Source organism: Hemiscyllium ocellatum, chromosome 22 (genome assembly GCF_020745735.1).
Source record: "Hemiscyllium ocellatum isolate sHemOce1 chromosome 22, sHemOce1.pat.X.cur, whole genome shotgun sequence".
Lineage (NCBI taxonomy): Eukaryota > Metazoa > Chordata > Chondrichthyes > Orectolobiformes > Hemiscylliidae > Hemiscyllium > Hemiscyllium ocellatum.
Window position 1 is genome coordinate 60109349 of NC_083422.1, and position 113342 is coordinate 60222690.

Consider the following 113342-nt stretch of genomic DNA (forward strand, 5'->3'; position numbering starts at 1 on the left):
ACACAGTCAGAAAGGTGCCCCAAAACAGTGAATATTTTTAAGTGTATAGCCACTTATGGAAGGTACGCAGATCTTTGTGCATCATTACACAAATAGCACTGACATAAATAATCCAGATAATGTGTTTCTTTACTGATATCAAACGAGGATCAAGTGCTGGCCAGGATGGTGAAGGTGCAGCTAAAATCCTGCTCTCTGGTGTGGGATAACCAGAGGTGACCCAGGGGTGACACTAACAGAGTAACCCAAAAATCACATATCTTAGCACGACAAAAGAATAATACCAAATGATCAGGTTAACAAAATTCTTGTAGGGCAAGGTAATGATTAACAATGAGAAGCCAGGTAGCTCCTACAAGGATCTCAGGGGTAATAGAACAGTTTGGGTACAGTTAATTGCACTTCCAATACACAAACGATTGTCACATTTGTAAATGCAAGGGGATGTTCCATATATGTTTACAAAAGATTAGTCTATCAGGTGGTTTTACCAAGTGTCGTAAATGGAGTGAGAGGTATAGAGATGAAAAATGTGGTGCTGGAAAACACATGAGGCCAGGCAGCATCCGAGGAGCAGGAGAATCGACATTTCGGGCATAAGCCCTTCTTCAGGAATGAGGCTGGTGTGCCAAGCGGTCTGAGATAAAGGAAAGGGGGGAGGGGAATATGATAGGTGGAAGGAGGTGAGGGTGAGTGTGATAGGCTGGAGAGGGGTGGGGGCGGAGAGGTTGGGAAGAATATTGCAGGTCAAGAGGGCGGCGCTGAGTCCCAGGGTTGGGACTGAGATGGGGTTGGGGGGAGGGGGGGTGGGGGGGGGGATGAGGAAACTGGAGAAATCTATATTCATCCCGTGTGGTTGGAGGGTTCCTCGGCGGAAGATGAGGCACTCTTCCTCCAGGCGTAGTGTGGTCAGGGTCTGGCGATGGAGGAGGCCAAGAACCTGCATGTCCTTGGCGGACTGGGAGGTGGAGTTAAAGTGCTCAGCCACGGGGCGGTTGGGTTGGTTGGTCCGGGTGTCCCAGAGGTGTTCTCTGAAAAGTTCCACAAGTAGGCGGCCTGTCTCCCCAATGTAGAGGAGACCACATTGGGTGCAGCGGATTCAGTAAATGGTGTGTGTGGAGGTGCAGGTGAATTTGCGACGGATCCCTTGGGGCCTTGGAGGGAAGTGAGGGAGGTGGTGTGGGCGCAAGTTTTGTATTTCTTGTGGTTGCAGGGGAAGGTGCCGGGAGTGGAGGTTGGGTTAATGGGGGGTGTGGACCTGACGAAGGAGTCACGGAGGGAGTGGTCTCTCCAGAACGCTGATAGGGGTGGGGAGGGAAATATATCCCTGGTGGTGGGGTCTGTTTGAGAGATACAGAGCGTCAGAGGAGGTTACAAAGTGAGTTACAGAGCTCAGGACTGAGGCAGTTAAAGGCACACCTACTAACAGTGTGGCAACTAAATTCAGCGTTATGCAAGAAATCAAAGCTGGTGGAATACAGAGAGTCCCAGGCTGAGGCTATTTTATGATTCATTAGGGGTTTGTGCGCATCACTGAATCACCCAGCATTGATTGCGCCCCCCCCCCCCCCCCCATGAGAAGGTGGGGGTGAGCTGCTTTCTTGAACCACTGTAGTCCACCTGCTGTGGGCTGACCCACAATGCTCTTAGGGAGGGAATTCCAGGATACTGACCAATGACAGTGAAGGAACGGCGGGTCAGGATGGTGACTGGCTTGGAGGGGAATTTGTAGGTGGTAGTGTTCCTGGGGTGGCTCAGCTCCAGATTGATTGAAAACAAATGATTTCTAAAATTAAGGCATTACCAGTGCAGATTGTGGGTGGGGGTAGGGAGATAAGTGAACAGAATTGGTGCAAATTTAGGACATAAGCAGCAGAGATTTCAATTAGCTCAAGTTTAGGATCAAACAACAATAAAACTTCATATAAACAGCTACCTTGATATATTCATCATTCAAATCCAAATTGTTAGGTAAATGTCCGTCAGTGATTTTGTAAAATATCTATCCAAAACATTACCCTCTGGGTGAAAGAAAATCAGCTTACTAAAAATGTGAAAACCACCTTTTAAGGTTTTTTTGTTTTAAGACAGCTATTGTTACAAAGATTCTTAACATCAATGATTTAAAGAGGCACTGGAAAATTAGAAGCACGAAATATTTTATTTGTAAAATTACATACTAAATCTGAAAGAGACATCATTGCATGTTCACGGAATACATTATGAATGTTGCATCCTCTGCTAAGTTAAGTCATAATGCCATTATTGTGCATGATAAGCAAATGGGTTTCCCTTGGTAAACTTTATTTCTCAATCAGGCGATTGGTTGTGTTGCTGTTATAAGCCACTGTAAAGCCTCTGCTCTCCCCTGCTTCTCCAGTTCTGCTCCAATCACTTCTCTGCATAACCGATGGTAGTTGTTGATCCAATCACACTGAAGGACATTGATAAAAATGACATTATTCATCAGAAAATTAAACCATAAGAAACAAAGCTGTTGAGTGATTGCATCACTGGAGATCCGTTGGGAGCACCAACAAGAAGCTGATTTTTAAGACAACTGAGAAATGAAAATTCATACTTTAGTGCTGAAGACACAAAATTGCAATGGGTGTGCTCACAAGGCCAGATGGGCTTCTCACACTCTAATGGGTATCTGATGAATCTCTCATTGTTCCCATCACATATGCATTATGAGTTTTCATGCTTTCATGTCAAACAATAACACACATTCTGGGAATGAATTTGAAACTGCAAACTTTCACTCCTCCTGCTCAAATGCATCGCTGGGAGCAATAGTAATCTAACTTTAATCTAATTGTTTCCCCTCAACGTCTAGAATAATGTTTCAGGAAACCGGATGACTTGGCTAAGCCCTTCAGATGCATTGGTTATTTCTCTGTTCGCAATCCTTGACTGAGGCATTCAAGTGGGTAGGAAATGATGATTGAGCAGAAAAAGTGTGCAGGCGTTCAGAGAACAAACACAAAATTGTCACGGAGGCATAATGCTCAAAGAGCCAGTGTGAACCTGATGGACCAAATGGCCTTCTTCTGCACTGTAACCATTCTATGATTATTTTCTAAAAGTGGTATAATATCTCTACACAATACCTCAACTTCCTAAAGAAGAAAGTTAAAACAATTCACTTTAATTCTTTTTTGCCTTTACCTCTCACCATTTGGATTAGATTACTTAGTGTGGAAACAGGCACTTCGGCTCAACAAGTCCACACCAACCCTCCGAAGAACAACCCACCCAGACCCATTCCCCTACATTTGTCCCTTCACCTAACACTACGGGCAATTTAGCATGGCCAATTCACCCAACCTGCACATCTTTGGACTGTGGGAGAAACCCACGCAGACACGGGGAGAACATGCAAACTCCACACAGGCAGTAATTGAACCCGGTACTCTGGCACTGTGAGGCAGCAGTGCTAACCACTGTGCTACCGTGCCGCCCAATTCAGTTTGGAAGGGAGATCTACTAATTCAAAAATGGAGTTTCAAAGATTGAAAACTAGTTTTAAACATCATTCTAATCAGCTAAATAAAGTCTCTGAATGGGACATCTGAGATGGCTCTCTATTGACTTTATTATTCCAATAATAATCTCTGGGCTTTAAGACCACAGATGATTTAACCTGCATTTCAAGGATCATTCAAATGCACAACATTGTCACCTCATTATTTTCACTAACTTTCTGGATTTAGGTTTACTCGCTGAGCTGGAAGGTTTGTTTTCAGACGTTTCGTCACCATACTAGGTAACTAGGCCATGGAGGACAGTGGAGACTGGACGTTAAATGTCTTCAAGGCACAGATTGATAAATTCTTAATCTTGTAAGGAATTAAGGGAAACTGGAGAGTCCAGGTAGTGGCTTTGAAATACCCATCAGCCATGATTGAATGGCGGAGTGGACTCGATGGGCCGAATGGTCTTACTCCCACTCCTATTTCTTATGGTCTTAACATCTTCAGTGAGCCTCCGGATGAAGCACTAGTGGTGTAGCCTGCTTTCTATTTCTGTATTTTGGGTTTCCTTGGGTTGGTGATACCATTTTCTGTGGTGACATCATTTCCTATTCTTTTTCTAAAGGAGTCATAAATGGGATCCAAGTCAATGTGTTTTTTGATAGAGTTCCAGTTGGAATGCCATGTTTCTAGGAATTCTCATGCATGTCTCTCTTTGGCTTGTCCTAGGATGGATGTGTTGTCCCAGTCGAAGTGGGGTCCTTTCTCATCCGTATAAAAGGTTACCAGTGAGAGAGGGTCATGTCTTTTTGTGGCGAATTGATGTTCATGTATCCTGGATGTTGGCTTTCTGCCTGTTTGTCCAATGCAGTGCTTGTTCCAGTTCTTGCAAGGTATTTTGTAAATGACAAATCTCCTTTAAATACAAACCTTCCCTTAACACTCCACTAGCCAAAAAGAATAGCAGAGCAAAACGGTGGTGAATGCTTAGAGAAATTATTAATGATGCCCACCACAGATTCCGTAAATACAACTGGGAAATTTTGCGCCAAAAATCATAACTCACTAATGCAACAGACCATGAATGGACAGAGGCAGTACAACAAGCCATTAACATTAGACAAACACAGACAATGAAAGTAACACACCTGCAGAAAAGAACTAGACAAATTTACACAAAATAACAACACTGACAACACAGATACATGGATAAAAAAATCTGACCAACTGAAAAACCGTCTTAGTAAGAGGATTAAATTACAACGTCCAGGATGCAGACAAGAAAGATTTCTTAGCAGCATTAGAAACAACACTGAAAGACAACCAACTTACAGAAGAAACCCAGCCAACCATCAGACAGATAGTCGCACCGACATTAAACAGGAAACAGGAAGGAAACACACTCAATACACAAGAAAGAAAAGCATTAGAAAGACTAAAAGAAAATAAAAACATTGTTATCCTCCCTGCAGACAAACAATGCTTGAGCAGTCATTTTAAATCAAAGAGACTACATTAAGAAAGTGAACACACTACTTGCAGATACCAACACTTACAAACAAGTGGCGATAGACCCGACCCCACAACTAGAGAACCGAATCACAGCCCTACTCAAAACACTTCAGAAATCTGGAAAAATAAATAAGACTGACTTCCAAAAACTGAAACCAGATGGATCCAACACACCACACTTCTATGGATGACCCAAAATTCACAAATCAGGAGCCCCCCCTCAGACCCATAGTCTCGCTACCTGGAACACCAACTTATAGATTGGCCAAGGAACTACACCAAAGACTAAAATACTTGATAGAAGACTCACGTCACTCCATCCACAAATAATGGTCTCCTTTGACGTAACAGCCTTGTTCACATCCATCAACATCAAGCTGGCCAAGGAAATACTGACTACACTATCAGAAGAACCAAAAACACATACACCAACTTCATCAGCAAGGACAATATTGTCAAGCTAGTGGATCTATGCCTTACCACACACTTCACTTTCAATAACAAAACCTATAGACAAACCAATAGATCACCCATGGGATCTCTGATATCAGGGTTCTTAGCAGAGGCAGTAATACAGAGACTCGAACAAATAGCTCTGCCAACCATCCAACCAAATTTTGGGTCCACTACGTGGATGACATCTTTGTCATCACTAAACAAAACAATCTAAAAGAAACCCTCAAGACCATCAATAATACCCTTACTGCCATAAAATTCACTAAAGAGGAGGAAAACAACAACAAACTGCCATTCCTAGATGTCACAATAGAGTGAACAGCCAATGGGGAACTTCAATCCAGTGTCTACAGGAAAACAACGCATACGGACCAAATACTGAACCTACAGAAGCAATCATCCCAACATCCACAAACAGAGCTGCATCAGGACATTATTCCAATGAGCCACCACACACTGCAGCACAGAGGAACTATGAAGAGCAGAGGAAAATCACCTACACAGTGTATTCAAAAGAATGGGTACCCATTGAACACAATCTGATTTGTCAGCAACAAACCCAAACAAACAGACAAAACACATCCAGAAACTTTACCCACTTGCCCTACCTCAAAGACATCACAGAAATGGCTGCCAGACTACTCAGACCCCTTGGCATCATGGTAGCCCACAAACCCACCAACACACTAAAACAGCAGCTAATGAACTTGAAAGACTCTATACAGACAACAAGCAAAACTAATATCATTTACAAATACCTTGCAAGAACTGTAACAAACACTACATTGGACAAACAGGCAGAAAACTAGTCACCAGGATACATGAACATCAATCGCCACAAAACGACATGACCCTCTCTCAATAGTATCCTTACATACGATGAGGAAGGACAACACATCCATCCTAGGACAAGTCAAACAGAGACATGCATGAGAATTCTTAGAAGCATGGCATTCCAACCGGAACTCTATCAACAAACACACTGACTTGGATCCCATTTACCACTCCCTGAGAAAAAGAACTGGAATGACATCACCATAGGAAATGATGTCACCACCCCAAGGAAACCCAAAACACATAAATAGAAAGTGGGCTGTACCACCAGTGCTTCATCCGGAGGCTCACTGAAGATGTTACAAAATGTCTGAAAACAAACCTTCCAGCTGAGCAAACAAACTTACATCCATAAACCACTGGCTCTTGCTGAGTAATTTTTTCACTACAGAATGCATTGATAGGAGATAGATCCATTGTTTTGTTCATTACACTCACCTCTTTCTGTGTCAGCAACTCAACGTTGATCATTTTGATTTGAATTGGAACCAGTGTCAACGGTTCAAATGTGAGGCTCTCTCTGTTCAGATACCGGTACTAAACAAAACACAAATCAGCTTCAACACTTCTTATTCATTATTACCCACAAGTTGCAAAAGTTTCTGTTAGTAGGTAATCCATGAGATAAAAGGCATAAAAGACTTGTAGCACACATTACTTACTGAGAATGCAACACAATGGCTACAAATGCTGTTGAGAGCAGACACCCTTCACAAGATCAGACACAAATCTAGATCTTTGAATAAACTTTAACATCTTCTTATTGATCCCAACTCCATGGGAGATCAGTGTCTTTACTGAAAGAGATTTCAGAGACTGCCCATTTTTGCTGCATTTGCTTCTGATCATTAGAATGACAGATTGACATTTGTCAGTCATTGTAACTCTGGGCGTATATGTCAGGTTAAGCTCATTGCAATCTGAGCAGGAGTGTCTGGAGCTAGTATCCGTAACCTTTCTGTTGGATCTGGGTATCAAACCATTTTAAAAACACACACTGTAATGGAAGACCAGGTTAATGCTGAACAAAGACCGACTATCCCAACTGCAATCTTCTTAGGTTTTCTACTTGCTCTGTGAATGGGAGGTAAATTCAAAACTAATCTGTGAAATCAAAATCTCAGATCAATCAAAGGAACAGGCTCTCCAAGGAGACATTGGATGAAGTTAATATTGATTATTTTAAATAAAAATTAGTTAGACTTCTGTCAGAAAATAAGATTTTGGATATAGTCTATGAGTAATTTGAGACATAATATGGTAAATGTATTGAGCAGGAACAGATGCTATGAATTTAATACTCACTACGTTCCCCACACTGGGGTGTTCCTAAGTAAGGTGGCGCTTCATGGTAGAATGTTTATGCCACTGATCTGGCACTGTCAAAGGAGCAGGTCAATGGGTTTGAGATACAAGGTCAAATCCCACCACTGGAATGTCTAAACTCAATTAATACACCTGGAATACAAAGCCACGCTCAGTAATGGTGACTGTGAAAGCTATGGTTATAAAAATGTAGCTGGTTTACTAATGTCCAGGAGTGAAGGAAATCTGCCATCCTTTCCTGATCTGGCCGACACGTGACTCCAGACTCCAACAATGTGGTTGACTCTTAATGACCCTGTGAAGTGGCCAAGCAAGCCATTTAGTTCAATAGCAACTTGACAGCAATGCCCCCATCACCTGAAAGAGCTAGTTGATTACAGCAGTATTGTATCATGCATTAACCAGGTTAATAGACGGACTGGAGCCTTTATCTCTCTGCTCTTTTTATCTTTCCTCATGATGGCAGCTCATGCTGGTGCACTCTGAATAACCAAACTTCTGGCGGGAATGACCAGCGGATGCTCTGTGAAGGACGTGGGAAAAGAGGATTATTTGATCTTAGAAGACTAAATTTGATAGTTTTGATAAGTATTCACAGGAGTACACTTCCACCAAGAGTCATAATTAGGAGCCTGCTGCGTTTTCCGTTTTGCTGTCCTAGACACAGGTGACTGTGCTGCACTGTTCTATGTTACCATCAGACTCTTTCTTTCACAACACTGATTGACCAGCGAACCATAAATTATTCAACACCAAGGATTGCACTCACTGTCGCTAATGAGTTACATTTCAAACACAGAAGGTGGATGTGGAAAAGACCAACCGAATAATTTGTCTGATAACAAGCCTGTAGATTAGAAGCTTGCTGTTTATTAAGAGGCAAAACATTTCTGAGCACTTTTTAGTCTTATTTCACTGTAAAACTATTTTGTTTAAATAGCACCATTCTTAATCTACATTCTACAGCAAATTAGTCTGAAGCTAAGAGGTACTGTTACATTAATACTATAGAACATAGAAAAGTACAGCACAGAACAGGCCCTTTGGCCTACAATGTTGCGTCCAGGTTAATCCTAATGGAAAATAAAATAACTTAACCTACGCACCCCTCAACTCACTGCTATCCATGTGCATGTCCAGCAGTCGCTTAAATGTCCCCAATGACTCTGCTTCCACCACCACAGCTGGCAACATATTCCATGCATTCACAACTCTCTGCATAAAGAACCTTCCTCTGACATCTCCTTTATACCTTCCTCCTAATATCTTCAAACTATGACTTCTCGTCCCAGTCAAACCTGCCCTGGGGGGGAAGTCTCTGTCTACTGACTCTATCCAGTCCTCTCATTATCTTGTATACTTCAATCAGGTCTCCTCTCCAGAGAGAAAAGTCCGAGCTTATTCAACCTTTCTTCATATGTCAGAATAAAGCTGATGGACCATTGCACCTGGAGTTTCAACTTATTTTTTTACTTTCCTAAGATATGCAATTCCTGCAATTTTGTGATTATGTAAGATTGCTAAAATCCTGAATTTCGCTTTTTATCTCATTGACATTGGCATTCAAAAAGAACTAAACTATACAGGCAGAATGCAACAGTCAAAATTCAGCCATACCTTCTACAATGAGGGGACAGCCAGAAGCAAATATTATAACGGAATAAAAATAGGAGGATAAGCAGAATATTATGAAAAATTATTTTGTTCAGGTCAAGCTAAACTACCCAGAGGGTTCAGGGATGTGCAGATTAGGTACATTAGTGGGGGGAAATATAGAGTACAGGTGGGGGAATGGATCTGGGTGGGATACTCTTCGAGAGTCAGTGTGAACTTGCTTCCACACCGTAGGAATTCTATGATTAACAAATACAGATTTGAACAACCAATCATAACCAAGGCAACATTAATAGATTTGATATAAATGAATTAGGAGTCTCAGATAGGCTAAAGGGGCTCAACAAATAAATTGCTCTATAAGCAACGTTCCTAACAAGAGCAAATTACAATTCCCGAGTGACTGAAATCCTAACCTTTAAGATAACAGTGTCTAAGAAGAGTCTAATTTAAGACTACTAGAATATTTAATAATTTTCCATTTGAAAAAAAATGTCAGGGCATCTGCACACAGATCCTGCTTGTTTTTGTTAACACAGGAAAGAAAATCTGAAGTGGCTATCTCGATTGGAAACCAAATCTCTAGCCTTGTGTCTATTGATTAACTCACAGATAAAAGAAACAAACTTTAAATTAAAAGAAGTGAACCACTTGCTCTGCAATAAATTGCACTATAGCATTCAGCGATGCCTGGTCAGATTACAGTGTTGGTCTGCGCTGAAGGCTCATACCCACAAGGCACAGATTAGACATTCGTGGCACAAGCAGGCCTCTGTGTGTTTACTGGGGCCGTGCGTGTTTGTCTGCTCACACCCCTGCAGTTCACCAAACATCGGCTGACTCACTCTGTGTTCTGTTATGACAGGGTGAACAGCAGTGAGGAATCCACACCTCTCTTTTCTACCCTCTGGGATCAGATGCAAAGATGTCATGTTGTTTCTGGCAGGCAGCTACAACGGTCTCAAATTTAAATGTGCAGCAGTTCACTAGCTGACCAGGAACAATGAGGAGCTAATTACAGGGGGTTTTTTGTTGAGTGAAAGAGGAAGCAAAATTATCTGCTGCCCAACGTTCCCTCTGGAGTTGCACATATGCAACTGCTCCAAGGTGCTGCAAACAGGGATCGGTGTCGACACACACTGACTTCTAATTCCAGAGGTAGCTGCCATGAACAGTCTTCAGAAATCCACACGTGCAGAGAAGAAAATTAGAGGGAACATTCTGGTATCTCCAATAATAATGATAAAGATGCGACATCAAACATGAATGCACATAGCTACAAAGTTGAAAAGGATTAGTATTCAATTCAAAAGGAAGATCAAAGAATATGCAGTTTATGGTCCTTAAGGTGTCATTGAGGCCTACAATCCCCAAGAGCACAGTTGTTTAACCAGGACCTGTATCACCAGCAGTAACAAATATTTCAGTTATCCTAAATTTTTGGTGTCCTGACGATTATTTTTAACTCGAGATACCGAGAAAGCATTTTTCCCATCAGTTCCAGTCAGAAACTCATCTCCCCTGCCAAAACCAGCTCACAAAAGTAAACATAGTTTGTGTGTTCCGATGTCAGAGCTCCTTGTTTCCAAACTTGATAATCATAGACAATGCCGTTCATCTCCAACATGTAAAGCTTATCACACAGCTGGGAATTAAAATAGGAGAAAGGGCTCTTAATCCCTGACAGAGGGCAGAGGTGCCAATGTTGGATGGGGGTAGATAAAGTTTAATGCATTGTCTGTGCTGAGATGTCACCTGTTTTTATATTGTTATAACCTTAAGTTGTCTCAGAACTGTAACTTGAAAGAAGTATTGGGATTTACATATAAATCAATTGAAACCCGCATTCCCATTCAAAGTGATTAAAAACTTAATAGCAATCTAGGTTTGTTCAATATATCTCATCAGTTGTATGACATTTACTATAAATTCTGTGTCCTATAATCCTGCCCCACTAGCTACCTGATGAAGAAGCAGAGCTCCGAAACTTTGTCCTTTCAAGTAAACCTGCTGGATTAAAACCTGGTGTTGTGAGATTTTTAACTTTGTTCCTGATAGAGTGTCAGTGTTCTTTAATATAACATTAATTTCAATTCAGATTGTTTCATTATTTTCGTACTGTTTTCACAAAGTTTGGTGAAACTGTATGGTCAGAGGTTACTGCGATTACACTAAGTCAGTGCTGTTTCCTTTTTAAAACCAGTGTGGTCCATGGAAGTCCCCGGTATTGAATGTGGGTGAGGCAATGTGAAATAGATCATTTGTTAACACTACCATGACTGAGCAAGTTAGTGGGAGGCTGCCAAATGCCTTAGAGTTTTCTGGAACAACATGCCTCCGGGAGAGGGAGAATAAACAGTATATGCAACTACAGGAAAAAAAAGTGGATTTTCACTTCAATGCAAGAATCTAGCAAGTCGGGACCTTCAGGGCTAAAATTCCAGGATTCTATGTTTAGTTGCATATCTGCAGTTGCTAGAAGTTGCTGTTAAATTTATTCTTAAATAACAGTGAGGACTGATAGCCTTATTGTCATTCCTACTTCAACATCTGTGTTTTTTGTCAGCAGGCATTTTTCAAATTCTCGCGTGATATGTGGACATCACTGGCTGGGCTAACATTTATTGTTTGTCCCTAAATGCCCTTGAGAAGATGGTGATGACCTGCCTTCTTGACTCACTGCAGTCCACAGGATAATAGATGTACAATGCCCTTAGGGACGGAATTCCAGGATTTTGACGCAGTGACAGCGAAGGAACAACAATATATTTCCAAGTCAGATGGTGAATGGCTTGGAGAGGAAATTGCTGTTCCCATATATCTGTTGCCCTTGTCCTTCTATATGGAAATGATCGTAGTTTGGAAGGTGCTATCTAAAGATCTTTGGTGAATTTCCACAACGCATCTTGTAAAGTACACACTGCTGCTACTGAGTGTCAGTGGTGGAGGGAGTGGATGTGTGTGAATGTGGTGCCAATCAAGCGGCTGCTTTGCCCTGGATACTGTCAAGCTTCTTCAGTGTTGTTGGGGCTGCCTCCATCCAGGCAAGTGGTTAGCATTCCATCACACTCCTGACTTGTGCCTCGCAGATGGTGAGCAGGCTTTGGGGAGTCAGGAAGCAGTATTCCCAATGTCTGACCTGTTTGTGTAGTCATTGCTTACATACAGCTAGTCCAGTTGAGTTTCCGGTCAATGGTAACCCCAAAGATGTTGATAGTGGGGGATTTAGTGATGGTAATACCATTGAATGTCAAGGCATATTGGTTAGACTGTCCCTTATTGATGATGGTCATAGCCTGACATTTCCGTGGTTCACTTACCACTTGTCAGCCCAAGCCCGGATATTATTCTGATCTTGTTGCATTTGAACACGAACCGCTTCTGTACCTGAGGAGTTGCGAATGGTGATGAATATTTTGCAATCATCAGCAAACATCCTCACCTCAACCCTGACCTTATGATGGAGGGAAGGTCATTGATGAAGCAGCTGAAGATGGTTGGGCCTAGGACAATATCCTGAGGAACTCCTGCAGAGATGTCCTGGAGCTGAGATGACTAACGTCTAATAAGCACAACCATCTTCCTATGTACCAGGTATATCTCTATCGACCAGAGAGTTTTCCCCCTAATACCCATTGATTCCAGTTTTGCTCAGACTCCTTGATGCCACACTCGGTCGAATGCAGCCTTGAATAGGGTAAATAGGCAAAGTCTTTTCCCTGGGGTCGGGGAGTCCAGAACTAGAGGGCATAGGTTTAGGGAGAGGGGGGAAAAGATATAAAAGAGACCTAAGGGGCAACTTTTTCACACAGAGGGTGGTACCTGTATGGAATGAGCTGCCAGAGGAAGTGGTAGAGGCTGGTACAATTGTAACATTTGGATGGGTATATGAATAGGAAGGGTTTGGAGGGATATGGGCCGGGCGCTAGCAGGTGGGACTAGATAGGGTTGGGATATCTGGTCAGCATGGACGGGTTGGACCGAAGGGTCTGTTTCCGTGCTGTACATCTCTATGACACTATGGCTGTCACTCTCACCTCACTGTTAAATGAAAACAAAGTAACCAACATGGAAATAGTTTTTTTTTTAGCTTTTCTCATTCAAATTCTTAAAAGTCAAATCTCCACATTTGCACTGGGCCACAAATAAATCTATTTTTTAAATATCCTATATAAGTTGTTTACTCCATGTTTTATTCTCTACAGCCTTAAGATTATTTCAACTATTTTGTAACTGACAGTGATCCAATATAATGGCGGCCACTGCCTGGTTTGCTATTGAATCAAATCCAGACACGTGAGCTCATATTTAGTTGCACCTGACAAGTAACCACAGGAACATGCCAGGACAATATTTATGAAAATCTCTCGGAGCAGGTCCTTAAAATTTAAAGGTAACTTTGTCCAGCAAACCTATCATTTAACTTCTAGATCTCAATTCCACTCCCCTGCCGCACCATAACAGCATGTCTCCGGAAACATAGCTCTCTCGACTAATTTGTAGGATTACATTTACAAATTATTCTTAGAATACAGGTACATTATACATTAGCAATCCAGACGAAAGAACTGATGGCATTGTTACTGAGTTTGCAGATGACACAGGGACAGGTAGAGAGACAGGTAGTGTTGAGGCAGTGGGGAGGCTGCAATAAGACCTGGCCAGGCTTCAAGAGTGGGCAAAGTGGCAGATAGAATATATGTGGGAAAGTGTGGGATTCTGCACTTTGGTGGGAAGAAGAGGCGTGGACTAATTTATGAACAGGGAAATGCTTTGGAAATTTAAAGCACACAGAGGTTTGGGAGTCCTAGTTCAGGATTCTGTTAAGATTAACATGCAGGCTCAAGTGTTGTATAGGAAGGCAAATGCAATGCTTGCATTCATTTCAAGAGGGCTAGAATACAACAGCAGAAATGTACTGCTGAGGTTGTATGACGATCTGGTCAGAATGATATTTGGAATATTATGAGCAGTTTTGGGCCCAGTATTTAAGGAAGGAAATGTTGGCATTAAAGGGGGTGCAGAGGAAGTTTGCTTAATGGAGTTTAGAAGGATGAGAGGAAGGTCTTATTCAAGCTTACAGAATACTGAGAGGTCTAGATAGAGTGGAAATGGAAAAGATGTTTTCACTAGTAGGAGAGTCTAGGACCTGAGGGAACAACATCAGAGTGAAGGTACAAACCTTTGGAACTGAGATAAGGATGAACATCTTTAGCCAGGGGATAGTAAATCTTTGCAAGTTGAGTCATTGAGAGTACTTAAGACAAAGACAGATAGGTTCTTGATTAGTAAGGGGATCAAGGGTAACGGGAAGGAGGAAAGAGAATGGGAGTTGAGAAACATGTCAGCCATGATCGAATGGCACAGCAGACTCAATGGGCCAAATGGTCCAATTCTGTTCCGATAGCTAATGGTCTTAATTAATCGATTGTGTTGTATACCATGTGGGAACATATAAAAGTCAGCGGCCATTAATACTGTAATATCTGTGGCAAGGTAAATGGTTGGAAATCGGACAATATTGTGGACAGTGTACAACAGGATATTGATGGATTAGGTGAATGGACAAAGCTGTGACAGATGGATTTTAAATATAAGCAAGTGTGAGGTTACCCATTTCAGACCACAAAAGGATAAACCAGGGTATTTTTAGAAAGCACTAAGACAAATACAGTCAATGTCCAATGAGATTTGGGTGTTCAGGTGCACAGCTCCATAAAACACAACGAACAGGTTCAGGAAACAGCGAGGAAGGTTAATGGAATGCTGGCCTGCATATCTAAAGGGCTGCAGACACAATGTCAAAATTACTCAAAACTCTAGTTAAACCTCAATTAGAATACTGTGAGCAGATCTGGGCGCCACACCTTAGTCAGGATATTTTGGCTTTGGAAGGAGTTCAATACAAATTGACAAGGATGCTACTTTGACTTTACGGGTTAAAGTTATGAAGAGAGATGTGACAAATTAGGTCTTTCCTCTTTAGAATTTGGAAGGTAGCCATGATGTGGAGGTTCATGATGTAAAGTGTCACCCGACGAAGGAGTAGCACTCCGAAAGCACGTGATTTTAAATAAACCTGTTGGACTATGGCCTGGTGTCGTGTGATTTCGGACTGTCCACCCCAGACCAACACTGGCACCTCCACATCAGTCTGAAAAAAAGTGAGCACTAACAGCATCATTTTTATTTCTACTGTCCATTGTTTAATAGTTGTTAAAGTTGCTCATACAGACCTTCCTCCAAATATAAAATACTGGTCAGTGGCAGCAAAGTTAGATATAAAGCAGAAACATCCTACAGTTAGTGAAATTGGGAACACTAGAGTTTCTATATTCAGGTGCATTATTGACCTGATTGAAATGATAAGTGGTTTAAAAACAGCCATGACAGATCTAATGAAGCTGGTAGACATATTTAATTTGAGTCTTTTGCAATGTAATTCATTTTTAAAAGACACAAACATGAAAGAGCTTCTTGTTCCTTTCATTAATTTCAATGCTGACATAGCCTTGTTTTAAAAACCTGGGAGATTCAGTGTTCCTGCACTGCTCAAATTCAAGCTCATACCATTCCCACATCAATAGAGAAAAGATTCACTTTGAATAGTCCCAAGAGAAAGTTTGAGCAGCCTCCAATCAATTAAGCTTGTAAGACTAAACCAGTCATAATTCTTGCATTAAATATACATCAGTTTCAAGAATCATACAGACAGCAGCTGCAGGAAATAGGAATTTGAAACAGTGAAAATTGACCTGGTTCCAATCCATGAGGCAACTGAACAAGCATTACCTGATGTGAATCCTTTATCTAACAGAGCAAGACACTCTCTTTCACCACTGACCATGTGCAAACAAATTCAGAGCTTTATAAAATCAAAACTGGGCAGATGCTGCAGAGTGGATTAAATGATCTTTGATAGCATGAAGACAGGGCAACGTGTACACTGAGCAGGATTCTAGTCACGGTCCACATGTGAAAAGTTAAATGATTCAAATTGAAAAGAAAATAGAAAGGATAATCTACCTTGGTTTGTGCAGGAACTACAAGCATAATACTTTCAATACGCACTCCAAAACTGCCATCTTCATAATAGCCAGGCTCTAAAAATAGAGAGATTTATAGTTAATGTCCTACAGATATCAAAACACTGTTCCCATTAGTTATGTCAGATGGCTATTACTGCATGAGGAGCAGAAGAGGTATTGCTAATTCAGTTTTAATGTTTTGTCTCATTTTCTCACTATTAGCTTTGATAACAATGAAACAAATAAGCTGTTTTAAGGTCATGCTGAGTTATACATTATGGTCTATTCAAAGCACTCCTGCCCATGATAGGAATCCTTTTTGTAACATGAATTTTAATCATCATTGCTCATATAATTAAGCAATCAGTGATGCCTAGCTGGGAAACATAATGAAATGCAAAAAATTTGAAAGACATGTTTTCGATGACTGCTGCATTAACAGTTCACCTCCATTTGTTTCCAATTTTCCACAAAGCCTTGGGTACATTAATGCACTACTTTGCAATGTATTATTAATTTGCAAAATTGCATAATATCCTAAAATGGAACATATTACGACAATTGACTGCAACCGAGCCCTCTAGAGCTTGACGTGAAATACATCAGGCATGATATCCCCACAACTACCAGAATCTCAGCAAGTCTGGAATCCAGTTCTGGTCACCCAGTTATAGGAAGGATATTATTAAGCTAGCAAGGGCTCAGAAGAGATTTACCAGGATGTTGCTGGATATGGAAGGTTTGAGTTATTAACAAAGGCTGGATAGGCTGGGACTTTTTACACTGAAGCGTAGGAGCTTGAGAGATGACCTTATGTCAGTTCATAAAATAATGACTGGGAATTTCAAGATTAGGGGGCACAATTTTAAGGTAAAAAGGAGAGATTAAGAAAAAGGCACAAGGGGCAAATTTTTAACACGGATTGAGGTTCACATTTGGAGTGAACATTGAGAAGACATTTAGAAAGGTACATGATTAGGGAAGGTTTGGAGGGATATGGGCCAGGAACAGGCAGGTGGGACTAGTTCAGTTTGGGATTATGTTCGGCATGGACTGGTTCGACCCAAAGGTCTGTTTCCATGCTCCATCACTCTAACGGTCACCCAGAGAAGAGAATCAACCTCATCTCCTCAAACAGGCAAGGCTTGCAATATTAGCACAATCCATTGCCCATACTATCTCATTAAATGAAAGTTAGGGTCACTCTGGCAGAAGCAGAGTTGAATGCCCTGGATAGTCAGTCTGAATGACAAGATTGAAAAGAGAAGCTAAGAAAGACAGGACAGAATACAAATAACCTAGCAGACTAATTCCAGCAGTGCTGTATGCACATTAAATGACAATTTCAGAATAGGATAAGGGAGTAAGGTTGAAGGATAGAACAGGAATAACTGTTAACTGTGTGTAATAACAGCAATGTTAAATAGTAAAGGATGTTGTGAAACTTGAAAGGGTTCAGGAAAGATTTACAAGGACGTTTCCAGGGTTGGAGGGTTTGAGTTATAGGGAGAAGCTGAATAGGCTGGGGCTGTTTTCCCTGGAGCGTCACAGGCTGAGGGGTGACCTTATAGAGGTTTATAAAATCATGAGGGGCAATGATAGGATAAATAGACAAGGTATTTTCCCTGGAGTGGGGAGTCCATGAATAGGGAGCATAGGTTTAGGTTCAGAGGGGAAAGATTTAAAAGGGACCTAAGGGGCAACTTTTTCACACAGAGGGTGGTGCGTGTATAGAATGAGCTGCCAGAGCTCGTGGTGGAGGCTGGTACAATTACAATATTAAAAAGGCATCTGGATGGATATATGAATAGGAAGAGTTTGGAGGGATGTGAGCCAAATGCTGGCAAATGGGACTAGATTAGATTAAGATATCTGGTCAGCATGGACGAGTTGGACCAAAGGGTCTAATTCTGTGCTGTACAGCTCTATGACTCCGTGAAAAAGCTAACCCAACCACACCACAGTTTCAGTCAGTGTCTCTTTGTATTTGCTTAGGTGAAACCCCATTAATGTGATCTTCTTGCACAGAATGAAAACAACTGACATATAATTCACAGTAGGTCACAACAGATACCATGTGACCCAAGGAGGACAGGAAATGACAGAGGTGGCTGACATTAAAACTACAAGTGATAAGTGCCACTGCAAAAGTGACCCTTAATTTTTCATGCAAAGAATAAATTTTAACGTCTCATGTATGTCCAAACATAAAGAACGCGTTTCTCAAAAGGATTAATAATGCAAATGAATTTTGTAGATTTTCAAAAGCTGATTGTTGAATAGTGCGATATCGTTTATTTAGTCTGTTGGGAATCTATTCACACCTTCACAATGCAAACTTGATTGCTTTGCTCTGTCAGACACCCAGAATCAAAATAGACAAAGTCTCAGATTCATGCACTTCACTTAATGACAACCTGAAACACTTCACATATCACAATTACTTCCAAAGTGTACTATGAAGGAACTGACAGATATTTTGCCAGCAAAATACACCCCACAAAATAGCAATGAGATGAATGGCATGAGACATGGGAGATTGTCAGACGGGACTAGCCCAGGAATATCCTGAAATCCAGCAAGATCAAACAAAAGGAATATTAAAAACATGACAGATACTAAAAATAGCCACAAAAAAAAGTGTTAAAATGACTAGAAATATTTCCACTCCTTAGGTTTTTACAATGTTTAGAAAACTCAAGTTACTTGTGCTGGGGTTGGGGATGTTGGAAGGACATTCTGAAATAATTCATGCCAATATGCTGAGTCAGTCAACTCCTGACTGAGAACAATCTCAATCACATTCCTCGATCAGTAACATTTCTATTAAGTGTTGAACCAACCATCAAGTTTGACTCTGCATTATTACTGCTTTACTGAGCAGAGAGACTGCTTCTCGCTTGTTGATGCAGGAGTTGGAGCAGTGGGAACAAAATACCTCCTGTGAAAAATTCCATTTTTTTAAAACTCACTTGCTTTTTAATAAGTTAAGCTGCTGACAGGAGGAACCTCACTTATTAGATATGCATAATATTTCATAAATACTTTAATACAGAATGTGCAAACCTTAAGGCAATAAAAAAGGGAACTTGGAGAAAAATGACATGATGATAGGTCAAAATCAGAGTAAGGTGGTTGAGATATCTTGCCAATAAAGGGACAGCTTCCAATAACAATTAATCAAAGGAGGAGAAGAGAAAACATGAGCTGGTCCACATATGAAACAGTTGGTGTTTAGAGGCAGTTGACAGAGAGAGATCCCTGAGGGTACGGAGTGACACTGAGGGAGGGGAACAGACTGCTCACCCACATGAGTAAATATTTACTCAGATATTAATCAGCAAAGAGAAGGTCCACTCTGTAGCAGTGACAGGGTCAGGTGGATTGACAAGTCGAAAGTGAGGACTGCAGATCAGAGTCGAGAGTGTGTTGCTGGAAAAGCACAGCAGGTCGGGCAGCATCCGAGATGCTGGAGGATTGACATTTAGGGCATAAGCCCTCCACAGTTTGACACACTGGACTTTAACTGGGATGCGGGAACAGAGGGGAGGGGGGTAACAAGGGAAGTGGAGGTAAGAGGTGGACTTTAACCCCTCACTGATGGGTGGGGGGGTGGTGGGAGGGGAGAGTTGCGCCACCCTCTGGTGGTGCAGGCCAATATAATTAGCTCAATAGTGTCAGAGCTCCTTCCTGGGCACAGCTGGTACTGCAGGCAAGCCCAGGAAGGAGCCAGTGGACTCTGTAGTGGAGTAGGTCAGGGGATGGGCTGGGGGATTTGTTTCCCACCAAGTTGAGGAGGGCAATGGGGGTGACTGGGTTATGAAATTTAAATGAAACAGAAGGGTGACTGCCTTCTTGGGAGAGAGTGGTCCCAATGGGCAAAATCCAAAGACAGTGCCCCACTTCCTTACCATTGTTTAAAAACTTTGATAAAAGTAAAATTATGCTGCCCACCCACTATATGATGGCATGGGCTGGATAATACTGGAGTCAATTGATGTTTAATTATTTATTAAATATAGCAGACAGACTGCTGGTTTCTGTGTGCCCCCACCCACTCCTGTATTAATGAGGTGAACCCATGGTGGGCAGGTATGTGACAGTGATGATCTGGATACCATCCTATTTTAGTTACCCTCGCCTACCGCCCAGCACAGAATCAATAAATGAATGATTTTATTGTCACATGTATTATTGTCACAGTAAGAAAAACAGTAAAATACAGTGAAAAGCTTTTGCACTGTCACCATGAGCCAGTGTAATTTTGAACAGATTAAAAATAATAAAAAGAGAAAGCTTAAAGACAGTCCATCAGTACTGAGCCAGCACATCATCGGCAACACCTTCACCCGTTGTCCCTTCTCCACTGCCTCGCCACCATCTACACCGGATCCAACGAACATCAAAGTCACCATCTTCAGACCCCATCTTTCATCACTGGGCTGACTCACCTCGGTCGCTGTCTTGCTGCCACACTGGCTAACATCAGAGTCTGATCTCTCACTGCTGGGCCAACCTCGCCAATGTTGCTGTGATGCCCTTCCTCTTCCACTTCGCCACCGCCAGCATCACACTCAATCAATGACAAAAGTTGTCAATCCTCAGGCGCCATCTTTCAAAAGTGGGCCTACCTCACTGATGTCACCTCCGCCAACATAGCAGCCGCCAATTCCAATGCTAAGTCCCGTACATGTCCCACATAAGTAAGTAGGGACTCACCCATCGCCGCGGATGCCACCTGAGCTCAGGCCAAGAGGTAAGTAAAGGCAAAGAGAGGAAACAAAAACAAAACAAGAGAAAAATAGAGCCCTACTCTCTCACCATCTTGATGACTGGGCTTGTATTGTCCATCCTAGAGATAGAAACCACCTTAGAGGGTGGTCATGACTTAATACTTAAATCATATTTTTGGAAAATGAGATGATAATTAATCCGGCAGCAAATTAATCAACAAAATTATCTGCATATCCATGTTTCTGTCACACTTTTGATTGTTCTTTATTCCACTCCAAATGGATGATCTCACTTGCACCTCGACTCCACAGTTGCTCTGTTGTCTGCTGTTTTTCAAAATAATACATTTTAAAACTGATGCAAATTCCAAAGAGCTTGAAAAACTGAATTATGAGAAATTCTCTGGGCAGTGAGTATGTTGAAATAGTGAATTAGCATGAACTAATGAAAGGGAAATCACATTTAACAAATCACCTGGAATTTTTCAAAGATGTAACTAAAATCAAAGATTTGATAAGGGAGAGTCTGTGAATAGGGCTTTCTTGAACTCTCAGAAGACTTTTGATAAGGTCGCACATAAGAAATTAGCACATATAATTAAAGTGTATGGGATTAGGTGCATTGTACTGACATGAATATAAAACTGGTTGGCAGACAGGAACAGAGAGTAGGAATAATTGTACAGGGCCTTGTTGAGACTATACCTAGATTACTGCCTGCGGTTTTGGTCTCCTTCTCTGAGGAGGAGTGTTCTGGTGAGGAGGGAGTGAAATGAAGGCCTATAAAGACTGATTCCTAGGATGGTGAGATTGATGTACGAAGAGAGACTGGAGTGATTAGGATTATGTTCACTGGAGTTTGGAAGAATGGCGGGGAATCTCAAAGAACTCAATAAAATTGAAACACAGCTAGGCAACGTAAACTTAGCAACAATGCTCCTGATGGCCAGGGAATTCGGAACCAGGGATCACAGTTTAAGAATGAGCATATAGGACTGAGATGAGGAGACATTTCTACACCCTGAGTGTGGTAAGTCTGTGGAATTCTCTGCAACACACCTTGGTTGAGGGCAAAACATTCAATGTTTTCAAGCAGGTCTTAAATACAGTTCTGAGAGCCAAAGGAACCAAAGGGCATATGGTGGGGGTGGGGTGTGTGTGTGTGTGTGTGTGTGTGTGTGTGTGTGTGTGTGTGTGTGTGTGTGTAATGCAGGAGTAAGGTACTGAGTTAGATGATAAGCCACAACCATATTGTACAGCAGAACAGGTTACAGGACCGAATGGCCTACTCCTGTCCCTAATTTCTATGTTTTTTTGTCAGTGCAACACAGAGAGTGAAAGAGACTGAAGGACAGCTGTCAAGTTGTAGAACTAAATTTTAAACAAAAATTATTTGTATAGCAAGGGGTCTGTAGAATTTTGTAATACAAAAGAACTCAGGCAAATCTTGATTAGAATCGGTGATTCAAAGATTATGATATACTGGCATCTGCTGACAGAAAACCAATACTGCAATCTCTTGTGGATATTTTTAAAAATTCATTTTTACGCAGTATTACTGTATAACACACACAGATGGTTAATACATTGTTCACATCCATCATACACAGTCAACTGTGTATTTTCAGAGAGACCGAACAATTGCACTCACTCTCAAAAGAAAGCAAAGTGCTAAACAAGTTGCACTTGCCCATGTCAGACTCTTGCAGACGTCTCTCAACTGTGGAGCATCAACAACCTTTTCACCTGGGCTTGGATCAGATGTGGCAATAATTCAATTCGTGTGTCACCGTCACTCACCATCACTCAGAATCATTCCAGCCTCAAGAGGCTCATCCGCAAATGTTTTGTAACTAATACTGCATGGCCCCTCATGGACATTCAGGAAAGATCCGACTCCATGTCCCGTTCCGTGCAGGTAATCCAATCCATGATCCCAAAGGGTCGCTCTTGCAAAAGAGTCGAGAAGGTGTCCTGGCAAGGAAGAGCACAGCAGAAGTGAACATTCCAAATGACCCGACTCATACAACAAAGGTGCTCCTCTGCAAGGACATTGTGGGCTGCTGGCCTTTGACAGAAATTCATGACGGAACACTGATGTCCCACAGGATTTGAATCAGGTATGATTCTGGTCCATACTGCCCTGTTTGTCCAACAATTATATTCATACAGGGCTCTAGGCTGGCCATAGCTTAAAATCATGGTTTACATCTGTAAATGACTCCCCCCCCCCCCCCCCCCCCCAGAAAAGTTTCCTTTCTCCTTCAGCTGATCCTCTGTGCAGTATTTTCTTCAAACACTTCTGAAATTTCACAGCCAAACTTTGGATCTCCCCATCCCACCTGTTAGACCTTTGTTACTGCAGCTTCCATTTTCCTTATACCCACATACGAAACACCGTAATATACCGTTATCAGTGTTTGTTGCTGGTGCATGGCCAGGGGCAAATACTTAACACCTTGATACACAGACTGGGGAGGGTGGGGGAACACATGACCAGAACTGAAAGGTGATGTGAGAGACTGGACCAGGCTATACTGCCTGAGGATACTGAAATCCCGAGTTCTGGTTAGTATTCAGGACCATCATAGCTGGCTGGTCAGCTGCTCAGCCATTTCGAGTATAGAAGCTATTCAGCTGTTTAAAACAGCAAGGATGCTAAAATGCAAACATCAAGCTAAAATGCACCAAAATTCACATTTCATCTTTTACTAAAATCCTTACATTCTAATGAAGTCATATTGGAGTGGAAATGCTAACTCTGTTTCTCTCTCCAGAGCCTGCCTTGCTGTGGATGTAGGTTTGCTCACTGAGCTGGAAGGTTCATTTCCAGACATTTCATCAGCATACTAGGTCACATCAGCAAGAAGCCTCCGGTGAAGCACTAGTGTTATGGCATGTTTTGTATTTATGCATTTAGGTTTCCTTGGGCTGGTGATGTTATTTCCTGCATGAGAATTCCTGGAGGCATGGCATTTCAACCGAAATTCTATCAACAAACTCATCAATTTGCATCCCATCTACCACCCTCTGAGAATAAGAACAGGAAATGACACCACCAACAAAGAATTGGCATCACCACAGGAAATGACATCACCAGCCCAAGAAAACTAAACACATAAATAGAAAGTGTGTCGTAACACCAGTGCTTCGCCAGAGGCTCACTGATGATGTTACCTAGTATGGTGACAAAATGTCTGGAAACGAACCTTCTAGCTCAGCGAGCAAACTAGCATCCAGAACCTCAACTTGAGCTATAACTCTTCTCCAAACTAACTGACTTGCTATGTTTCTCCAACATTTTGCACTTTTGTTTCCAATTTCCAATATCTAAAGGATTTTGCTTTGATATGAAGTGCCCAAACCCACTTTCCCATTAAGACACAGTTATGCTGAAGCTAATGTCGTGTATACACTGCACTCTGCACTCAGGTGATTACGTTAATACTCTGTCGTCTTTGTGGCTTGCCACTTTATTTCGCAGCTCTGCAATCCCACCATGTCACATGTCTGTCTGCATTTTGGAAACAAGTAACATGAGCTTCTCCGCTAAAACCTGGAAGATCTAATTTTAACTGAAATTTAAATTGACTTGTTTAGACACATTGTGACATACCACTGAACAAGGTGGGACTTGAACACACAAGAATCTTCTCCCCAAACAAGTATAAACTACTGACAGCTTTTCCCAACCTGGCCAATTTAATCCTTAGTTAAGGCAACAAATATTTTTCTTTTAAAAAAATCTATTTCTACAGTTTAAATTCAAAGTTTGATGGGTATTATTTTAGTTCAAACAATTTCAAAATAAATTTCAGCCGAAATCTCAATTATGTCAATAGCATTTTTTAAAAGTTTACAAATTTCTTGGTTTAGCTGAAAGAAACCTTCCTCCTTATTAGGTATGGCTTTTAACAAATAGCTTTAACATTATCTTTGTGTAGAAGTGCAAGTATTTGAATAAGTCTCCAAACCAACACTATCCACGGATTAATCTTCTCACTCTTATTTTTAAACAGGAACAATCATTAGGAAATAAACCAAAAAACAGCACCTAGCACCACAAAGTGAGTCAATCCTAACTTCATGTCCCCAGCAACCCCCAATTCCACTCAGCCCCAAGATTTACACTGGTAAAAGAGATTAGTTTTTTTCATAATACTGCTATCTGCACCAAGCTATCTTACCTTTGGTACCACTTGGGAAAATCGCTGAACCCAAACAGACGTGTCCCTTCAACACATAAGTGAAGCATTCCTGAGTACAAGAGGGCAAATAAACCACACATTAGCATAAACATGCGTTATAGTTGCTGAAGGTTCTGAAAGCTCTTTTTAAAAATAATCACATATATCGAATTACATTGCATACGGGATAGAGAATATTCTCCTAGTTATCCGTTTATTTCAATACCAAATTATAGTAATGTTAATCACTGAGATTCTCAAGATGGTTACAAAATCTGGTCAAAACATCAAAATTGATGTTAAAAATAGCAACACACAAAATTACTTTGACTGTGCAGCACAGGCTCAAGTAACCAGTTCATTTATGATGCCTTCAAACCTTCTCCCATGTTTCTTTACGTAGCTCTTCAGAAAACCCTCACCTCCCCCCTCTCTGTCATGTATTGATCTGCCTTCCCCATAAACACATCCCTTGCTATCCACCTGAACACCTTCACACGGCAGTGAACTCCATGCTCTCACCACTGCTGCTCTTTCTAGACACAGAGGCTCTGGAGGAAATTGGGGTACGGACCCGGTACCAGATAAAGCAGAGCTGCTTCCTGAAAATTACACAGCACTCTTCTCACCCTGACACTGCTCAGTGGTTGAAACCCACAAATCTCAACTAACAAAATCTTTTATTAGTTTTAAAGACCTCTACTAGGTCACACCTCAGCCTTCAATTTTTAAGAGAAGCCTTTTCCAGACGTGTATAACCTTGCGATTCTTTGGAAGCTCAGTTATCTGGTCAATGCTACACTGGTGCTCACAACAAGATCACATACCTTCTCATACTCGGATGGAGTGCCAAAATGCATTGTCCGTGTGACATCGGTCGTGCCATCCCTATGTGAAGCAGAAGAGCAGGTTAAACATATGAAAAACTGTCAATCTAAACAAATCAAATGCTACACTTGCACTTATAATGAAAAGCGACTTTATTGAAGTTGCAAGATGTTGTAACATTAGGTAATGTACAATAAAACGCATCTGTAAAATAGGAAACATTGTCTAAAGCCTATAAAGTAATAAAGGAAATAGCCAGCAAATTCATTTTGATGATTTTAATTGAAAATAAATATTGACCCTGACAATGGGTGAACTCCACTTCTTTAAAATAGTCTCTCTCATGTCCATTTAGTGAGCAACATCTCAGATTAACAGTTCCTCCCAAAGATACCACTGCTGACAGTGCAGCCCTCTCTCAGTAGGAGATTAAATGCTCAAAAAATTAAAGCCTTAAAGCAACTTCCAGCTCCAAGGCAACACCATGCTCAAGTCTTCAGACCACGGAACACGATTGTCATCATGCTTTTGGAGTGAAGCACCTTTCAACCCGACCTTTTTCCACGACAAACACCTTCTTACTCTTGTTCATAAGGCAGCAACAAGAAAACTCCAAACAGCAGCAAGCACGTTCGATAGCTAAACCAATAAAATGGTTCCATACAGCAGATCAGATCAGCAACGGTAAGAAAGAATCTGGACGTGAAGGCCAATTCTCTTTCAAACAGAGACAACTCTTAACATTGGTAATTTTCACGCATTGAACTGCAGCATTCCAAGAGGTGGCGTCCACACATTGACAGTGTCAAATTGTAGCTCTCTCATGTTTCCATTTCACCTGATAAAGGAGCAGTGCTCCAAACACTTGTGATTTCAAATAAGCCTGTTGGACTATAACCTGGTGACATGTGACCTCTGACTTTGCCCATCCCAGTCCAACACCAGCACCTCCACAGGAACTGGTTAAGGACCTTTCAGTGAATGCAATTATGTGGCAGCCCACAATCAGTAACGAATGGGAAGACTGTGCTGAGGTGAGAATGGCGAAAGTTGGTTGCCTCACCAGCATTTCCATGGGCCAACAATGATACCAAGTGAAACATCTTGACTTTGTGGACAATAATAACCAAAAAGAACTGCAGATGCTGTAAATCAGAAACAAAAATGGAAATGGCTGGAAAAGCTCAGCAGGTCTGGCAGCATCTGTGGAGAGAAAGCAGAGTTAATGTTTCAAGTCGTTCCGAGGAAGGGTCACTCGACCCAAAACTTCTGATTTCTCTGCACATATGCTCCCAGTCCTGCTGAACTTTTCCAGCAATTTCTGTTTCTGACTTTATGGGCTGTAGTCAACTGGAGGAGGATAACCTCAAGGGCAACATGAGATAGTGCAATTCTCCATTTGTTATAATATGGACATCTGCTCGGTCAGACTTGGAAGCACCCTCTCCTGAAATGTCAAGTATAGACTCAAGTCTCACTGACTGACTTTAGAACATTAGTCAGGATGTTACTTCCATGCAAACAAAAAGAAATGATCCATGATCATATATCATTCTTTTGATAAGACATTGTCTGGCTGCGCAGGGAAATGTAAAAAAAACCCACTGCAGTTTTTAAAAGAAAGGCACCCTTTTGTCAGCATTTATCTGTTCACCAAAAAAATGAGGTAATGCTCTGGGGCCATATTGATATTTATTGGCTCTTTCTGTGGCAAAAATAAACTTAATTACTCAAGTCATTTACACTAACACAAGTTCAAAAGTCATTTCTATTTAAGGTGCTTCCCAATGACATAAAAAGATGCAATAGAAATGAATGTTGTTCTTTTCCCTTAGGAAGTAATTAATAACTTTTGTATAAATCACACTGTTAGATCATTTTTGTGCAGTCCTTAGACAATCTAATTTGATACAATGTCTTACCTATACTGGGCGCCAGAATCCAAAAGGTAGATTTCACTCATTGATAAAGTTCTGTTGGTATGTTGGGTGGGCCTAAAAGTTAAAACAAGTTTGGAATTTAAATAAGCCTCAAAGCACAAGTATTCATAATGCTGCACTTCGATCTTCCCTGCAACAGTAACTGACCCGCCATATAAACACAGTGGCTCCAAGTGAAAGTCAAAGGTTCGGAATCCTGTGGTGAGTAACTCACCTCCTGTCTTCCCAATGCCTGTCCATCATCTACAAAGCACAGACAATCTAACTTTAAGGTGTACTACAGTACACCAGTGAAGAAACGAGGTAATTAAACAGAGCGCAGCTTCCTCTTCAGCATCAACTGAAGCTTTATACATGATCCTATTGTTTTTCATTCAGGAAAAGCATTAGGCCTCTGCAAAACCTGCCTGGTCAGAACTCTCTTTAATCTCCAATCTAAATGAGTGAAGTAGATCACAGTTACAGCAGCATTTCATTTCTAAAGCAACACAGTTTTTTTTTGTCAATAGCTGATATTACCAGAAATACAGTGAGGGGACATTATAACATACTTGTTCAATTTCTGATCGATTGTTCAGGATGTTCACAGCATCAGCCTCAGGAATAAATCAGAAAGCCAATCAGAAAATAATGTCAGACTCAAATGGACCAAATGGTCCTCTCCTATCCTTTTCTGTACTTACATTTATCACTTCTTTTACAAAGTTTTTAAGTTCCATTACTTTTATGACCAATATTTGTTTCAGTGTATTTCTTTAATATATTTTTTAAATCATAACTTGTATATACTGAGAGTGCTACAAGTTTGCTTTTAGAAAGAATGATTCAAAGACAGATCCTTCTGCTTTTAGAGTTTTTTTTTACTTGATTCAGCATCAATGTCAGCACTGAAACATCACAATGGGTCACTCCATGCAGGTGTTACCTGTAGTGAATGATTGCACTGTTTGGTCCACTGCTGGAGATCGTGGTGAAACTCAAGTCTACAAATTTTTCTTGTTGCCTGCAAAATATACATAAAGGAATGAATTAAAACTGGTTATATTTGGAAGTGATTTATTTTTATGAAAAACTCAACACCAAATACACTGGAAGATGTTAAAAATAACTGAATAAGATAGAGACCTGTTAAAAAGTGATTAATTATCCAATTTCACATTCCCAAAATAAGCTCTAAACTCACATGATGTTTTAGAAATTAGGAAGTTGTGTGTTGAAAGACAGGATATTATCAATTCCAAAGGGCTCTTATAGTACAGTGGTAAGTCTCTGCCTCTAAGACAGAAAGCCAGGTTCAAATCCTACTTGCTACAAAGATTTACAGTCAACTCTACCTAATCTAAAAATGTAAACATGCAGCGCTCTCTATTAGTAGCGGATTACATGCTCAAGAAATTAAAGCCTTAAAGCAAGCAACTTCCAACTCCAACAAAACAACGTGGTCAAGTCTTCAGACTGTGGAACATGGATTGTCTTCATACTTTTGGGGTGAAGTGCCTTTCAATCTTATCCTTTTTTTTGATGACAAACACTTCTTGCTCTCTTTCATAATCTAAAAAAAGCTCCCTATGCCATGTTATTTTCATTGTTTATTTAAGATTAGTGAATAGTTGCATGATTGGTACAAAGAAAGTGTTGAATTATGAGGTGGAAGTGCCTGAGGAGGTAGCTACCTGATGAAGGAGCAGTGCTATGAAAGCTAGTGCTTCCAAATAAACCTGTTGGACTATAACCTGGTGTTGTGTGATTTTTAACTGAATTATGTGGGCACTGCAAATGGAATTTGCAACCGAACCTTGATGTATAATGTAATTTATTCCCTGCTTACTCGCAAATACCACATGCTAAACATTCTGCATCAGGTACTGACCCTGTCTGCCATTCATGCAGCTTTCTAATTCAGTAAATAATATGGCTCAACTCAGTGGATGTGGTGTACCTAGATTTCCAAAAGGCCTTCGCCAAGATACTGCTGCATAAGGTAAGGATGGATGGCATTGTGAGTGAAATATTAGCACGGGTAGAGGATTGGTTGATTAACAGAAAACAAAAAGCGGGAATAATTGAGAGTTATTCTGGTTGGTCATCAGTGATTAGTGGTGTGCCTCAGGGATTGGTGTTGGGACGGCAATTATTTACAATTCATATAGATGATTTGGAGTTGGGGACTACATGTAGGGTGTCAAAGTTTTCAGATGACACTAAGATGAGTGGCAGAGCAAAGTGTGCAGAGGACGGTGAAACTTTGCAGAGGAACATAGATACAGTGAGTGAGTGGGCAAAGGTCTGACATTTTGGTAGGAATAACTGTAAAAAGGGTTATTACTTGCATGGTAACAAGTTGCAGCACGCTGCTGTGCAGAGGGACCTGGGTGTCCTTGTGCATGAGTCACAGAAGGTTGGTTTGCAGGGACAACAGGTAATTAGAAAGGCAAATGGAACTTTGTCCTTCATTGCTAAAGGGATTGAGTTTAAAAACAGAGAGGTTATGTTGTAGCTGTACACGGTGCTGGTGAAGCTACACCTGGAGTACTGTGTGCAGTTTTGGTCTCCTTTCTTGAGAAAGGATGGACTGGCACTGAAGGGGGTACAGGGGAGGGTCACAGGGTTGATTCCAGAGTTGAGGGGTTGGCTTAAGAGGAGAGACTCAGTAGATTGGGACTATATTCACTGGAATTTAATAGAATGAGGGGGGATCTTATGGAAACATATAAAATTATGAAGGGAATAGAAAAGATAGAAGTAGAGAGGATGTTTCCACTGGCAGGTGAAACTAGAACAAGAGGACATAGCCTCAAAATTAGAAGGAGCAGATTTAGAACTGAACTGAGAAGGAATCGTTTCACCCCAAGTGTTGTAAATCTATGGAATTCCTTGCCCAGTGAAGTAATTGACGCTACTTCAGTAAATGTATTTAAAACGAAGATTTTTTTTGAACAAAGGAATTAAAGGATACAGTGAGAACGCGGATAAAATGGTCAGCCATATTGAATGGTGGAGCAGGCTCGAAGGACCGGACAGTCAACTGCTGTTGCTCGTTCTTCTGTTCTAACTCATCCTTCAGTACCTCCTGCTTTGCTTCAGTTAACCCCAGACTCAGCAAATATTTGTAATTCCCAGTGAAGTAAACATTTCTTTGAGTAGGCCAACTAGGAAGAACAAGATTACAATTCTGCTGCTCTCAAGTATCCAGGAAAAAGCTTTTTTCATTTAGGGAGTGGAAATTGTAAACTTTTATCCTTTTTTTATTCAAGGGCCATAAGCATCACTGGCTGGGCCAGCACTTATTGCCCACCCCATAATGCCCTTTGAGAGGAAGTTTCAGAATTAGATTAGATTACTTACAGTGTGGAAACAGGCCCTTCAACCCAACAAGTCCACATCGACCCGCCGAAGCGCAACCCACCCATACCCTTACATTTACCCCTTGACCTAACACTACGGGCAATTTAGTATGGCCAATTCACCTAACCTGCACATTTTTGGATTGTGGGAGGAAACCGGAGCACCCGGAGGAAACCCACGCAGACACGGGGAGAATGTGCAAACTTCACACAGAAAGTCGCCTGAGGTGGGAATTGAACCCAGATCTCTGGTGCTATGAGGCAGCAGTGCTAACCACTGTGCCACCATGCTGCCCGCGAATTGTAACCCAGCAACAGTGGAATGGTGATACATTTCCAAGTCAGGATAGTGATTTGGAGGGGATCTTGCGGGTGGTGGTGTTCTCATGTATCTTCTGCCCTTGTCCATCTAGATGGAAGTGGTCATGGGTTTGGAAGGTTCTGTCTTTGGTAAGTTTCTGCAGTGCATATTGTAAGTAGCACACACTGCTGGTCTGAGTGTCGATGGTGGAGGGAGTGGATGCGTGTGAATGTGGTGCCAATCAAGCAGGCTGCTTTGTCCTGGATAGTGTCAAGCTTCTTGATAGCGCTGGATAGTATCGTTAGAGCTGCACTCATTCAGGCAAATGGAGGGTATTTGACCAAATACCCGACATGAGTTTTGTGGATGACAAACAGACTTTGGAGAGTCAGAAGGTGAGTGACTCACTGCAGTATTCCGAGTCTCTGACCTGCTGTGGTAACCACTTTGTTTTCGTACTAAGTCCAGCGGAGTTTCTGGTCAATGCTAAACCCAAGGATGCTGATAGTGGGTAAATTCAGTGATGGTAACACTATTGAATGCCGAGAGGCAGTGGTTCGATTGCCTCTTATTGGAAATGTCATTGCCTGGCATTTGTGTGACGTGACTGTTACTTTCCACTTGTCAGCCCAAGCCTGGATACTAACCAGAAATTGTTGCACTTGAACATGGACTGCTTCAATGTCTGAGGAATCATGAATAGTGCTGAATGTTGTGCAATCATTGGCGAACATCCCTGCTTCAGTCCTTATGATGGAGGGAAGGTCAATGATGTTTGAACCTAGGATACTACTCTGAGGAACCCCTGCAGAAATGTCCTACAGGTGAGATGACTGACCTCCAACAACCACAACCACATTCCTATGTGCAAGGCATGATTCCAATATTAGGGAGCTTGCCCCCTGATATTCATTAATTCCAGTTTTGCCAGGGCTCCTTGACGCCACACTCGGTCGAATGCAGCCTTGATGTCAAGGGCTGTCCACTCTCACCTCCCTTCTGGAATTCAGCTCTTTCATCCATGTTTGAACCAAGGCTGTAATGAAGTCAGGAGCTGAGCGGAACCCAAACGGGGCGTCACTGAGCAGGTATTGAGCTTGATAGCACTGTTGGTGACACCTTCCATCACTTTACTGATGATCAAGGGTAGACTGATGGAGCAATAAGTGACTGGGTTGAGTTTGCTCTGCTTTTGGTGTACAGGGTAGGTCCGATCAAGGACAGTAGTGGGAGACTGTGTACAGAGTCGGAAGAGATAGGATAGGTCTTGAATGTGTACTTTTCTTCAATATTTACAAATGAGAGGGACCGTAATGTTGAAGAGGAGAGTATGAAACGGACTGGTAAGCTAGAGGAGATACTTGTTAGGAAGGAAGATGTGTTGGGCATTTTGAAAAACTTGAGGATAGTCCTGACGGGATATATCCTAGGATTATGTGGGAAGCAAGAGAGGAAACTGCAGAGCCGTTGGCAATGATCTTTTCGTCTTCATTGTCAACGGGGGTGGTACCGGGGACTGGAGAGTGGTGAATGTTGTCCCCTGTTCAAAAAAGGGAATAGGGATAACCCTGGGAATTATAGGCCAGTTAGTCTTACTTCGGTGGTAGGCAATGTAATGGAAAGGGTACTGAGGGATAGGATTTATGAGTATCTGGAAAGATACTGCTTGATTAGGGACAGCCAGCACGGATTTGTGAGGGGTAGGTCTTGCGTTACACGTCTTATTGAATTCTTTGAGGAGGTGTCCAAGCATGTGGATGAGGGTAGAGCAGTGGATGTACTGTACATGGATTTTAGTAAGGCATTTGATAAGGTTCCCCATGGTAGGCTGATGCGGAAAGTCAGGAGGCATGGGATAGTGGGAAATTTGGCCGGTTGGATAGGGAACTGGCTAACCGGTCGAAGTCAGAGAGTGGTGGTAGATGGTAAATATTCACCCTGGAGCCCAGTTACAAGTGGAGTTCCGCAGGGATCAATTTTGGGTCCTCAGCTGTTCATAATTTTTATTAATGACTTGGAAGAGGGAGTCGAAGGGTGGGTCAGTAAATTTGCAGACGATACAAAGATAGGTGGAGTTGTGGATAGTGAGGAGGGTTGTTGTCGGCTGCAAAGGGACTTAGATATGATGCAGTAAAAAATGAGGTCTGCAGATGCTGGAGATCACAGCTGCAAATGTGTTGCTGGTCAAAGCACAGCAGGTTAGGCAGCATCTCAGGAATAGAGAATTCGACGTTTCGAGCATAAGCCCTTCATCAGGAATAAGAGAGAGAGAGCCAAGCAGGCTGAGATAAAAGGTAGGGAGGAGGGACTAGGGGGAGGGGCGATGGAGGTGGGATAGGTGGAAGGAGGTCAAGGTGAGGGTGATAGGCCGGAGTGGGGTGGGGGCGGAGAGATCAGGAAGAGGATTGCAGGTTAGGAGGGCGGTGCTGAGTTGAGAGAACCGACTGAGACAAGGTGGGGGGAGGGGAAATGAGGAAGCTGGAGAAATCTGAATTCATACCATGTGGTTGGAGGGTTCCCAGGCGGAAGATGAGGCGCTCCTCCTCCAGCCGTCGTGTAGTTGTGTTCTGCCGGTGGAGGAGTCCAAGGACCTGCATGTCCTCGGTGGAGTGGGAGGGGGAGTTAAAGTGTTGAGCCACGGGGTGATTGGGTTGGTTGGTTCGGGCGGCCCAGAGGTGTTCTCTGAAGCGTTCCGCAAGTAAGCGGCCTGTCTCACCAATAGATATGATGCAGAGCTGGGCTGAGGAGTGGCAGATGGAGTTCAACCCTGTCAAGCGTGAGGTTGTCCATTTTGGAAGGACAAGTAAGAATGCGGAATACAGGGTTAACAGTAAGGTTCTTAGTAAGGTGGAGGAGCAGAGGGATCTTGGGGTCTATGTTCATAGATCTTTGAAAGTTGCCACTCAGGTGGATAGAGCTTGTAAAAAGGCCTATGGTGTATTAGCATTCATTAGCAGAGGGAGGTGATGTTGCAGCTGTATAGGACCTTGGTAAGGCCACGTCTGGAGTACTGTGTGCAGTTCTGGTCGTCTCATTTTAGGAAAGATGTGGAAGCTTTGGAGAAGGTGCAGTGGAGATTTACCAGGATGTTGCCTGGAATGGAGAATAGGTTGTACGAGGATAGGTTGAGAGTGCTAGGCCTTTTCTCATTGGAACGGCGAAGGATGAGGGATGACTTGATAGAGGTTTATAAGATGATCAGGGAATAGATAGAGTAGACAGTCAGAGACTTTTTCCTCAAGTACAACAGAGTGTTACAAGGGAACGTAAATTTAAGGTGAAGAGTGGAAGGTATGGGGGGGGATGTCAGGGGTAGGTTCTTTACTCAGAGAATGGTGGGGGCATGGAATGCGCTGCCTGTGGGAGTGGCAGAGTCAGAATCATTGGTGGCCTTTAAGCGGCAATTAGATAGGTCCATGGATAAGTGCTTAAGCTAGGACAAATGTTCGGCACAACATCGTGGGCCGAAGAGCCTGTTCCGTGCTGTATTGTTCTATGTTCTATGTTCTAGGACATACCTGGGCAATTTTCCACAATGTCAGGTCGAGGCCGGTGTTGTAACTGTAGTGGAAGAGCTTGGCTAGGGGAGCAACAAGTTCTGGAGCACAAGTCTTCGGTACTATTGCCAGAATGTTGTCAGGGCCCGAGGCCTTTGCAATATCCAGAATCTCCAATCAATTCCTTATATCATGTAGAGTGAATCGAATTGGCTGAGGACTGGTGTCTGTGACGCTGGGGACCACTGCAGGAGGCCATGATGGATCCTCCACTCGGCACTGCTGGCTGAAGATTGCTGCAAATGTTTCAGCCTTACCTTTTGCGTTGAAGTGCTGGGCTCTTCCATCATTGAGGATAGGGATATTTGTGGAGCCGCCTCCTCCAGTGAGTTGTTTAATTTTCCAATACCATTTACTATTGGATGTGGAAGGACTGCAGAGTTTAGATCTGATCCGTCTGTTGTGGATTCACTGAGCTATGTGGATCACTTGCTGCTTATGCTGTTTGGCAGCTTCACCAGGTTGACATCTCATTTTTAAGAATACCTGGTGCTGCTCCTGGCATACCCTCCTGCACTCTCCATTGAACCAGGGTTGATCCCTTCGCTTGATGGTAATGGTTGAGTGGGGGATATGCTGGGCCATGAGGTTACAGATTGTGCTGAATTACAATTCTACTGCTGTTGATGGCCCACAGTGCCTCATGGGTACTCAGTCCTGTGTTGCTAGATCTGCTCGAAGTCTGTTTCATTTAGCACGGTGATAGTACCACACAACTTATGGAGATTATTCTCAATGTGAAGTCAGGTCTTTGTCTCCACAAGGACTGCGCAGTAGTCACTCTTACCAATACTGTCATGGACAGATGCATCTGCAGCTGGCAGGCTGGAAAGAATGAGGTCAACTATGTTTTTCCTTCTCATTGATTCCCTCACCACCTGCCACAGACCCAGTTTAATCCCATTAGTTTGTCAATATCTTAAGTTCCCAATAAATCAGAACATCAAAATGTAACTATAATGTAGCAGGGATATTGATGGCAAGCTTCCAGGTTCACAAAATGAAACTGTGAATTTGAGAAAAAGACTGTAGGTACACACTAATATCAACTGTATATGCTTATAGAGAAAAATCATGTTATTTAGAGACCTTTGAAATATACACTGGCTAATTAACTGGTGGTAATTAAGCCACATTATGGTTTTCATTACTAGAGATTTGCAAGATTATTTACTGGCATCTTGTGAATCACATTTCTGTTGGTTTCTGTTGCTTCAACAAAAAAACAATCACACTTTTTATTTCAACATTTAATGGTAATAAACATCTTGACTGGCTCAGATAGTTTCTTTTCAGGAAGCTGAGCAGAGGTTTAACGGAGTTGAATAAAATGAGGGATCTGGAAAAGTTTAAAGAAAAGATTTACTTCCCTTAGCGCACAGCTAAGTGTGCATAGATTTAAAGCAATTGACAAAAGGATTAGAAAGGCATTGAGGAGAACTTTTACCTGTGCATGCACGTGTGTCTCTGGAACTGACTAGCCAGTTCCAGAGACACACGTGCATGCACAGGTAAAATCCTTTTGTCAATTGCTTTAAAGCATGGTCAGCAGAAACCCTCATTATATTTAAAAGGTACTTGAATGTACCGTTGATATACCATAACAAAAAGGGCCATGGACCAAGAGCTGGAAAGTAGCATTATGCTGACAAGCACTCTTGTTTTAAAGCCAGCAGAAGTATAGTGGGATCAATGGCTTCTCTCACTGTTGTAAATTCCTATGATCCCAAATTTCAAGATCCCATAAGAATACAAGATGGAGAAGCAGAGGTTGGCCATTCAGGCTCATTCAGTCTGTTCCACTATTCGGCTAATCTCATTTTCCTCAACCCCACCTTCTTAACCTTTCCCCATAAAACTCAATTCCCTTCCTGATTAAAAACCTGTCTCAGCCTTGAATATATCAAGCAGCTCAGTCTTGACAGCCCTCTCTGGCATAGAATTCCACAGATTCCCAACCTTCAGAGAAGAAATTCCTCCTCATCTCTGTCTTAAAAGGGTGACCCTAATTCTGAGATGATGCCCGTAAATGTTCAAGGTTTGCATAAAAATTTGTTGCTTGGGTGCCTGTTGACACAGAATTCCAGAAGACACAGCACAGCAGCACTTCACAGGAAGCTCCAAAACTCTGAGGAGGTCACCTAGAAAGGGGATGAATTGTCTGAAAATCAACTTCCCAGCTCGGCAAACATACCCACAACTACATGATGCCCTCCTGTCCTAGACTGTCCCATAATGGGGAAGCAATCCCTCTTCATCTATTCTGTTAAGCAGACTTAAGAATCTTGCATGTTTCAATAAGTTCTTCCTGTAGTCCACCAAATCCTGATGAATATAAGCCCAACCTTCTCAACCTTACCGCGTAAGAAAATCCCTCCATACCCTTCTGTGGACTGTCATGTGCACAACCAATATATCTTTGGTTAGATTAGGAGATGAAAACTACTCACAGTATTCTTTGTGTGGTCTGACTAGAGCTCTGTTTAGTTTTTGTATGTTTTAATGTACCATGATTCCATTCAAGTAGTGAACCTAAAATCAACAATAGTGGGAAAGGTGAGAAATACTAACTATGAGGTGATTCCCTAATGCTCCCAAGTAGCAAAACATGAACATATGGGATTTGGGTTTCTGTAAAACAATTCGGTTACACTAAAATGGGTGCAGCATTAAGACTTACATGCGGAATTCAGCTGCTTTGTCCGAAGCATCCAGTTCAGTTATGTTGCCTTTTGGAACCTGCAAAATTGCAATCTCAGTAAGTATTCCAGAAATAATGGGCATGTTAAAAGAGAAAGTAAAGTTACAGTGGGTTGATATGAATTACCTAAAATTCTTTGATTGTGGTTTAGTCCAGATGGTGCCTTGTGCTCCCACAGTAAGATTGTGAAAGACCTTGGAGATTTATCCCAGAAATAACACAGATGATGATATGAACAATGAGAAACTTTCTTACCTCTTTCTCAAGCCAGGCAAACAGTTCACAGAGAGCCACAGCATCTTTAATCTAAGTAGAACAAACAAATAAACAAAACACTTTATTCCAAATAATGTATTTTTGATAGCTTGCTTCTCACTTTTTTTTTAAGTAACTGTTCAGTTTAGAAGATGCGAGAGGGTAACATGTGGTCCTAAGCTTGTGTGAAAACCAACGACAGCTCATACCTATCAAACCCCACAAACAACAATATGATTAGTAGCCAGGTAATAGCTATAATAGCTGACGTTGATGTGTGCAGTTTATATTTAAATATCACCTCAAATTGCTCATGCTGATAGAGGTTACAAAGAGCAAGCAATTAAAATTATTACTTACATGAGCGCGTCTCATCCCTTGGATTTCTGTTGGATTCTTGAGAGCTTTTGCAATGCAAATGGGAGTGTATACAGTCTGCAATCTGAGCCTCTGTTAAAATCAAAGCCAAGAATTAGTTTGCTCAGAGCCCTATTTGTACGATAGTTCGGATCAGTAACTACAAAGTGATTAGGATTCTTGGCACACTGACACAACAGGAGCAAAACTGCACCAACTTACAGGTGTCATATTATTGTTTTCATCTTAAGTACTTAAAAGAGAATCAGGTTTGCACAAGGTATCATGGTGAGTGCCTGGTGTAGCTCTGCTTTCATTCAAGCAAACAATGGCAACAGTCACCGAGTTCCCGAAATGGGCGAGAATGGGTTTTGTGGGGTTTTTTTGAGGGAGAAGTAGGAAGAGAAAAAAAATGCAATTCTTTACTTTAGTTTTTCTTTTTGTGCTTCCAGTCAGAAATGCAATTACTAGGAGGATACTCTACAGTTCTTAAGTATGAAGTTAGCACAGAGTGCAACTACAATAAAATTTTAAAGAGAAGTAGCAAAAATTGAAAATTGGAACCCATCAAACCTGAAATATCCTGCAACTCGGATATAATCTCCTTATTTACTGACTAAGCTGCTGGGTTTTCCTGTAATTTTCATGTTGTTGAAGTGTGCTCAGTTCTGGGCTGTTAATGTCATGCCGGTGTTGAAGAACAAAGACATGAACTCTTGCAGGATTAGGCTACTGAGCTCGATGAACAGCCACGGTCATGATGAACGGTGAAGCATGCTCGAGGGGTTGAATGGCCTCCTGCTGTTCCTATCTTCTATGTTTCTAGGCCATGGGGGCAAGAGATAACCAACTGCTGTCATTGCTAATACTGAGCAGTAACAGCAGCTAAATGTCACATCCATTGTGCAGTGATGTGGGAGCTGACCAAACCTAGAGATTCCCACCTCGCCATCAGTGTACTCTTATCTTTAAAAATATACATTCATTTAATGTGAAGCAGAAACTTTCTGTGGTTAATACTCATAATAAGAAAATCAGACTTGGTTACACAGTCCTTGGTTGAAACAAACGCAATTTTAAACATTGACACAAATACCATCAAGGTACAGGACGGTCAAAATACAAACAAAATCCAAAATAAAAAATGTTGACAGTTGTAGATGTTGAAACTTCAAAGAAAAAGGCTGGAAAATGTTTAATCACTGGCGTCTAAAAAGGAAAAGATGAACCACAGTGGGGGAGTCTTTAGGCATTTGTAATTGTGTGTTCCCTGTCAGGGCTTGTTCAACTTATTTTTCCTCTATTGTGTTACTTGTGCTTGTCTGTAAAATGTCTAATTCTGCTGGCATCACAGACTTCAGCTTGTAATAAGTTTCCATTTTACAAAATCTATCACTCTGAGCTCATGGAGCTTGGCAAATGGCACAAAGTAAAACTCAGACAGTGCTGACACTGTATTGTCAGGTGCAGAACGAGTCCATCTCTAAACATGTAGAGCCACAATGTGGTCTGTCTCTCAAGTGAAACAGAGATATTTCCCCAGAGGTGTCATTCACCACCAGCTGGAGTGAGAATTTCTGAACCTGATTAAAGCTAAAGTGACCTCAACGTAAGGGAGCAGGGAATTTACCAGACTAGTTCTGTAAGCACTAGCATGTTGTGGGAGAGAGGCCCTACACATACATGTGCATCAAGTCGGTCTCCTGATCTGAACTGTTCAGAGTTCCAGGCAATAACCAAAAAAAGGAGAAAGTGAGGACTGCAGATGCTGGGGATCAAAGTCAAAACGTTTGGTGCTGGAAAAGCACAGCAGGTCAGGCAGCCTTCAAGAAACAGGACAGTTGACGTTTCTTGGATTCGTCATGAAGAGCTTATGCTCGAAACATTGACTCTCCTGCCCGACTGGCTGTGCTTTTCCAGCACCACAATTTTCAACAATAACCAAACACAGTCAGGAACACACTGCCTTGCAGGAACCCAAACCCCTGATGGCAGTCTGTAAGTGCTCCAAGATCAGAAGCTCATTGGTAACATCCATTAGCAGTCTGCTGGCCTCTGTATGTTATTTTTCCAATTAACCCTCCTATCTCCACCCGAAACAGTACAATGCAAAGTTCACCATGTGTTTTGAAAGTGACCTTGTGTGGGCTATCGACTGGATGGCCACATTTTCCTAGCTTACTGAAGTGGAGCTCTCCCCCACAGTGCCTGATGTCCCTGCCAATACTGGCAAAACATGGTCAAATTAATTCCCAATATCAGTGCAGCCTGGAATTCAAACCAAGGCTCACTGACAATCAACAAACGACACCAGAGACCCTGACTCTGCTGCTTTGCAGTCTCAGCACAATTTTTACTCTATATGCAAACAAATGCAGAACCCTTTGGGGACCTGTTTTATGAACGAAACAGCAATCTGCATCCTTGGTTGCCGGTTGAAAAGTTTTTTTTGTTTTTTGACAAATTAATATTGTAGTACCAACTGTCAACTGACCTTTGGGATTGTTTCACAAAGAGCGTAGCTGGCTTTGCTACTGATCCAGACTTTTTCCTTCAAAGCCATGTTGGAACAGATTGTCTGCAGTTCAGTCAGAATTGAATCATAGGGGAGTGTGTTTATCTTGAAACTGGGTGCTGTCTCACAGTCCAGCTGCAAATGTTCTCGCACAGCAGGGTCTTCCATATGTGTCTCATTGATGAAAAGTCTGCAATAAAAAAGATTACTTTAAAAATATTAATGGAAACTGCCCTCCTGAGAATTAGTGGCACTGGCTTTTGTTTTAAAACTTGAAATAAACACAATGTTTTTGCAATGATTAATCCTCATTCTTTTCTTGCACTGCAGTCTCATAATTGTTTATTTCTGAAGCAAATAAGAGAAAGTCAAAAAAGCAAAGCAAAAGCAGGAATCATCATCAGACAACTGGCTTTAACACTGTACGTAAAGAGTGTGAAGTTAAACTTACACTTTTACAGTTTGCTCATAATCCCCAGGCCAGTGAAAAGCATTTCACAGACAACTCATCACATTTTGAAGGATACTTGTTGCTGCAATGTAAGAAACGCAGCAATGAACTTGCACACAGCAAGCTCCAAAAATAGCAACACGATCAGATGATTGGTTGTTTGTGGTTGAATGAGAAACAAATTTGGTTCAAACACTGGGAATAAAACTCAGCTCATTACAAAATTGTGCTATTGGACCTTTAACATCTGAAGGGGAAGATGGGGTTCTGGTTTAACATTTCAACCAGAATATGGCACCTCTGACGATGCAGCATTCCCCCAAAACCATCCAACAACCCCAGTCTAGGCTTTTGTGTTCAAGTCTCTAGAGTGGGATTTGAACCCACAACTCCGAGGTAATTCAGAGATTGAGCCATGGCTAACAGAAATGCAGCTATAATATTGAATTTAAAGTACCCAGAGTTGGAACTGTGGAACAAATGTTTTGGGATCAGGCTTTGCTACTAATCTAAACTTCCACCTTAGAAGTTGCATTGGAACAAATTTCCAAAACTCTTTTGGCAGTGTCTGCCAAACCCACGACAACCATTCTGAAGACCAAGGGCAGCAGATACATGGGAATACCATTGTGTGTAAGTTCCCCTCCAAGCCACACATCATCCTGACTTCAAAATATGTCACTAACATTATTTCACAGATGGTGTCAGACTGAACCATGTGCAGTTATAGGGCTAAATCCAGCTCCTATCCACTAGCAACAGGTTTGGGATATGCAAACAAAAAAGGGAACTGGATTAGCTAACTTGTCACAAGCCAGCTGAATTTAGGGTTGCAAAATGCTTGTGATACTGAACAACTTCAGTTTCTAACAATCTGAACTAACCAGTGCTCTTTAATAAGGCCAGCATTGGAGCTTAGACATGGATGAACAGAATGGAAAGCCAAATGAAGAAAGGCTAAACAGATTGTGGGGTAAGCCATTAAGCGTTTGGAGGAAAGAGATATGATCTTATTGAAGCATACTAGATCTTGAGGCACACGACACAGGAAGAATGTTCCCCTCATGGGAAACTAAACTTACAACACAGTTTAAAAACAAGTGGTCTCCCATTGAAATCTGAAATGAGGATTTCTTTCTCCCTTAGAGGGTCATTAGGTCATGAACTTATCTCCCCCAGGAAGCAGCACAGACAGAGTTATTGAAAATATTCAAGGTAGGATTAGTCTGATTTTTGAGAGACGAGGGAATCAAATGTTATGGAGAACAGACAGGGAGACGAAGTTATCACAGACAGCATCAACAGACCACGGGTAGCATGGTGGCTCAGTGGTTAGCACCACAGTCTCACAGCACCAGGGACCTGGGCTCGATTCCAGCCTCAGGCGAATGTCTGTATGAAGTTTGCATATTCTCTGTGTGGGGTTACCCTTGGTTCCCCGTTACCCTCGGTTCCCTGTAATCCTCGATTCACTGTAGCCCTCAATTCTCCAACTGATCAAGAATCTGTCTCAACCTTAAATACCCACAAGGACTCTGTTCCCCCCCCAGAGCTCTCTGTGACAAGGAGTTTCAAAGACTCACAACCCTCTGACAGAGGAAACTCCTCCTCATCTCAGTTCCTCCAAACAGACTCTCTCCACATAACTAAATTACTTTACAATCTGGGAGTGTACAGTTTATAAACAATCATTGTCAGGCATGTCCAAAATCTAATATGTCTCAAAACAAAAGCTTGTCACAGCCTTCGAAAAATTGATTGTAAAAGGCATTGTTACTTGAACATTGAAATTTCAAAGTTTGAGATAACATAAAACAGAAGGTTTGCTGTGAACCCAAATTACCGAATGGAGTTTAGGCCAATGATGGTGAATGCGAAGAATACCGGGTTATACTGTATGTCAGAGCCCCGAAGGTTAAACAGCCCTGTGGAGGAGGGAGGAAAATCAAAACATTACAATCAATCTTAAAAGATTTATAACCTTCCAGATTCAACACTGGGATGCACAATTTCAGACCAGAACCACTGTTCCCATTTCTGTAGATGACAGCTGTCAGCAATGATATTGCTCTTGGCATGTACAGATCATCCAGATGACTCTCATTTCTTTATCCATCCCATCATCAGCCCCTTTGCTTCGCTCTGTGACACTGCTGCATCGTGGTAACATCACTAGATGATGCAGACATGCAGGGTAATGCTCTGGAGACACAGACGCAAGTCCCACCATGACACAGCATGGAACTTAAATTCTATTGAACCAGTGCTGACTGTCAAACTTTTCCTGCCATAGCAAGTCTGACCTGATCTGGTTAATCTTAAAGGCCTTCGCAAATGGCTAGCAAGCCCCTCATTTGGGCCAAGCCATTGACAAAAGTTAAAATGTAATGAAACCAGAGGGACCACCTGGTATTGACTAACTCACCGGACAATAATGGCACACTAAGCCTTGCTGCAGCTAAAAATGAGATGTCAACCTGGTGAAGCTACAAAACTGGACTACTGCATGCCAAACAGCAGATGCAGCAAGTGAGAGACAGAGTTAAACAATCCTACAACCAACTAATTGGATTTAAGCTTGCAGTCCGAGTGGGCATGTATTTAAAGTGAGAGGAGAAAGATGTTAAAAAGGCTAAGGGGCAACGTTTTTTACACAGAGTAGCTCGTATGTGGAATGACCTGCCAGGTACAGTTGAATGCAGGTACAGTTACAACATTTAAATGACATTTAGTCAAGGACATGAATAGGAAAGGTTTGGATGGATATGGACAAAACACATGCAAGTGGGACTAGTTTGATTTGGAACATGGTTGGTGTGGATTAGTTGGACCGAAGGATCTGTTTCAGTGCTGTATAACTCTACGATTCTATGTAACCAATTATATAACAGCTTTCAAAACATGTAGACATTTACTGAGGGAATTCAGTGCTGCTGGAGATTAAATAAATATAGCACAAAAAAACACTGTTAGATGCAAGGTAGATTGAAAAAAATACTCATACATATCCAAGCGTTAAATGATTTGCAGCATCTTCTGGTAGTGAAACAGGACTATTACAATAATCTAGGAACAAATTGTTGCAGATGCTGGAATCTGGACTGAAAACAAAAAATGCTGGAGAACACAGCAGGTCAGGCAGCATTCATGGAGAGAGAGAAAGCTCGTGTTGAGGCAAGATGACTCTTCATCACAGCATACCTTGAAATGTTAGATTGCTCTCTCTTCCTGGATGCTCTCTGACCAATTCTATCTCTAGCTTTTGTTGTTCTCATTTCAATAATCTAACTGACAAAGCCAGAATCTTTACTCAAGACCAATATTTCACAAAAACTGAGGAAAATAGAGACACAATTCCAAGAGACATGCAGCAACATGAAACTATGCTGCAGTAATTACCGTGTTGAGTTTCACTGTTTGATAAAGTACCAGTATGCTACAGATCTTAAATGGAACACGTACCAAATACCACAATTTAACTCGAACAACTGACCACTCACAGTGGGTGGGAGGCAGTGAGAAGTCACACACACTTCGTTCAAATAAAACAGTCCACAGGTCACGCTGGGAGAGTACAGCCCAATGTGAAAATAAATCATAAACACTGGACTGACAGAGGAAACTGGAGGAACCCATGCACACAGGGAAAATGCACAAACTTCACAAAGACAGTTGCCAGAGGGTGGAATCGAACTCAACTCCCAGGCGCTGTGAGGCAGCATGCTAATCACTGACCTCACCATTCCACATGGACCTGCTCCTTAACTCAGGAATTTGGAGGTAAATTGCACTGAACTAAACTTCAGTTTCCAATTGCTCTCCTGTGACAGGAGTTAGAAAGTGCACGTAATTGAGAGCAAGATTGAAGAAATATTATAGACATTCAAACAGCACGTCACGGTCAGCATCTAGATTAGCGTCGTGAAGCACAGCGATAGAGCTCTTCCCTACCTCTGGGACAGAAGGTCTGAGTTCAAGACTCTTTTGCCTCAAGGGTGTGACTTGGCCCAAAAAAAAATTAAGAATACGTTGAAGTGTCTAAATGTGCCGGCTGGTAATGAATGCTAAGAGTTAACAAGATTTTTGTTTTCTTTTTAAAGTATCCCTTTAAAGGGATAAAGTACTAGGATGAGTTCCTCAAAGAATTAAGCTGGATTAAACAGCAGTAACAGCAGAAAACAAAACTAAAACATTACGAATGCTGAATTGTTTTTAAAAGTCACAAGATAAACACTAAATCGTAAGAAACAGGAATAGCACACCACACTGTTAACCCCACTCAAAAAGGCAAATGTACCATATAAAGATCACTTGCATTCTATTAAACTTCAATTAAAGTCATCCCAGCCTGAATAATTTTTCCTCAAAAGATCGCTCCTTTGTCCCAGTATCAGCCTAGTGAATCTTTGCAATTACAATGTAAATGCACCCCTCCTCAAATAAAGCCAAACTTGACGCAGTACTCTGGGTATAGTCTAACCAATGTCCTCATGCGCTCTACTAAAGCTCAGTATGCTCATTGCCTCTTGCAAACTACACCTAACTGCATTCTGACAATATTGAACTCCCACTTTAGTACCATTTCCAGTGAAGTATAACAACATACAGTAAACAAAGATTGTTTAATGCTGTGTGTGGGAATACTTTCTTTTAAGTGTTCAGTGGATCCTGAGAGGAGGGAACCAGGAGTAAAATGCAGATGTCACTGTGGACTCTGAAGGAAAATATTGTTTAATTTGTCCCCAGAATCTTTTCTGGATGGAGGGTAATTCCAACGATATCATAAAGAAAAAGACTTTTTGTAAATCACATCGTCCATTATAACACCTCTCTTTACTATCACTGTTACTTAGCTGGGAGCATTCTCAGCTTCAAGTCAGAAAACTGAAGATTCAAATTTATTCTGACTCATACACACTATCTAAGTTAATACTGCAACACAATCACACAGGCATGTTGCATCATCACAAATGTTTTCCTTCAGAAAAAGTGTAAAGATAAGGTTTTCAAATGGGTGCTAAAGTTTTCATGGCAAAGAGAAAGAATTGTGTCTGTCATTATCCTGACCAACATTCCTCCCTTAGCTCGCACAAAGCAGATTTACCTTTTAAATATCTCATTACTATTTTTCAAAATAATGTTTCTATTTATTAGAGAGTCAGGGAGAGTCATAAGTCACAAACATATCCAATAAGTAGTTCAGGATTAATGCATAGTCACAGAGAGTTTTTCTAACCCAGCCTTCACATAGTCACTGAACTTCCCTAAACAATGTTAAAAATCACACAACACCAGGTTATAGTCCAACAGGTTTAATTGGAAGCACTAGCTTTCGGAGCGACGCTCCTTCATCAGGTGATTGAATCACCTGATGAAGGAACGTCGCTCCGAAAGCTAGTGTGCTTCCAATTAAACCTGTTGGACTATAACCTGGTGTTGTGTGATTTTTAACTTTGTATACCCCAGTCCAACACCGGCATCTCCGAATTATCCCTAAACATTGGGAGTCAGTGACCCCACTGAAGCTATAGAAAAGTTGTTAAATCAAATAAACGATTCCCTTTCGGGAAAATTTCTTTTTAAAAAGGGCATGATTTTTTAATTGCTAAATTCTTTAAAGTAAAAAAAATGCACCCACATGCAATTTCATCGAGGGCTGTGATCACCAGCCAACTGGCATGTTTCTCCACCATCTTCGCACGCTGTTGTACAATTTTGTCTTGCCAAGACATACCTGAAATGGAGTTCAAACACAATTACTAAAAGCTACTAACATGACTTTTACAGAGTAAATGACAAAGCAATGATCTGCATTCATGTTTAAGTACAGGAGCCTGTGAATGAACCAATCAGATACTTTTTCTGTTTATTACATTGAAGGCACAGCTACGTCCTTTTTACATCCAGCTGTCTTGCCTCCATTCCCTTTAACAGCAGGACTCTTATCAATCTCGGTTTAAAATGATTCACTGACCTCAGATCGATTGCTTTTGGTCAGACAGTATGTTCCAAACTTCTGTCACCCTCAGCCTGAACTACCTGCTAATTTCTCTATTGAAAGACATGATTCTGATTTTAAGGTTATAGTTCTTTGTCCAGATGCCCCCATGCGCCGACTTCAAAACTATCTATTTCATGTCAAATTTTATGTTGAATTATGTTTACTTCTGAAGGAAGCATGATGAGTCATAAGATTTTCCTTTCACTTTTGAAGTCATTAATCATTAAAGGAACTGTATGCTGAAAATGTGTTGCTGGAAAAGCGCAGCAGGTCAGGCAGCATCCAAAGAGCAGGAGAATCGACCTTTCGGGCATGAGTCCTTCTCCAGCATCTGCAATCCTCATTTTCTCCTCAAAGGAACTGTATGCTCAGGTAGCCAGTTGCCCTGACAGGTGAAGTTGGGCAATAGTAAAATCTTAAATTAAAATCCTTCACATACAAATTTCAGTAACGCAAGAGTGTGAGGAACATTAAAACCATTTGAAAAGATAAGGTTTGTATTTGAAACTAACATAATGTTATTCCAGATGTGATCTAAATAGGGCTTTCAGCACTGCAGCAAAACCTCTTCCCATTCATGGTCTAGCTCTTTAGTCAAAAAACCAAATGTTCCAATCCACATTTATCAGATAGCCCACTGAGGGAAAGGACAGAAACCTGCCCCTAGACTCCAATACAGAGCAAAAGAGGAGAACTTTTGCCAGAGATGTGATCCAGATTCAGCAAAGTTTTGTCTTCAAGGTTTAGGTGAATGTTAAAGATCACCTGGTTCTATGCAGTAAATCCTGATTGAAGATTGATGTAGATGTTGTTGGTTACTGTACAAAAGCAGCAGACAGGCTGCTGTTTGAAAATCCAATGGAGAACTATCCTTCTCACGCTGCTAAGATTTTGTAAGAGTGGTTTCTCCTATCCTGCACAACTCTAGCTGCACAGGTCACTCCTATTACAGCAAATAACAAAGAACCTAATCAATTAGAGAGAGAAGATTTCCATCTCAGCTGCTCAGATTGTACAACGTTGGCAGTGATCATTACAGCAGATCGCAAAACCAGCAGCTGCTGGAGATCAGCAAATAAGATATCCTGCACTTGGCGGTAAGAATGGATGTGAGCTTTTTTACCATCTGTTACACCTACAGCACCATGGCTATCACATCCAGAGATGAGGCTTGAACTCGGTCCTTCTGACCCAGAGGTTGAGACACTACCACTGTGCCACAAGACCCCCTCAGAATAGATTGTGCATGAGTAATAGTGTAACTTCATAAACAATTCTCAACTGATGTTCTGTAAAACAGTACCTGTTTAGGAAGAGGACTGCAAAGGTCCCTTATATTGAGTGGAAACCCAGAAAGAAATGGTTTTGGATCCTTAAAAAACATGAGGCACCACAAAACCTTTCACGATTCAGTTTGGGAGGTGGTGAGAACATAGAAATGTTGCAAAGAGATAAAGACAATTAAGGTGAGTGGGCAAAGGAGGTGGGAAATGAAGCACTGAATGGGAAAGTGAGCAGTTATGCATTTCGGTAGGATGAATCGAAAACAGAATGTTAACATGATGAGAGGCCAGCATGTATTGTACAATAGCCTTTATTCAGAGGGAGGGGTTGGAGTATAAGGAAGTCTTGCTGCAAACAAGCAGTAGGACAACACTGTAACCTTACTGAAAGGGAGCACATACCTTTCATAGAGACTGGGAAACAAAGGTTCACTGAATTGAATGCTGGGGTAAGTTTCAATAGAACGGGCATATGTTCCCTGGAGTTTAGAAGAAAGACAGGTGATGGCATTGAATAGTATAAACGTCTGACAGGACTTGATGGTGTAGGTTCCGAGAGGCTGATCCCACAGACTGAGGATGGAGAGTCAGCTAATTAAGACAGAGATGAGGAAACATTTCTTCTCTAAGGATTGTGAATTCCCTGCCCCAATGAAGGCTCAGCCTTCCAGTATTTTCAATTGTGAGATTAACAGAATGTTGCACTTCGCCTTCAGTGAATCAATAATCTGGGGACAGTGCAGGAGGGTGAAGTTGAGGAAGATGATCAGCTGTGGTTTTACAGCACAGCAATGATAGCTCAAGGGGTTGTCTCATTCCTGATCATGTTTATGTCAGGCACAATACACTTTAAATAAAACCCCATCATAACCATCAGAAATTTATCCAAAATAACTCTTGAATCTTACCTGCGTAAAACATTTTTGAAAACTCATCAGAAATGGCAACAAAGCTGAGTTAATGGGAACAGATGGTGGATGTCAAATACTGTTCCTTTCACCTGTGAACCCTCAGATCTAGCCCAAATCAATAGTAAACGTTCCACCAGATGCGTAAAGATCTGATGAATGTCATTGACCTGAAATGTTAACAGCTCGCCTCAGCACAATGCTGCTGAATATCTCCAAATTTAATTTCAGATTTTCAACATCAAGAATACTTGGCTTTTGTGAAATGCTTGAACAGTATTTTGGCTTTCTACTGATGGCAACTGTGCTACCAATCTTGAAGCGTTATTATAAACATATGGAATAAAGGAAAAATTGTCATAGTACTACAGACTATAGGGCTGCTCTCATTAGAGATAGAAGATGATTGGTGGTGGTTTAACCCAAGGGTCACTATGCCTCAGGCATGGCAAGGTCAAGAAAATGGAACCTTCAACTGGTACTGGAATCGAACCTGCACTGTAGGCGACATTCTGCATCACAAACCCATCGTCCAACCAACTGAGCTAACGGGGCCCCAATGAAATTATAAGTACATCATAAAAAGGTAATTGTGACTGAGGTTCACTTTATATGTGAGTACTCAATGTCCAGACCAGCAATTAGCAAGAAGTAGGAATATCGTGTTCCATTCACCTCTAAGAATAGGCTGGAAGGCTGTTGAAGGAAAGGGAAGGAGAAAGAGAAGCAAAGCTGTGTGAGAACAGTGAGCACGTATGATTATGGCTAATCCTCATGTGGGAGGTTAAGAACTAACGTGGGTTAGCTGGGTAATTACGGATGGGTAATAAATGCTGACCCCAGCCAGCAATGCCAAAATCCCGGCGGATCAGAAAAAAAATTGCATTTCAATTATTGGGTCAATTAAGATGTAATAAAACAGTAAACTCACTACAAAACAATTTATTTCACGTTAAATTTTATGTTGAATTATGTTTACTTCTGAAGGAAGCATGAAGAGTCATAAGATTTTCCTTTCACATCTGAAGTCATTAATCATTAAAGGAACTGTATGCGCAGGTAGCCAGTTGTCCTGACAGGTGAAGTTGACAATAGTAAAATCTTAAATTAAAATCCTTCACACACAAATTTCAGCAACAATTTAATGCCTGATGAACATTAAAACCATTTGAACAGATCGCATTCATATTTAAAACTAATCTAAAAACCAAACTCTTCAGTTCAATGCCTCAAGCACCTTCAAAAGTACACCAAACGCTTTCAACCTTCAATTATTTTGCACAGATTAAACTGGAATTCTATTGAACTTCAATATACAATGATGTTCAAGATGACAGCAGAGTGATTTCTAATGGTGAACAGACTCACCAGTGTAACTCAGATCCATAATCAACAATGGTTTACAGGGTCGGCTTGGCTGGTCCTTCCAAATCTTATCAACAAGGTTTTCTTTCAGCGGCACAAGATGATGTCCTGAATTCTTCATCGCTTTAGACAGGCTCTTCCATTGGTCTGAAAAAGACAGACAGCTCTATGATCCAGGTTCTGATTTTGAAGCAACTGAGTCACAAAGATCGAGCCATCTCCACAGCTTGGGTTTGTCCTTTCCCAACATCAGCCCAAACAAGGACTAAGCTGAAAATGTGTTGCTGGAAAAGCGCAGCAGGTCAGGCAGCATCCAAGGAGCAGGAGATTCGACGTTTCGGGCATAAGCCCTTCTTCAGGATTCCTGAAGAAGGGCTTATGCCCGAAACATTGAATCTCCTGTTCCTTGGATGCTGCCTGACCTGCTGCGCTTTTCCAGCAACACATTTTCAGCTCTGATCTCCAGCATCTGCAGACCTCACTCTCTCCTCGAAACATGGACTAAGCCGAGGAGATCTCCAAGTAGCTAGCAACACGGTTTCACTGGGCAGGGTAAGTCACCAATCAAATTCAAATATTCTCACAGACAAACTAGGAAACAAAATCATTGATTATTCTTCCCTTACCTTGGACTGTGAAACAATTATTTGGGATAAACATTGAGATCATAGTAGAGTCTACAATATTAATACAGGCTACTAGACTCGGTGGGATTGAGGTTCACAAGGAAGAGGTATTAGAAATCCTGCAGAGTGTGAAAATAGATAAGTCCCCTGGGCCTGATGAGATTTATCCTAGGATCCTCTGGGAAACCAGGGAGGAGATTGCCGAGCCTTTGGCATTGATCTTTAAATCATCATTGTCTACGGGAATAGTGCCAGAAGACTGGAGGATAGCAAATGTGGTTCCCCTGTTCAAGAAGAAGAGTAGAGACAACCCTGGTAATTATAGACCAGTGAGCCTTACTTCAGTTGTTGGTAAAGTGTTGGAAAAGGTTATAAGAGATAGGATTTATAATCTTCTAGAAAAGAATAATTTGATTAGGGATAGTCAGCACGGTTTTGTGAAGGGTAGGTCATGCCTCACAAACTTTATTGAGTTCTTTGAGGAGGTCACCAAACAGGTAGATGAGAGTAAACCGGTTGATGTTGTGTATATGGATTTCAGCAAGGCGTTCGATAAGGTTCCCCACAGTAGGCTATTGTACAAATTCAGAGGAATGGGATTGTGGGAGATATAGCAGTTTGCATCAGTAATTGGCTTGCTGAAAAAAGACAGAGGATGGTGTTAATGGGAAATGTTCATCCTGGAGTCCAGTTACCAGTGGTGTACCGCAAGGGTCGGTGTTGGATCCACTGCTGTTCATCAGTTTTATAAACGACCTGGATGAGGGCGTAGAAGGGTGGGTTAGTAAATTTGCAGATGACACTAAGGTCAGTGAAGTTGTGGATAGTGATGAAGGATGTTGTAGGTTACAGAGAGACATAGATAAGCTGCAGAGCTGGGCTGAGAGGTGGCAAATGGAGTTTAATGCAAACAAGTGTGAGGTGATACACTTTGTTCGGAGTAACCAGAATGCAAAGTCCTGGGTTAATGGGAAGATTCTTGGTAGTGTAGATGAGCAAAAAGATCTCGGTGTCCAAGTACACAGATCCTTGAAAGTTGCCACCCCGGTTGACAGGGTTGTTAAGAAGGCATACAGTGTTTTAGCTTTTATTAACAGAGGGATCGAGTTCCGGAATCACGGGGTTATGCTACAGCTGTACAAAATTCTGGTACGGCCACACTTGGGAGTATTGTGTACAGTTCTGGTCACCACATTGTAAGAAGGATGTGGAAACTTTGGAAAGGGTACAGAGGAGATTTACTAGAATGTTGCCTGGTATGGAGGGAAGGCCTTACGAGGAAAGGTTTAGGGACATGAGGCTGTTTTCATTAGAGAGGAGATGATTGAGAGGTGACTTAATGGAGACCTACAAGATAATCAGAGGGTTAGATAGGGTGGACAGGGAGAGCCTTTTTCCAAGTATGGGGACGGCAAACACGAGGGGAGACAACTTTAAAATGAGAGGAGATAGGTATAAGACAGATGTCAGAGGTAGTTTCTTTACTCAGAGAGTAGTAAGAGTATGGAATGCTTTGCCTGCAACAGTACTAGATTCGCCAAGTTTAAGTGCATTTAAGTCGTCATTAGACAGGCATATGGACGTAGACGGAATAGTGTTGGGTAGATGTTCTTCAGATCAGCATGACTGGTCGACACAACATCAAGGGCCGAAGGGCCTGTACTGCGCTGTAATATTCTATGTTATTAAAAAAAACTAAAGCTTTTCTTAATTTAAATTTATGATGATTGCTACATTTGACATTCTACAATATTTTTCAGGGCCCAAGTAATACTTATTGTACACTATCAAATTACCAGTTTCACTTCATTCAACAAGAGCTAGCTTTTCCAAGGGTATAACAGCAATACAAGTGGCATTAAAGGGTAATTTTTCAACAGTTCAGTGTTTTCTAACTGACTGCAGTCCACAAAGACTTCAACAGAGCTCCCCATTTTTGCAATATTACTGACTGCAATGTTTGAGTTTCAATGCTGAACTGGGCATGTGCAGATTCAAGATATTAGTGCTGGTTTCAGACAGGCAATGACAGCATCCACATCACGTTCACTATCCAACAGGACCTTTGCAAAATCCAGGTCATTTGCATGACAAAGTATCAGCAAATGGTCACAGAAAACTAAAAGCCACATGGTAATTTCTTCACTCCTATTGCCATCTGACATTTAATCATCTGACCATAATGGAAAACATAGCCAATGAAAAGACAAATAGCTAAAACTTTAAAGGCCAGTAATTTTGGCCAACATTAAGTACTTTTCTAAAACAATAGTTATTTTTAACTCATCATCAATCACTCGGTACGAAGTAGGATGTCCACCAGGGAATTTCCAGGTCACTGGGTTCTATGGGTCCTTGTGTGACTGATGAGCCCGATGCCAGAGCCCCACCTCCAACCACACACTGGGAAGGTGTTTCCGGGACGTGGGAGTGATCCTTGGCCTTAAGATCACTGGCATTCCTTTCTCCTGTTCCTTTTCTGTACTTCCTCATGCCAACAAGTCTTCTTAAAGAATTGTGTTCCTTTGTACAGGAGTTTCACCAGCCATTTCTTCTGAATGAGGGTTTTCCACACATTGACATATATGTTGTATTTCTTGAGGAAAGTCTTCAGGGAGTTCTTGAAACAATTCCTTTGACCTTCTCTTGTCCGAGTGCCTTCCTTGAGCTGGGTGAAGATTTGCTTTGGCAGAACATGCCTGACCAGTGGAGTCGGTTTCAGATGATCATGGCCTCAAAGATGGCTCCATTAGCTGCTTCAAGGATGTTGACTTGACATCAGTATGTAACCCAAGTTTTGGAGCCAGGCAAAGGAGGGGGAAGAGTACCTGCCTTATACACAGGCTCTTGGGAAAGCACGGATGTCACGATCAAAGACTTTCATTCTTCGGTGACTGAAGGCAGCAGTCACAGATCAGATGTGATGTTGAATCTTCCCATTGACATCAGCTTTAGCTGAGAGGCAGCTTCCTAGGTAAGGGAAATATTCCACATTTGGGAAGATTTATCCATTAATGGGGGAATGGACCGGAATCTGACCTGGTAAATGATCGCGTCTTCTTGACACTGAGACTAAATTCATTGGTTTGCTTCCACAAAAGCATTCTGTGATGTTTGAAGATTTCTTCCGAGAGAGCAGAGGTGATACTGTCACCCACATACACACAGTCTATTCTGATAATAACACAGCAGTTCCATTCCCGTGTGATCCTGCTTTATAAGAAAATTGTGTAATAGCAGCAGCATTTAAACCAATGGGACCAGAATCACGTTATAGACAATACAGGTCAGGAAAGTTTGCATTCTACAAATAATGGTCTAAATTCTTCAATCGCATTATATCCAATTCGCGTTGAAGAAATGTGCGTTATAACAGAACCCGACTGTACTGACGTTCCACCAGCAAGGTCAGTGTTGTTTTCATCTTGGATTTCAAGCAGTGAAGAGTGAAAAGTTCTGTCCATCCTGGAAGCAAGGCGCACTCCACTGGGAAGCTTGTTTTTGACCACAAGGAGAATAGCACTGATGAAGATGGAGAAAGTGGATCGGGGGGTGATGACATACCCTGCTTGATCCCTGTCTTAACTTTAAAAGGATTCTGTCATATTACCATCGGTGAGGACTGTAACCGACATCTTGGAGTGCAGGAGATGGAGGATGTTGATGAATTTCACTGGACAGCCCACCTTTGGCTGGGTCTTCCACAGCACTCAGCACCATCAGATTGATACAGCACAGAAGTTGGGGGGGACACTTCAGCCCATCTCATCCATGCTGACCCAAAGATTCCAAGATACCCTTTCTAATCCCATCTTCCTGCACACAGGCCATATCCTTCAGCTTATAGCACTTAAGGCCTAAATCAGGTATATTTTTAAAATAAGAGATTACCTTTCTGCCTCCATCACAAACTCAGGCTGTGAATTACAGACACTCAATGCCCCTCCCAGTCAAAACCTTTCCCTTCATGATGGACTGAGTCAAAGTGTTGGTCAGACAGATGAGCTCCATCTTTGTCACATCTGTACTGATGATGTCAACTTGGACAAGATGCCCTCCAAAACGTCCACCTTCTTCCTCAACCGAGGACTCCCCAGCCAATGGTTGACAAGGCCCTCAGCCGGGTCTGAACCATCTTCCACACTTCGTCTCTCTCACCACTTCTCGGCCCTCCCACAACATAGAGGGTCCCTCCCCTGGTCTTCGCTTACCATCCCACCAGCATCCACATCCAAAGAATCATCAGCTGCCATTCCTGGGCCTGCTGTAGTGCTCCAGCGAAGCTCAGCACAAGCTGAAACAGTGACACCCCTTTTTCCACTTGGGGTCCCTGCAGCACCTGGGCTCAATAATCAGTTCGATAATTTTTGCACTTGAGCACCTTCTCCCAAGTCTTACGCCAAAACACAAATATCAGCCCTTGTCATTATACGGGTGACTATGATACAGAACACACTGTCAGCAATTAACGAGCTCCATTAATAGTGTCTTGATTAGACACTAACATGATCAGGACTGAAGGGCCTTTGCCCGTAACATCGATTTTCCTGCTCCTCGGATGCTGCCTGACCTGCTGTGTTTTTCCAGCACCACTCTAATCTAGACTCTGATTTCCTGCATCTGCAGTCTTCACTTTTTCCACTAATAGTGACGGATTCTCCCTGGCTAACCCTTACCCTTTCCTTTGTCTAGGAGAAAGAGAGGACTGCAGATGCTGGAGATCAGATTCGAGAGTGTGGTGCTGGAAAAGCACAGCGGGTCAGGCAACATCCAAAGAGTATAAGAATCGACGTTTCAGGCATAAGTGACATTTTGAGTTCCTGATGAAGGGCTTATGCCCGAAATGTCAATTCTCCTGCTTCTCGGATGCTGCCTGACCCGCTGTGCTTTTCCAGCACCACACACTCAACTCCTTTCCTTTGTCTACCCAACTATTTTACTCCAAGACTGGAAGAAGGTGCCTAGTGAGGATTTTGGTGATTGTCTTCACAGTGATGAAGAGCGTGGAGTTTCCTCAGCAATTCCCACAGTCCACTTGGTCTCCTTCCTTGAAGATGGTGGCAATAGCAGCAACACAGAGATCACCAGGGGTTCCTTCTTTTTCCCAGATTTTCAGCAACAGTTGATGGAAGTGACGGGTAAGCTCTGCTCATCCAAGTTTGAAAATCTCCGCTGGAATCCCATCTACTCCTGCAGCTTTTCCATTCAGTGCGGGTCTCTAATGGAGGCTTCAACTTCTGCCACACTAGGCAAGAATTAAGATCACCTTTGATGAGGAGCTCAGGAATTTCTTAACACAAATCTTATTCAATTACTGTATTGTGATTCATGAATTCTTCAAAATGTCCTTTCCATTGAAGGCTGATGTTTTCTCTGACTCTCTGAAGGGTTCTATCTTTATTCCATATTGGTTTGAGGCCATGGGTATTGTGTCCCTATATTACCTTGGTGACCGAAAAAATTCTGGGTTGCAGCTCATTTTCTCAGCCTTCCAGTGGTTCTTGACTTCCCTCGTTCTTCCCTGGAACTCTGCTTTTGTTGTTTGAGGAGTTCTCCTGTTTGCCGCACTGGTGAGGTTGTGCTGCCATGCATGAAGAACTTTCCTCTTCTTGTCGAGAGTTTAGATGATGTGCTTGTTCTCATTGAAACAGGTTTGGTCTTTCCTGGTCTTTTCCCAATAGTTTCTTCGTAGCATGAAATGATGGCTGCCTTCAGCTCTTTCCAGATTTCCTCCACTTCATTAAAATGCACGCTTTGGAGATTCAGGTGAAGACATTGTTCGAAGTTCCTAAGTCAGCATGGCTGTTCAAGCTGCTAATGTAGAGTTGCTTCTTCACCTTCAGCTACTTCTGTTGGCATTTGATGGACACAGAAAAGCAGATAAGCCCACAGTCTGTCCTACAGTCATCTGCTCTGGTCATGAGGTAATAAGGACTTTGGGGATGAGGACATCCTTTTGTGCTTGGGATCAAACAATGAAGTAGTCGATCACATGCTCCAGTTCTCTGATTGCAGATCACTCCAAGAAGTCTTGAACTTGTATTTTTGGTGGAACAGCATGTTAGTGATGACCAACTGGTGTTCTGCACATTTGGTGAGCTGGAGAATCTTGGAGCTGCAATTCCTGACTCAGACTTTTCCATTCCAGAGTTGGCTGTCCTTTTCAATCCTGGCCTTGAAATCTCCAGGAGGAAAGTTTTATGTTGGGGAGTATCGGCACTCCAGGGTTGGAGCATCGGCACTCGTAACTGCTCCCTGCTGCTGGAGACAGACAGTCATGAGGCGATTGTTGATGCTAACAGAGAGCTTTAAGAGCCAATTATTGAGTTTGTGTTTGATAGCGAATCCAATTCCATATGTCCTGGGTCAATTCTCAGGTATTCCTCTGAGGAGCTGAAAATGTGTTGCTGGTCAAAGCACAGCAGGCCAGGCAGCATCTCAGGAGCAGGGAATTCGACGTTTCGAGCATAAGCCCTTCATCAGGAATGAGAGAGAGTAGCCAAGCAGGCTAAGATAAAAGGTAGGGAGGAGGGACTTGGGGGAGGGGCGATGGAGGTGGGATAGGTGGAAGGAGGTCAAGGTGAGGGTGATAGGCCGGAGTGGGGTGGGGGCGGAGAGGTCAGCAAGGAGATTGCAGGTTAGGAGGGCGGTGCTGAGTTGAGGGAACCGACTGAGACAAGGTGGGGGGAGGGGAAATGAGGAAACTGGAGAAATCTGAATTCATACCTTGTGGTTGGAGGGTTCCCAGGCGGAAGATGAGGCGCTCCTCCTCCAGCCGTCGTGTTGTTATGTTCTGCCGGTGGAGGAGTCCAAGGACCTGCATGTCCTCGGTGGAGTGGGAGGGAGAGTTAAAGTGTTGAGCCACGGGGTGGTTGGGTTGGTTGGTCCGGGCGGCCCAGAGGTGTTCTCTGAAGCGTTCCGCAAGTAAGCGGCCTGTCTCCCCAATATAGAGGAGGCCACATCGGGTGCAGCGGATGCAATAGATGATGTGTGTGGAGGTACAGGTGAACTTGTGGCGGATATGGAAGGATCCCTTGGGGCCTTGGAGGGAAGTGAGTGTGGAGGTGTGGGCGCAAGTTTTACATTTCCTGCGGTTGAAGGGGAAATTGCCGGGGGTGGAGGTTGGGTTGGTGGGGGGGTGTGGATCTGATGAGGGAGTCACGAAGGGAGTGGTCCTTGCGGAACGCTGATAGGGGAGGGGAGGGAAATATATCCTTGGTGGTGGGGTCCGTTTGGAGGTGGCGGAAATGGCGGCGGATGATACGTTGTATGCGGAGGTTGGTGGGGTGGTAGGTGAGAACCAGTGGGGTTCTGTCTGGTGGCGGTCGGAGGAGCGGGGCTCAAGGGCGGAGGAGCGGGAAGTGGAGGAGATGCAGTGGAGGGCATCGTCGATCACGTCTGGGGGGAATCTGCGGTCCTTGAAGAAGGAGGCCATCTGGGCTGTGCGGTGTTGGAACTGGTCCTCCTGGGAGCAGATGCGGCGGAGACGAAGGAATTGGGAATATGGGATGGAGTTTTTGCAGGGGGCAGGGTGGGAGGAGGTGTAGTCCAGGTAGCTGTGGGAGTCAGTCGGTTTATAATAGATGTCTGTGTTGAGTCGGTCGCCCGAGATAGAGATGGAAAGGTCTAGGAAGGGGAGGGAGGAGTCTGAGACAGTCCAGGTGAATTTCAGGTCGGGATGGAAGGTGTTAGTAAAGTTGATGAACTGTTCAACCTCCTCGTGGGAGCACGAGGCAGCGCCGATACAGTCATCGATGTAGCGGAGGAAAAGGTGGGGGGTGGTGCCAGTGTAGTTGCGGAAGATGGACTGTTCCACATATCCTACAAAGAGGCAGGCATAGCTGGGGCCCATTTTCTGTGTTGAGTCGGTCGCCCGAGATAGAGATGGAAAGGTCTAGGAAGGGGAGGGAGGAGTCTGAGACAGTCCAGGTGATTTCTGTGTTGAGTCGGTCGCCCGAGATAGAGATGGAAAGGTCTAGGAAGGGGAGGGAGGAGTCTGTTTCTGTGTTGAATTCTCCAGTTTCCTCATTTCCCCTCCCACCACCTTGTCTCAGTCGGTTCCCTCAACTCAGCACCGTCCTCCTAACCTGCAATCTCCTTCCTGACCTCTCCGCCCCACCCCACTCTGGCCTATCACCCTCACCTTAACCTCCTTCCACCTATCCCACCTCCATCGCCCCTCCCCCAAGTCCCTCCTCCCTACCTTTTATCTTAGCCTGCTTGGCTACTCTCTCTCATTCCTGATGAAGGGCTTATGCTCGAAATGTCGAATTCCCTATTCCTAAGATGCTGCCTGGCCTGCTGTGCTTTGACCAGCAACACATTTTCAGCTGTGATCTCCAGCATCTGCAGACCTCATTTTTTATTCCTCTGAGGAACCAGGCATAATACCACCTTCTTCCCTCAGCCAGCCTTTGCCTGCGCTACCTGTCTCCTTCAGGGAAGTGATTATCAATATTAAACTTCTGAAGCATGGTCACTGGATGTAAAATATTAACTCTGGTATCTCTCCACAGTTGCAGCCAGATCTGCTGAGTTTTTCCAGCAATTTCTCATTTTGTTTCTAATTTTTAGCACACACAGTTGTTTATTTTGGTCGCTGTTCATGAGGGTTTGTATATTTCCATTCCAAAATTAACTCTGACTCTTAACTAAACTAGCTGAAATCGTGCATAAAAGCAAATAGGAGTTCTTGCCTAAAGGCTTATCGAATGAGAAGACAGAGGAAAACATTTATCCTACTTCTGTGTCACACATCAAACTGAAAAAAAGGCCTAAAAGATTAATTTTTAAACTTAAGGCTTCTCAAAAAAACAGAGAGATGACTATCTTCACAGAGAGATGAGTTGACAATGTATGTCAATTGGTTAACAAACATCTCGTTTTGATTTTTAACTGAATTAACCTTTAACACAATGGAAGAAACATTAATGTACAGAAAGATATGATGCTTCTTACAATGTTACCGAGCACTCACCAGCTGCTAAAACAAAAGGATCTGCGCCAACCTTTGAGCCTTCCGGGAGTACCTGAATTAACCAATCTTCCTGACTAGGTGTGGTCTTCAGACCTACAACACAAGAGTGAAACAGTTTCAGAAATAAAGGGTTCCATCAGTTGTTGGCACACATCTAGGTGAAAAATAGCTTGTGTGTTACCCTGGTTTGGCAATGAAGTGTGACAAATATCCTGAAAGGAGGAGAACATACAGCAACCTGACTGTCAGCATGCATTGACAGGCACATTGTAAACATTTTACAGTCAGAATAAGACGCTGCAATCAGCAAAACAAAAACTTTCCTTCCAAGTTCCGCTGTAACATTCCCAGATTATATAAAAATGTAATAAATGCACAATGTAGAATTGAAGAAAAGGTAAAGTTATCATACTTCACATTACTATTTGATAAGCCTGAGCTACAGTAAAAGACAAAAACATTGAACTAATTGACGCAGAGGGTAGTACGTGTATGGAATGAGCTGCCAGAAGAATTGGTGAAGGCTGGTACAATTGCAACATTTAAAAGGCATTTGGATGGGTATATGAATAGGAAGGGTTTGGAGGGATATGGGCCAGGTGCTGGCAGGTGGGACTAGATTGGGTTGGGATATCTGGTCAGCATGGACGGGTTGGACCAAAGGGTCTGCTTCCGTGCTGTACAAGTCTATGACTCTATAATTTCAAAGAATCAGCCTAGGTAGGATAGGCCAAATGGCCTCCTGTATTCTGTGATTGTACCAGTTTGCAAAAATCTCAGTTTAATGGATGCATGAGGAATTATTCAAGTAAAACTAGCTGGTGCTGTAGAAACCAAATTGTTAAGGAATGAAAAATGCTCTTATTTACAGATTCCACTGGAATCACCATTTAACAAGAGTGAAATAAGAATAAATGCACAAACCTAATTTCACAGCCACGAGATAATGCTTTAGGTATCCACTCACCCAATTTCATCAGGGTCCAGTTGTTATCCATTTGTTGGGAGGCTTGAAGGAAGTAACGACCATCTGTCCACATTGCTGCATGTTCCTCAGTTACAATCGCAGTTCCTGCAGACAGCCAAAAGACAACGGCTCAGCATGCTCTCTACCAGTTATAGTTAAATCAGAATCAGAATTCTCATGGACGTTACATATATAAGTCACATTGAAATAAGTTAACAGAAAATTGGGAAATATTTGCACACCATTCCTTGACTTGCAAGTCCAGCAGGTGGTAGTGTGAGGAAAGGATGAAAGTTTTGGTAGAATAAATATGGATGCTGAGTGGAACAGATTTACTAGTTTCAATGGTCTCCTCTTATGTGAATGATAGCACACATATCTTTCAAAAATAAAAACCCGAAATTTATGTTGTGATGATCTCTTCAATAACTAGGTTTCTCTAGATGATATCTTGTAAAAAAAAACAATATTTTCCTGATCATAAGACTAAGCTGCCTGGGAGATAAACAATATAAAAAAACAAAATACAAACAAGAGGATTATTGCAGAGAACATCTCTTTCAAGAAGCTTGGCTTCAGGGAACAATTCTCTGCAGAATTCAGCTAAAATGGTTCAGAAAGCTTTGATAGTTCAAGGACGCTCTGAACATTGCATTGAACTTCTAGGAATGACATGCTGAGAAGAGAGAGCGTTCATAGATACACAAGTTCAGAATCAAAGTGGACCCAGGAGAGTTCCTACACAACGGACCTCATTTAAGAAACTAGCAGTGCTCACGTGAGTCAATGATTAATATGAAAACTTCACTGAAATTGAGCAGAAAGACAAAGAAACTTTTTAGAATAGTGCTCAGATAAAGTGGTCAACTATCCAATTTCTGACAAATATCTGTGTGAAATCTCTTTGAGTATAAGTCAAAGGTGCAGAGGAAATTTGAGTTTAGACATTTGGTTAAGAACATTAACAACCGCATTACTATATTTTGAATATCTTTAACATAACTAATGATTTAGAATAGAGTGCAGTTATCACCATTAATATACTTTGATTTTTGTGTAGCAAGTTTTTGGTTTAAGTAGTGTTCTTTGTGGCTTCATACGTTTCGTAAATACCTGGGTTTTTTGCATTTTGAAAATAATAAGAAGTTTAATGGCCTGTACCTAGAACCTAACACTCTAGATTGTTATTTGTATGTGCAATTCAGATTAGCAAAACAAAGGCATACTAGCAATGATATATTTTACTTAACAGTTTAACATGGGGAGTGAAGAGACTTTAAAGGTTTGGTGCTTTTAAAAGTGAATTCATCCCCAGGTCCTGATGAGCAGTATCCCAGGCAGCCATGGGAGATGAGGTGGGAAGATATAGGGACACAAATTTGTAATTTCTCTCTGGCCACAGGGCAGTCCTAGAGGACTGGAGAACCGCTAAAGTGGTTCCACTTTACAAGAAAGTTGATTGAGATAAACCAGGGAACTACACACCAGTCAGTCTCACAACAATGGTAAGAAAACTATTGGAGAGAATTCTGAAGAAGGTAATTAACCTCCATTTGGAAAGGCAACGTTCGATCAGGGGTAGTCAGCATGGCTTTGTCAGAGGGAGGTCACACCTAAAAAATTTGATTGAATTTTTCAAGTTTGTGCCTGGATGTGTGGATAAGATTATTGAAGTTGACGTAGTTCATATGGATTTCAGCAAGGCCTTTGACAAGATCCCACATGGGAGTTTGATAAAGAAGATGAAAGCAGATGGAATCAGGGAAACTTGGCAAGATGGATCCAAAATTGGTTAATCACAGGTGACAGTGGGTGGTGGTAGAAGGCTGTTGTGTGACTGGAAGCCGATGTCCAGTGGCAGACTGCAGAGATTGGTGCTGGGTCTCTTATTGCTCATGGTACATATAAGCAAAATAAATAAGAATGTAGGGGGTGATGAGTAAGTTTGCAGAAGACACAGAGATTGACCAAGTGGTTAATAGTGAGGAATTAGTTCTTAGGTTACAACAAGGCATAGACAGGTTGGTCAGGTGGCTAGATCAATGGCAGATGAAATGTAACCCTGAAAAATGAAGTGGTGCAATTTAGAAGTACAAGGTAAGGGAATACTTAATGAAAGGCAGGACACTAGGAAGCTCAGAGGAACAGATGGATTGTGGAGCGTTTAACCCATAGGTCACTGAAGATGGCAGGCGAGGTTAATCAGAGAGACTTGTCTTTATCAGTTGAGGCATATGTTATAAGAGCAGGAAGGTTATGTTGGAGCTGGACAGAGATTTGGTTCGACCATTGCTGGAGTACCATAGAAGGATGTGATTTTACTGAATGGGGTGCAGAGGAGATTCACCAGGATGTTGCATTTCAGCTACAGAGAGAGTTGGGTAAGCTCAGGTTGTTTTCTCTAGAGCAGAGAAAGTTGCAGGGGATTGAGGAGTGTAAGATCATGAGGGACAAGAATCGGGTGGATAAAAAGCAGCTGATCCCCTGACGGGTAAGTAGTGAGGGGGCATAATTGTAAGGTGAAGAACAGGAAGTGTTTCTGACCCAGAGGTTGGTGGGAATCTGGAATGTCCTGCCTGGGACAGTAGTAGAGGCAGGAAACCTCAAAAGCTTTAAAATGTACTGGAATGAGCACTAGAAATGTCATTACATTCAAGCTAATGGGTTAAATCCTGGAAAGTAGGACCAGTGTAGACAGGCAAAAGTGTGGACTGCAGATGCTGCAGAGTTTAGATTAGAGTGGTGCTGGAAAAGCACAGCAGGTCAAGCAGCATCCGAGGAGCAGGAAAATCGACATTTCAAGCAAAAGCCCTTCATCAGGAATAGAGGCAAGAAGCCTCCAGGGTGGAGAGATGAATGGGCGGGGGGGGGGGGGGTTTGAAGGTTTTGAGGTTTCCTGCCTCCACTACCGTCCCAGGCAGGACATTCCAGACTCTCCTCCATTTATCTCTCCACCCTGGAGGCTTCCTGCCTCTATTCCTGATGAAGGACCTTTTGCCCCAAATGTCGATTCTCCTGCTCCTCGGATGCTGCCTGACCTGCTGTGCATTTCCAGTACCACTCTAATCTAAACCCCAATGTAGATAGGTCAATACAGACCCGAGGGGCTGAAGGGCCTCTTCTGTGCTGTATGACACTGGGACTTAATATAATGTTAAACAGTGGGTGGGCTGAGGCACGAGTAATATTTACCATTGAAAGGGGGGGAGGCAATGAGATATATACAAATATTTATGATAACTGCATGCAAATATATGGGTATCAATCCAAATAGAATTACTGAATATATATACTGAATATTCAAATTTCAGACATTTACAGAACACAGTTGCTCAGGAATCGATTAAACACATATCCCGGGGTTCGGAACACACCCTTTCATACCTATTTTTCTTTACTAACACTGACCTGCCGATCCATCAAATCCTGAAAGAAACTCGCGCCTGCAGTCACAAGGAGCAATGTATTCACTCTAAAAAATAAAGAAATTAGCAAAGTAGTTATCTCAGAGGGTGACACTCTGCTATTAGGGCCATTATCAAAAGGTCAGATGCTGCTTGTAAGGTCAAAAGAGTTGAAAAGTGTGGTGCTGGAAAAGCGCAGCAGGCCAGGCAGCATCAGAGGAGCAGGAGAATCGACATTTCGAGCATAAGCCCTTCTTCAGCTCTTTATTAAGATCAAGCTCAAACAATGGACCTATTGAGAAACAAAAGCCACTCCCAAATGCAGAAGGCCAATTTCCTAAGGAATATTGTGGACTTACTAATAAGCTTAGCTTTGGACATTTGCTGATCATTTTTCATTCCAGAACCACACGCATAATATGAACATTGCCTTGTGGTTCAAGAAACACAAATTCTGCAAAGGGAAACTAGTTTAGGAACTAGGAACACACTGAAGTAACCACACACTGAAGGGTGGAACACTAAGGAATAACTGAAAAAATTTTGAGTGTTTGTTAGATTGGCATACTGAGAATCAAGAAACTAGAAAAATCTGAAGGGCTAAAAAGTAGCTGACACGAGGAGTTTACAGAATGTGTTCGGAATACTTTCTTACAACAGCATTTTCTGGAGCTGACTGTGATATCGTGCAGGCACAGGCACATGTAGGTAGCAGCAACGATGTCTCTTTACAGACTGAGTTTACTAATTTAAACCTGACAACAAACTTAGGACAGGCATTGGCCTAATGGTACAGGTAGACACTCCTTGATCCAAAGTTCTAAAAACCAAAACTCTCTGAAATCCGAAGGCATTTTGTGAAGTTCTTTTCTCATTAACAAGGTTGTTTGGCGTGCAAACAGTTAACCCAAGTCAATGTTGGACTGGGGTATACAAAGTAAAAATCACACAACACCAGGTTAAAGTCCAACAGGTTTAACTGGAAGCACTACCTTTCGGAGCACTGTTCCTTCATCAGATGGTTGTGTACTCCATAACCACCTGATGAAGGAGCAGCGCTCGGAAAGGTAGTGCTTCCAATTAAACCTGTTGGACTATAACCTGGTGTTGTGTGATTTTTAACTTTGTACAACCCAAGTTAATACCCACTCGATGCGTGTCACTCAGATGCGACATGGAGGTGCATGGCTCAGCCCTGGTAAGCCTCAATTTTCTCTCAAGGCCTGATTTACTTAGTAAGTCTGCTCCTCCGGTAATATTTTAAAACATTTCACCATCAAACTGTCCCTTATTCTGAAATTCGAAAAATTCTGAATTCTGAAAAACAGCGGGGCCCAACAATTTCAGATAAAGGATTGTCTATCTGTATTATCACTAGACTCTTCATGTTTTTGGGACCCACGTTCAAATCCCACCATGGTAGATGATGGAAATTGAATTCATTAAAACAAAATCTGGAAGTATGAGGCTAATAGTGACCATGAAACTGCCACCAATCATCAGAAAAACCCATCTGGTTCACAAATGTTCCTTAGGGAAGGAAACTGCCATCCTTACCTGGTCTGGCCTAGATGTGACTATGGACCCACAGCAACATGTTTGACTCTTAACTGTCCTCTGGGCAATTAGGGACAGACATTAACCAAATCCCATGAATCAATTTAAAACAACATAACATGATTGGGTTTGAGGGTGAAAAGAATGAGTCCAAGTTTTGAAATTTAAATACAAGTGATTACGATGACATGAAAGCAGAGCTGATTATACTGAATTGGAGAATTACATTAGAAGGTAAACCTATGCAGAGACAGGCAAACATATAAGGGATTATTTGAGAACACACAGAATAAATACAATCCAATGAGCAAGAACAATTTTGATAGGTTCACCAAAAACAGTTAACTAGAAAGGTGAAGGACAATGCTAAAAGAGAAAATTATATAAACTAGACAAAGAAAGTTGGCAGGTCAGAAATTGGACAGAATATATGGTGAAACAGATGAGAGAAAAATTATAGTTTGAGAGAACGTTAACCAGAAAATATGAAAACAGAGTAAGAGTTTTGATAAATATTGAAAGACTGAGTATTCTCAAGACCTTCTTGTTTATATAAGAATAGTTGGCCCTCCTGTGATTTGGTTTGACTAATCAAGTCCCTGGCAGTCTGATCCCAAAAAGCCCAAGTTAGCCCTTTCCACGTTTTCTCAGTTTTGCCTTGCTTGAATGCCCAGAGATTTTGCAATAGTTAAGTCCTCACAGTGGATCAACTCCAAAATCAAAACCAGATCTAGTTAAAAATTCCATGAATAGCTGTTGGGCTGTACAGAACATCAGCATTGCTGAAAAAGAGCACATTGCTTCAAAGCTTTTTATCTAATACTCATCACGACAAAACACAAGAAATACCAAAGGAAGGTAACATGTATATTGTATAAGAGGTGACTACTGAAGGTTAGCAAGATTGAGAGAAGCATTGTGAGGCAAAATGCAGTTTCACAAGAAATAACAATGCAAAGGGAAAACAAGATTAATACCGTTGTACTACAATGCTGATTGGTTGGCAAGTGAGTGCTACTTGGTAGAGATGTTACCATGGAGAATGCACCAGTTAATGATCACTGACAGTTAACTGCCAAGCTTTGATTACATTTTACGCAAGACAAGTTGGCTCTGATTTGGCAATACACTTGTGAGTCATACGGTGTATGAATTTCAGTGGCAATGTGATGTTATGTATGAAAGCCATATGTCCCAAAGCCAGGCAGATTATAAAAAAAAGCATGTTCCTTCAACTGTGTGCAACAATCAAGGTACTGACCATATCTAACCAACCAATGCCTACAAAACTCAACACAGCATTTAATATTAGATACAAACCCACAAATGGACAGTATTTGCCAAATAAATCTGAGTGTGTGAAGAACTATACTGACAACCGATTTTGGAATTGTGGAAGTGTAAAGCAGCTACATACATTAATGTACAGGGTCCTGTTTATTGTAGACAAAATGAACATGTATACAAACAACATCTGTTTCAATGCAGCATAACAGGGAACAGCCATTCTGGGTTCATGTCTTCGGATATTGTCTTGACCAATCAGAGTCACTAGCCTGTATCAATGTGTAAACAAACCTTGGTAGTTAACAGTTATTCATCATTAACTGGTGCCGTCTCCATGGAAACATCTCTAGCAAGCAGAGCTGACTTGCCAACCAATCAGCACTCTAGTACCACGGTATAAATCTTGTTTTGCTTTTGCATTGTCATTTCTTGTGAATTGGCATGATGAATGCAAGATGAAAAGCTGAAATAAATTTGTCTCTTTTCAAAAAGATGATAAATACAAAGTAATGGAGATATGCATTTAAGCTTATAAATTGCCTGAGGTTTCATTGTATGAGAAACAAAATTAGCATCAAAAATATATTATCAGTATATTCACGATTCTAAAATGAACATAAATCTGGAAAGGGGTATTTACGCTGAGAAATATATTCAGTATTTGAAGGATGATTTGCCGTGTACTTTGGAAATGAAATCGAGACTTTAAACCATTATCAGACTTAGCACAAACCCAGCCGATATTCTTAAAAGTGAAACCAAAAGAGAAAATGCTGGAAAATCTCAGCAGGTCTGGCAGCATCTGTAAGGAGAGAAAAGAGCTGACGTTTTGAGTCTAACTGACCCTTTGTCAAAGCTGTTTTAAAAGTGAACACTGTCATTTTTTAAGGGTCACAATGTGACCAAACTCTGTCATGGCTGGGGGTGAAAAAGAAATGTGAAATACCCACCTGTGCCATGTTATAGGCCAAAGCAATAACAAACACAGTCACAAAATGTTTATAGGGAAAATACTAACTGTCATCCCTAATATACTGGAGACTACCAAGTAAAGACACTTACATGGGGATTGGGGGAGAATGAAAAAGAGAAAGGCTGAGAAAGCAAAAGACAATGAAAACAAAATACAAATACTCAACATGTCAGTCAAAGGCTCAATGACAAGGGACATGATGTTAAATTAAAAGGCAGGCGGTTTAGAGGGGATTTCAGGAAAGCCTTCTTCACCAAGATGGTGAGAGTCTGGCTGGGAGGGGAGATGAGGAGAGAAACCTTACAACCTTTAGAAAGTATTTGGATGAGCACTTGAAGTGTCATAACATTCAGGGCTGTGGAACAGTGAAGGGGAGTGGGGCTGATGGATATTTTTGGCAGTACAAATGTGATGGCCTGAAGGGCCTCTTCTGTACTGTACAATTCAATTATTCTATTCAACAGAAAATATGGAAAATAAATCTTGCACCTGAGTCTTTAGTCTTCCACAGATAAAACCTCAACAGGTGATAAATTAAACCAGGAAAACATTATGAGTTACTGCACAAGACTTCTAACACTCAATGAAATAAAATTAGGGATACATTAAACACAAAATTAAAGCTTTAATATAGTGATTGTACTGAGAGGTGAGTGAAGTGGTTAGTGCAGGTACCTGATGATTGTCTCCTGATGGTACAATCAGAGCTTGGATTGGTTCATTCAAGCTGCTGGCATTCTTCATCACCTGCCTCAGCTGCTTCAACAGCTCAGTGGTGGTTTTCACAGGCATGTTTCTACCTACAGACACGGGACACACAGCAATTAATCAGACCAAGAGTCTGGCAGCAAATCAACACAATGCTGATTATAAATGCAAGGGTCCACAACAGAAATGCAGGATTTGTTTATCCTTAAGTCAAATCAGAGTACCAACTACCATTAAATAAGTAAATAAAAGTTCATTTAAAGCAACTTCTTTCAGCATTATTTTCTCCTTTTCTTTAGAGCTGAAAATGTGTTGCTGGTTAAAGCACAGCAGGTCAGGCAGCATCCAAGGAACAGGAAATTCGACGTTTCAGGCCAGAGCCCTTCATCAGGAATGAGGAGAGGGTGCCAGGCAGGCTAAGATAAAAGGTAGGGAGGAGGGACTTGGGGGAGGGGCGATGGAGATGTGATAGGTGGAAGGAGGTCAAGGTGAGGGTGATAGGCCGGAGTGGGGTGGGGGCGGAGAGGTCAGGAAGAGGATTGCAGGTTAGGAGACAAGCAGCTTTATGCCAGTAGACCCCATTTCCTTCAATAGGTGCTAATTTCAGCAAAATTATAGTCATCTCACTGCATCAGGCCCAAAGTAATCTACCGGAGTCTTAAGATGTTCCATTATCTTAAACAACCTGCAGCAAAAATGAGTCAAAGAAATGTTACACAAAATACACACTTGAAAAAGATAAGGGTCAGCTAGGCTCAGTGACTTACAGACAGGGTGGTTAAGAAGGCGTTTAGCACGATCGGCTTCATTGCTGAAGGTTCTGACTACAGTGTATAGGATTTGGGATGTTAAGGTTCTACAGGACTCTTCTGGAGTATAGTTCAGAGTTCTGGTCTCCCTGTTATAGGAAGGATATTATTAAGCTGGAAAGGGATCAGAAGAGATATATCAGGATGTTGCCAGGAATGAAGGGTTTGAACTATAAAGAGATACTGGATAGACTGGGAATTTTCTCACTGGAACATAGGAGATTGAGGGATGACCTTATAGAAGTTTATAAAATCACGAGGAATACAGATAAGCTGAATGGCAGGTGTATTTTCCATAGGATTGGGGATTTCAAGATTAGGGGACATATTTTTAAGGTGAAAGGAAATGGACTTAAAAAATACATGGGGGCAATTTTGTTTTATATGAAGCGTGATTTGTGTATGGAATGAACTTCCAGAGGAAGTAGTGGATGCTGGTACAGTTAGAATGTTTGAAAGACATTTCGGTAAGTACATGAATAAGAAACGTTTGGAGGATCATGGGCTGAAGCACAGGCAGGTGGGACTAGTTTAGTTTAGGATTATAATTGCATGAACAGATTGGACCAAAGGCTCTGTTTCTGTGGTGTGTGACTCTATGACAGAACTATCACGACTGATTCGGACTAGGGGTGAGAGGTTCAAGTTCCACTTCAACACTCAAAGAAATGAAAGCTAGACTGTGCCACACTAGAACTGAATGTCAAACTCAGGTTCTCCAAAGGCAAGCAGCAGTTTGTCACAGTCTGGGACTCAGCTCTGCCTCAACCTGAACAAGGGTGTTCGGCACCTGACATGGGCCGCCCCACAGTCTTGACAAAAATGATTTTCATACATCAGCAACAAAAAAAACGTTTCTTCTTATAAAACCATTCAAAAAGGGGCTGGGTTACAGACTAGATTCCTTACAGTATGGAAACAAGCCCTTCAGCCCAACAAGTCCACATCAACACACTGAACAGTAACCCATGCAGACGCATTTCCCCTACATTTACCCCTGACTAATGCATCCGACCTATGAATCCCTGAACACTACTGACAATTTAGCCAATTCATGGAGAGAATGTGCAAACTCCACACAGACAGTCACCCAAGGTGGGAATCAAATCCGGGTCCCTGGCGCTGTGAGACGGCAGTGCTAACCACTGAGCCACCCTGCTGCCCTTGTTTACTCTTTAAATAAACAAGATTAGAATTATGTGTATCAGAGATAAAATCACCTTCATTTTGGGACAGTCACTTGTTCAGGGTAACTACACTGTCATTTGTTACTTCTGTCTGTTAGCTAATCGTTTATGTGAAAATGCTGACAAGTACTTGGCACTAAATAATCATTTTACAGATGCTGTAAAATCAAAGTCAGCTGTTTTAGACTGAAGCAGAGACAGATTTATCAATGATTACCTTACTGCAACTAAAATCTATGAACAGAATCTCCACCTTTGCTTTGTCACTCAGCCACCCCACCCCACTGTGATGAGACTATGGCTTTAAAAGGATTTTGTCCAGGGTTTTTTTTGAAGAGAGGTTTTAAGACGGGGTTCCAAGCTGTCTGTTTGAATCCAATAAAGTTTGTGAGGCCTTGGGTTTTTATTTCTAAATTTGGAACAATAGAAGCAGCCTGAATGGGTGGGGTAAAGCTCCCAAAGAGCTAGGATTTTCAGTTTTAGTTTCTCAGTAGCAGTTGTTGGAGTCTTGAAGCTGGATGTGGAAGCTGAATTTCCTCTTTCTGTTACAGCTAAAAGCTGGGGTTCTCTTCCTGCTGCTAGAATTGAGACAATCAATTTTACTGAATTTGCCTCAGCCAAGGGTGTGTTTACTTGAGGTTACTATTTTGAAACAATTACTGTTTAGTAGTTAAATAATCTATTAATCTGTTAAGTTCTCCAACAGAGTTACGTTATTCTAATTTGTTCTTTCCTTTGTTGTATTTTAACTATAGTGTATGAATAAAGTGTGATTTTCTTCAAGACTAGTTGTTTGACAAATCAAATTGCATCTGAAACAAAACACCTGGCACTTCAAAACAAATATGTGCACATTAAGAACACACAAACAGCAGTGAAATAAATAATCTGTTCTGTCACACACAGTTTTAGATTTTCAAAATATTGACTAGGACATTAGGAGAATTCCCTTCAGACAACACCACTTGAGTCAGCTGAGCAAGCAAAGAACCAGCCATAAAACTTAAAATCTTTGCCAAAACACAGTTTCAGAGGCAATTTAGCACTGGCTCAAAACAGTACAGCTGGAATAGACTCAAGTCTTGGATCCAGGTCTGAATTGATAGTCTTTTGACTCAGAGGCAAGTTCTACAAACTACATCAATAGATCAAGACCAGAATCAATCACATTTCTAAGCTGCATTTTCTTTAATGTAAACTGACAAAAGATTACCAGGATTGCGGGTGACTGAATGGAGCAGCACTACAGGTCGTTTGAATGCTCCTGTTGTACACACTGACTGGGTCAAAAACTGGAACAGAGTTTGGAGCCCTGCTCCTTCTTTATTCTCTCTTCAATTGTATCACCTCTGAACTTTTGCTTGGTAAAAACAAAATTAAAATGAGGAAAATCAGAGATCTTTCAATTAGCCATCAAGTTTCGCTAAACTTCAGTTGTGCAGCCTCAGAGTGTGATGCTAGAGGACACACCCTGTAGCATCTTTTGAAAAAGGTCACTGAGCCTTACAGGCACCCAGAGGTCAGAGAAGCATTACCATGAAAGTAGACTCCCACTGATCTCCATGCTCAATTCAGCACTATCATGTTATTTATTTTGGCTGCATCTACACAAAAGCAAAACTGAAACTAGCACCAAAACTCATTAACGTCTGGATAATCTTCTCAAAACTCGCTAACATCAGGATAAATCATTTGTTGCAGTGCAGTCACCAGCCAACTCCCAAGAAGGTACAGCCTCGCCCTCTCTCACAGGTGAATGATTCAGGCTTGGCATTGGATACTTTTTAAAACCCATGTCTGAATGAACAGGATGCCACAAAATGCACATTCCTTTCCTTAACATAACAAACAAAAATGCCATCCATATATTTCCCCAAATACAGAGCTAAGTTTAATGTAACCCAGCAGAGAATGGCTGTCTGTTTCACACTATTGACTGTACACACCTAACGGCAACAGGGAATACATCCAACCAATCAGTAACACAGACAGCCAACTCAAACCTGTCCATTTGCATCCCAGTAACATTAGTGAAGCCTCATGTTCAGAAACAGTTCAAGGCTCAGAGTCATAGAGATGTACAGCTCATCCATGGAGATGGAGAATTAGAACTACATGTACTGTTGAACGTGGATTCTTTCAGACCTTTCTCTTCTGAGCAGACTTACTTAACTGGTACATGAGCAAATGGCAGCCTCAAATGGACAAAGTACGCAATGCAGTTTTCAGCATACTACAACTCAGAGATCTATTGGTACTGTCTCTTTTCCTATTATAACAACCTGCCATTTCAAATTAGTTACTAGATCACTGATTTTAGAGTTATTAATAGATTATTCATTCTTCATCAAGTTGAAATGGGCCACATGCTCACCTCGGCACCCAATATAATGGGAGTCTAAGTACTGAGCTGCTTATTCAAGAGAACTCCAGCAAATCAATGATCTTATCACCTTGTCAAAGATGAATAAACCCACGACCCAAGGCTGCAGCACCTGTGTCAAGGTGGTTTGGGATTGATTCTTCACCACTTATTCTGAAACTAAAGCAGTAAAAGGCTACACTTCTCAACTGTGTTGACAATGTGGAGGTGCCGGCGTTGGACTGGGGTGGACAAAGTTAAAAATCACAACATCAGGTTATAGTCCAACAGGTTTATTTGGAAGCACTAGCTTTCGGAGCGACGCTCCTTCGTCAGGTGGTTGCCCAGTGCTTCCAAATAAACCTGTTGGACTATAACCCGGTGTTGTGTGATTTTTAAAACTGTATTAAAGCAAATAATTGTGCACTTTATTCGACTTAAACAATCTTTGGCAAACATTTATGATCCAACATGAAGGTCCTCATGGAGCAAACAAATTTAAACTTAATGAGATAGCTATTGTGTAGACCATGAAATCTTATATTGAGTGTTGACCACAAAGGCAGGTTAGTCTGGTACTGGACTAGTATGCTCTCCTTTGAGTACACCTCTCGTGATTATGGTCTATTCACCCTTAATAACTGTTTCGGAATAAAAACTAAAAGTTAAGCATACAAAAATAAATCTTTTTTTTCCCCAAAGGCACACCCACATCAAAGCTGAAGCAGAAAGAATTTGATTTGGTACAACTCTTGGTTGTAATTTTGTAAACATTGGAAAAGCATCTGGCAACTGCAATTCACCAACTCAAAGTGAATCTGCAGATGGAATACTTGGAACAAGTGCAAGAATGGGCTGTAAAAGCAGGAAGTGCTGGAGAAACTCAGCAGGTCTGGCAGGATCAGGGTTAACATTTTGAATCTGACATGACTCTTCAAAAACCTGCAAATACAACAGCCAGTCCATATTCAATTAACAAGTCTCCTAGTGGTCTCCGATCACTGGCTTTAAGAGGAACAGGCAGCCACACTTCCCACAGCTGATCACTACCTAGCATGGGTCTGGGAGATGTATACGGATTCAAATCACCTTCCCACAATTCAGGCATAGACAGGGGCTGCTTGGACAATATAGCAAAGGGCATCAATGTTCACAGATCGACACTACTGGGTTCACAAGAGTTCTCTCTTTCTGAGGAAGAAAAGGATTGGAAAATGAGAGAGAAAAGGATTGGAATGTAAAACTAAAAAATGGATTTTTCAACACCCCTTACATAAAGTCAGAAAAAGAAAATGAAAGTGCAAAGAATTTCTTGGTGTTTAATCTAGAAAATCATAGGGTCAACATTATCAATCTATACAACCAATGATAATTAATAACCAGGAAACTAATCGCTGGTTAAACTTCATATAGTCGAGATGACCAAAACTAATGCAGAAACATAATGTTCGTTTAGTGGAATTTCACAATGTCTGAACTGCAGATTGTAAAACTACTCTGATGGATTTGCAAAGGAGTTTTGACAATGGTAAAAGGAGGATAGAGCCATAGCCAGCATAGCAGTGGCTAAGGCAAGGTCAGAAAAACTTCAACAGAAACTGGCAGCTTTTGGAAGACATGCAAAACAGTTTCTCAGTGTAAGAGAGAACAAAAGAAGGAATAGCAAGTTGATGTAAAATTTTCAGAAGTGTAAGTATTACAGAGCCACTTAAAATCAGATACATCTCCTCAAATTTCAGTATATTTTAAACCAGTTTTCTCACAAGACTTTGGAAACAAAAATATTCCTGAAATATTAAATTTCAGAGCATAATACATCATATCACTTAAAAATAAAAACACAATGACAATATCTGACTCATATTCCAATTCCAAAGAATGTAAATAATGAGCATCTTTCATCAATCGCATTAGGAACTCCTGGATCCCAATGCTCACAGGGTGCCTGGCCAACCTTTCCTTTTCAATCAGAATCACACTGTCCGATATAGTAAATGCTGTGAGATTAGAAGCAGGGGAGTAGTCAGAATTACTGAGGTTTTTTCAGCACTTTCTGCTTTGTTTCAGATCACCAGCATCCGCAGTTCTTTGTTTTATATTAAGTAGCTAGAATTGCTTTCTTTAAGTCAAGCAACTTCATCTGATGTCGGGAAGTAGATCATGTCTGTTTTTATTTTACTGTTACACAAGAAATGTTATTCTGATTCAACTAAGGAAATCTGATTCCAGCTGTTGTCCTCCATAGTCACTTCCTTCACCATCGCTGAGTCAAAATCTTGGGGGTCCTTCCGAACAGAGCAGTGGGCATCCCTAAACTCTCTGCCCTGTGGACTGTAGCCTAAAGAATGCAGCTCCCCACCTCTCCTCAATGGCAAGTGTGGATGGGTGATAAATGTTGGCCAAACCACTGATGCCCACATCCATGAATAAATAAGAATACTTTTTTCTATTCATTCATGGGGATGTGGGCATTGATGGCATGTATCGTCCAGAGGTATTTCAGAGTTGACCACATTGCTGTGTGACCACTAGGACTCATAATAGCACATAAACCAACAGCCACTCTCAGACAACAGTTCACCAGAGTGAAGGACCCGATACCCAGCATGAGCAAAACCAACATAGTGTACAAAATCCCATGCAAGGACTGCACAAAACACTACATAGGACAAATAGGAAGACAGCTAATGATCTGTATCCATGAACACCAACTAGCCACGAAACAACATCACCAGCTATTCTTAGTAGCCACACACGCAGATGACAAGCAACATGAGTTCAACTGGCACAACACTACTATTATAGGACAAGCCAAACAGAGAACAGCCAGGGAATTCCTAGAGGCATGGCACTCATCCACAGATTCAATCAATAAGCACATCGACCTGGACCCAATATACTGAACACTGCAGCGGACAGCTGGAACTGACAACCGGAAGCGGCAGAGACAAACCACTACAAATGCCGGAGGAAAGATCACAGAAGCGCTTCACAGGAGGCTCCCAAGCACTGAGGATGTCACCTAGACAGGGGACGAAACGTCTGCAACACAAATTCCCAGCTCGGCGAACAGAACCACAACAACACATTGCTGTGGGTCTGGAGTCATATATGGGCTTGGACAACTAAGGACAGTAGTTGCCTTCCCTCCAGGACATTAGTGACCCATGCAGGGAGCTCTTCTGACTTCGCACTGCACAGAGATTTACTTCTCAATGTTGGAAGAAACTGAGTGAGGGAGACTGGTGGACTGGATTGGAAATCGGTGCAGTCAGGAGAGGAGGATTGTAGTGTGAAGGGAATATGTTTAGATTGCAAAAAGCAATTTTTCACATCTGTATTATCTTCAAATGGCTTAGATGTGGAATGAGAAGCTAAGTTTTCAATGAATACAAAATCAAAGGACAACCATTCAGAGATTAAGGGGGAGTTGGATAAATTGGAAGTTTAACTAAGTAAAATACCTTGGTTGGATGTCTTTGCCAGCCTTGAATTTACTTATATATCCTTATGTTTGCTTGTGAAGTGAAATATCTATTTACCCTGGAGGCCAGTTTCCATTTAGCATTTTGTTTGAATTGATTCTGTCATTTGAGGACAATTAGCGTCATGCTTCAATATTCTCTTAGCTCCAGTAGTACCAGTGATTCTCCAATCATCTTGTCAGGTCATTATGGGCATTTGGAGCAAATAATTAATAAAGATGAAGCTGGTTATGAACTGTAAAACTGCTTTATTTCTCAAATAGTAGCTTGGATAGATAATGTCCAAATGGTATGATCACTAGACTGGTAATTTGGAGATGCAGGTATTGATCTAGGGACCAGGTCCACATCCCACCATGGTAAATGGTGACATTTGAATTCAACAAAAATCTGGAATTAGGAGGCTTATGATGTCTTTGAACCCGTTGCTAATTGTCAGCAAAATCCCATGGGTCACTCATGTCCTGGAGGGAAGGCAACTACTATCCTTAGTTGTCCAAGCCCGTATATGACTCCAGACCCACAGCAATGTGGTCAACTCTGAAATACCTCTGGACGATACATGCCATCAATGCCCACATCCCCATGAATGAACAGAAAAAGTATTCTTATTTATTCATGGATGTGGGCATCAGTGGTTTGGCCAACATTTATCACCCATCCACACTTGCCATTGAGGAAGGGGTGGGGAGCTGCATTCTTTAGACGCCCAGTCCATAGGGCAGAGTGTTTAGGGATGCCCACTGCTCTGTTCGGAAGGACCCCCAAGATTTTGACTCAGCGATGGTGAAGGAAGTGACTATGGAGGACAACAGCTGGAATCAGATTTCCTTAGTTGAATCAGAACATTTCTTGTGTAACAGTAAAATAAAAACAGACATGATCTACTTCCCGACATCAGATGAAGTTGCTTGACTTAAAGAAAGCAATTCTAGCTACTTAATATAAAACAAAGAACTGCGGATGCTGGTGATCTGAAACAAAGCAGAAATTGTTCATTTATTTGAAAGCAAACATGGAATTAACATTTTAGGACAAATGGCATAACACTAAAGAATCCTCGGGGATGTGATGTTTTTCCTAAGGACCACAGTATAAGCATTATCCTAACTTCTATGATCCCAGCTGGTGATAATCGTGGATAAGTTCGATCCCAGAATGAAATCTGGATTGATGGAACATATGTTTAACTTTTGCAGTTAGTTTCTCTGGTGGTTAGTCACTGAAGCATGTTCACATGAGGCTGCAGATGTTCTTTAATAGCAGAATACAAGTCTATTACTCAAAAGAAAGGAAACAAACCAAACTATCTATATATAGGTTAGCAACACCGAAGCAATAAAAGGGAAAACAAAATTCCAATCAGTTATCTTTTCACAGGTATTCAATTCCAGAAACATGTTGCACCTGTCTCAATGCTTGAAGTTTCGACTGAACTGATGCTTTGCAGTTTCACTTCTTGAGGTGGGGAGACAAACTTGTACGATTTATTTCTGAGTTTATTGGGTGAACTTTCCACAATTCCAATGGCCTAAACTTTCTCTGTTTAAATCATTTGAAAATTTCTATCCAAATTCTCCAAAAGTTACAAACTAAAATAGTTTCTTTTAGTGATTGTTTCCCCTGAAGTCAAACTTCATTTTCCTGCTATTAGAAAGCTAAAACTTGCTTCTGAACGGACTCTGTGAACCTTTCCTTCTGAAGTCAAAACTTAGCTAACAGCCTTGACGTTTATACTCTGTCATAAACTCAATGGTATAATCATTTCATCCATTAGTACTGCAAGAGTTACCCCAGTATACTGTAGTCACATGATTTCATGGAATTGTTACACTTGGATCACTGTTCCAAATGACTTTGACTTGTTTTCAAAACTTACATTCGCAGCTCCTTCTGCCTCTATGTTGAAATCCAAATCCCACAATATATTATACATTATTTATCACATTGCAGTGCTGTCCTGAATGCTCAGCAATGAATTATAGGCCACAGCCACAACCAGAAAATGAATCACTAATATTTTTCAATGCTCATGAGAAAAGCACAACAGGCTATAAAGAGAGGTCAGCAGGTTACTAAACTGGTGCATGAGAATAGCACAAGTGTCCAATGAAAAGCAGGCTAAAGTCTGCAGGAAACCAGGCTGATTAAATTCTCAACTCAGCTAGCTAGGTTAAATGACTGCACAAAATCTTTTGATACCTCACTGATGTGACCACTTAGCAAACTTATTGAATTGGTAAACAAAACCGGAATATTTTGCTACAGCAGAAACAGAAATTGCTGGAAAAGTTCAGAATTTCCTCAGCATAAAACTTTCTGTTCTGAGGCAGGATCACCGAATACAAAGCCTTAACTCTGATTTCTCTCTACAGATGGAGGGTTGCGAATGTTGTTCCATTATGCAAGAAGGGCTGCAAAGAAAAGCCTGGGATCTATAGTCCAGTAAGCCTTACATCTGTGGTGGGTAAATTACTTGAGAAGATCCTGAGGAGTAAGAATTACATGCATTTGAAGACAGGGTTTGATTAGGAGTAGTCAGCATGGCTTTGTGAGTGGGAGATCATATCTCATCAATTTGTTAGAATCCTTTAATGAAGTGGCCAGGAAGATTGACAAGGACATGGTGATAGATGTAATCAATATGGATTTCAATAAGGCCTTTGATAAGGTTCTACATGGTAGGCTGCTCTGGAAGGTTAGATCACATGGAATCCAGGGGGAACTGGCAAAATTGGATACACAATTGGCTTGACGGTAGGAAGCAGAGGGTAATAGTGGAAGGATGATTGTTGGACTGGAGGCTCGGGACTAGTGGAGTGCCGGGCCCATTTCTGTTTGTTATCTGTATCAGTGATTTGGATGAGAATGTACAAGGCATGATTACTAGGTTTGCTGATGACATTAAAGCAGGTGGTATTGTAGACATTGAGGAAGGTTATCAGAAATTGCAACAGGACATTAATCAGCTGAGGAAGTGGGCCAAGAAATGGCAAATGGAATTCAATATAAATAAGTGTGAGGTCTTGCATTTTGGAAAGTTAAATCAAGGTAGGAGTTTCACGGTGAATGTTGGGGCTTTAAGGAGTGTAGTGGAATGGGGGACCTTGGAGTTCAGGTTCACAGTTCTCTGGAAGTGAAGTCACAGGTAGGTAATGCAGTGAAGGCGGTTTTTGGCACACTGGCCTTCATCAGTCAGGGCACTGAGTACAGACATTGGGAAGTTATACAGGATGTTGGTGAGGCTCCACATGGAGTATTGGTTCAGTTTTGGTCACCTTGTTATAGGGAAGATGTTATTAAACTGGGAAGAGTGCAGAAAAAATTTGCAGAAAGTGAGGACTGCAGATGCTAGAAAAGCACAGCTGGTCAGGCAACATCTGAAGAGCAGGAGAGTTGACGTTTTGTGCATAAGCTCTTCATCAGGAAAGTTCTTCATTCCTGATGAAGGGCTTATGCCCGAAACGTTGACTCTCCTGCTCCTCGGATGCTGCCTGGCTGGCTGTGCTTTTCCAGCACTACACCTGCAGAACAAATTTACAAGGATTTTGCCAGGACTAAACAATCTGTGTTATAGGGAGAGGTTGAATAAGCTAGGACCTTTTTCTTTACAGTGTCGGAGACTGAGGGGGACTTTATAGAGGTGAATAAGGTCATGAGAGGCATGGATGTGGTGGACGCAGGTGGTCTTTGTCCTAAGGTTGGGGAATTGAGGACTAGAGGGCATTAGTTTAAGGTTTGAGAAGAAAAAATAAAAGAGGACCTGGGGGGCAACATTTTTACACAGAGGGTGGTACGCATATGGAATGAACTGCCAGCAGAAGTGATTGAGGTGGGTACATTAACAACATTCGAAAGGCATTGGGACAAATATATGGATAGGAATGGTTTAGAAGGATATGGACCAAGTGCAGGGAAATGGGGTTAGTGTGGATGAACATTTTGGTCGGCATGGACCGGTTTGGGCCAAAGGGCTTGTCTACATGCAGTAGGACTCTATGTTCTCAGAACTGCTGAGCTTTTCCAGCAAGTTTTGTTTTTGTTTCTGATTTCCAGCATCCGCATTCTTTCGGTTTTTATTTACAGAATATTTCACTTTTGGGGAAGCAAAGTCAATCCCAAACGAGTTCTGGCTGACAACAGCAAGTTCCACCCTTGGGTAATTTTGGCTCACAAAGCAGACTGCAGAATTACCACCGTCATTTCTATTGCGATCAGAGGGTACCCTCACACTGAAATGCTGCATTTGAACGAATCACTACATGAGGTACTCTGACCAGACATGGGGATACACAGCAAAGGTAATTAAAGGCTACTTTGGATGCAAAGCTCATTATCTGTCATATGTGATAACGATTGCTCAGTTTATTAACCAATAAACCGCAATGAAAAGTAGTGTCAGAATTCCACATTACTGATTGTATGATGTGGTAATCCTCAAGTTCAAAAGGAACAAAATTAACCTTTGCCCAAAGGTTTTCCATCTTTAAGGTAAGGTCTGCTGAGCCAGCAGAATGCCTCACACAATCCCAAGTTTCAACATTACCATTTTTGTGTTGTTCAAGCAAAGAATAAGAAGCATTTTTATAGCACCTTTCCTAAACTGTCAATGTCCCAAAACACTTCACAGCTACTGAGGCACTTTGAAAGTGTAACTACAGGTTGTACTGCAGAGTACACAACAACAACCAGCTTCCTCACAGCAAAGTCCCATGATTAACCACAAGAATAATGGCCACATTATATAACATTACTGGACAAACAATCCAAAGACCCAGGCTAATATTGCAAAGATGGATTGAAACTCAATTAACAAAAATTCAATGAATGCAAAAAACTTTGGAATGAAAATTAGTCTCAAAAATGACATGAAGCTGTCATCAATTGTTATAAAAACCCACTTGGATCACTAATGTTTTTTTTAGAAAGGAAACTAGCTGCTCCTACCTGGCCTAGCCTACATGTGACTCCAGACCCACAGACCCATTATGCATTATGGTTGATGCATAATTGCTCTCCACAGCCAATTAGGGCTGGGCAAAAAACTCTGGTGTTACAGTAACAGCCCACATGCCATGAAAGCATAAATAAAATAAATATTTCAGTGGTATGATCAAGAAATACAAATTGTCCAAGGTAGCAGGACTGACTGCTGTGCTCTTCATCAAAATTATGGCATGGGATCTTTTATATCCACCTGAAGCCTTATTTAAATATCTCAACCAAAAGAGAAGTTAAAATAACTTGCAAACATTCTCAAAGTGCATGTTCTTTTCCATAAAGCCAACCTGCAGCTTTCAATAAACTCACACAAACATCATTCCAGCTATCCTTTACCATGTACAGTGTACACAAACATGTGCTTTCGAACACAGGAATGCAATGGAGATCCTGAGAATCAGGTTAAAGGTTAGTGTCGTTCAATGTAACATAGGTTCCCACTGGAATCTATAATAAAGGTGGGGTCAAGTTCCATAGCATTTTGTCATCAGAAAAACATCTTTACAATATTATACGCTGCAAGTTGACATACACTACATCAGTAAAATTGTATACATTTTCATGAAAAAATTAAATTTTATATTGACAGTATATAGCACAGATTGCTCCCCTTGTAAAGGTGGTGTCAGGATGTTGCAACAATGTTGTGGTAAATCTATGGTACCTCCTGCTCATCACCGACTCCCCTGGCATGTCAAAGCCACCTCCAAGGTACACTCAGACACGGTGAAGCTGCTTCCTCTTGAGCTTTTCTTCCTCCCGGCAGCAGAGTACTAGTCATGACTGAACTCAGGGCGGCACGGTGGCTCAGTGGTTAGCACTGCTGCCTCGTAGCCTCGGGCGACTGCTTGTGTGGAGTTTCCACATTCTCCTTGTATCTGCGTGGGTTTCCTCCAGGTGCTCCAGTTTCCTCCCACATTCCAAAGATGTGCAGGTTGGGTGAATTGGCCATGGGAAATTGCCCATTGTGCCCAGCGATGCGCTGGCTAGGTGGATAGGTCATGGAAAATACAGGGTCACAGGATAGGGTAAGGGGCTGGGTCTGTGTGGGATATTCAGAAGGTTGGTGTGGGCTTGATGGGCTGAATAGTCTGCACCCATGCTGTGGGATTCTACGATTCTTCCTCAACTCCCTCTCTCTGAGGTAACATCATCCTTTGAAAGCCAACATGAGTTTGTCTCTAGCACATTCCCAGGCAACACATTCTTGATATTAACCATCCAGACCCTAGGTACATCATTATATAAATACAAGTTTTTTTCCTTTAAACACTTTAAGACCATAGATTTACCACAACACTGTTGCAACATCCTGACACAACCTTTACTAAGGGAGCAATCTGTGAACATTTCTTAATTATACCTTAGCTCTAATGGAACGTATTGAAATCTGTTAACAGGACTATAGTACGATTTTTAATAAAAATGCATAAGTATAGATCCCTTACCTCTGTTACTCATGTTTAGAGATACAGTACAAGTGTCTGGAAATGACAGAAGTATAAGACTAGGAGACCTCACCCTTTAAATACAATATTCATGTGACTATTATCAGTAATTTTTCTCATGTCACATAAAACAGTACATAAACCTGTAACACATTAAACCTCAACCATAATAAACTTGTTCAAGGGCCATTATTGTGAAATATTACTGTACTGTCAGGTTAAGTTACTAAGTGGGGAGCTGGAGGTGATTATAAACCTTCTTATCATTAAGCTGTAGACTTTGAATATCAGAGAACGAAGTACCAAATTTGCAATGTCACATCTTTTTATAGAAAAAACAAACTTTATTATGTTAAAAATCACACAACCATGTCTATTAATTCGAACAGATGAGACTTAACAAACAATCCAGGTCTTTTGCAACATATAATTTCAGTTACATCACACTGTAAACTTTTGCTATAAATGCTGTGTCTTATACTCCACAACCACCTGATGAAGGAGTAGCGCTCCAAAAGCTAGTACTTCCAATTAAACCTTTTGGACTATAGCCTGGTGTTGTGTGATTTTTAACTTTGTACATCCCAGTCCAACACCAGCATCTCCAAAGCTTTATTATGAACTAGTATCTCAACTTAAAAAGGCCTATGTAAAGTTGCCCTGAGAATGCCTTTTGGTGTTAACCCAGAGGAACCTGTCCACACATACTGAGGAGCCTGTGGTGAACAGTCAGAGGAAGTCCACACAACATATCTTTCAGTGGGTGTGTACTGGAGGGAAACTAAAACTCTTAGAATCAAAAACAGAATTTTAAAAATGTTCCATGATAACATCTTTACAACTTCAGTTCTTAATTGCATCATGCAACAACTTCTTTGACTGCACCCTTGTGACGTACTAAATCATTGCCCAGAAACAGTCCCATCCCTGTATTGGTTTTACTTTTGAAATTGCAGTTGTTGTCTTCTGCTGCAGAGTATAACAGGCACAGGCCAGGGGAGTGCCGCCAAGGTATTGGCACTGTTTACATCTGAGCTGTGATGTTTCTGCTAATACTTGATGGAAGTTATCATCTTTTATTTTCAATCATGAACCTCTACATCAATATGAGGCTAAAAATAAAATAATATTGCTATGTTTGACTGAACCTGACTTTGAAATTTAGTTCATTTTGAAGGAATTACTAAGCATTGCGGAAGCTGTGACCTTCCAACTAAACCTGTGACCTTCCAAATAAACCTGTTGTACTATAGCCGAGTGTTGTGTGATTTTTAACTTTGCTTTACACCCAAACACCTCCACTCCTCTGGCTTCTAAATATCTATTTATTTAGTAAGTTTGCCCTAGCAGTGTTCTGCATTACAAAATTTCACAGGTTTACCACCCTCTTAGTGAAGAAACGTCTCCTCATCTCAATGTGAAATGGCCTAGCATATGTCCCAAGACAGAGTCTCCTGGTTCCACACTTCTGGACCAAGGGAAACACTGTTCCTGCATCCAATCTGCCTAGCCCAATCAGGATTTTATCGGTATCAACAAGATCTCCTGTCTTAATTCTAAACTCCAGCAAATACAGGAGCAGTCGACTCAATCTCTCCTCATATGAGAAGCCTGAGGAATCAAGTCTTATAACTAGGGACCTTCAACTCCAGGCCCCAGTACAGCCTTGGTTCAAACATAGACAAAGGAGGTGAACTCTGGAGATGAGATGAGAGTGACTGCCCTTTACATCAAAGCAGCCGGTGACTGAGTATGGAGTCAATCAAAACTGAAGTCAATGGGTAATGGGGGAAACCTCTCCGTCGGTTGGAAGCATACCTAGTTTAAGGAAGAAGGTTGTGTTGAAAGAGACCAATCGTCTCCTCAGGTCATCACTGTAGAAGTTCCCAAGGGTAGTGTCCTGGGCTCAAGTGTTATTAGCTGCTCCTTCAGTGACCTCCACTTCATCATAAGGTCATAAGTGGCGATGTTCCCTGATGATTACACTGTATTCAATGAAGAAGCCCATTGCCCGCATGCAGCAAGACCTGTACAACATTCAAATTTGGGCAGATAAGTCGCAAACACATTGACACGGCACGGAATGGCACAAGGGATGGGATCTGGAGCAGCCCGTGGAGTGTGTTCTGATCTACAACAAGATCCAGCTCATCAAATCACAGAGGAGGAAATGCTGGACGTCTTGAAACACATAAAGATGGATAGTGGGCGGCACGGTGGCACAGTGGTTAGCACTGCTGTCTCACAGCACCTGAGACCCTGGTTCAATTCCCGACTCAGGCGACTGACTGTGTGGAGTTTGCACGTTCTCCCCGTGTCTGCGTGGGTTTCCTCCGGGTGCTCCGGTTTCCTCCCACAGTCCAAAGATGTGCAGGTCAGGTGAATTGGCCATGCTAAATTGCCCGTAGTGTTAGGTAAGGGGTAAATGTAGCAGCATGGGTGGGTTGCGCTTCGGCGGGTCGGTGTGGACTTGTTGGGCCGAAGGTCCTGTTTCCACACTGTAAGTCTAATCTAAAATCCCCAGGACCTGATCAGGTGTACCCTAGAACTCTGTGCGAAGATTGCTGGGCCCCTTACTGAGATATTTGTATCATCAATAGTCACAGGTGAGGTGCCAGAAGACTGGAGGTTGGCTAACGCGGTGTCTCTGTTTAAGAAGGGTGGTAAGGATAAGCCAGGGGACTATAGACCAGTGAGCCTGATGTCAGTGGTGGGCAAGTTGTTGGAGGGAATCCTGAGGGACAGGATGTACATGTATTTGGAAAGGCAAGGACTGATTATGGATAGTCAACATGGCTTTGTGTGTGGGAAATCATGTCTCACAAACTTGATTGAGTTTTTTGAATAAATAACAAAGAGGATTGATGAGGGCAGAGCAGTAGATGTGATCTACATGGACTGCAGTAAAGCATTTAACAAGGTTCCCCATGGGAGACTGGTTAGCAAGGTTAGATCTCACGGAATACAGGGATAACTAGCCATTTGGATACAGAACTGACGCAAAGGTAGAAGACACGAGGGTGGTGGTGGAGGGTTGTTTCTCAGACTAGAGGCCTGTGACCAGTGGAGTGCCACAAGGATCGGTGCTGGGCCCTCTACTTTTTGTCATTTGTATAAATGATTTGAATATGAACATAGGAGGTCGAGTTAGTAAGACTGCAGATGACACCAAAATTGGAGGTGTAGTGGACAGCGAAGAAGGTTACCTCAAATTACAAAAGATGGGCCAATGGGCTGATTAGTGGCAGATAGAGTTTAATTCAAATAAATGAGAGGTGCTGTATTTTGGGAAAGCAAATCTTAGCAGGACTTATACATTTAATGGTAAGGTTCTAGGGAGTGTTGCTGAACAAAGAGACCTTGGAGTACAGGTTCACAGCGCCTTGAAAGTGGAGTCACAGGTAGATAGGATAGTGAAGGCGGCTTTTGGTATGCTTTCATTTGTCAGTCAGAGTATTGAGTACAGGAGTTGGGAGGTCATGTTGCGGCTGTGCAGGACATTGGTTAGACCAGTGTTGCATGCAATTCTGATCTTCCTATCGGAAGATGTTGTGAAACTTTAAAAGGTTCAGAAAAGATTTACAATGATGTTACCAGGATTGGAGGATTTGAGCTATAGGGAGAGGCTGAACAGGCTGGGGCTGTTTTCCCTGAAGCTTTAGAGGCTGAGAGGTGACCTTATAGAGGTTAACAAAATTATGAGGGGCATGGATAAGATAAATAGACAAAATATTTTCCCTGGGGTGGGGGAATCCAGAACTAGAGGGCATAGGTTTAGGGTGAGAGGGGAAAGATATAAAAGAGACCTAAGGGGCAAGTTTTTCACACAGAGGATGGTACGTGTATGGAATGAGCTGCCAGAGGAAGTGGTGGAGGCTGGTACAATTGCAACATTTAAAAGGCATTTGGATGGGTATATGAATAGGAAGGGTTTGGAGGGATATGGGCCGGGTGCTGGCAGGTGGACTAGATTGGGTTGGGATATCTGGTCGGCATGGACAGGTTGGACCAAAGGGCCTGTTTCCGCGCTTACGTTTCTATGACTCTATCTACTTTAGCACCACTCACTTGAACTCTTCCCATACTCCTCAACTCCGTGTACCCAGCAATCTATGGAGCCCAGTTTTGAATAGACTCAATGATATAGTATTCAGTTCTCTGGAATAAAGAATACTGAAACTTCACAACCCTCAGTGAAGAAATCTCTCATTTATTCTTAGGCAAGTTCTATATATTATTGTGCTGATCCTGTCAAGCCCTTCAATTTTTGTTTCAAGTAAATACTCTCTCATTCCTCTCAATGTCAGGGAGGATAACACAATCTTTGGAGAGGCGGTGTATAAAGGTGATCTCAAATCAAATCATCCAACCCTTCATAAATAACTCATCTCTTCTAACTCTTCTCATTTTCTTCAGGTTAGAGGGGTGGCCATGAGTACACGCATGGGCCCCAGTTATGCCGTCTTTGTTGGGGGGTGGGGGGAGAATCTTTGTTCCAATTCTATTCCAGCTCCCACCCACAACTCTTTCTCCGCTGAATCAATGTCATCAGCGCTGTTTCCCTGTCTCATCCGGGATTGGAAACATTCAGTGATTTTGCTTCCAATTTCCATCCTGCCCTCACTTTAGTATAAACCCACCAACCCCCAAGCTGCCTGAACTATATTCCTCACACCCTGCTTCCTGTAAAGCCTCCATTCCATTCTCCCAGTTCCTCCATTTCCTTCTCATAAGTTCTGATTAGACAAACTTAGAAAGGGGGGCCTCCAAAATGTCCACCTTCTTCCTCAACTGAGGATTCCCCAGTGCCACTGTAGACAGGGCCCTCAACCAGATCCAACCCATCTCCTGCACTTCTGTCCTCACCCCTTCTCTTCCCTCCCACAACAGTGACAGTGTTCCCTTTATAACCTACCATCCCACCAGTATTCACATCCAGAAGATCATCAGCCTCCATTTCCCCCAACTCCACCACCAGACAATATTCCCCTCCCCTCCCTTGTCCGCCTTCCATAGGCACCATTCCCTCCAGGACACTCCTTCACTCCCAACATCTCCTCCAACCATCCAAGGTGTAACACCTGCCCATTTCCCTCCTCCCTCCTCAGTATCCAAGGGCCCAAACACTGTCCAGGTGAAGCAGCACTTTACCTGCACTTCCCACAATCTAGTCAACTGCATTCACTGCGCCCATTGTGGTCTCCTCTACATTAGGGAAATGAAGCGTTGACTGGGTGACTGCTTTGCAGAACATCTACATTCTGTCTACAAAAAAAGACTCTGAGCTTCCAATTTCCTGCCACTTTAACGGCCCACCCTGTTCCCTGGCCAACATCTGTCTCAGGCTCACTGCAGTGCTCCAGTGAAGCTTAGCTCAAGCTGGTAGAACAACACCTCATCTTCCCCTTGGACACTCTCCAGCCCTCCAGATTCAATATGGAGTTCAATAGTTTTAGGGCCTGAACTCCCATGTTCTAACCCCCTACCCCACACAACCAGACCTTATCACAGTGTGTAATGGTAAACTACCTATTGTTAGCCAGTAACAGCTATTCACCCTCCCAGCCAGAGCATCATCGACTCCTTTGTCTGTCCAACTGTTCTCTCTCTCTCTCTGGGCTCTATCCCTACCTATCATTTACTTACTATCACCCTCCCAGCACCCTACTTTCTGCTTATAAACCAACATTTTCCTAGCTACCATCAGTTCTGAGGAAGAGTCACCACATTCGAAACGTTCATTCTGATTTCTCTGCACAGAGGGTGCCAGCCCTGCTGAGCTTTTCCAGCAATTTCTGTTTTTGTTTCAGACTGATTTACTGATTGTTTACCATTTGTCTTTTTTTTGGACTCGCTTCTTATTCCTAATCTGTGTGGCTTTATTGTTCTCTTTATTATTGTCTTTTAATAATTAATACTCTCACTCATTTGTTAACTCAAGAAAGCCCGGTTAAACTGGCTCCTCATGAAACATAAACTCCTTTGGATCTGGCAGAAAGGTATCCACAAGGGGCACTAATCTTTGTAATGTTTCCACCAACCAAAGCAGCCAGTGAGTAAAGAACCCCCAAACCTTCCCACTCCACCCCCCACCTCCCCCCCCCCCAACACCACCCAGGAGCTTGACAGCTTGTCATTTCTCATCTAGTGAACCAGTTTGGATTTACGACAATCGACAATAGTTCCATGCTGTCTCATCATGGAGAGTAGCTTCATATTGCAGATTTATGGTTTGAATTCCAATTCTACCAGCTGCCCTGATGAAATGTGAGACCATGTCCCAGACCCTGAGGCCTCTGGATTACTACCCCAGCTAATTTTGGGATTGGTTAGTTGAAATCCTTTTGTCCTGCTTCCTGGCAGCACTCAAGATTGAGAAAATGTTTATTTTGTTCTGTTTCCTGTTGGCTAGCTATCTTCTCACTCAGAGTGAGGGAATCCTTTACCTGCAACACTAGTCCTTTGTGAATTAACAAAAAAAAACAGAAAAGGTGGCCAACCATCGCTAATATGGGAAATTAGATCAAAGGAAGGGACATGCAAATTGGCTGAAAGAAAACCAGTAGACCCTCAGGATCGAAGCAGTTTAGATTTCATCAGAGGATGACAAAGCAATTAATTAAGAAGGGGAAATAGAGTATGAGAAAAAGATTGTAGGGAACATACAAATTGATTGTAAAAGCTACTACAGGTAGCTGAAGAGAAGATGATTAGTGAACACAAATGTAGGTCCTTTGCAGTCAGAAGTTATAATGGGAAGTCCTTCTGCAAACATTACCCAGGTTTGCAGCATTGAAAAGTATTTCTTTCTCCAGAAGGCAGCATGGAAGTGGAAGGCCCAGTTAAGCATCAGATAAATAACTAGCCGCAGAATTTTAATGATGGCAAGTGTCTGCTCACATTTTGACATTCAATAGCATTATCATTACAATTTTTCACCACCACATATTGAGGATGACCACTGATCAGAAAGTTAACTGGACTAGCTAAACAAATAGTCACTACCAATGTAGATCAGAAACTGAGGTTCTTTGGCGAGTAACTCATGGCTTGAACACCCAAAACCCATCCACCATCTAAAGGCACAAATTATACTTTGATACTTAACCATATTAGAATCCTCTGCACTTGCCTGGATGAGTGCAGCTCCAATTACACTGAACGTGTTTGGCATGATCAGGAATAAAGCTACCCACCTGATAAGCGCCACTTCTGCTGCCTTCAACATTCACTCCCTGCACCAGCAACACAACAATGACAGCATTAAGCACCACAGCAACTCACTAAGGCACCTTCAACAGTGAATACAAAAGGTCCTTCAGTTAAAAATCTAGTTGGAATCTTGTTTTGCAAGACTGGCTGAGCCAAGATAAACTGAACAACCCTGCTCCACCTGGTCAAATATCTTGAGTGAAGTGACATTAAGTGCTGATGAGTAATACATTCTGCTTCAGTCAGGTTGGGAGTATCACTGTCAGAAGAAGGAAGTTCTTTTCAGTGAAAGAGTGAGGGTCATTGAGAGTATAAATGATGGAAAATGTCCCTGGAAGTCAGCAAATGAAAGGGCACAACTCAAGAAAATCACAATCATCAGGGGAGTGGTGTTGAACGCATTGTTGAACCTGCACACAGACAAGTGCCTAGATCCCAATGGACTTCATCCTAACTACGAAACGACACAACCAGCTATCCTTAGTAGCCATACACTCAGATGACAAACAACATGAATTCGATTGGGACAACACCACTATTATAGGGCAAGCCAAACAGAGAACAGCCAGGGAATTCCTAGAGGCATGGCACTCATCCACAAATTCTATCAACAGACACATCGACCTAGACCCTATATACCGGCCACTGCAGCGGACAGCAACTGACAACCGGAAGCGGCAGATTCAAACCACTACAAATGCCGGAGGAATCAGCACAGAAGCACTTCACAGGAGGCTCCCAAGCACCTAGGATGTCACCTAGAAAGGGGACGAAACATTTGCAACAAAAACTCCCAGAACAGAACCACAACAAGGAATGAGAGAGGAAATGCAGAGATACTTGCAGCAGCTCACATCGTCTCTAGAGTTTCTCCATTCACAGGTAAAGCACGCCTTCGGATCACCACCCGCCCTTCCACTGTAAATGAATTAAAAGCTACATTTGCTGATGACACATTGGTAGGAAAATGATTGTGAAGAGGACATAGAAGCTTACAAAGGGGTATAGGTAGGTTCAGTGATTGGGCAAGGATCTGGCAAATGCAGTAGAACATGGGAAAATATGAAGTTGTACATTTTGGCAGAAAGATACAAAAGCATATTATCTAAATGGTGAGAGGTAACAGAGCTCAGAAGAAGTGAGATCTACATGTCACACATGTATTGCAAAAGATTAGTATACAGGTAGAACAACTAAATTAAAAAAGCTTAAAACAAAGGAAAATGTAGACTGAAGTAAGGAAAGTATGTTATGGTTGTACAGGGTACAAATATGGATCACTGTGCACAGTATTGGTTTTCTTATTTGGAGAATGCTGTAACTATGTTGAAAGCAGCAGTACAGAGAAGTTTCACTCAATGAACACCACTGTCTTGTACCCACACTGGAAAATGCTTTGTGGTACTAATGCTTGAAACATGAAACGAGCACCTAATCCATCCATAGCTACATGTGCACTGCAGCTGACATTGTCTACCTGCTGCCTCCTCTTCAATCACCTTCCTGCTTCCTTGGACACTTTGCTTGCTGCACATTCACCACTACACACAAGATCTGAACACTTCAATGAACAAAACTTGTTCCTGTAAACATATACCCAAGTACAAAATAAAACATACTTTCTACAGAATAATTATTTCAATTTCTGGCATCTTTGGAGCCTGAAACCAATCACTGTAAGCAATACTACAGTGATTGCAATTGCCTGGGCAGTAAATGCAGCTGATGTGGAATGGGCAGGTGAACTGATAAGGAAAAGTTGGACAGACAGGGATTATATTCACTAGAGCTTAGAGTCAGAAGGTGACTTGATTGAAACACTGAAGATCCCGAGGAAGCAAGAAAGTCAGAGTTCAAATCCTAATTGTCCAGAATGTGTGTCATAACAAATCCGAACAGGTTGATTAAAATAACAAGATGATCCTGAGGGGTTCTGACAGAGTCGAGGGGGAAGGGGTGTTTTCTCTTGTAATCCAGAAAACCAGAAGTAAGGATTATTGTTTGAAGTAGAGGTTCACTCATTTCAGGGAGAAAGTAAGGACTGCAGATGCTGGAGATCAGAGCTGAAAATGTGCTGCTGGAAAAGCGCAGCAGGTCAGGCAGCATCCAAGGAGCAGGAGAATCGACGTTTCGGGCATAAGCCCTTCTTCAGGAATGGCATTTTTGGTTCACTCATTTCAGACAGAGTTAAGAAGATATCTTTCCAACCAAAAGGTCTTGAATCCTAGGAATGCTCTTCCCTAAAAGGGACGGAAGCAGAGCCCTCCAGAATGCTTTTAAGGGAGCAGTAGATAGATTCTTGATTAGTAAACAATGAAACATTATTGGGGTTAGACATAAATGTGATGCAACCAAATCAGATATGATCTTACTAAAAGGTGGGAGGGGGGGGGGGGGAGGAGGGGGGGGGGGGGGGAAGAGGGGGGGGAAGAGGGGGGGGGAGAAGAGGGGGAGGAGAGGGGGAGGAGGGGGGGGAGGAGAGAGGGGGGGGAGGAGAGGGGGGGGAGGAGAGGGGGGGAGGGAGAGGGAGAGGGGGGGAGGGAGAGGGGGAGGAGAGGGGGGGGGGAGGGAGGGGGGGGGGGAGGGAGGGGGGGGGGGAGGGAGGGGGGGGGAGGGAGGGGGGGGGGGAGGGAGGGGGGGGGGGGAGGGGGGGGGGGGAGGGAGGGGGGGAGGGAGAGGGGGAGGGAGAGGGGGAGGGAGAGGGGGGAGGAGAGGGGGGAGAGGGGGGGGAGGGGGGGAGGAGAGGGGGGGGAGGGGGAGGAGAGGGGGGGGAGGGGGAGGGGAGGGGGAGGAGAGGGGGAGGAGAGGGGGAGGAGAGGGGGAGGGAGAGGGGGAGGAGAGGGGAGGAGAGGTAGGGAGGAGGAGGGGGGGGAGGGGGAGGAGAGGGGGGGGAGGGGGAGGAGAGGGGGGGGAGGGGGAGGAGAGGGGGGGGAGGGGGAGGAGAGGGGGGGGAGGGGGAGGAGAGGGGGGGGGAGGGGGAGGGGGAGGGGGAGGGGGAGGGGGGGGAGGGAGAGGGGGAGGGGGAGGGGGAGGGAGAGGGGGAGGGAGAGGGGGAGGGAGAGGGGGAGGGAGAGGGGGGAGGAGAGGGGAGAGGGGGGGGAGGAGAGGGGGGAGAGGGGGGGGGGGAGAGGGGGGGGAGGGGGAGGGGAGGGGGAGGAGAGGGGGAGGAGAGGGGGAGGAGAGGGGGAGGAGAGGGGGAGGAGAGGGGGAGGAGAGGCGGAGGAGAGGGGGAGGAGAGGGGGGGGAGGGGGAGGAGAGGGGGGGGGAGGGGGAGGAGAGGGGGGGAGGGGGAGGAGAGGGGGGGGAGAGGGGGGGGAGAGGGGGGGGAGGGGGAGGAGAGGGGGAGGAGAGGGGGGGGAGGGGGAGGAGAGGGGGGAGAGGGGAGGAGAGGGGGGGGAGAGGGGGGGGGAGGGGGGGGGAGGGGGGGGAGGGGGGGGGAGGAGAGGGGGGGGAGAGGGGGGGGGAGAGGGGGGGGAGGGGGGGGGGAGAGGGGGGGGGGGGGGGGGGAGAGGGGGTGGGAGGGGGGGGGAGAGGGGGGGGGAGGAGAGGGGGGGGGAGAGGAGAGGAGAGGGGGGGGAGGGGAGGAGAGGGGGGGGGAGGGAGGGGAGGAGAGGGGGGGGAGGGGAGGAGAGGGGGGGGAGGGGAGGAGAGGGGGGGGGGAGGAGAGGGGGGGGAGGGGGAGAGGGGGGGGAGGGGGAGAGGGGGGGGAGGGGGGGAGGGGGAGAGGGGGGGGAGGGGGAGAGGGGGGGGGAGGGGGGAGGAGAGGGGAGGAGGAGAGGGGGAGGAGGAGAGGGGGGGAGGAGGGGGGGGAGGAGAGGGGGGGAGGAGAGGGGGGGAGAGGGGGAGGGAGAGGGGGAGGGGGAGGAGAGGAGGGGGAGGAGGGGGGGGAGGGGGAGGAGGGGGGGGAGGAGAGGAGGGGGAGGAGGGGGGGGGAGGGGGGGGAGGAGGGGGGGGAGGGGGGGAGGAGGGGGGGGAGGAGGGGGGGGAGGAGGGGGGGGAGGAGGGAGAGAGGGGGGGAGGGGGGGAGAGAGAGGGGGGAGAGGGGGGGGAGAGAGAGGGGGGAGAGAGGGGGGAGAGAGGGGGGGGAGGGGGGGAGGAGGGGGGGAGGAGGGGAGGAGGAGGGAGGGGAGGAGGAGGGAGGAAGGGAGGGGAGGAGGAGGGAGCAAGGGAGGGGAGGAGGAGGGAGGAAGGGAGGGGAGGAGGAGGGAGGAAGGGAGGGGAGGAGGAGGGAGGGGGGGAGGGAGGGAGGAGAGGGGGAGGGAGGGGGAGAGGGGGGTGAGGGAGAGGGGGGAGGGGGAGGGGGTGGGGGGGGAGAGGGGGAGGGGGTGAGGGGGAGGGGGGTGGCGGAATGGGTGAGGAGGGGGTGTCTGTCCGTCCCCCCCAGACCCTGCACCCACCTGTAACCCCTGACCCTTCTCCGACGCTGATTCACCGCCTGGGCGCAGCCATGTTGTAATGACGTCACGGGGCGCACTGCGCACGCGCCTGTCATGGGAGCCGCGCGTGCGTGTTACCTGGTGTCGGTGACTGGTCTGCGCATGCGCGATTCAGAAAGCGGGGAAAACGATAAAGAATAAAAATATCTTTAATTTTAAAAAATGTAAAAGATGAAAATAAACAGCAGCTGAACATGAACAAGCTATAAACAAAATTCAAAATCACAGCTGAAGATGGTCACATGGAACACTTTATTGATTTGATTTATTGTTGTCCCATGTCCCGCGATACAGTGAAAAGTGTTGTTTTATTGTAAATGGGCAGATTTTATCACACAGAGTACATCAGGGCAGCAAAAAGGAGTACAGAATATAGTGTTACAGCCACAGGGAAGGTGCAGACAGGGAGAGAGAGGAATCAACATCAACATTTGAGTTTAGATCAGAGTGGTGCCAACATTTCAACTCCCCCTCCCACTCTGCCGAGGACATGGAGGTCCTGGGCCTCCTTCACCGCCGCTCCCTCACCACCCAACGCCTGGAGGAAGAACGCCTCATCTTCCGCCTCAGAACACTTTAACCCCAGGGCATCAATGCGGACTTCACCAGTTTCCTCATTTCCCTCCCCCCACCTTACCCCAGTTCCAACCTTCCAGATCAGCACCGCCCTCATGACCTGTCCCACATGTCAATCTCCCTTCCCACCTATCCGCTCCACCCTCCTCTCTGACCTATGTGGAAAATATATTTTTGTAAAATGTAAGTATTGGTTTGGCAGAAACCACAATCAACCGTTATAAGGTTCAGTGTGGACTACCAGGGAGGAAAAGTTGTTTTAGCAGAAACCATAATGCAGAAGTCGTGCACGCTAACAATAGACCACAGAGTGATGCGGTGAAATGGTCAAGCTGTGTGGTAAAATGGTCAAGCTAACACTTGGAACTTGTTACAAACAAGGAATTGGATAGGCCAAAAAAGGCAAGAAACAAACAAGAGTAAGGGGCGACAGGCTTAGAGTAGTGGGAGAAATAAACAGAGGAGGAGTGAAGTGAGTAGCTTGTGATAGGTATGACGCTTTGCATGCTAAGCAATAAGGTAAAAGAGGAGTACCGAGACGCTCAGCTGAACTGCATAACTTGCGATGTAACCTTTTTGATCTGTGTGCCTACTTGTCGGACACCCATATTTATAAAGATGCTTCAATAAATACCTGCTTCGGAATTTGACTCAGACTGAAATTATTGAAGAGTGAGTGGCATTTCTCACACCTATCACCTCCATCCCCACCCCCATTCACCCATTGTACTCTTTGCTACCTTCTCCCCAGCACCACCCCCACCCACCTTACCTCCACCCCCACCCCTTTCCCCCACTTATCTCTCCACTCTGGAGCCTTCCTGTCTCTATTCCTGATGTAAAAAATGCTTATGCTTATGCTCGAAACGTCGAATTCCCTATTCCTGAGATGCTGCCTGGCCTGCTGTGCTTTGACCAGCAACACATTTTCAGCTGTGATCTCCAGCATCTGCAGACCTCATTTTTTACTCGAAGATTTTAACCTACTGCGAATCCTCTTGCAAGGATGCCAAACTTGAAGAAGCTCTCTTCCTCCCTCTACAAGGATTTCAGTGAGTCTCTCTCTCTCTGCACCCCCCAGGTCATCTCCTCTGCACAGAAACTCTTCAGCCACGTTCTCAAACAGACTCGTTACCACAGCCACATCTGCTTCCTCAGCACCTGCCTATGGAACTGACTGATCCCACACGGACTCCGAACTACATTCCAACCAACAAAATTTGGACCCAACCAGGACAACCTGTACCTACAACAAATCCGAAGCCTCCAGCAACAGACCTCCCTCCGGATCCTCCGCTCCACCCTTGCAGCCATGCGTCGCCACTTACACTCTCTGCAATCAGCCCTACCCCAGCTCAGGACAACAGCATTCCTGATGAAGGGCTTATGCTCGAAACGTCGAATTCCCTATTCCTGAGATGCTGCCTGGCCTGCTGTGCTTTGACCAGCAACACATTTTCAGCTCTATTCCTGATGAACAGCTTTTGCCCGAACGTTGATTTTCCTGCTCCTTGGATACTGCCTGACCTGATGTGCTTTTCCAGCACCACTCTGATCTAAACTTTGGTTTCCAGCATCTGCAGTCCTCACTTTTGCCTAGTGATTTTAACCTTACTGTGAATCCTCTTGCAGGGATGCCTACCTTGAAGATGTTCGCCTCCTCTCTCCACATGAATCTCAGTGAGTCTCTCTTTCTCTGCAATCCCCAGGTCATCTCCTCTGCCCTGAAGCTCTTCAACCATGTCCTGAAACAGACTCGCTACCACAGCCACATTTGCTTCCTCAGTGCTTGACTCCGAAACCAACTGATCCCACATGGACTCCGGATTACATTCATCCCATTAACATGTGAGGTCTGCTCAGAAGTGTGAGAACAGTGGGGAAGAAGCTGTTCCTGAAACTGTTCAGATGCGTTTTCAAACTTCCACATGGTCCTGCCAGGCAGAAGATGTGCAAGCGAATATAACCATGGTGGGATGGGCTTTGATGATGTTGGTTGTTTTCCCGAGCCAGCGGGAAGTATAGATTAGATTAGATTCCATACAGTGTGGAAACAGGCCCTTCGGCCCAACAAGTCCACACTGACCTTCCGCAGAGTAACTCACGCAGGCCCATTCCCCTCCCTATATTTACCCCGACTAATCTGCCAAACACTATGGACAATCTAGCATGACCAATCCATCTAACCTACACATCATTGGATTTTGGGAGGAACCCCATGCAGATATGGGGAGAATGTGCAAATTCCACACAGATAACCGCCAGAGGCAGGAATCAAACCTGGCTCCCTGGTGCTGTGAGGCAGCAGTGCTAACCACTGAGCCACCATGTTATTGGAATCAGTGGATGGAAGGTTGTTTTGTGTGATGGAGTGGGCTGTGTTCATGACTCTGTACTTTTTTGTAGTTTTGGGAAGAGCAGTTTCCATACCACGCTGTGATACATCCCAATGGGATGCTATCTATGGTGCATCTATAAATATTGGTAAGTCATTGAATCAACTACGCAGAAGTGGGTACTGCAGATGCTGGAGATTAGATTCAAGATTGGACTGGTGCTAGAAAAGCATATCAGGTCAGGCAGCATCTGAGGAGCAGGAAATCCTGATGAAGGGCTTTTGCCCAAAACGTCGATTTTCCTGCTCCTCGGATGCTGCCTGACCTGCTGTGCTTTTCCAGCACCACTCTGATCTGAAGTTATTGAACCAGTCTGTTTCTCATCTATTAGTCTACCTGTGTACTTTGCATCACTGTCTGTTCTCTCTTGTGTGGCAACTGTATTGAAACGTATAAGGCCTGAGGGGTCTTGACTGGGTGGATGTGGAATGGTTGATTCTTCTTGTTGGAAAATCTAGAACTAAGAGTCACTTCTTGAACATAACAGTTGACGGATTGAAGCCAACAATGAAGAGAATTTGTTTTTCTCACGGTCTTTCTCACGGTCTTTGGGACTTCAAAAGACAATGCTTTATTTAAGCACATGTAGATAGATTCTTCATAAGCAAAGCGAGTGAAAGGTTAATCAGGAACAGGAAGAAATTTAGTGTAATCAGAAAAAAAAATTATCATGATTCTTGAACATGTCCCCTCTAGATCTGGGATTTAGATTAGATTACATTAGATGGCCAATTCTCCTGACCTGTGCACCTTTGGACTGTGGAAGGAAACTGGAGCACCTGGAGAGCACATGGGGAGAATGTGCAAACTCCACACAGACAGTCACCCAAGGCTGGAATTGAACCTGGGACCCTGGTGCTGTCAGGCAGCAGTGCTAACCACTGGGCCACCATGCCACCCTAATTGTTGCTAATTTTTAGCTTGTTACAGATGATGCCTTCAATTTTATTTTCCTTCAGTATCCTGGCTGTGGAGAGCAGGAGATGCTCTCCATCTGCAGTGACTGACTTGAACTGCAGTGTCAACTGTATCCGGGTCATTAGGTGATCTCATATTTCTCTAGAAGGCTTTTCTCTCTGTCTCTAGGCAAGGGATATTGCTGGTTCGAAGTGCTGATCTAATTCAAACCACAGGTAGACTATGGACTGATACAGTCACAAGGGTACCATCCAAACTCACAGTATTTTGGCCAATCTGCTTTTTGGAAGTTCCATTACATCTTCCTTGCACAGTTAATGACAGGACGGCAAAAGACAGTGTGAGTGAACAGTGGCCTGTGTTGACTTGACCTTGCAGACTCCCTTTTGGGAATAAGGAGGTGAGCTACTCACTGCAGTTTTCTTAGCCTCTGACCTGCTCTTGTAGCCACTATGTTTATATCACAAGTCCAGTTGAGTTGCTTATCATGGGCAGCCCCCAGGATGTTGATAGTGTGGGATTTAGTGATGGTAACACTACTGAATGTAACAAAGAGTGTGATTCTCTCTCATGGGTGACGGTCAAAACCTGACCTTGTGAGATGTGAAACTTGAAGCTTATCCAGCCAACGATGAGCCTTGAGACAAGTTTTTATCTATATTTGGAGGTCAGGAAAAGTCCACACTGGATTCAACAATAATAACTTGTACACAAGGAACAGTGAGAATAGGATTCTTGCCGTCTCCCCTCAGCTCCCCTTTCCATGGTTACGAAGCTCAGAGGCTCAGCTCCATCTCTGAATGGATCCGGATGTAGGTGCAGAATTGAAACTTTTCAAGACAGACACTAATAGATTTTTAACAGTTAAAAATATCAGAGGATGTGAAATTGAGGCAGAGGATTGACTTTTAGGTGCTAATAATATAGCACAGGTTTGAAAAGCTGAATGGCCCACCTCACAAATGTCAGTGGAGATCCTGACTTCATGAAAGGATCGAATCTCCCTCTAGGCCGACCAGGTGAGCTCATGTTGTCCCATAACCTTTGAAAGCAAAGTCTGACCTTTCAGTGACTTGTTGTTTTGTGTCTGGTGCCAGTTTTTCAACTCCACAATTTTCCATTTCAAAAATAATCTGCCTCTGAATTCAGTTAATTTGTGAACAATTTGAATTGTGTCCACCTGAATGTCCTGCCTTTCGTCACAAGGGGGCAGGTTTGTTTTGCAATCAATCCACTTCAGATCCTAATTGGGTTGGAAAAGAATTGAAACTTTCCAGTGATTTAGTAGTCCATAAGGAGCAGAAATTAGGCCATTCAGCCCATCGAGTCTCCTCTGCCATTCACTCATGGCTGATAAGTTTCTCATCCCCATTCTCCTGCTTTCTCCCTGTGACCCTTAACAATCAAGAATCTATCTATCTATGCCTTAAATATACTCAGTGACCTGCCTCTATAGCCTTCTGACTGAAGTTGCTCCTTACTTCCACCATGATTACCGCACCACTCATTGCTAAATTTACACATTTGTGAATTCTCTTTCAGAATGAAGAAACTAGCAATGAGGTTACAAAGTCAAACATGATTGATGAGCACCTTTGGTATGTTCAAGGATTACAAATCCCTGCACCATAACTAGTTATTGTATATTATTAGTTACCACTGTAACATTGCAGGTTAAAGCTTCAAATTTCAGAATAGATCTCAAAGAATTTCTTATCATTGGCTACTCACATTGTGACAATATCTTGGCATCAGAAATGGATGTGCAGTACCTGTCATTCACTGAAGTCAGTGCTGTAACCTCCACAAGGGGTTCTACTGTCATCAAGTTAAAAAAAAACAAATTAAAGGAAGTGGAGCTGAACCCAATAACACAAATGGATAGAGAAGCCTCCTGGTTTTCACCACAATATTCAACTCATTCCTGTCACCTCTACCCTCTGCAATGTTACCTCCAATAATCCTATCTGGATTTACAGTCTGAACAAAACACCTTCTGATGTTGCATCTAAATTTGCAACATAAAGAACAAAGACCAAAGAAAATTTACAGCCCAGGAACAGGCCTTTCGGCCCTCCAAGCCTGAGCCGAGCCAAATCCACTGTCTAAACCTATCGCCCAATTCCTAAGCACCTGTATCCCTCTGCTCCCTACCTACTCATGCATCTGTCCAGACCCACCTTAAATGAATCTACAGTACCTGCCTCTACTACCTCTGCTGGTAATGCATTCCAGGCACCTACCACCCTCTGTGTAAACTACTTGATGTGTATATCCCCCTTAAACTTTTCACCTCTCACCTTGAATGAATGACCTCTCGTTAGTGAATCCCGCACCCTGGGAAAAAGCTTGTCTCTATCCACCCTGTCTATACCCTTCATGATTCTGTAAGACCTCAATCAGGTCCCCCCTCAATCTCCTTTCTCCTAAGGAAAACGATCCTAACCTCCTCAACCCCTCTTCATAGCTAGCACTTTCCATACCAGGCAACATCCTCGTAAACCTTCTCTGCACCCTCTCCAAAGCATCCACATGCTTTGGGTAATGTGGTGACCAGAACTGTATACAAAATTCTAAATGCAGCCAAACCAATGTCTTGTACAATTTTAATATGACTTGCCAGCTTTTATACTCAATACCCCGTCCAATGAAGGTAAGCATACTATATGCCTTCTTGACCACTCTATCCACCTGCGCAGCAACCTTCAGTGTACAATGGACCTGCACTCCCAGATCTCTCTGCCCATCAACTTTTCCTGAGGCTCTTCCATTTACAATATAGTTCACCTTAGAATTAGACTTCCCAAAATGCATCACCTCACATTTGTCTGGATTGAACTCCATCTGCCACTTCTTTGCCCAACTCTCTAGTCTATCTATATCCTCCTATATTCTTTGACAGTCCCTTGTGCTTCTGCTACTCCACCAATCTTTGTGTCATCTGCAAACTTGCTGATCATACCAACAGCGCCCTCTTCCAGGTCATTTATGTATATCACAAACAACAGTGGCCCCAGCACTGACCCCTGTGGAACACCACTGGTCATCTTTCTCCATTTTGAGAAATTCCCTTCAACTACTACTGTCTGTCTCCTGTTGCTCAACCAGTTCTTTATCCACCTTGCTAGAACACCCTGCACACCATGTGACTTCACTTTCTCCATTAGTCTACATGGGGAACCTTATCAAATACCTTACTAAAGTCCATGTATATGACATCAACAGCCCTTCCTTCATCTATCAACTTGGTCACTTACTCAAAGAACTCTATTAAGTTGGTAAGGCACAATCTCCCCCACACAAAACCATGTTGCCTATCAGTGATAAGCCCATTCTTTTTGAAACTTAAATAGACCATATCCCTTAGTACCTTCTCCAGCAACTTTCCCACCACTGATGTCAGGCTCACTAGCCTGTAGTCACCCAGAATATCCTTACTACCCTTCTTGTACAGGGAGACAACATGAGCAACCCTCCAGTACTCTGCCACCTCACCTGTATTTAAGGATGCTACGGGGAGATCTGTCAGGCCCCCAGCTATTTCCCCTCTCACCTCCCTCAACAACCTGGGATAGATCTTATGCGGTCCTGGGGATTTGTCCGCCTTAATAATCTCTAGCCTACCCAACAAGTCCTCCCTCCTTATGTCAACATGATCCAGAGTAAACAAACTTCTATCTCTAAATCTTAACATTCATCATGTTCCTCCCCTCAGTGAACACTGATGCAAAGTAATCATTGAGAATCTCACCCATTCTCTCAAGCTCGACACATAACCTTCCTTCCTTATCCTTTGGTGGACCAGCCCTTCCCCCAGTTACCCTCTTGCCTCTTACATATGAATAAAAGGCCTTAAGATTCTCCTTAATTCTGCTCGCTAAAGTTATTTTTTGCCCGCTTGATTCCTCCTTTATGACTGGTCCTATTCTTCCGATATTCCTCCAGAGCCTGTTCTGTCCTTAGATGCCTGGACCTTATGTACGCTTCCCTTTTCCTCTTGGCTAGTCGTATGATTTCTTCTGTCATCCACAGTTCACGAATCTTGCCTTTCCTATCCTTTGTTTTCAAAGGGACATGTCTATCCTGCACTATCTTTACCCTATCTTTGAATGCCTCTTACATATCAAATGTGGACCTCCCTTCAAATAGCTGTGTCCAATCCACATTTCCGAGCTCCTGCCTAATTTTGATATAATTGGTCTTGGCCCAGTCTAGTACTCTTCCCTTAGGACCACTTTCTTCTTTATCTACGAGTATTCTAAAACTTACAGAATTGTGGTCACTGTTTCCAAAGAAATCCCCCACCACAATGTCTACCACCTGTCCTGGCTCGTTCCCAGTACCAGGTCCAATATGGCCCCTTCCCTTGTCGGACTATTGACATATTGCTCTAGAAAACTCTCCTGGACGCTTCTTCCAAATTCTGCCCCATCCAAACCTCTGACACTAGGTGTATCCCAGTCAATGTTGGGAAAATTAAAATCTCCCATCACCACCACCCTTTGCCTCTACATATTTCCAGGATCTGTTTACCTATTTGTTCTTCTACCTCACGCTCACTGTTGGGAGGTCTGTAATACAGCCCCAACAATGTAACCGCACCCTTCTTATTTCTCAGCTCCACCCATAATGCCTCACTGCTCAAGCCCTCCATAGTCTCCTCCTTTAGCACAGCCGTGATATCATCCCTGACCAGCAATGCAACTCCTCCCCACCGCCCCACCCCCCCCTTTCCTTCCCTCCCTGTCCTGTCCGAAGCATCTATATCCTGGAACATTTAGTTGCCAATCATGCTCTTTCTTCAACCAAGTCAAACCAACATACCCACAATTTGCACTCACACAACACCTTGTTCTAGTGCTGAGGATTACATCTTTTTCTTATTCATTCACAGGATGTGGGTGTTGTTGGTGAGGCTAGCATTTATTACCTAACCCCCTAAATGTCATGAGTCTGGAGTCATATGTAGGCCAGACCAGTTAAGGATGGGCAGTTTCCTTCCCATATGAGATTAATGAACCAGATGGGTGTTTATACTTTGCTCATATCAGTGCCATTGGGCTAGCTTCTTATTCCAGATTTTTATTGAATTCAAATTTCATCATCTGCTGTGGTGGGATTTGAACCCAGGTGCCCAGATCATTTCCTGGCTGTCTAGATGAATAGTCTAGCAATAATACCATGAGGCCATTGCTTCTCCTGAAATGTTTCTACTTGAAATATGCAATTTAAGATCTTGCACATCAGGAATAATACGGCATATTTGGGCAGCATGGTGGCTTAGTGGTTAGCACTGCTGCCTTGCAGCGCCAGGGACCGGGGTTCGATTCCAGCCTCGGGCGACTGTCTGTGTGGAGTTTGCACATTTAGATTAGACTAGATTCCCTACAGTGTGGAAACAGGCCCTTCGGTCCAACCAGTCCACACCAACCCTCCGAAGAGTAACCCACCCAGACCCATTTCCCTCCGACGAATGCACCTAATACTACGGGCAACTTAGCACGGCCAATTCACCTGGCCTGCACAGCTTTGGACTGTGAGGGGAAACCGGAGCACCCAGAGGAAACCCACACAGACACGGGGAGAATGTGCAAACACCACACAGACAGTCATACAAGGCTGGAATCAAACCTGCAACCCTGGTGCTGTGAGGCAGTAGTGCTAACCACTGAGCCATTGTGCCGCCCTCCCCGTGTCTGCATGAGTTTTCTCCCACAATCCAAAGATGTGACGGTTAGGTGAATTGGCCCAATTTAAATTGCCCATAGTGTTAAGTGCATGAGTAGAGGAATGGGTTTGGATGGGTTACTCCTCAGAGGGTCAGTGTGGAATGGTTGGGCCGAAGAGCCTGTTTCCACACTGTAGGGAATCTAATCTAATCTAATCTAATCTAATCATATTCAGTCTGGTTAAGCTCCTTCCCATCCATCACAAGGCCCCCCAGTTAATCCCACTTCCCATCACTTGCATTCTCTTTCCTGTCTAATTCCCTGCCCAGAGTTATTTTTGAATCTAGTTCAGTCCAACTCTTTGGGCTGTGCATTTCAACTCAGCAACTCACTTAGTTTTCCCCCTTTTGGGTTACCTCTGGATCTCCTGCTGATTAAATCTTAAACCTGTTGTCGTGGGTTACCATTTTTCCTGCCACTGTTATGTACTCTATCAGGGTCAAAGAGCTCAATTTTCTCTGTAACTCAGTCATTTGATGCTCGAGATTAGAGTTGTGATATATCCTGTTAGTCAACATCCCTCATCTTGATAAGCACAAACATCACAAAAGAAAAATAATGAGAAAAGACGGTATCACTGTTCAAGGTGCAGTGTGACAACTACCATGGGTAACCAATAGTCATACAGACCCTCTCAGAAGCAGCACTGAAGAAGATCTGGCATGCATGCATAATAAATAATGTGGAATTTTAATGAAGACACTCTCACCCAAAATGTAGGGAAGTTGTTTCTCCTGGCCGGAACAGAATAAGAGCTGACCCTAACTGCCGTTATGGAAGGGATGGTGTAATTCCTTCCTGTGTGGCAGCAGAAGGGAAATGTGTCAGTCTACACAAAAGGAAGGTTAAAAACCACAAACATGAATCAATAAAGTCCTAACCATAATTACTTTACCAGAAATGTGATATTCCTGAGTGGGAATTCAATTTTAATATCCATCACTAAGTTATCCATCACTAAATATTTCAACTTTTCCTAAATTACCTGGAGTTACAAATGCTAAGGAAACATTCCATTCAACCCTACTCCAAATGGTCTTTAACGTTATTTTGATAAATAACTGATTTGAAACATCATCCAAGGTTACAATTATGTTTATCCTTCACCATTATTCTTTGAGTTAAGCTGCTGTTGTAAGGAATGGCACAGTGAAGAAGGAGGCTGTTCAGCCTATCCTAGCTATTTGATAGCCCTATCTAAACTGCCCCACTGTTTGCTCATAGCTCTGGTCACCTTTATATCTTCATTAAATTCTTTTTTGTTTAATTCATTCACATGATGTGGACCATCAGGACAGCCTTGCCCCAACCAGATTTTTTTTAAAATTGAATTCAAATTTCACTATCGGCCACAGAGGATTTCAAAGCTACACTGCCAGGACCTGAACCTGAGATTCAGGATTACTAACCCAGTGATATTAACACCAAGCCCCATCACCACTAGTGAATATTGAAATTTGTTACTATCCCCCTCCTTTTCCACTAGCTTTAGTGTTGTCTACAAACTTTGAAAGGACACTCTGTTTCAAGCAATTTCAGAGCAAACTTAACCCAAATTCCCACTGCAATTGGAATGGTCATTTGCTATTGTGACATTGATTAGAATGATTTTATTTTATATAAAAGTTAAAATAATATTGAAGGTTATTCAATTTCAACTGTTTTAAAACAAAAACGAATGGTCTCTTAAACTATTGACTTCAGCCATCTCCTGCAGACACTTCAGCACCTCTGCTTTTACAACCTCTCTTCAAAAAAAACCCGAGACAAAATAACATCTCTAAAGTGAAAGCATTGTCACAACAACAATATGTTTTCTGCGGTCACAACGTTTGACCTGAGCCGAGTACAGAATGGAAAAATTGCACAACATAAACTGATATTCCTGGAGAAACTCAGCAGGCCTGGCAGCGTTTGTGCAGGGAAAGCAGTGTTAACGTTTTGAGTCTAGTGACCCTTATTCTGGAGAAGAGTCACTCTGCTTTTATTTAACTCTGCCAGGAATGACGTTCGTAGTCATGTGAGATAAACTTTTTGTATCAGTTATTCCATGTGTAATGTATAATTCATACTAGCCATAATTTAACTGTTAATTCTTGTGTGGGTTCTGATCTGTCTCAAAGCAAATGTCACAAAATGTGAAATCTTATAGATCATTTCTGCCTTTGGAAGACGTTATTCGGTAAATTTTGTTGCCCCTCATGGAGATTGTAACCTACTCTTCATTCGTATATCTTTTCACTCAGACTGGTGTCCTCACACTGCCCCAATCTGTTCTCCTCCCACAAACAAGAATAGAATGATCAAACAGTTTCTCCAGGGGACAGTGTCCCTTTAAGTAAATGCATTGCTTGTACTGCTCAAGAATGCCAGGAACATTATTGCTGGTAGGGATTTATCACATGACGTTGCAAAGCTAACACATAAAAGATAAACAAACCAAGAAATGCAGCAACATGTAAGGTCCTTGTTTTCAGGAACAGGAATATTGAAAATTTGTGAGGTTCCCCTCTGAACCTGTTACTTTCATATCGCACGTCAAAACATTTGAATAATAAGCAAGAGGCGAGTGTTTATGGAATTGCGTTTGTTAGTCTGATTATTGGTGGGATTATGATCTGGAGGTGCTGGTGTTGGACAAGGTCAGAAGTCACATGACACAGGTTTATTTGAAATCACAGGTTTTCAGAGCGCTGCTCCCTCATCAAGTGAAATGAAGAGAAGCACACAAGCACAGAATTTATAGGCCGAGGGGTCAAGGGCAGAGAGACCAGGAGATCATACAAATGGTGTGAGTGGAGTGTCGATAAGCTGAATAACAAGTGAAGGGATGACCTATAATCCTCTCAAAGATAAAAAAAAATTTAATTCTCTTTCCCCACTCGCCTTCCCTGATACAACCAAAATCAGCATCTTCAAAGGAACAGACTCAACATTTCTCAAGATGTCCTTTGTAGAAGTTATGGCAGAAGCTCCATACAGAGTTAGATTAGAGCTATAATGTCGTGTATGACATCTACGGATGTTCTCACATTCTGAATTCTTTCCCGGTGTCAGTGACAGGGTCGGTGAGTCAATAACTAGAGGACACAGGTTTACAGTGAGAGAGTCATAGAGATGTACAGCACAGAAACAGACCCTTCGGTTCAATCTAGTGCCACCTGCCAGCACCCGGCCCATATCTCACCAAACCCTTTCTATTCATATACCCATCCAAGTGCCTTTTAAATGTTGCAATTGTACCAGCCTCCACCACTTCCTCTGGCAGCTCATTCCATACACGCACCACCCTCTGCGTGAAAACATTGCCCTTTCAAGTTTCACAACATCTTTCCAATAGGATGGAGACCAGGAGGAGGAGGGGGAGGAGGAGGAGGGGAGGAGGGGTAGAGAGGAGGAGGAGGATGGGGAGGTGGAGGGGGAGGAAGAGGAGGGTGAGGGTGAGGGTGAGGGGGAGTTGGAGGAGGAGGAGGGGAGGAGGAGGGGAGGAGGAGGATGAGGAGGAGGGGAGGAGGAGGATGAGGACGAGGTGGAGGAGGAGGAGGAAGAGGAGGGGAGGAGGCAGAGGGGAGGGGAGGGGTGGGGTAAGGGGGGAAGGGGAGGGGTAGGAGGAGAAGGAGGAGGAGGGGAGGTAGAGGAGGATGAAAGAGGAGGAGGCGGAGGTGGAGGAGGAGGGGAGGAGGAGGTGGGGAAGGTGGAGGAGGAGCAGGAGGAGCATGAGGAGGAGAGGTAGGGGAGGGGGAGGAGGAGGAGGGGAGGCAGATGAGGAGGAGGGAGGAGGAGAGGGAGGAAGATGAGGAGGTGGAAGTGGAGGGGAGGGGGAGGGGGAGGTGAAGGAGGAGGAAGGGATGGATGAGGGGGGAGGAGGAGGGGGGGAGGAGGACGAAGATGAGGAGGATGAGGAGGGGAGGTGGAGGGGAGGAGGAGGAAGACAAGGAGGGGGAGGAGGAGAGGAGGAGGAGGACGAGGAGGAGGGGTGGAGGAGGAGGGGAGAAGTAGGAGGAGGAGGGGGAGCAGTAGGAGGAGGAGGGTGAGGAGGAGGATGAGGACGAGGTGGAGGCGGAGGAGGAGGGGAGGAGGAGGAGTAGGAGGAGGAGCATGAGGGGGAGGAGGAGGAGCAGGATGGGGAGGAGGAGGAGCGGGATGGGGAGGAGGAGGAGCGGGATGGGGAGGAGGAGGAGCATGAGGAGGAGGAAGAGGAATGGGAGGAGTAGGAGGAGGAGGAGGTGGAAGAGGAGGGGGACAGGGAGGAGGAGGAGGAGTGGGACAAGGGGGAAAGTGAGGAGGCGGAGAAGGGGAGGGGGAGGGGCGATGTAGTCGTTTAAGATGGCAGTGCACCATCATCTTCTCATGGGCCATCCAGCCACATCCAAGCCCCAGGAACAATAAAATAAAATGCTGTGGAGGTCAAGTCATTGAGTGTATCTGAGGTAGATATATTCTTGATTGGTTAAGGAATTGGGAGATAATGGGAGAAAGCAGGAAAATGAGATTCAATGATCAAATGGCCTAATTCTGCCCCTTGATCTTATGGTCTCAAAAATAATTCTGAAAATGTATGCAGTTTACACAGGAACCTACCGATCTCATGTACTCACGGCCACTCCAGCCCCTCTTCCACAAAACCCCACAGAATTCAGTCACAGTTTTGAATTTGAAAAGAATCACAAGAAATTAGAGATTTGCAACAATAGAAACACAGCTTGTAATTACATCATCTCTAGCTTCATGGGACAAAAAAGCTTTCCTAATCCATAAATAGAAATAAATGCCAACCCGGATAAAGAGAAATGGATGGACCAAAAACCCGGAATGCTCAATGTGGAGAAAAAGCATTTTTTTTGGGTCTGTCCTTGCTCTTAAGGTGTGAATTAGCAAGGCTCAAAATCATGACATAATTAAAATCGAAATATAGATATAAACCTCAAATTAAAGAATATGCAACACTGGAAAGGAGCTGATTGTAGAGAAGAAAACAATCCTTTCGTCATGAATTGTAGTTGCCTGATTTATCAAATATTTTTTCTGACTTTATATTGGAAGAAAATTTCATCAGTTACTCAACCTTTATTTTGCTGGAAAAGTATTGATGAGACGGTATTAAAACTGTGACAAAGGACTGTGAAGTCAGTGTGTTTAATATTTTAATCTGCAAAATACACCACAATCACAGGAAAAAGAAACAGCACAATGAGGGACATCACAGGAAGGAGAAAGTGAGGACTGCAGATGCTGGAGATCCCAGCTGAAAATGTGTTGCTGGAAAAGCGCAGCAGATCAGGCAGCATCCAAGGAGCAGGAGAATCGACGTTTCAGCCATTCCTGAAGAAGGGCTCATGCCCAAAACGTCGATTCTCCTGCTCCTTGGATGCTGCCTGACCTGCTGTGCCTTTCCAGCAACACATTTTCAGCTCACATCAACACAGGAAGCCCTGAATACATGAAAAAATCAATCAAATCAAGATAAACCATGCTGTAATATTTCTGTCCTTGACTGGATAAGGAGGTTTGGAGACATATGAGGTCAATCTCTGTACATCAACAATTGAGGGAAGGTGTTAGGGGGATAGGTTTCGCTCAACTGTGTCAAATGTTACAGAACGGTCAAGGAATACAGGGGAACTAGTGCACTACGGTCAATTCACAGGGAATGTCATGTTACTGTGATCGAGGCAGTTTCAATGCTGTACCAAGGAGGGAATCTGACCAGTGAAATACAAACAGGAAACTCCAAGAAAAATGGGCATAGAGACTGCAGATGGGCATATATTAATATGGAATTTTTTGGGAGATGACAGAAATGTGAATTTTGAAAGACTAAGGACCAGTACCTGAACTAACATTGTAAGCAGCTCTCCTGAAATAAAGCACATTGGGTGGGCAGCAATTTGTTGAAAACAAGCATTTTTAAAAATGAGTCCCTGAAGAAAGCTGGTCTTTACAAGTGATCGCTTGGCTATGAAGGAAAGAAAGAAGGTGTAATCGAAAGGCTCCTGACTTTCCTCTGGTAAAATATTTTCCAACATGTAAATAAAATGTTTATTCACCCCCATCTCATCATTCAAGATCTCAGTGAAAAGTTGGTGAGCTATAACATATGTCCATCCTGTAAAACCACTGCAGAATATGTGACAAAGTGAGGTGATACTTTCCTTACACTAAGCACACAATTCAACATACCTGCACTTTCCTCTGCAATACTGCTGTAAGGTGGAGGAGCAGCTCAAGCTCCAGATTCTAACACCTCCAATGATTCTTCTTCATTCTGTAATTTGGAGTTTTCTGAGAGGGGAAAGACTTTAGATGGACAACGTTTTCACACAGAGGTTTATGGAATGAGCTGCTGGGGGTTTTGGAGGAGGCTGGTACAATTACAACATTTGAAAAGTATAGATGGACACACGAACAGGAAGGATTTAGAAAGATATGGGCCAAATGCTGGCAAATGGGACTAGATCAGTTAAAGATATTTGGTTGGTTTGGAGGAGTTGGGCCAAAGGGTCTCCTTCTATGGTGAACAAATCTATGTGTCTATAACAGAAATATAATGTAGATGTTTGTCGGTTCAAGTTATAACACTAAGGGACTGTATTGAGCAAAGAAATGAATATTTCTCCTCTGTAAAGATTCATCCTAAACTCTTGACGTTGAAGGGCAGACAGTCTTTTTTAACATTTCCAATTTTCTCATGAACATTAATTTACTGAAGTAATAAACACAGAAACATGCTGCTGTGTTGCCAAAACCCTTATTGTCTGCCCTGCACATGGTGTTAATTCAACAATATACACAGCTGCTCAGACTCATGTTTCTTCTGTTTAAAATCATTTTAATGGCAGCTTAAATATTTTTAAAAATGAAGAGAACCGAATGGGTGCCCTAGTGATCAAACTGTGTGGCCTGGATCCGTACTAATCAAACTCCTCCTCGAGTATTTGCATTTTTAACAACATAGACAATTCCAAACAGAACTCTTTTAAATTAACCTCTCCCATTCTCAAATTAAGGTTTTTTGGATTTTCTGATTTCTCACTGACATGTCAGCAAAGGATTAAATGAAGTACAAAGATTGAAAGGTTGGTGCTTTACACATGGAGTTGTATCGGTGCCTTTATGAATACAATACCCACTCCAGGAATTTGTTTTGATTAGATTAGATTACTTACAGTGTGGAAACAGGCCCTTCGGCCCAACAAGTCCACACCGACCTGCCGAAGCGCAACCCACCCAGACCCCTACATTTACCCCTTACCTAACACTACGGGCAATTTAGCATGGCCAATTCACCTGACCCGCACATCTTTGGACTGTGGGAGGAAACCGGAGCACCCGGAGGAAACCCACGCAGACACGGGGAGAACGTGCAAACTCCACACAGTCAGTCGCCTGAGTCGGGAATTGAACCCGGGTCTCAGGCGCTGTGAGGCAGCAGTGCTAACCACTGTGCCACCGTGCCGCCCACTATTGTATCCCATTAGACAGATTCTGATTCCAATGTCGAATCCAGTTTTAATCAAGTCTACACTCCTATGTCAATTTATATAGATTGGATTTAAAGCAAAATGTACAAAACCTAATCGAAAAAGGCTAACAGGCAAATGACTTCAATAAAAGGATAAAAATTTGCTTTCCAAATTAATTACTTTGATTCAAAATAATTTACATTTTCAGATATTTGAACTCCTGGATTATGGCACTCAAAAACAAAGGTGTTGGTAAATTCCAATACAACACCAAACATGACTTAGAGCTGAAAATGTGTTGCCGGAAAAGCACAGCAGGTCAGGCAGCATCCAAGGAACAGGAGAATCGACGTTTCGGGCATGAGCTCTTCTTCAGAAATATGACTTAGAACCAGGCAGAGCCCATTAGACTTCTCAAAGGAAGTTGGTTGGTTTTTACTCATATAGTTGTGACAATGCAAAAGGAAACAATATAAAAATTCTCACTTTAGTTTGAATGGTAACTAACAGTGCGTCTGTGTCTCTTATTTTTGCATGAGGATGACATTTTGAGAAGATAAAGCAACTATCTGATTATATTTATGAAATATTAATGAAAATGAGGGAGCAGAGCAGATATGGTACACAATAAATCCAAATCACACAATTTTCCAACAGAAGTTTATGGTTTGAAAGCAATTGATTCCTCGTTGTATTCACATTGCTGATGAATAAGCAGCAAATTATTTCATAGGGAAGAGCTGAGGATGAACTTCCCAATGACACCTAACTAGTTGTAGTATTATTTGGTATAATTACTATACCACACAAGACAGATTGCAAGGAGTCCTTTAGCTCACTGAGAGTTGG

General features: G+C 43.0%; 1 protein-coding gene across 4 annotated transcripts; it reads right to left on the bottom strand.

Moving 5' to 3' along the window:
* Nucleotides 1-2142: 2142 nt before the first annotated feature.
* Nucleotides 2143-95452, bottom strand: xpnpep1 (X-prolyl aminopeptidase (aminopeptidase P) 1, soluble). Of its 4 annotated transcripts, XM_060842516.1 has the most exons (21): nt 95373-95452; nt 85582-85790; nt 69439-69563; nt 64951-65014; nt 61543-61647; nt 60576-60668; nt 50976-51119; nt 47054-47149; nt 43259-43340; nt 40944-41154; nt 38453-38542; nt 38093-38143; nt 37817-37875; nt 28860-28937; nt 27917-27988; nt 25994-26054; nt 25167-25236; nt 22780-22953; nt 16245-16321; nt 6717-6815; nt 2143-2434 (listed from the first exon to the last, which is right to left on the bottom strand). In XM_060842516.1, exons 3-21 carry the CDS (start codon nt 69553-69555, stop codon nt 2315-2317), a joined length of 1863 nt encoding a protein of 620 aa, XP_060698499.1. In that variant the 5' UTR covers nt 69556-69563; nt 85582-85790; nt 95373-95452; the 3' UTR covers nt 2143-2314. The 4 variants fall into 4 exon arrangements, with proteins under 4 accessions (XP_060698499.1, XP_060698500.1, XP_060698501.1 ...); XM_060842517.1 differs by lacking the exon at nt 85582-85790 and having other exon boundaries at nt 95373-95442; XM_060842518.1 differs by lacking the exons at nt 85582-85790; nt 95373-95452 and adding an exon at nt 90960-91025.
* Nucleotides 95453-113342: the final 17890 nt, after the last annotated feature.

What these genes read in the sequence shown, in the direction of transcription:
- xpnpep1 (XM_060842516.1), bottom strand. Translation starts at nt 69,555, where the DNA reads ATGCCTGTGAAAACCACCACTGAGCTGTTGAAGCAGCTGAGGCAGGTG. An exon ending in AGGATTTGATGGATCGGCAG is followed by an intron (nt 61,648 to 64,950) that starts GTCAGTGTTAGT and finishes GGCTGTCTGCAG; the next exon opens with GAACTGCGATTGTAACTGAG. An exon ending in AGCCCTCGATGAAATTGCAT is followed by an intron (nt 43,341 to 47,053) that starts GTGGGTGCATTT and finishes CCTCCTCCACAG; the next exon opens with GGCTGTTTAACCTTCGGGGC.